We start from the raw sequence: 144,179 nt of genomic DNA, 5'->3' as shown, positions 1-144,179 counted from the left end.
TTTTTCCTTCTTTCTAAATCCAATTTTTCTTGTGCAACAAGATAACTGTATAAATATATATACATATATTGCATTTAACATATGCTTTAACATATTTAACAAATATTGGACTACCTGCCATCTAGGGGAGGAGGTGGGGGAAAGGAGGGGAAAAGTTGGAACAGAAGGTTTTGCAAAGGTCAGTGTTGAAAAATTACCCATGAATATGTTTTGTAAATAAAAAGCTAATAATATAAAAAAGATCATTTCTTGTTTTTCCTTACTTGCACATTTTTTCTATAATCTTTTCCACTTTTTCAAACTCCCCAGAATACTCCATTTAAAAATATACATTGTGCCCAGAATGTGTAAAATTCTTCACCAATTTGCCTCCCACATTATAATGGGTTTATTTTTCCTAGTCAGAGGTTATAATTAATACTAATGATAATAATAACTAGTGTCTATATGACATACCTATTCTGTGCCAGACACTGTGCTAAGTACTTTATGAATTCTCATTTGATCTTCACAATCACCCTGGGAAGTAGATGCCATTATTATTCCCATTTCATGGATGGGGAAATTAAGGTAAGCAGAGATTAAGTGACTTGTCCAACCAGAATCACACAGCTAGTAAATGTCTGAGGCTAGATTTGAATTTATGTTTTCCTTTCCTGCAGACCTGGTGTTTTATTCACGATATACACTATCTAGCAGTCTCTAATTCATTAGTTCAATGCAAATTTATAAAATGAAATACCATAGAAAAAAATAGCAATGGCATTTTGTCTCCTTAAACCTAGAGCACTCTTTCACTAATATTTATGCCAAGAGTGGAAAGATTGGACACAGAGAGGGATTAAAGAAGGTGGGATATATCAAAGGAACACATGTGGCTACATAATACATTACAAGAGCATACATGTAAAAAAATCTATTTGACTTTATTATATGGTTAAAGGGTAATTCATGCCTTAGATATTACAGGACTATTGAATCTTCTGGTGATATCATTGTGCTGCTCTGATGTACCTGCTATGATGAGCACTTTTTCTCTACTGTTTCCCCACTGCTCACTCATTCAATGGATTGCTTCCTGTTGCTGCCTATTGGCTTCAGGTGCAACCTTCATCTAAAATATGACCTTTTTTTTTTTCATAAAATAAGTATTGATTTTTTTCCTGCTTTTTAACTTTTAGACCAGAGGCTAAGTTTTAGTTCTATTAGTGAGAAAGATAGGTTCCTATAAATCTAGTCTTCAAAATAGGTAAAAAAAAACAAAACTTCAGCTACTTATTTCCATGAGGAAGAAACTCTCAACTTCAAGCATCCATTAATCCATAAATTCCACACCTGGGATTTTACTCCTGAGGTTAATTATCACAAGTAAAGACTCACTTGTATAATGTTATTCATATAAATATCTTTTATGATAAGAAAATGATGGCAATAAAATTTATGTTTAGAGAATGGCTGAATACAAATGAAGTACAATGGAAGGGGAGGATGCGTGATTAGATCAGTCAGAACAGTAATCTATTCAATGAAATTATATGCCAGAACTCCTGATTAAGGATGAAGACAGTGATAGGGCTCCACTGATTATCCCACTCACTTATAAGTAAATGCCTTTGTTAAGTACGAATACTCTCTTATTGAATAAACCACTAAAAACCAAGTATAAACAGGACCAGTGTACTTTGAATCGTTAAAAACTATTTCGTGAGATATTTGGAATTTGTATTAAAGAGAAGAGCTATCTCATAACTAGATTTCAATTCCAAAGGATGAAAGTAAAGAGGAAGAATAAGAGCTTAACCCAGAACTGGCATCCTCAGAGTTAATAGAAAAAAGAACATCAGAAAGTAAGATTGAGCTGAGACAGAGAAGGAAGATTTTGAAGGAAGATTTTGAAGAGGACCATCAACTTTATAGATATCTTGGACAGAAAGATCTAGGCTGATGCCATTCATGTATCCACAAACTCAAGAACAGAGGGAAATCCCAAGAAAATGTCTGTTTTTCCCCTAGCTTCCCCAGCCAGTGTTTCTCTAGCCACAGACATTATAATATATTCTTGCTATTTTGCTACTCAAATATTTTAGTAACCTAAATTTTTTTCCTCATTCACAAAGAGGCGATAGGTTAGCTAGAACTAGCTATAGATGTAAATTTCTAATGCACTATTTATTTATTTTTATCACTAATAAAATTGAGTTCCAGATTCTTTTTTTCCATCTCACACCTTACCCATCCACTGAGAAGGCAAACAATATACTAATTATACATGTGAAATCATGCAAAATGTATTTCCATATTAACCATATTGCAGAAAGTGAGAAAATTATATTCCAATTTGCATTCAGAAATTCATCTCTGAATTGGAGAGTATTTTTTCATCATGATCCCTTTGGAATTGTCTTGGATCACTGTATTGATCAGAGGAGTCAAGTCTTTCACAATTATTCATCATTACAACACTGATGTTACAAAGCACTATGATTTCCTGATTCTTCTCACTTCACTTGACATTGATTCATCTATTCATGCCATGGTTTGTTTGTTTTTTCTGAAACCATCCTCCTCATCATTTCTTATAGCACAATAGTACTTTAACATAATCATATGCCACAACTTGTTCAGTAATTTCTTAATTGATGAACATTGCCTCTTTTCCAATTCTTTAACACCAAAAAAAGATTCTATAAATATTTTTGTACATATAAGTCCTTTTCCTTTTTCATTAATCTCTCTGGGATACAGAACTACAAGTGATATTGCTGCCTCAAAGAGCATGTACAATTTTATAGTTCCCTCATCCCCTCCTACTTTTTTAATTTCTGAAACCTGTGAGGTGTTACCCCAGAGTTGTTTTAATTAGAGCATTTTTTCTATATGATCATATATAGCCTGACGTCTTCTGAAAACTGCCTATTCATGTACATTGATTATCAATTGAGGAATAGCTATTATTTTTTAATTTGACTTAGTTCTATATATATATATATTTGAGAAATGAGGTGTTTATCAGAAAAAGCTTGCTGTAAAATTTTTTTATATTACTTCATTATCTATGATACTTTTAGTACAATGTAGTTTCCCTGATTATCTCTATCAATTAGGACTAATATTTGCTTTTTCTGAGATTATGATTGCTACCCCTTCATCTTTCACTCCAACTGAAGCATAATATATTCGGGTTCAGCTATTTATTTTAACTCTATATGTGTCTTTCTATCCCAAGTATATCTCTAATATACAACATATTGTTGGATTCTGCTTTCTAATCCATTCTGCTATCTTCTTCTATTGTAGAGGTTAGCTCATCCCCATTCAAATTCATAGTTATACATGCTAATTGCCCATTTTCCTCTATTTATATTTCTCTCTCTATTTTCACCCTTTCCTCAAAAGTTTGTCTTGCTTCTGACCATTACCTTCCCTAATATGCTCCCATATCTTATCTTCTTCCTGTCTTGTCACTTTATTGTTTAATTTCTATAGTGTATATATTTTGTTGCTTCTTTGAACCAATTCTAATGAGAGTGAGATTTAAGACTTGTCCACCCCCATATTTCCCTTTGCTATAAAAGTTCTTTTTTACATGCCTCCTTTATGTGAAACTATTTGCCTTAGTTTATCTCACCCTTCCATCTTCTCCCAATGCATAATCTTTGTCACCCTTAATTCTTTTTTTTTTTGAGATCATCTCAACAAAATCTATTCATATCCAAGCTTTCTCTATGCACTCTTTCTAACTTCCCAAAAAGATATAATCTTCCCACATAGTAATGTAAATAATTTAATTTTACTGAGTCCTTTATAAATACTTTTACATATTTACTTTTTAATGTTTCTCTTGGTCTTTTCAGTTAGGAATATTTGGAAGTCCTTTATTTTCATTGAATATTCATTTTCCTCCCAAAGGATTATATTTACATTTACTGGGTGGGTTGCTCTTGTTGCAATCCTAGGTTCCTTGCCCTCTGGAATATTATGTTCCAAGCCTTTCATTCCCTAAAAAGTGGATGCTGCTTCTGCCATGGTCTAGGCCTGAAACTATCTCAATAATACAGACTTCTTCTGAAGCCCTTCTAAGTTAGACAAGAAAAAAAAATGTATCCTTATATGATCTTTTGTTTTCGCTGCCAATCCAAAATTTGATTAGTGATGTTATTTTAAAGTTGTTTGGAGGGGAATATTGGGAGAGTTAGCTGAGTTCTGATCTGCATTCCATCAGTACTCCATCTTGACTCTGCTGGAGGAAGCATAAATGTAAATCTTGGCAGAAATCCTAACCTTTTCCTAAATGTTAGGAATTTTCCCACCTGCAGACTCATTGTGATTTAACTTGTAACTTGTCATCTTAAAACAAACTCCCAGTGGAGTGAACCACATAGACCTTGTTGTTCTTCTTAAGTCATTTTAAAATTGCATTATACTTTTCATGGTTCTATTTGAGATTGTGTTGGCAAAGATACTGAAATGTTTTGTCATTTCCTTCTACAGATTATTTTATGGATGTGGAAATGAGGCAAACAAGACTAAGTGATTTACCCAGCATCACACAGCTAGTAGGTGTCAGAGGCTAGACTGAATTCATGAAAAATATCTTCCTTACTCTTAAGCCCAGAATTTTATGCTTTACTATCTCACTGCCCGCATAGATCTTAGCACCAATTATGTTGCCCCAGGTTTAAATTTGCAAACCATTGTATCAAGGAGTTATAGGACATAAGGAAATCTAGTTTGGTTCTTTTTGACTGGGAATTGCCTTGAGCATGATTTGTAATTGAAGATAAGGTTGGGGTATGAAACAAATTCTTGCCCAAAGAACTTCCCCCATAAGAGTGAATTACTGAAACGGCTTTCTCCTTTCAGACCGTTATACCTCATCCCAAGATTTCTTTCCCTTCTACTTCCAGAAAAAGAAGATCTGGAATAAGTTGACTGTCTCCTTCTTCCCACTGGAAATTGCAATGAACACCTCTGGTAGAGGCACATGATATCCAGAAATTTGATAGTCCAGATAAAGTGAGTTTCTTAAACCTCCAATTCTTGATTATTTTTTCCTACCTTATTTTCCTTTCTGTGAAAAGTCCATTAATAGTGATCTGAAAAATGGAAGTTTCCAGCCTTGGTGATTTCTTCTTTAATAATCCTGAATTTGGAAATTCTTGGGTTCCAGAATCAAGATTTGGTTGACCAGAAGAAAAATATTTCTTTAACAATATTTTTCTCAGAGAAAGAGGATGGTCATTAGGGTTGCCCTGAAAAAATTAGAGAAATGTATCTTAAACAAATTTTAGATATAAATGCATATGTAACAAATTGATAAAAGTGGTTTTATTATGTCAAAATAAGATGCATCAATTTTTAAGGCATTGATTTCATAGCATTTTTTGGTAAGCATGTATTTTTTTATCTAACAGATAACATAACTACCATTCTAATGAGCTCTGCCCATGAATAAAAATTACATTAAAATAATCTTAATTTTAAAAGATTGGGAATTTAGGGTTAAATAATCTTTACAACTACTTCTAGCAGTAAATTCTATGTTACTAATTTGAATAAAAATGTAGTCTGTTTTCTCAAGATATAAAGGCATGTTAAAATAGATTCTAATAACTTATCAAGAATTTTAAAATATGTTGAAAATTATAATAAAGGGAAAGAAATAAGGCATCTTAAACAGAAAAAAGTTCTCAAAAGAACTTTTTTCTGTTCTCAAGGATTTTGAATATGAAATAGAGTGGGCCTGGCATTTAAAAGTTGAGAATGGCCTGGGATGGGGAGTCTGGGGGATGAGGAAGTGAATGGGGTAGCAGGCAAAAAAAGTTCAGGTCAAACTTTTTGAAAATTTTGGCAGTCATTATAATCTTTTTTTTTATCAGAAATACTTCTACTCAACTTCCACACGATGGCAGTGTTTAAGAATTTTACTAGACTAATATGCCTGGAAAAGAATATCAATGAAACATTTAGAAATATACGATAGAAAAGTAGAAGGAAGTTTAGAAGAGGACACAGGAAAGCACAATAGTATTGGAACTACTATGAAATGTAAATATATACATACATGCACATATGTGTGTATCTATATTTATATTCATAAATACCTTTCTTTTTTAAAAAAGCTTACTCACAGTTTCATGATAACCACAATATATGTGTGTATGTAATTCCTAATAAGAATTATTAGATTTTGACACTGTAGTGATGCCCTATCATGGCACAGAGGCAACTTTGAGTTCTTAAAAGTTATGCCAATATAATGCTTTGGCAAATTATAACAAACTGAAAAGAGTTTGGGTGTAGTCCTGGAGAGAATGTATATCTACAATCCGAAGAGAAACTTGGTTGAATATAAGGAGGATCATCACCAGCATGTTGACCATTATATAAATTATTCATATCCCTAAAATAATGGCTTCATAAAGGTATTAATATTGATTGAAGAAAAGGGACAGTATTCAATATTTGAGAATAGTGGTCAAAGAAGTTATCAAGTAGTGACTATTAATATGAAATATTAATCATCAATTGTATTTTAACATGTAATTTTCTCTATTGAAGGTTTTTATAAATGATACTTCAAACTGTCTTGGCAAAATGAACATATTTAGAGCTGTGGAGAAACTATACAGATCAGATATCCAGATATCTTTCTAAACTAGAAATGGTTGTATGTTGAATAATGCTAAATTTAATAAAAATTTGTTTCTGTCAGATTTATGACTAAAACAGAGTATAATATAGATATACCAAAGGGAAGTCAGCATGGGTCCAAGATCTCTTCTCTTCAAAAGAATTTCCATGGCCAGATAAAGGTGAAGGAACTTGTATTTTTTTTTTTTTTTGACATTTTACAACTTTATTTAAATAAAGTCCAGCTTGGTTTTCATCCATATTAACTGTCTGTAAGCTTTTGAAAGTAATGACAGTCATATAAGAAACCAATGTATGTAGCTTGTATGGCACTTGTTTAGTGAATTTTCAGCCTTATTGCATTTCCTGGATAAATTCACTGGGATACTGTATGGGACATTCCTTATTTCTTTGGGCCAAACAACTTTAAGTGTAGTGTCAATGCATCCATCTGGAGTTCCCATTTCTTTCATGGTAAATTTGTGAATTTCTTTCAGAGGCTGAGGAGCTCATTTTTGAAGCCTTCGCCATGAATTCTCTTATAAATGTTGATGGTATACTCTTTAGTCACCTAGTTGATGGCAGAACCTCTCTTCTTTTTCTTTCCACCTTTCTTTGAGGGAGCCATCCTACCCTAGCACAGTTTGAAAAGGAAGGGCCCAGAATATTGTGGGGAAAATCTAATTGATAAGGGAACTTTTAAACACTCATAGGACGCTTTTCAGAATAGAGCTGCCCAATTTTACTGACTCCTAATTAGATTTTTAAAATTTGTCTTCATGATTTAAGACAAAAACCAAATCTCTTAGATACAATAGATATTTGTGAAGGACTTCATTTTAGCCATCATGTGTGTTATATAAACTCTTACATTTAACAGCTGTAAATCATCATTCTGTTTAGTACTGGTCAGAATAAATCACACCTGGAATTAGTGGTCAAATCCATGAGCAGGAGATTAAGTGCTACAAAACCTGAGATTTCCACAAACTTGTGGCTCTCTGATGAAAAGTGAAATGAAAAGATGAAAAAGTTTCTTTATTCTCACTATCTTGTTTAGTGAATCTATTCTTGTGTTTAGAGATATAAAAGTCTAAGGAATAAGTGATCTTTAATTATCTGGGAGCAAGATAGAGTTCAGACAGTAGCCCAAACTGCCCATTGCTCAGCACAACCACCACAATTTCTGGCATTTCAGTGATAAATCTTCATTACTACAACAAGAAAATTAAAGTGATTTAAGTCATTATTACTTACTATGTGAATATCTACCTCATAGTATTGTTATGGGGAAATAATACTTGAGTTTAAGCTTTGAATGTCATGTGCAAAGTAATTTGCTCTTTCAAATAAAAGCAGTATATATATATTTTTAAATTGATCTTGAAATTAGCAGATCTTCCATAATAAATAGAACTCATGGATCTTTCTAGAAGTACATTTTCTCTTGCATAAGAAATCCTTATTTTATTTTGAAGGGATTGGCTAAAATTGGTCAACATTTTTATGTATGAGAGTGGTTGATTTGAGGATTAGATTCTCAGCATTAGCATTGGAAAATGAAGTAAGTAACACTTCTGTGTTCAGAAAAAAACCCAGGACCCCCAGAAGTACTGAAATTAATCATGAAACTTGGTGAGTTTTGAAAACAAGTATTCCTTAACAGCTAGGAATTAAGTGTCTGAGGTCAAATTTGAACTCAGGTCCTCCTGATGTCAGGGCCAATGCTCTATCCACTGAACCATCTAATTGCCCCTATCATAGTATTTTGTAAAGTAAAAGATTTAGTCATAATTCCTAATATTGGTGATGTAAGAATGCAACCATATTGCTAGTCAGTTTATAAGTATTCCTAAAATAATACCAAATGTTGGTATAAAATAGAGAATTAGTGAACTTTCTAAGTTTTACAACCATCCAGATGCATTCTATGAAAAATTTTGAAATGAAGATAAAATCTCAATTCGTGATAAGATTTGTTGTATAGGACAAATTATAGCAAGTGCACTTCTCAGTTGAATTATGAGCTCGTATATAAACTCAGAATATCTATTCTGTCCTGAGTAACAGATTGGGAGAATAGAATTCTAATTATTTCTTATATTGGGCCTCTTGGATCTCAGTTTTGTTCATCTGGATAATCTTCTGACTACCCTTCAAGTCAGTTAGAGACTCAAAATATTTCTGAATATAGGTGTCTTTGTCTTTACTCACTACACTGTTTTCTGTGTCCCAATTCAAGTCAAAGTCAGGTCAAGTCAATATATCACACAGCAGCTAATTGTTGTCATTTTACTATTTTACTATATTCACTATGTTAAAGAAAAACACAGAGAGAATTACATATTTTGAGGAAAACTGGAGTAAAGGATTTTGCAGATGATTAGATAACTTAAAAATGAGAACATAGAATTAATGTAGATCATATTTTGGATAATTATTATATAAAATCATGGAAATTATGGAAGCACGTTTTAAAAAACCTTCCTAGTTCAACTGAAAATACTAAGAAATTATATTTCTCTGGTTTAAAAGCTCTTTCTTGACTTGTTTCCATCTTATAATGATTGTTAATAGATAGAAAACAGAAGATTCTCCTCCTCCTCCTCCTCCTTCTCCTCCTTTCTCTTCCTCCTTTGATACATTATATCATCTAAATAAGTATATTTGCAACATTATATTATCTAGGAGGAACAATGTACTTAATATCAAACAATTTGCCAAATATAAATCTATTACGGCTTGCTGTCATCATCAGAGTTCAAGGCTCTGAGGCAATGGAACAGAAGATAAATAACTTGAAGGAGAAAGAACCCTTTGGAAACCGTGAAGAAAGGCTCCTGGTTGTTGTGCTTAGGTACTCTAGGTAAACAATAGTCAGTATGACAACACTGTAAGGAGATCCAAGGAGACAAAGTGAGGAAAGAAAACATAAAATGGTGGAGGGAACAGATTAGACATAATCTACTTCAAAATTTGCTTAGACTCCTCTGTTATTGTTGAATTGTTTCAGTCATACTGATGAGGTTTGTATCCCCTCAATTCCCGGTGATGATGAGGTTAGTGGCAATGAGAGTTGTTTAAATCCCCTCTCAGAGGGGACCTGCTGGCAGATTTAAAGTGAAAGAATTCACTTATCCTGAATTATTAATTGGCAAAATGAAAATTTATTGTTGGATAGAAACCAGTTTGTTAAGAGACTGACTTCTAAAGTCCTGTTAGGGAAATGTAGTCTGACACTGAGAAGAGAATGCCTTTTCATCGGGCAGAGGGTCCTAGCAGCTGAGCAAGCTACTTTAGGCCTTCTGCAAGGAGTGAGTCCAGAAACTGCCCTTTTTAAGGAGTATTGATGCTTGAAGCCAAGGTTCCCGGATTTAGATGCTTATCAGTTTCCAGCCCAGATCCCACTTCAAAGGGATGCTTTTTGACCAGGATTTCTAATTGAATCAAAGGCTCTGGCATCCCCTAAAGATAACTTATCTGGGAGGATATGCCTTCCCCAGGAGGGGCTAAGACTCCAAAAGGGATCATAGATCAAAAAGAAACACAGTTTCAGAGTGATAATTTTAAAGGGAACACAGTTTCAATAAAGGGAACATACTTTCAGAGTGATAATCTTAAAGGGAATGCAACTTCAGTAAAGGGAACAGTTTCCCTCCCATTTCAATACATTTTAGGGACCCATGTAGGGTTTTCTTGGCAGAAATATGGGAGTGGTTTGCCATTTCCTTCTCTAGCTCATTTTACAGATGAGGAAACTGAAGCAAACACAGTAAAGTGAATTGCCCAGAATCACATAGCTAATGAGGCCATATTTAAACTGAAAAAGACTCATTTTCCTGACTCCCACTTAACACTGCATCACCTAAGTGCCCTTCCTTCTGGATCTAGAGTACCTCTAAAATGGGATAAGGCAGTATGGCTCATTCAACTCCATAGGTCTTTCTTGACCTTGTCCAGGGCTAATTATAGTCTCCAGAACCCCCTTTAAGCTTCTTTTAATATATTTTCTTTCTCAAATAGAAAGTGACTTTTTTGAGGGCAAGTACTTTTGATTATTCAGTCAGTTATTTAACATCAACAAAAGCAAGTCACAGTGCTAAGCCCTTGGAAATACAAAAAGATAGAAGAATCCTTGCTCTCAAAGAGTTTACCATTTAATGTAGGAGACCACAAGCAAACAAGTGTAAGCAAACAAGCTATATAGAAGATAATTAGGAAATAAGAGAGGGAAGGTATTAAAATGAAGAGTGGTTGGGGAAGTCTTCCTGCTGAAGATAAGAATTTTAGCTGGGATTTAAAGAAGCCATGGAGATCAGGTGGGACAATCAGGTGAGCAAGTCATTTAACTATGTTTGTCTCAGTTCCTCATGTATAAAATGAACCAGAGAAGGAAAGGCAAACCACTGCAGTTTGCCAAGAAAATTTTAAATGAGGTTGCAAAGAGTTGGAGAGAACTGAAAAATGACTCAACAACAACAAAGTGAGCTGGGGAACAACCAGAGAAAAGGCCCAGAGCCAAGGGATAAGGTGTCTGGTTTGATGGACCATCCAATCGCCATTGTCACTGGGTCAAAGAACATGTGATGGAGATTAAAGTATATGAACACTGAAAAAGTTGAATGGGGCTAGATTATTAAGGGCTTTGAACATTAAACAGAGGATTTTGCATTTGCTCCTGAAGGCAATAGAGAGGCTTTTCCCCTTAATTTGTATTCATAGTTTAACACAATGCCTGGAACATAGTTTAAGGGTTTTAAAAATACTTGTTGAATGAGTGGATTGAAGGAAAAGAAAACTTAATCAGATTTTTTTTCTTTTAGTTTAGGATAATAAAATTCACAGGTTGTTGAATTTCCTTTTGTTTATTTTCCTTTTGGTTTGGGATGAGATGTGCAATTATGTTATGTGATTCTTTCTACTATGTACCCATAAGTGATCTCTATATCTGATAAAGGGTTAATGTAAGTAAATTAATGAAGGATTTGTGATTTTATCAATATGGGAAACTCTCACTATGAAAACAGATTATAATTCATCTGTGGATTAATAATTAAGTAAAAAGGAGTTGCTTGAAACACATAGAGGCTAAGGGACTTAGTCCAGCCAATTAATCTGAATTTATAAGTATCAGGACTTGAACCTAGGCCTTCTTGACTCCAGACCTATCTACTACACCACCTTACCTCTAGTGTGCATGTGAATTAGTATATTATATATAAATAATTGTGGTATATGTAATAGTATTACATGTGAATGAATGGATTTTTGCCTTAAGTATAACTTGCAGAGGTTTCAGAATTTTTCCTGGGAAGAAAATGTGAATGGGATACTTATCTGGGTATAATCATAGAAATTCAGGGAATTGGTTACAAGTTTTTCCTCCCCCTTAAGTGCTGCTAAGTGCTTCCCTGAGGCTTCTCAAAGAGAGATTTGTGAAAATTTGCATAGCTTTCCCATTTGCTTCCAGGAGCATGACAGTTATGGAAAGGAAGCAATGCCTCATCTCAACCTAATCATAAAGCAAGTTAATGAAGGGGGAGAAGAGAATGGAAGGGCATTTTGTGGAAGAAAAATAATTCTTAACATGAATGGTTCTTTTTTGTGCCAGCCTATGGACTTAATAAAAGATCTAAAATTTTATTGATTACTTTAAAACATGTATTGACATAGCAGTCGCAAATATATATATATATATTACCATTCCATTTGAGAATGGAGCCCCAGTAACCAAAGATAACTCCAGGATATAGGAGCAATTGTATGAAAAAATCGCATGTGGTATCATTGGAGGCAGAGAAGAAAATACTCTGTACAGATGTAGAATGTAGTCTGAGGAGACAAAGCTGACTGCTGAGAGAGAACACATGAGAGCTGTTCTAATGGAAGAGTAATCCTACATGAGTTTTCTAGATAATGTTCACTTTCCCTTAGTAATAGAATTCTGCGTGACATGGTTCTTTTTTGGTATTGTGGGGGAGGGGGACTTTCCCTTGTTATTTATTCTGTTACTCTGTCCTAATTCAAAGCTTTGCTTTGATCTGTCTTCTAGATCCCAACTTCGTAAATTAGTTTGCAACCCCTTATAGGTTCTTGTAATTGAATATGGAGGGCAATGAAATTATGATTTATTATCAGTGAATGTTTGGTCTGTATACCTATTTTATATACCTTTACACTGGGGTCACAAAAAATTTCTTAGGCAAAAAGGGTGTCAAGTGAAAAAAGTTTAAGAAGCCCTGTTTCAGATAAAGCCTTGAGACATTGCCTATAAAACCTCTCTTGAAAAAAGGAAGGGAGGAAGGAAGGAAAGAAGGAAGGAAAGAAAGAAGGGAGGGAAGGAAGGAGGAAAGGAGGAAGGGAGGGAGGGAGGGAGTGCCAGACACTGTTCTAAGTTCAATGCTGTTTCTTTCAATTTTACATAGGAAGAAATTGAGATTGAGATTTGGTTATATATTTAGATATATTTGTCTTTGTTTTATTATTAGTTGTGCTATTTACTAACATTTCATAATCAAGCCATAAAGCCTTAGATAAATTCTTAAGCAGCTATAGTTGCATAAATAATGAACATGGAAGGAGTAACTTTGGGATAATATGTCTCATTGCCTCCAACCTAGTTTATCTCCAAGGTCCTGACTTGAGTAAGATAAAATTGATTTAAACTGGAATTAAAACTTCTGTCTTAGCCTTGATCTATATAGATTCTGAAAGGGAAAACTATTAGGAACATTATATTCTATAATGGGGAGATAAGGTTTCTCCTATCAGTGTCAGAAGCCTCCAGCCTTTTGCTACTGCTTATATTGTTGGTCTCCTCAGCTTATGGAATTTACACAGGCTTGGTACTTGTGGGTCTTATGTAATAAGAAATATAAAGACACATGTGTCTGTATACATTTTTTCTTATATCTTAAAAGAAAAAGTGAAGACCTTCATGTCTTTTATAAAAAGAAAAGATATCTGTACACAGTTTTTCTTGTTATGAGAGAATTTTTTTTAAAATGTGTAAAGAAACACTTATGTATCTTTACTTTTCTCATTATTTAAACAATATAAGAAAAATAAAAGAAATGTATTCAGGGCAATGATTATAGATTTAGACTTCCAAGCCTTAAATATATTCTATATCTGAAAAAGAATAGAATTGTTTGCAAATGTGTAATAGTTAAATGACAAAGATATTAACAACACTCGATACTTCCTAGAATGAATCTCTATTTAGAATTGTTTATTAGAATCATTTGACTTCTAGGAACTTATAAGTGACTTAAAGGTTACATACTTGGCAGTGGTCTTTTATTTTCCTATGGGATAACTGTTACATATTCATAACTACCTAATAATAACATCCACTTCTGTTTCCATGCCAAAGTTCTTTATAAAGACAGTTCCTGTCTGATAAAAATATTTACCTTCAATGATAGTTTCATAAAGATATAGGAAAGAATAAGCAGATTTAGGTCTGACTTTATAAGCAGGTAATGAAAATGAGAGTATAATTTAAGAGATATTGCACAGATACTCTCAACAAAAACATTTACTTTTCACAGCATCTATCTTAGAGAATGAAATGTAGCCATTAAAAATAGATTCTATATAATGGAAAGATAGTTCTGGATTTCAAGTTAGGAGAGTCTTGGATTCAAATTTCACTTCAGAAACTTACTAATTATGCAACAATGGGAAAGACACTTAACTTCTCCAAACCTGAGTTTTTTTTTTTTTTTTTTTTTTTTTTTTTTTAATCTCTTTAATGGGAACAAGGTTAGGTTAGGATCAGGTCAGGATCAGAGATTTTTATCTAGAAGAAATATTAAATACCATCTAGTCCAAATCTCTCATTTTACAATTGAAGTAACTGAAATTTTTATAATGACTTACCCAAGGTCCATAGAAAGATAGAGTCAAGTTTTGAGTGCCCATTTTCTAACTCTAAATTTAGCCCTTTCTCCCCACTATACTATCCTACTTACCTCGTAGGATTATTGTGAGAATCAGATGAAGAAATAAGTATAAATAATTTGCAAAACTCATGGGAAGTCAGTTATTATTATTTTTATTTAATTCTTCTCATCCTTTTCAATGAGGTTAAATAGAAACAATCTAGAAACACAATTAACTATCTGGCTGATATTATTTTATACCAAATGTCCAAAAAGTCTTAATACAATTTTAACCTATTGAAACTTTAAAATACACTAAAATTTTTGGTACATCTTATATTTAATGCTTCATGTATAGCTGCACAGGTAGATTTAAAAAAAATTTCCTAGTGTAATTGAATAAAAAATTAAAATATAAGTTCTATAAACTCACTACAGTAACTTCCTCAGTAATTCTAATAATGGATAGATTATTATTTTGAGATCCTCTGCTAGGTCTCTTTATTTGGAAATCTTTTTGTTCTATGTAGTTTGAGATTATGAATATTTGGCATGATAGCTTTTAAAAATATTCTTATTGTTTTTTGTGGATCAGTATGTCTGGGAGAAAGTAAAAAAAAAAACAGTTTCATTAAGAAAATGATATAGTTCTGGTGTAGTTTATTGGTTGATTGTCTTCTAGGATATTTTGAGGTCTATATTTGTAAAGTGGGAATTTGTTATCTATTAACCAAACAAGGACAGAAAGCTTCTAATGTAGCACACATATTCTGCTAGGTATTTAGTAGCTGATAACTTTTTTAGTCCGAAATTATTTGTGGTGCAGCTTCTACCATTCCTTTATATGTTATATTTATCACTAAATCTGAGCTCAAGTATAACTATTCTACAATTTTAGGTGGCAATGATCTGCTTCTGAATTGCAGTTTTAAGGTTCACTTTTACCACAAATTCATGATTTAGCCACGTAGATTTTTTTATTTTCTTGGTCAACATATTATTGACTAAATTTATGTGGCTATTACTCACTGCAAGCCCTTGATTACAGTCTTGGATCTTGGCCATTTCATAAGCTCCCTCCGGAGGTAAACTATTTTCATGTGCATTCAATAAATCCCAGGTCCCTATCTGTTATTATGCTTGGTGAAATTTTCGTTTGTTCCAAACTTATTTCCATGGGGTTTTGCTATTGTAGTTGTGTGTGGGTTTGTTTGTTACTGCTGCTGCTGCTGTTTTAACATATATAACACCTCTGTTACTTTTTCTGGGTAGTGACTGAAAAGACAACCTTGTGACTATGGCATTAAGAGTCTTCAGAGCCTCATGGTAAAGCTGGCTTCCCCACATGTCCCTTGATTCTCAGTTTTTTTTTTTTCTCCCAGCTCAAGAAACAGCTAACTGTAGGCTCCCCATTGTAGATTATTCTCTGTTTTTCCCTGAAAGCTGAGATTTTTTTCTTGCCCTCCACTAAGAATTTTTTTTTCCCTTGGTTCATTTTAATCTGTATAGATTCATTGATGTCTGTTTACCATTTACTTCAACAAATAAGTATGATATTTTTAACAGTCTTTTGTGAAAGTAGCATTTGGTAGGAAAAAATTAAGCTGATCATAGTAAAATACTTTTTTTTCTCCCCTTGAGAGCTATAAGGGAAAGTCCCTTTTGTTCTGAACCCTTTCTTATACTCTTAGAGCATCAGTTTGAGTTATAGTAATATAATTATAGATCAAGACCCTCACAGAGAGGTGAGTTGAAGGGAGGATTGTTCAGACATGGTTTATCTTTAAATCTCCTTTATCTTAATCTTTAAATCTTGCTTTATCTTAATCTCCACAAAGATGGAAATCTCTGTCTCCCTTTGAGAGAAGTATGACAAAGTCAGATTAATTATCTATACATGTCACAAGTGAGTGTAGCTACCTTTATATTACAAGGTCTAACCATCGCTTTATCATATGCTCTAAGAATATTTATTCTCTTCCTCCTTTTTGTCCAAGAAGTGCTAATTTTTCTATATTGTTTTATGGCAATTACTACTGTTGTTAAAATAAAGGATCTTAAGGTCTTTTAAATAGACTAATGAGTCCCCCCTCAAAAAGTAAATACTCCTGGAAGTTTGCAGAAATGAAGAAAACTCCTTAGTGGGGATTTTCCCTGTAAAGTAAGAGCAAGGCCCTTGAGAATAGAATAAAAATAGGTCCCTAACTGCTGTTCTACCAATCTTGAGTCTTGATTAGCTAAGCAAATGCATGCCTAGGATTTTGGTTTGTGGTGTGATTATCCATACATGGCTAATGGTTGGAAGTTGCATAGATCCATTTATGGAGGGGAAGGTACAAGTAGTAAAAACTAAGAAGAATCTGAGAAAGATGTCATGTATAACAGCAGGTACTTATAAGAAGTTGAGTTCGATGTTCAACTATTGTGAGGATATCCATTAGGGGTTTAGAGAGTTGGAATATCTGAGCAGTTCGGTAAAGGTCATTGTCATGGAAGTTTGGCTACAGGTAATCAATGTCTATAAGGTCAGGTATCAGAATTCAAAAATTCAGGGAAGCAGGCCATAAATAGAAGGGTAAGTTTCTAGGCCCTAGTAAGACTGATGAAAAGGAAATAGGCCATATAATACCAGCCTAAATGGAGTATGAAGACAAGAATAAATACAATGTAAGTGAAAACAATTCTAAAAGTTTGCCACAATTTGATTAATTATAATGATCGATCTCAAGGCCAGAGAACAAAAAATGAAACACAGCTCCCCCCTCTTGGTTGAGGGGTGGGAGTTAATGAGTCCAGAATGTGAATATGCTGACATGTATGGTCTTTATTGTTAGGTTTTGCTTATCTGTTTTTCTGTATTGCAAGGGAAGGTTCAATGTCAGGGGGTGGGGAAGAGTGGATTGTGAAATAACTGATGTAAAAACAAAAGGCATCAATAAAGCATTAGAAAAACTGGGACACATAGAAATCATTTCTCTTCATTCTCTGACTCTTCTACCTAATCTGCTTTATTCCATTGCTGAAGAGAAGTCTCATTTTCTCTGCCCTGGTGGTTCTTGTGGCAGCTTTCCCTTCATAAGCATCAGATTTCTCCTTTTCCTCAGCTTCAGTAAAGATGGTATTGTTTCCAAAGGACTTCCTCTTCATTAGTTGAGGAGTTAGACACAGTAGGAACCACCAGTCAGGAAGAAAGCAGTGTGCCAGAAGGTGCCTTGAATTTTGTCAGTGAGGTTCTTGAGATCTAGGTTTGAGGTACCTAAATGAAATTAGGGTTTAGTTGAGGTCTAGTGGCAGGTTTGGGGTACAGGGAGTCAAACAGAGCTCCCCTGCAACCCCCTTGGATTCGGTGCAAGGATATGGTGGTAAATGAGGTCTAGCAGCGGGGCAAGTCCCCAATAAAAGCATTTATTGGCCCGAGAGCTAGATTGATAAAAGAGGTTTATTATTGGGTTTGAAAGTAAGGAGATAGGTGAAGGTAGAGATAAGGAGGGCACCGGACAGAGGATCCAGTGGACAGAGGGTCCCCACATGGCTACCATGTTTGGAATCTCTGCAAAGAGGGGGTCCCAATGTCTCCCTTTTATAATGGGAGATTTAGCTTGAGGGGCTTTTGGATGTAGCCCCAAAGTTGGCTCAGATTTGGTTGGGCTGGGACAGGTCCGGATCTTCTATTGGAATTCAAAAGGACCAGGATTTGTGAGTCAAAGGGTAATTACATTAATTAGAGGGGTTTGGGAATCAAAGATAGGAATCTTTCTCACATCAAGGTGACTGTGATTGACTAAGCCATACTTGAAGTTGTTAACATTTTTCCTGAAAAGTCAATGACTGCAGCTTGAGTCCCCCCACAAGGTAAGGGAATGTCCTTTCAGGGATCTTAATAATCATATAAGAAGATCCTGAGCTTTGGAATAAACCATTTCAGTGGGATTATACAGACTACTGAAGATATTCTATCTAAATTGAGGACTCTGTTTGGTTGTCATTTTAAATGTTCTGGCTTATAGGAATGAAAGACTTTTAATCTGTTCATTTTGCAGATTAATCAACAGGTCCAGTGACAAATGACAGGCAGATTTGTTTTTAAGTAAGTTATTTATGTGGGTGGGAGAAAATTGAACATCTTGATGGGTGGGAGTTTGGTTGTGCTTTTTTTTTTTTTTTTTAATTAAGACAATTTTTTTTCTTTCTGGTTTCATACTGCCTGCAAGATGGCCCAGGAGGCCTAAGAACATGCCAGTCTCAGGCTCATTTCATCTCTTAGTCTCCATTCACAGACTCATCTTGTGAGTGTTCTATCCATTTCTGCCCTGACTTTTCACCATTTTCCTGTAATATAAATAATTTGAATATAATCAAAACTCATCCTCACCCCTAGATCAAGGGCACCATTTGAACTAATTAAGAAATTCACTTTTTGTTTCACCTGCTTTTGGATAAAGTATCTATTATTGTTTTATGATTATGCAAGCTTTATGCCAGTAAAGATAGTAAATCCTCAATTAAAACTCCCTTTCCTCAAAACCACAACAACTAGGAATGGGATATGAATGAAGTTAACTGTGAAAGCTATCTCACAAGATGGAGACAATGTTCTAAAGACTGAGTGAAGATCACATGTACCCCAGGGCCAGGTTCTTTCTCCAGAAATCACATGGTTTACAAGGAATGGGACCTTTTCTTTGTGAGACTAAATTGGGGCCACCTTGGCATTGAAACTCCCATATAAGGTAATTTAGTAATCCTAAAGATGTAGTTGGGTTGAAAGTCTTTCCTCATTTATGATTTAGGAGGAGTTCATTTGTCCTGGCTAATCAGGGCAAAGATCCAGCCAATGGGAAGTTGATCCCAGACCCCTATATAATTCTTACCTGTTAACTGGGCCTTGTCTCTCCTTGCTTAACTGTTTGTGGGGAGGGAGACACCCTTTTTTTGCCAGATCGTAATAAAATTTCTTTTTGCTTTTGCCTTGAGAAATTTCCTTATTTATTTGACTTATTTGAGCCGGTGGTCTTGTCATACACAGACAGCATAACAAAAAATTTTTGAATGTGTAATTGGGGAAAATTTCTTGTGTATATATAAACATGAATATGCTCCAGGCATTACTTTGATCCTATATAGAAAGTAACTGAGAAATTGACTTCATAGATCTCTTCCAGTTTTGAAATTCTGATTGCCCTCTTTGACCTCCCACTGTATATTTGATATAACACAGCTTGTTTATATATTCCTGACTGGATTTCCCTTTCTTACTTTAAAAAAAAAAAAAAAAAGCCCAACCAAGCCTCAAATACTTTGGACATTCTTCTCTATTAATTCTAATCTTGGGATATCTCCCTCTTATCCTCTATAGAATTTGTTACTTATACTCCAACTAGATCAAAAGCTGTTTGAGGCAAGAATTATGTTTTTATTCTCACCTCCTAGAATCATAGGATTATGAGAACATAGATATAGAGATAAAAAGGATCTTAGAGGTGAACTAATTCAACCCTCTTATTCTACAGGTAAGGAACCCAAGGCCTGAGAAGTTCAGTAGACTGGACAAGGTTAAAGAGATAATAAGTAGCAGATCTAGGATTTTAATTTTAGTCATAATCACCAAGGTCCTGTGACCCTGAGTTCAATCTTGTTTCAACTGTACTATACTATGAACTTAATAAGTTATGTTAATTAAGTGTTAATTAATGATGATGATAATGACATTTACAAAGCAAAATTAATGATGCACTATCTTTGTGTCAGGGGTTTTGGCATTTTTGGCAGTTCCCTATACAGCAGTGTCCTTTGCGTCCATTTGCTATCAATCACCCAAATGTCTAAGGTTTAGAAAGAGGGATTGTTGCCAAGAAAGGGGATGTGACAGCAATGCATCATTTCTATTTAAAGATTCAGCTTTAATTAGACAGTGGACTGAAGGGATAAAGACCAATAGCAAGGTGCATCAAAGATTGAAGACAAGAGATGTTTGAAGCAAAAGGTTAGGAAGAGGCTAGAATATCCATATTAATGAAATTAATGGTCAATTCTGTTCAATAGCACTTCATATTTCTGATTCCTTTCTCACATACCCGAATAGAGAAATTGCATTATAATAATTTGTGAGTTTCTTTTGTCCTGTTACTAACTTGAAATTTCCTGGTGGTGGTGGTGGTGGTAATGTTTTTATTCATTTATGTCTTTTCTTATTTAATAGGAGATGTTATCTTTGCATATCCCACAGGAATTTTAGAAAAGGGCCTTGAACAAACTAGACTCTCAACGTGTGGTTTTGTAACTGAAAATAACAACCAGAAATAGTGTCCTTTTAAAACTTGATTTTACATTTCTAAAATTATATTTCAAATGCAATATATATATATATATATATATATATATATATATATATGTCAACTGCTTTTCTTGTCTGATGTTGTACAGGACTACATGAATTCAGGAATCAATAATTCAGTTTATCTGAGACAAGTTCTGAAGAAGAGTAGTATGGAAAATAACTAGAGGGATGGATAGGAATTAGACTGTGCAAGAGTCTTAAAGACTAACCCAAAATAAACTAGAACCATTCTCAGTGATGGTTTCAGGGGTGAAGTAAAGTTGTCCCCTATCACTATTAAAACTCAAAATTGAATTAGAAATGTGAGTTTTAGCAATAAGAGAAAAAAAGAAATGAAAGGAATTAGAGTATGTAATGAGGAAACCAAATTATTATTCTATGCAGATGATATGATGATACATTTAGACAATCCTAGAGAACCAATTAAAAAATACTAAAAACAATTCACAATTTTAGCAGAGTTGCAGGATACGAAATAAATCCACGTAAATCATCAGTATTTCTATATGTTATCAACAAAGTCCAGCAGCAAGAGATACAAAGAGAAACTCCATTTAAAATAATTGTAGACAGATCTAAAACTATATTATAAAGCAGTAGTCATCAAAACCTTTTGTTACTGGCTAAGAAATCGCTAAGTCGATCAGTGGAATAGATTAGGTTCACAGGACAAAATAGTCAATGATTACAGTAATCTAGTGTTTGACAAACCCAAAGACCCCAGCTTTTGGGATAAGAATAAACTGACAAAAACTGTTGGGAAAATTGGAAATTAGTATGGCAGAAACTAGGCATTGATCCACACCTAATACTGTATACCAAAATAAATGAACAAGAAGAACAATTAGAAGAACATAGGATAGTTTACTTCTCAGACCTGTGGAAGAGGAAGGAATTTGTGACCAAAGAAGAATTGGAGATCATTATTGATCACAAAATAGATAATTTTGATTATATCAAGTTAAAAAGATTTTATACAAACAAAACTAATGCAGACAAGATTAGAAGGGAAGCAATAAACTGGGAAAACATTTTTACTTTCAAGGGTTCTGATAAAGACCTCATTTCTAAAATATATAGAGAAATGACTCAAATTTATAAGAATTCAAGGCATTTTCCAATTGTCATATGGTCAAAGGATATGAACAGACGATTTCCAGATGAAGAAACTGAAACCATATCTAGTCATATGAAAAAATCTAAATTACTCATTGATCAGAGAAATACAAATTAAGAAAGCACTACACACGTCTTACATTGGCTAAAATGACTGGAAAACTGACAAATGTTGGAGGGGATATGGGACACAAATACATTATTGGTAGAATTGTGAACGGATCCAATCATTCTGAAGCACAATTTGGAACTATGCCCAAAGAGTTATAAAAATGTGCATATCCTTTGATCCAGCAGCATTTCTACTGGGCTTATATCCCAAAGAAAACTTAGAAGTTCTCTCTAGAAGAAGAAGAAGGGAAGTTCTTAGAAGTTCTTAGAAGTTCTTCTCTAGAAGAAGAAGAAGGGAAAGGGACCCACATGTGCAAAAATGTCTGTGGCAGCTCTTTTTGTAGTGGCAAGAAACTGGAAATTGAATGGATGCCCATCAGCTGGGGCTGCATAAGTTATGGTAAATGAATGTGATGGAATATTATTGTTCTGTGAGAAACAATCAGCAGAATGATGTCTGAGAGGCTTGGAGAGACTTACATGAACTGATTCTAAATGAAATGAGCAGAACCAGGAGATCATTGTGCACAGCAACAACAAGATTATAAAATGATCAGTTTTCATGGACATGGCTTTCTTCAACAATGAGATGATTCAGACCAGTGATCTTGTGATGAAGAAAGCCATCTACACCCAGAGAGAGGATTGTGGAAACTGAGTGTGGTTCACAATATAGCATTTTCACTATTTTTGTTGTTGCTTTCCTTTTTTCTTTCTTATTTTGCCCCAGTCTGATTTGATTTTTCTTGTGCTACAAGATAATTGTATAAATATATACATGTATATATTGGATTTGACATATATTTTTACCATGTTCAACATATTGTACTACTAGCCATTTAGGGGAGGGGAAGAGAAAAAGGGAGAAAATTGGAAGACAAGGTTTTGCAAGGGTTCTTTTCCTTTCCAGTGTCATAATAGTCTCACCCACACAGCAGTTAAGAGTTGTGTCCTGCTTTATAGGGCCTCTAAGTTCTTTTTCTTGGATGGTCTTTATCCAAGAATCCAACTGCTTCTCATTTTCCTTTGATTATGAGTTTATTCAAATTTTCTAAGGGCTTCAGCATTTTGGCTAATTTACAGTTCTCCCCTAGGGCTATTATTTATTATGTTATTGTTGCCCAGTAGAGGTCACTGTAGCTGGTTTAGAGTACAACCTCTTGAATTTTGCCTCTTTACCTTTTCAAGAGGTGGGGAAAACCTCAAAGGCACCTGGTACAAAGCAAACTGTCTGTGTTGTGCCAAAGTTCCATTTTGATGTCCTGACCTTTTTTCCCCATTGTCCTATTTAATTATTCTGCCTCAGGTTATAACTTTTCCCTCTTAATGTTTGATGAGATAAAGGTTTTATATCTTTAGGTTATAAACATTCCTTCTTAAGGTTTGACAGAATAAAGGTTTATCCATTTTAGATGTCATTAGCGTATCAGTAACCTCCCTCCATTGTGTCATCCTAGGGCCCTCCCCCCTCCATTAGGTTATCCCCATCTAGGTACCTCTCCCATTATGTCATTGTTCTTGTTATCCTATAAAAAAGCTTGCTGTCCCAATACTCGGGACTGGACTCTTTGAGATGATAGTCTTGTCCAGCCCTGGGACTAAACATGGGTCCATTGGTCCCAGTATTTCTCTCCATTTAATAAACTATTGAATTGGTCTCTAATCGCTTATCTTGCTCAGTTTCTTTGGCATTACATCTGCTTCATGATAAAGAGATTATTAGCTGGTGAGAGTTTAATATAGAGTAGATCTAGGATGTATGAACTTGGTACTTTTTGATAACTATATTTCAATGTAATTTGTTTCCTATATAATCCTATAGATTTTATGTTCTACATTTTAAAACATTATTTTAAGAAGGAGTTTATAGGCTTCTCTAAACATCCAAGGGTTTATGATATAAACAAGATTCATTCTCTAGGGTATATTTCTTTTACTGCAAAGTTAAAAAAAAACTTTTAAAAAATTCATTTTAAATAGAATTCAAAAAGTACACTCGGCCTCATGAGCCTTAATTATCAGTGTGAAGATAATCTCCCAACAAGTTGAATTTAGCTTACTCAGTTTTTTATGGGGTTTCCCTTCCCTCTTTCAGAGTCTCTATGCAGGGGTCCTCAAACTACGGGCCTCAGGCCAGATGCGGCAGCTGAGGATGATTATCCCCCTCATCCAGGGATATGAAGTTTCTTTATTTAAAGGCCTACAAAACAACGTTTTTGTTTTTACTATAGTCCGGCCCTCCAACAGTCTGAGGGAAAGTGAAGTGGCCCCCTATAGGGAAAGTGAACTGGCCCCCTATTTAAAAAGTTTAAGGACTCCTGCAAAAGCATAATACAAACCTAGGATACACTTAATAGTTATCTTGACTTCATCTAAAAAAAGTAAAAATGTGAACAACTAAAAATGAAAACTTTTAAATTTATTAGTCAAAGGTGTGCTGGAGGAGGAAAAGCAAGCATGCTGGATATACTTTTAAGTTTAATCTAATTAAGTTAAACTTAATGTTTTAAGTTTAACATTTTCTCTATCATTTTCTATTAAACATTATTTCATTTCCCTCTTCCCACAATCTATAGCTCCCAACCAAAAGAAACAATTCAAATATCATGGAGTCCTAGTCAGGATAACACAGGATTTAGCAGCTTCAAAAATTAAAGATCAGAGGGCTTAGAATACAGCATTTTGGAGAGCAAAAGAGTGAGGATTACTCTGAAGAGATTACAACCTTCACAACAAAACTGAGTATAATCCTTCAGGGGAAAATGGATATTCAGTGAAATAGAGGTTACATATGTGCAATAATGTAAAACATTTTTATATTGGTCATGTTGTGAAAGAAGAAACAGTGCAAAAGAAAAAAAACATGAAAAGAAAATGAAAATAGTATGATATGATCTGAATTCAGAATCCATTAGTTCTTTATTTGGATGTGGATAGCATTTTCTATCATAAATCCTTTGAAATTGTCTTGGATCACTATGTTACTGAGAAGAGATAAGGTATTGATCACTGCTCAATGTTGCTGATCCTGCCTACAATATTCTACTTATTTCACTTTGCATTAGTTCATGTAAATCTTTGCAGGTTTTTCTGAAATCATCCTGTTTGTCATTTTTTTTTAATAGCACAATGATAATCTATTACAATCATATAACACAATTTGTTCAATCATCCCTCAATTGACTGTCATCCTCTTCATTTCTATTTCAAAGTGCTAAAAATATTTTTGTACAGATAGGTCTTCTGCCCTTTTAAAAAAAAGTCTTTGGGATAAAGGCCTAATGATGATATTGCTTGATCAAAAAATATACACAATTTTGTAGGTTTTTGAGCATTGTTCCAAAGTGCTCTCCAGGATTCCAATTTTCCCACATTTCCTCCAAAATTTTGTCATTTTTTTTCTGTCACAATAGTTAATCTGATGGTATCCCAGAGTTATTTTAATATGCATTTCCTTAATCAAGTGATTTTGAACATTTATTCATGTCTATAAATTGCTTTGATTTCTTCATCTGAAAACTGCCTTTTTACATCCTTTGACCATTTGAAAGTTGGGAAATAGCTCATATTCTCATATATTTGACTCAGTTCTCTATATATTTGAAAAATGAGGCCTTTCTTTATTACTTGATGTAAAGATTATTTCCCATCTTTCTTATTTCCTTCTAATCTTGATTAGTTTTGTGCAAAATCTTTAAATTTAATATAATCAAAATGATCCATTTTACATTTCATAATGCTCTCTATCTCTTGCTTGGTCATAAATTATTCTCTTCATAGAGCTGATAGGTAAATTATTCCTTGTTATTCTGATTTATTTATGGCATCTCTATGTCTAAATCATATTTCCATTTTAACCTCATCTTGAGATATAATGTATGATGTTGATCTATCCCCAGTTTCTGACATGTTGTTTTACAGTTTTTCCAGGACTTTTTTTTTTTTTTAAATCAAATAGTAAATTCTTATCCTAGAAGCTGGGATCTTTGGAGTTATCAAACACTAGATTACTATGGTCATTTACTACTCTACCTTATATTTCAATCTGTTTCAGTGCTCCACAACTCAATTTCTTAGCTAGTGCCAGATAGTTTTGATGATTATCACTTTATAATATACTTTTAGATCTGGTATGGACAAACCATTGCATTTTTTCATTAATTCCTTGGATATTTTTGACCTTTTGTTCTTCCAGATGAATTTTATTTTTTTTCCCTAGATCTATAAAATATTTTTGGTAGTTTGGTAGCCATGGAACTAAGTTAATTAATTTAGGCAGAATTGTCATTTTTATAATATTGGTTTAATGTGCCATGAGAAATTAATATTCTTCCAATTGTTTAGATCTGACTTGATTTGTGGAAAGGTGTTTTGTGTTCATATAGCTCCTGAGTTCATATTGGCAAGTAGATTTTTAAATATTTTAATATTGTCTACAATCAATTTAAATGGAGTTTCTCTGTCTCTTGCTGATAGGCTTTTATAGGTAACATAAAAATACTGATGATTTATATGAGGTTATTTCATACCTTGTAACTTTGCTTTAAGTTGTTAGTTATTTCAAATAGTTTTAGTTGATTCTCTAATTATATCTTCATATTATCTACAAAGAATGCTAAGTTTCATAACTATGGAAATCAAATAAATGCCCATCCATTTCTCAATATAGGAAAACTAATTGAAACTGGTGAATATTAGGGAGAACATACAAAGAATTGGAGGTCATGCTGATAGCATCAGAAAAAACCTTATAACTCCTTAGTATTTCTCTTTAGAACCCTAAGAGAGATGTGTTAGCTCTTCTCAAGGAAAATGATCAGACCAATAAGCAGTGTTTTTAAGATAGACAGTATCAAATGGAGTTAGGAAGACTTGTCTTCCTAAATTTAAATTTGGCCTTAAGCACTTGTTAGCTTTGTGACCCAGTGAAATTCACTTAATCCTAGTTGCATCTGTTTCCTTATCTACAAAATAAAGCAGAGAAGAAAATGGTAAATCACTTCAGTGCATATGCCAAGAAAACCCCCAGTTTTCATGAAGAGTTGGACATGACAAAAGTGGCTGCAAAAATGTAATTTCTTATGATATTATTTAGTTTTTGGTATCTACAGTATTATTGATTATCTTTTTGAAGAAAGATTTCATGATATATAGGAATTTGTCTTCTGTATATATTGTCTTTGGCATCTTTTTTTGTTCATTTGTTTTTGATACTAAGCCATATTTTTCCAGTCTTTTTTTTTTCATTGATCTTCCCTTTTCCATTGAAGTCGTGTTTATGTGTGTGTGTGTGTGTGTGTGTGTGTGTGTGTGTGTGTGTTATAATCAGACAGTCTTTTTGAGTTCTTTGTGAAATTTCCCTCTATGAAGCCCTGTGGATGCCCCTGCTTACTGGTAACATTGTTTAGATTGTATTGGTCTCCAGACCTTTGTTGACATTCCTAGATACTCATAATTATTCAAAAGAGGTCAGCCTAACATTCCACAAGGAAAACCAAGAGTACAGAACATTTATCCAGGCTTTGATATATATATAGCCTTATGGAAAATCCATAAAATTGGTCATCACTTCTTGGATAGACACAGATGGACAATGAATTGGCCACAGAATTGGATGGAAGGAAGAGAGACTGTATTGCTTTTGGGAAGTTTGAATTGCAATTAAAATCAAAATTGTCATTCATTCAGAGGACAATGGAGAGTTGAATGGTGGAATATATAGGGATAACATGTTACTGGTAATGATTTGTGTATAATAATCTGTATAAAAGACATGATTAATGAACTGAATAACCTGAAAAAAGAGGTGATCTAATTAGATGTAGAAATTTTACAAAGCTCCATTTCACATAGGTGGATGGTTTGTCCCTTTGGAATATTTACAATATGAGTAACAAACAGGTCCACAGGATTAGAGGGATGGGTGAGTTGCAAGAGGGTACCCACATAGTATGCATATTAGATCCCTTGAAATATTGAAGTAATGATCTTTTTCCATATTGCCTAGTACTACATCCTACATTTAATAAATATTTGTTCAATTGGATTGAATTGCACAGAAACCTGAAATGTATTTTCATTATAAGTTTGGGAATTATTCCATTTTTTGGTATTTGTAACTCCAGGTCCTAGTACTGCCTGCACATAGAAGGTATTTAATAAAAGCTTGTTGATTGATAGTTCCAAAACTTCTGGCCCTACTACCTACCTTTCCTAAAGAAAAAAAAAAGTGTTTTTAAAAGACCCACTTCTAAGGAGATAAGATGATTATTTTTCCATTAAACAAAATGAAATTTAACTTTATAAGGTCAAAAGGCTAATTATCTCTAAATTCTCATACCATCGAATTGCTGCTATAGTTTCAGGAGCATCAATTTTCAAGTCTAGGCAATTAAAAATTTTTTTTTTCTGCATTTTAAAAATACCAGCGAAACCTACATGAAAAATCTTATCCAAAGGAAAATAATGGCCTTTGAAATGAGATTGTAAAGTGCCAGAGTGTGTGTAAATATGTAAGCACACACATATATACATATATAACTATCTATAATCTATATCTCTGTGTGTGTGTTTATATACACAGATGTATATATACACTGTATATATGTGTGTGTATATATATATACACACATATATATATATACACACACATATATATATATATACATACATATGTATATTCAAGTACATTAAATCTCCCAGGGCCATGGCACAAAATAACTGTAATAGGTTTGTAGCAATAAAGCTGTAAGAAAGGAGCATAGTTGTAAATCGACCTAGCGGAAACTCTGTAGGTGACCTCTTCCTCCTCCCCCCACCCCCCACCCAGAGAGGGGGGAAGGACGACTTCATACTTGAGCCCTTGTCCTTGAAGGCGATTGAGTGAGCCGAGGGCAGGCGTCTCTCGAGTTTCCAATCACAATAGAGAAACCTTAGAGGCAGTGGAGGGTGCTGGGACCCCGCCTCCTCCTTTCTCCTTGCGACTAGGGCACCGCAGTAGAAAGACGTCTCTGACTCTCTTCTCTATCTGGGAAAAATTTCATCACAGGCAATCAGCTATTCTTCAGGTCAGGTAAGTTTTGGTCCTGGAGATTTGTCCTTTTGCTCTTTCAGGAAGGCGAGAAGGAACTGGGAAAACTGCAGTGATATTGTTATGGTTGTTGTTAGGGGAGTCGGGACAAGAAAGAAGGACCCTGGCAAGAAGGGTATCTTGCCTCTAATTCCAGCGAGGCTTGGCACATCTCGATAGCCAGTAGGGTTCTCCTTCCCCCAATTCTGGAGATGCTTTTCTGGAAAGCAGAGATGCAATTGGAGGAGCGAGGGGGAAGCTCTGTAGAATGAAGGGTGATGGATTTTTCCCTCCCGCAATGCAGGAGAAAGAGCCCGGACTCTGTCTCTTGCTGTGTGAAAAAGAAACCTGTTGCCTGTGGTTCTCTGCAGCCAGACCCTAAGGGCCTTTTGTGTCCCTGAAACGTTCACTGAGTTCTCATCATCTTGGTGCCTGCTGGCAGAGGCCCAGGGCACTGTGCCCGCGGAACAAGGGGGGCTGAAAGGGGAGAAGTAAGGGGGTGGGGAAGATTTGCAGAGGCTGGGGGAGGAGATGGAGGAAAGACCGAGAAATAGGACAGAGGGCTAATCATTCCAAAACGGGCCTTTTACTAATTGGAGAGAGGATGGAGAGCAGTCTCTACTCGGGTTACCTATCGGGGATAAAAGCTAGTGATGCGGTCCAGTAGTCAAGGGGACAGCAGAAACGTAGGACTGATCTGAAAGCGAATGCTTTACTACATATAGGGAAGAGGGCAAAACCCCTTACCCTGTGCATGTCAAGTAATCACTGTCCAGTTCTTGCCAGTCATTACTTGATGGGTTTTGTTGATCTACCATCTTCGGATGCTGAATCAAAATGGCCTAATCTCTCCCCAGAGACCTTTTTCTGATGGGAGCTGTTGGCTGTTACTGTCTCAGCATCTTCCTCTGCCTTAGCTTCAGTGTACAGTGCAGTGCAGAGCAGAGCAGCACATGGGCTGTATGTGTGGGAGGCAAAAAGCATGCAGGTTACAATTAACAGGCCCCAAGAGTGGGAGGTGGGAGGTGTTTAAACTTGAGAAAAAGGATTTTTCTCTTTTTTTATCCAAGGTGTTTAAACTTGAGAAAAAGGATTTTTCCCTATTTTTTATCCATAAATGTTGTTCTGATAATGCACACATTTCTGCAACTGATTTACCATTAACCTTGAGCCCACAAAATCTAATAGTGAAAACAACAGGACCTGTAAAATGATTGTGATTGATTATACATGCAATCTAATACTTTAGTTAACAGTTTACAATTACTTAAGGTTTACATGAACTTTACTAACAATGTAACCTTTATTAAAAGGAAGTATGGGTACTTAAAAACTTGACTTATTAATATTATTGAATTTTTAAATCTAATGTTTGCAAGTTGATTTCATTTTTATAGCTCATGTTGGTGTGCATAGTGATTTCAATCGGTTTTCTTTTTTCCATACAAGTCTCCTTATTTCTTTGCATTCCTTATATCCATCCTTGCTGAGAGTACAACCGTATACCTCATTAATATTGCAGATATCCCTACTATGCTATTTGTGAACAAATGGATTTTCAATTTCTGCACAAGGGAAGGAGAGGTTCAAGTGCAAGTAATGTGGATTTGGAAGTAAAAGGTCTGAACAAGTAAATATAAATGTATGCATACACACATATTTTAAAGAACTATGTACATGAGAAAGCTCCCAAGACTAGGAGCTTTGGCAAATTAATCCCTGGAGGACTCTGAAAGGCCGTAGAGGGATGACAAGAGATAATAAGCATGTTTTCTGTAATAAAAGCAATGGTTCTTAGAACCTTCCTGGCTTGTTTTTTTACTTACTACTCAACCTGTGTCTACTTACATTGTAAAAACGTGTCTGGGCAAATAATGTGAATAGTTTATGTAGGTCTAGGGGCATGTGGGAACTGGGGTTAAGAGACTGGAGTCCAGGCTATCATCCTGCTTGAATATATGTGTATCACTAATTCAGTGAGCTGTACTTTAATTAATCCCTTAAAGACAATATGTGAGTTCATCACAATTCCCCAAATAAATCTATAAGGAAGACAGAATCATTGGTTACATTGAAGATCTATGTTATTAAATGTCCAAGTTGGGATACTTTGCACTTAATGTTACTTTATTTTTATAGTCAAATTTAACAACAATAATAAAAACAACTAGCAGTTTATAGTGCTTTAAGGTTTGTAAATTGCTTTACAAATTTTATCACATTTTATCCTCAAAACAACTCTCTTATCCTCATTTTACAGATCAAAGTTAACCAATTTGTCACTTGCCACTTCACTAGCCACATAGCTAGGAAGAATCTATGCACTGGTTTTGAATTAAGATCTTTCTGACTCTAGGTCCAGTACTTGTCTCCTAGCATACACTTCTCCCCATCCCTAGTCCAATGCAGATTTTAAAATAACAATAATCACTTAAGGAAGGAAACTAGAAAGGGATGTGACACATTTTTTTCTTCTGCATTTACTCTAAAAGGATGGTTTTTATCTGAACATTGTAATTATAGCCTTTGTTTTATATAGCTGTGCCATCTCTCTCCCTCTGGGGAAAAAAAAATTTATGAGGGTATATAAGAAAGTGTACTGTTTATAATTGAAAAGGCAGCATCAGCATATTAACACCTGCACAAAGAATCATGAATTATACATTGTTGAGTTGGTAGGGAGCTTAGAGGTCATTTAAGTGAAGAAAACATGTCTTCTTTTGATACTTATGGTGTGGAGGTGACCTTGAGATCTCAAAGGCTGCACTGGAGAAATATAAAACTCAATATGTCATAGAATGTAGGAGGAGACTTCTGGTATAGGTCCTATGCCTAATCACTGGCTGTTAGTCATATGGAGAACTAGTCTAACTAATATTGGAGAACCTTGATCATAACTCCTTAAACGATACAGTGATGTTTCGAAGGGCCTATGACGGAAGTATTGCTATCTGTTTAAGCTAAGGGAATAATCTCAGAGAGGAAATTATAGAAATTCTGGAATAATTGTATTCAACCTCAACTCTTGGGAAGCTAGGATAGAAAAACAAATAAAAATGACTTTTAAGCACTCAAAACAACTGCTGTAAAATTCTTGTCCATGACTATATATCTTCTAACATCTACTTTCATACTTAGCATATATTTTTTTCAAATTTCAGGTACTTTTTAATTGTTATTTTAACCATTGTATATAAAGGAGAAATTCCATTGATGGTATAGTTTTTTGTTTTTGTTGTTCAATTTTTTCTATCCCTCTCCCCCATTAGTAAGTAATCAGATATAGATTATATATGTGTGATCATGTAAAACATTTCCATATTAGTCATTTTGTTCAAGAAGACTCAAATAAAAGAAAAAGAATGAAAGTGAAAAATAGCATACTTCAGCCTAAATTTAAACAATTTCACTGCTTTCTCTTGGAAGTGAATATTATGCTTCATCATCAGTTCTTTGGGATTGTCTTGGATCATTGTATTGCTAAGAATAGCTAAGTCATTCACAATTCTTCATCAAACAATATACTGTAATATTCTCTTGATTTTTTTCACTTTGCTGTGTATCAGTTCATATATCCTTGTTTTTCTGAGATCAGTATATTGGAAGGGAAATTATCTTTATTTATTTATTTTTGCTGAGGCAGTTGGGATTAAGTGATTTACCCAAGGTCACACAGATAGGAAGTGTTAACTGTCTGAGGTTAGATTTAAACTCAGGTCCTCCTGCCTTCAGGGTTGGTGTTCTATTCACTGAGCCACCTAGCTGCCCTCATCCTTTCTCTAAGGTACTTGGCACCTATTGATTTTAGTGATGATAGATGCAAAGAACCATACATTAAAAGACAGATAATTCCATATAACCCCCATAGGACATACACTCTGTTATGTCATTTGCCATTTACCTATAAGGCAAATATATTCATTGATGCAAATTAAAAAGCAATTTTGTTTTGAATATATTCACCACCAAGGCAAGTCTATGTACATTTATTTATCCTGCTGAGTGCTATGGGAAAAAAGCCATGGTAAGTAAATGATAGTCACTGCCTTCCAAAACCTCACAATCTAAAAAAAAAGAAAAAAGGACTGCACTCTGCCCCCAAACCTCATTCTTTAGTTTGACAAATCTGCCTTCCTGATAAAATGTTTTCTTGCAAAATAAAATCTATGTTAATATATTTTATGTTTACATTACTTTCATTTCCCAATAAACTCTTCCCCCTTACAGAGAGCCATCCCTTATCAAAGGATATTTGTTCAGTAAAACTAACTACTGTAGAGAAGTCTGGCATTATATGTAGTGCCCCATATCCATAATCTCCTACCTCTGTCAATGAGTGGGGAATTTACCTTCTCATGTCTTTTTTTGGGACATAGCTTGGTTATTATCATTTCACAACATTTGGTTCCCATTTTTTTCTTATTATTTGTTCCATTTACATTGTTGTAGTCATTTATAGATTTAAAAATGTTAACCAAAATTGTTGCCTCAAATTTGCCCTTTCCCTTTTAAAGTTTCAGGTAACTCTGTAGATAAATGACTGGAGTTAGAATTAGGAAGATCTGAATTTAAATCTTCACCAGTATTAATTAACTATGGGAGGACACTTGGAAAATCATTTAACTTCTTTCATTCTCTGTTTTTTCATCTTTGAAATGGACTTAATAGCTTTACAGGGTTATTGTGAGATTCAGATGAAGCAATATTAAAAAAAAAAAGCTTCAGATCTTAAAGTTCTATTTAAATGCTAGCTATTTATTTAGAACATATTTTGACAATGGATCATGTTTTCAGAGCAGTAACTGGACTTCTTTTAGAGGATGCTGTCAGCATTTGTACTAATACAGCAGTTAAAATCAACTGACTTTAACAGCTTATTAGCAAGACTGGTTAAAATAGGAAAGTAACAGATGGCTAGTTTGAAGTCTCCCAAAGGAGTTCCTCCCCAGGTTGTCTCCTGTTAAATATGTTTTTGGGTATTGGTTCCACACATATCACGTTAGTTGTTTTTTAAACTATAAATTCTTACTTGATCCTAGACTGGTTTTTTAGGTCTAATTTAAACTGTTTTTAGTACTTGGATTTCATGGCTGAGTACATTATAAATTTCTTTTTAGTATAGTAGAAATGTTGGGATGATGGAATAATGAATAGAGAGCTAGCCCTGACATCAAGAAGATCTTAAATTTCATATTTAACATATACTGTCAGCCCAAGTAAATGACTAATGTTCCCAGTGCCCTAAGCCAGAGGTGTCAAATATGTGGCCTGTGGCTCCTTAATGTAACCTAAACCAAATTAAAATGTAATCTAGAAATGCTTAATAAAATAAAAATACAATTAAAATAGATAATATTACATTTTAAAATTAAGTCAACCTATGGTCTTCATGTATGGATGAGTGGCTCGATTTCTTTTTGTTGTAGGTGATTCTTTTAAGTTTAGAATCAGCAGGCACTCGGTGACCAAGGGAATTTTTTCCCTTGGTTACTTTCTATACCAATGAAATTATGAATCTGGTCCAAAAGAAAGTGCAGTTATCAAGAACCATCTCCAAAATTAAGGCCTTATTGTGAATGAAATTGAGCAAAATTTTGTAGTGATTTAAAAATGCAACAAAACAAACAAATTGATAGGCATAAAAATGAGAATATTTCATGTTGAAAATAAAGGGGTAAATGAATAATAGGAAAAGAATTAGAATAATATTAGCCAAAAGTGAAATTATGTGTGATTACTTAGATTAAAATTTTCCATTAATTATGCCCTTTAAGCACACCAGATCTTGTACTATAGTTAGCAAATTGCCCCAGTAACTATATGAAGATAATCATTCCAGTTCAAGTATATATTTGTGCATAATGCTTTTTTCTTTTTTTCTTTTTTTTGCAGAGCAAAATGGCTACTCTTAAAGAAAAACTGATTGCACCAGTTGCAGAAGAGGAGGCAGCAGCTCCAAACAATAAGATTACTGTTGTGGGTGTTGGACAAGTTGGTATGGCCTGTGCTATCAGCATACTGGGAAAGGTACATTTTCAGAATGACAATTATATGACATAATTATCTTAACTTAGACTAGTTACATATCTGTGTTCTTTTTAGAAGTGAATCATGTTATTAAAAGAAGATTCAAACATTTTTGATAATCTAAAAAAGAATTTAATATTCTCTACTTATTTGGGGTTCAATTAATAATTGAAGTCATGAGTAATTGTCAAGTTGACAAAAGGTACTTTGGAACTAGTAGAATACAAGTAATTATTCCTCTTCTACTCTGTTTCCTGGTCCTATTAAGGACTGTGTTTTATCCATTCCCTATATTGCCTAGCAACTCCTAACTAGTCCCATGCTATAGACCAAGTCTTAAGTAACTTTCCTCTGGTTTAGATTTCATTTTGAAAGAATGTTTGGTACCTTATTCAATTCTTTTTTTCCTAATTTTCTTTCAAAGTTCTGTTTCAAAGCTAATGAATTCCTTAAATGTAGGGAGAGAAAAAAAAAAGCTTTTTTTCTTTCACTGAATATAATGGATCATTGTACTAATTGTGAATTATGCTTGTACAATGCCTTGGCCATGCACTTTTAGCATTTTCAGAGTTCAGGTGTTTTAAATTTTCAATATTTTAACTAGTAGCAGAAATCTAAGAAATGGGCCTTAAAAGCATATTATACACTTGGTCCTCATAATAATAAATGGCTCCCTAATAATTGAATTACTCCAAATTGAGTCACCAATTTGAATAACTATTTTTTGTGATGATTCCCAATTAGCTGAAGTGTTGGGGGCGGGGTGGGGGGGTTGGAGACTGCTTGTTGGCGATGTTTAGTTCAGGATGATGACTAGATTAGGTAACATCTGAATGCATAGATTGGTTGGTTGGTTGGTTGATTGTTGTCCTTCATTCTTAAAGGACTAAAATGATGGCATCATCATCATCATCATCATTATTTATCTTTACTGTTTCTTTTTTTTCCTTTTCTTTTTTTTTTTATTATAGCTTTTTATTTACAAGTTATATGAATGGGTAATTTTACAGCATTGACAATTGCCAAACCTTTTGTCCCAATTTTTCCCTTCCCCCTCTCCCCTCTCCCTAATGGCAGGTTGACTAATACATGTTAAATATGTTAAAGTATAAATTAAATACAATATAAATATACATGTCCTAACAGTTATTTTGTTGTACAAAAAGAATTGGACTTTGAAATAGTGTACTATTAGCCTGTGAAGGAAATCAAAAATCCTGGTGGACAAAAATAGAGGGATTGGGAATTCTATGTAATGGTTCATAGTCATCTCCTAGAGTTCTTTCTCTGGGTGTGTTGTGCCATGGTTCTCTTTAACTGTCCTGACTCGGTTTCCCTTATCTCAGTCTCCCTAACCATTCCCTTAGTCGTAAAAACTCACTCTGGTCCATTAAGACTGGGAACCGTTTACTCTAAGGTTATAAATTGCTAGCAAGATAAACAAGAGAGCAGAACTCCTGTCCTGAAGAATTTACAATATCCCTCTAAAATATTCCAAGATACCTCACTGACATTTTTATCTCTGGGTATTCAGACATCCTGTCTCTGGGCTTTTTGGATTTATGGCCTCCCCTATTCTGATAGGAACTTTCTCGCCCTTTTACTTTCTTTGTCTTTAAAGAATATGTAAGATTCTGAGATACACCCATTCAGGACTGGATAATTTGAGACGAGAGTCCTGTCCAGTCAATTATACCCTCCAATTAATAAACTATTGAAAACTCTCCAATCTCTCTCCTGCCTCAGTTTCTCCGGCATTATAATTGTAGCTGGTTCAATTCATTACTGCTCTATTGGATCTGATTTGGTTCATCTCATTGTTGAAGAGGGCCATGTCCATCAGAATTGATCATCATATAGTATTGTTGTTAAAGTATATAATGATCTCCTGGTCCTGCTCATTTCACTCAGCATCAGTTCATGTAAGTCTCTCCAGGCCTTTCTGAAATCATCCTGCTGGTCACAAAATGGCATCATTATGTTAGAGACAAGTTATGTTGTATCTGACTATGGCGAATCCAACAATGTGAACTTGGAATACTCTACCAGAGTCTAGCACAAATGATTCATGTGAGCATTTGGAGTGGAGTATCTACATTTGCACATCTTGCATTTCTTTTGAGCCATTTTTATTCTGCTTCACTCATAAATACAACACCTTCTTTGATGAGGACACACCATATTGGGTGGTCCTGTGGACCAATGTCTCCTATGTCACATCATCAATTCCAAAGTTCTTCAGAGAGACCTTGAGAGTGTCCTTGTATCACTTCTATTAACCACAATATGAGTGCTGGCTTTGTGTCAGTTTTCCATAAAATGGTCTTTTAGACAAATGTATGTTTGGCATTCAAATAATGTGGGCAGCCCTTCAGAACTAGTAGAGTTTGAATGCTAAGCAGTTTAGTTTGAGAAAGGATCTTAGTGTCTGGTAACTTATCCTGCCAGTTTATAGGATCTTGGAGCTAAAAGGGATCTTAGAAGTTACTTGATCCCTCATTACCACTGCTCTAATTCTGCAGATGGAGAGACTTATCTGAGAGGCTATTGAGGACAATACAGTCTTGCCCAGAACAACTTAAGTGCGTTTACATTTTCTGGGAAAGATTCTTTTCCCACATCCTATCTCGAATATGCTCCTTTTGGATGCAAAACTTAAATGGCTTTCAATTTTTTTTTTTCTGTATAAAGTAAGCCCTGAGAAAATGTCTCTTTGCAATCTTTTGCTATTGTCCACTGAGAGTACATTTTGGTGTCTTTAATAAAAGCCTTTTGAGTCTAGCTTTCTCAAGAATGGGGAGAGAAAGGTGGCTATGCTGTGGTGTCTCTTCACAGCAAGGTTATGTGACAAAGTCACATAGGTAGAGAGTGGCAGAATTGGGATTAGATCTAGGTCCTTTGCCTCTAAATCTTGTGTTCTTTTCACCACATCATTCTATCCTTGCTAACTTATAATGCCAGAGAAACTGAGGCAAGATAGAGCTTGGAGAGTATTTAATATTTTATTTGAAAGGGAGATATTTACTGGGACCAAATGGACCCATGGTTGGTCCCAGGGCTGAATGAGACTATCTCCAAGAATCCAGCAAACAATCTGAGTTCTCAATGACATATATACACATGGCTCAGACTCAGGGGGTAGACTGAGGCAAGGGCAGAGTCAGAGTGCTGAGAGCGGGAATGAGACTTTGACAGGGAAGGATGAGCCACTGGAGATGGGGATGACATAATGGGGGGAGGCATCTTGATAAGACTGTATCTGATATTGGGATGGGGAGAGGCATTCTGATATTCTAATATATAAGATCTTTTATTCTTATCAAATATTCTGATTAAGAGGGAGGGATGGCTTTACAGGATTGAGCAGAACAATTATAAACTGAGGCAGAACAATTAGGGAAACTGAGTCAGGACACTAAAAGAGAACAGTGGCATAACAACTCTATGATATTGGGGGAAATCTGGGACTACAAAAAGCGCCAGACTTCCTTTTATTTCTTTCTATTAGATAGAAATGATTAGGTGTCTGAAATTTAGTGTAGCTGCAGAAAATTAAAAAAAAAAAAAAGAGCTACTCCCAAATCCCAGAAAAGTTAAGGTAAGTTATACCTCAGTTTTCATTTCTAGTTTGAAAAACAATTGCTCTAGGTAGACATGTATTTTCTCTCCAAGAATTTAGGTGTTTAAGATAATAGAAAGAAGATAAAAGAACCTGAAATATTTTTTCTTTCCTATCCACTTTTGAAAATTTGGATTTTTCATGGCTCTGATTCTAAGCTTTCCAGATACTGAAAAAAAATTCCATATTTTGACAACAGAACATTTTATTTATTTAATTCCAAGTTTTCTCTTAAGTAAATGAAAATATTTGGTTTTCAAAAAAAAATGTAAGTCAATTGGACTTAACAGATGCATATTATGTACCTATTATGTGTAAAGCGTTGTGTTAAGTACTGGAGATCCCACAATAACAATAAATGTCTTATATTACAATTAAACATTTCTAAGACTTGTTCAAGAAAGGCCCTTTTTGTTTGTTTTAAGCAGCAGAGAGATTTGATGAATTTTTAGATACTTAGAAATTGAAGAAACCTTAGAAATTTTCTGGTCCAGTCCCTCCTAAAGCATAACAGTTCCCCTTAAATATCCATAATAAATGGTCATATTGCCTTTGGTGACAAGATATGTCAAAGGATAGAATAAATTCTCTCTCAATTCTTCCATTACTTTGTATGACTCTAAATTTCTGGTTTACAAAAAGAAGATATTTTATGTAGTCTTTGGGAGGAATGGTTAAAATTATTTACTCTTTGAGAAGACTGAAAATAAAGTTGGTCATCTTCCTCTTGAAAACAATTTGACTTTGTTATTTAGAAATTTAGAGATCTATGTTAATCAACTAGGGCTTATAGTTTTTAAGCTATATAATTCTTTTTAACTGGAGTGCAAGACACATGTATATTTATCTATAATTGCATGTATATATGTACATACATGTATTTATGCAAATACAAACACACAAAACACCTAGGTATATGAATTGATAGGTTGCTGAATTTAGGAGTAAAAGAATGATTTATTTAAACATTAAAAGATTTTAATATCTAATCACAATTTCTATTTATGTGACTGTAGGCTGTCTAGAATCTTTATTAATGCATCTATATCTAAATTCAGAGCTTCAGTGATGTTTTTAAAGTGTTGGATCTCTTCCTTCCTTAGTTGCTGAGTATGAATTTCTCAGCCAATTTTTTTTTCACACCCACTGAAATAGGAGAACAGGATCTAACATCATGTGACATCCTCTTGTGCTTAAATGCATTCTTTTTGCTCTTTTTATCTTAACTATCACACATGTGGTGCTACTAAAATAAGCTAACATTCATTACTGCTCAGTTTCTTGACACAATTCCATAGATATTATCAAGTGGTCTATTATTTTAGAGCTTTATTGTCCTTTTGTTTAACAAAATAAGTGAAGAATTTGCCTAGTTGGAGCTAGGGGTGCAATGCAGTACATATAGCATGTTCTAAGATAAATTTAAATGTTTTAATTTAAAGTGACATTTTAGAGGAATAAAACCAATTGTAAGGATTGAGGTTAAACTGACCAAATGATCCAAAGATAGAAAAAGAACAAATGTTGAAAATAGACCAAAATCATTGGAAAAAAAGAAACAACCCAGTTTCTTTAACAATAGATCCAGTGTGTTTTGTGCTATATCAGGCTGCCTTGAATCAAATCTATCTCTAAATAAAATATTTAAGGCATTTATCTGGCTTTTACATTCCGGTTCCACTCTATCTTTCCAGAACTGGAATTGCAACCCTAACTTTTATATATGTAGTGTGACCTTGAACAGTAAAGAAAATTGAGTGCATTTTGCTTTTCGATACTGTAACTACTATATATTTTTATATACTTACATTGAATCATCCCACCAGTGAAGGTATTTCTTCTAATGATACCCATCTATATATGTTCATCTAAGATAAACCTTTCCATGTTCTCAAATAAATTTTCCATGGGATGTCTGGAGACCTTCCTCTAAACTCTTTTGAAATCATGTGGCTATCAGGACATTTAAACATTTATCTCTTCCTCTTGCTTTGTGTTGGACATCCCTCCCACCCCCCACTCCTTTTTTTTTTTTTAATTTTTTTGGTCTTTCATTTCTTTGAGATCATTCTTTATTCAGCTTTTTCTGAGGAGGTTCCATTTACAATGTAGTACAATCTGTTCACATCCATCATTCATCTCTCCATCACCCTATGGGTGACCCCCAACTTCAGTTGAATATTATTTGTAACTATACAACATATTGGTATTAAAAAGATGAGCCTTTGTTTTAGAGAAGCATTTGGGGTCATTAAAACGTGGCAGTTTTACAAAGACAAATTAGTTTGCTCCCTTTCACCTCTTCAATTATGGGTCTTACTATGGTACATTTGTAACACTTTTCCATAATAAATGTTATGAAAGACAAGCTTTATTCATTATCCATCTATCAGCATATCATGCTTGAACTATCACTCATCTGATCTGTCTTCTATAGAGAATTAGATCAAAATCTTGAATAATTATGGGATTCCTCGAGAAATCGTCACAATGTTCAAACCTTAATATAATAAACACAATGTCCTCTGCAAATAGGAACATACAAAGGATCTGAGTAGGGAATTCTGTCATTTGAACTCTGTGCTGGTTGTTTGTTTGACTCTCTAAGCCAAACTGGTGAACTATCTTGCCATCTAATTAAAATTTTATTTTATCTACTATGTTCCTATCCCAAATCTGTAACTATTTTGTTATATGAATTTTAGAAAATAAATTGAGGTCGAATAAAGTTTTTCAATACTATTTTACTTTATTGCTTTAAAGCAAAAATATTCATAGGAGGAGCAGCTAGGTGGCGCAGTGGATAGAGCACCAACCCTAAAGTCAGGAGGACTTGAATTCAAATTTGATTCAGACACTTAAAGCTTCCTAGCTGTGTGACCCTGGGCAAGTCACTTAATCCCAAATGCAGGGGAGGGGAGGAGGGGAGAGAGAGGAGGGGAGGGGAGAAGAGGGGAGAAGTAAAAATATTGATAGAAAAAAGGAAAAATCTTAGAAGTGAACTAGTGAATCTTACTATTACAGAAGTAAATTTGATTCTGATCTGGGTCTAAAGGGTCCAAGTCCAGATTAAATGATCTTGGAAAATTGTGTCCATTGTAGGTATTTCATAACCCATCAGGCTCAGTTCCCTTTCCAATCTCCCTCTCCCCTTCACCTTTAAGTCTAATATTTGAGTAGAGACCTAATTTCTTCCCCTAGGGCCAGCCTAGAAATTCAAACTAAATGAAACCTATACTAGAAGAATGATTACCATTTTTTTTTTCCAAGTATGAGACATACTCTAATTCCCTTTTCAAAATGAAAAATAAAATACAGGGAATCCCTTGATTGTAGTTTTTAGTATCTAGTATTTATGAAAATCTATAATGCCAGAAAGTCACTTTGGCATTAGCAACTTTGAAATGAATTTATATTTTGTTAGTCAAAACAATGTCTATATATATTTTGAATAATAATACAAATACGAGTAAAATATTCAGTTTACAGGAGGTTATTACATCGACATGTTTAGTATTTTTGATCTTCAAGAAGTAGCTCTTGTAAATTCATTTTTGGAAATTTTAAAAATAGATTTAGATAGAGAAGAAAATTGAACCAATAAAGAATTAATTAAAACTCTTCTACATTTCTTATCTCATTTACTTCTTTTGTAACTCTTTTTCATTTAAGTTTGGTTACTCTATGTGAATGGAAAATATGAAGTATAATACATCTTGTACTAATGGGAAAGGACCAATTTAAAGTGAAAAATCTGAATAAACATTTAAAAAGAAATGCTGTTTCATAGCTTTAGATTTTGTTGTTCAACTATGTCAGACTCTGATGGCATTTGGGGTTTTTTTCAAAAAGATAGTGGAGTGGCTTCCTATTTTCTTCTGGCTCACTTGACAGATGAGGAACTAAGACAAAGAGGGTTAAGTGACTTGCCCCTACTAATACAGACCAGCTAATAAGTGTCTAAGGCCAGATTTGAACTCAAGGAAATAAATCTTCTTGACTCCAAATCCTGCATTTAATCTACTCTGTCTCCTAGCTTTCTGTATAGCTTTAAATATTTATTTGGAACTGAATAAAGTACTAATAGAGTCTGATATAATAAGTAGATATTTTAAAATTATTTCATGTCAGGATGATTTTTAATTCCAAATTATCCTAATAATTGGCTGAGGCAGTATTTGTCACAATTAGAAATCAGCTTTGCTATAATTAGTGAGATTTTTCCATAATGTTGTGAAATCCTGGAGGATCTTGTTTAAGCCAAGCAATTTATATTGGCAAATACAAATAATCTGCTTTAAACAGGATGATATCCTGACTAGACCTAATTTATTTAGGTTCAATGTTCAGGTTGATTTAAACCATTTCCTCTACTAAGGAACAAGGTAATAAAATTGAAACATCTCTCATAGACCAGATATTGTTAGACTGAAGCATTGGCTCTGCTGTTACATAACACCTGAATCTAAGGGAAAACTCTTCACCTTTCTGCATCTTAGCTTGCTGAATTAGACTAGTCTCTTTCAATTTTTTTTTTCCTGAGGCAATTGGGGTTAAGTGACTTGCCCAGGGTCACACAGCTAGGACGTGTTAAGTTTTTGAGATCAGATTTGAACTCAGGTCCTCCTGACTTCAGGGCTGGTGCTCTATCCACTGCCCTACCTAGCTGTCCCCCTCTTTCAAATTCTTTAAAAATAAAATAACATTATTTTATCAGGGCCTAATTTTCAAGTTGTAACAGTAATATAATCTATATCTTTTATTTTTTCTTATTAGTATTGTAGTATTTTAAAGGGAAAAGTGAATCTCAATTCTCAAAAGTGTGTTCTAATATATATAATTTAAAATTGGTTTTTTAATCTGTGGAATTTGCCAAATCAATAAAAATATTTTTCTTCTATTAGTAGCTTAAAATTAAGAAGTTTCTTTTTAAACAAAGAAACACAATGAAAAGTATATTAATAGTATATAAATATTTTAACATGACAATAGAAAATGGAGTTAGGTAATTATAAGGGGAAATAGGACTGAATTTAGGCTGTTAATGTGGATTTAAATCCTGGCTTAGTCACTTAATATATCTGTATGAACTTAGGAAAGTTACTGTACTTCTGACTCTCAGTTGTTTCATCTGTAAAATTAAGGGATCAAGTTAAAGACATAAGGTTATGTCCAGCTCGAATCCCTGATCCTCTGAGGTAAGCAAAATACCACATGGCCATTTATACTTCGTCAAGTTATTTGACATTATTGTAAAGCTTCCCAAAACATAATTTTTTTAGGGCAAATGTTGGGTTTTCTTAATATTTTGTTATTCAAAAGTAAACCTTTTGTATTTATAGAGTCTTGCTGATGAACTTGCCCTTGTTGATGTTTTGGAAGATAAACTCAAAGGAGAAATGATGGATCTGCAACATGGGAGTTTATTTCTTCAAACTCCTAAAATTGTGGCTGACAAAGGTACTTTCAGTTTTGTATTATTATATGTTAATACTGTAAATGAAATTTTCATAATAAAAAAAGAGTAAATGTTTTTTCCCATCTTTAAAAACCTTTATTATACCCTGGAATTGCCTCAATTTAGTGATATATTTCTCTTCCCTTTCCCTTGAAAAAAAGCTTTCTGTCCTTTTTGATTCCATTTCCTCTCCTCTCACTCAATTCCTCAAGTTCTTGCCAATCTAATTTCCAACTTCATCATTCAACCAAAGTTGTTTTCTCCAAAGTTTAACAACAATCTCTTAAATGCCAGATCTAACCATCTACTCTCAATCATAATCCTTTTTGACCAAGTCCTTCTGAATACCCTCTTCCGAATACTTCCCTCTCTCAGTTCACCTCCTATTTGTATGAATGCTCCTTTCTTTGTTAGTTCATCATTTATGTCAAAGCTTCTTAAATTGTGGCTTTCAACCCCATATGGGATCACATAGCTGAATATGGGGGGTCATGAAATTATGATTTATCATCAACAAATGTTTGATTTGTCTTCTTATTTTATATGCCTTATGCCCAGGGTCACATAAACATTTCTTGGGTGAAAAGAGGTTGTGAGTAGAAAAAATTTAAGAAGCCCTGATTTATATTATGCTCCAACCTGTGAATTTCCCCTAACATTCTATCCTAGGCACTGTGTTATTCTCCCTTTATGAACTTTTCAATAATAATAGCTTCCATGTGTTAACTTTCATCTCTATTCAGGTGATTCACAGATCTATAAATGTAGCCCATTTAGAAATATAAATATAGGAGCTTCAGGTCCACAACTCTTAACTGTTGGACATTTCAACTGGATGTCCTAGAGATATTTCAAACCCATTCTTTCCAAAACCAAACTCATTATTTTCTCTACCAACCTCTTCCAAACCTCACTGTTTCTGTCAAAGGCACAAGAATCCTTTTCATGTCTAATTCATCGTAATAATTACTCTTGCCTCTTCACTCTCTCATTGCAAATGCCAGTTAACAAATCTTGACATTTCTACTACCATATCATCCATTCTCACAATCAAATCTTTCTCTACTCATACAGCTACTATCATAGTTCAGGTTTTCATTACCTCTTACCTAGATCCCTGCTTCAAGTACCTCTCCACTTCAATCCATCTTCCATATCACTGCCTAAATGATTTTCCTTAAGTGCAGATCTGACTGTGTCCCCTATTCAATCACCTCCAGAAACTTTCTATGCCTTTAACATCAAATATAAATTCTTTGGTTTAGTTTTTAAAGCCATTTAATCATAATGCCTGTATCCAACCTATCACTACATTTTTACCATCCCCTCCTTCCCTTCACTTTACAATCTAAAAAAATAAATTACCTTCTTTTTGTTACTCAAATATATGATATTCCATTTCTTTTGCCCATTATGCTATAATGCACTCCCTCCTTTCCCCAATCTCACAGAATCCCCATTTTCTTTAAAGACACCCTACCTTGTATTTACTTTTTTGAATATACTTGTATTTAGTCACTTTATATTTGTGCCATATATTTTATATATGCTGATCTCCCTTTGGACTGTATAATCCTTTAGGGATAATTTCATATTTTTTAATGTATATATCTATCTTTAAATGTGGAGCACAATGCTTACCACACAGTAGATTTTAATAATTACTTTTTGATTGGTTGTGATATTGAGAGATAGAAAATAAGAATATAGTTGGTCTGGAGGGAGAACCATAGTGCTCAATTATTTTAATATTTAATATTGTTAACAAAATGTACCTAGTCAATTATAGTGACTTTCTTCAAAATCTCACATAAAACGTTGTACCAACTGATTTTGTAGTGTTTTTTTTCCTATTTTCATTCTCATTTTTATATTCTATGATTTGAAATAAAAAGTTTACTGTTGCTATTTTATTATCCTGCCCACAATTTAAGAATTGATTTGCCTTTCAAGAAAACAAGTTGAAATTAGTTGATATCTAGATTTTCCCAAATATATAACTCTTATCAAGTAATTCCTAGTTCCTCTTCTAAGTCAAAAAGTCTTTGCTTATGTCTTTTGATATTTAACCATCACTCTATAATAAATATACTTTGGAAAAGGGCAATAAAATGTAAAATTAAAAATTTTCCTGATTTAAAATGAATCAGATATATCTAAAGGGGAAAACAAAGTTTTTCCATAGTAGATCTTCAAAACTCTATGAGAAATTATAGTATTTGAAAAATAAAATAAAATTTGATTAGAAATAGTTCTGAAGAAATAATATATAGGTCTGTTCACTCATTTGTAAAAATGTGATATCAAACACTTTTAGCTCCAAAATTCTATCCTTGTATTTAATTGACAAAGAAATATGATTTTTAATAAACAACTTCAAAATATTTTGAAATCTTCTCAATAGCAGAGGAAATTTAGGTTGAATCATTTCCTTTTACCCTCTCAGATCAGGACTACAGATGAGAGGCCCCAAAATGGAAGACTCCAGTAATGATAAATGATTAAGTAGAGCTTTTTGTGCATAGGATATAGAACTAGGAAAAGAAAGTTAGAAGTTTTTGATTTCAACTCTTTCATTTTATAAATAAGGAAATTATTGTGGCTCAGAGAAGGTAATTCTCTTGAATTACAGGAGTTTAAGAGCCTTTCATCTCTAATGTAAATAATAAAGTACCAAAAAAATGACTGAAATATTTCATTGAGTGATTACCTAAAACTGGAACTCATAGCCTCATTTTACTCTGGTCAGATTACATCTCGTGTACTGTGTTTAGTTTTAGTTTTTTGTTTGTTTTGTTTTGTGGCTTATTTTAGGAAGGTCATTGACATGTTAGGGATTGTAGTGGGGAGCAAAACTACTATGGAAAAAGGGCCTTGGGATCATACCATATGAGAACCATCAGCTGGAGGAACTGAGGGTCCTTAGAGGGGAGAAGAGGAGGAGGTTTAGGGAGGAGGTGATAGCTCTGTTTGTTTGGCTATTAAATGGAAAACTGCTTAGTCTTCCACTTGATCTAAAAGGGAAGAACTGATAACTATGGGAAGAAGTGACACACATTGCAGATCAATGTAAGAAAAACTTTTAACAGTTATTCAAAAGTGGAATGAGTTATATCCTTGTAGAATAATAAAAAAATGACTGAATATGACTCTTTTCATTCTAGTATAACTGACACGGAAAGTGACTTCTGAAGAATTTTCTTGTTCTGGGCCTTTTTATTAAATCTTTTAAATGAAGATCTTCTAATCTAATCTTTCAATTATAGGTACACATTCAGGATTGATGTATTTTTTCAAAAATTTAATGACAGGTAGTTTTCAGAAACCAAAAAATATAAATCTTAAAGCCATTTTTTCCCTTGTTTTTGTTTTGCAAAGTTCTATAGTAAAACTCAATTACAAAGTATGGTTATTGGAAAAAGAAATTTTCTTATGGTTCACTAATTCATTTATGAAACATTTATTGAGCACCTTCCTATGTGTCAGGTGCCAATAGTAATTTTGCAAATATAATCAGTTTAACCCTCTTATCTTTTCACTTACAGATTACTCTGTCACTGCTGGTTCTAAGATTGTTGTAGTCACTGCAGGAGTCCGCCAACAAGAGGGAGAGAGTCGCCTCAATCTGGTACAGAGGAATGTGAATGTCTTCAAATTTATTATTCCCCAGATTGTAAAGTATAGCCCAGACTGCACCATAATTGTGGTTTCCAACCCAGGTAAATATAGCACCTTAGCTTCCTTAACCTTTGATTCACCAAGTTCTTAAAAACCGACTCTAAAACTTAAAAAAAAAAATTAAATCTGTGTTAGTTGCCCACTAAAGTCTAATTTAAATTACTATGGTACATATTATCCAATGTAATCTTCCCATCGTTTTGAAGTAGTGCAATATCAGTCATAAAGTGGTGAGTCTAAATGGGACAAATTCTTTTTTTTTTTTCTTCCAAACTTTGAATCTATTATACTTTGCTTGTCTCTTATTGTGAAACAAGTTATATTACATTACTTACACTATGGTTAATCTAAAAAATTACATCTAAAGATTGCTAGGAGTAGAGATACATAAAAGTTTTCATCTATTAGCCCTGGTATGTTTTTATTAACCATTCACATCTTTAAGTCTCAAAACAAATAAACCACATGTGTAATGGAATATATAAATGAATGGTGCCCCAGCTTTAGTTGTTAACAAGTCATTTTACTTATTCATCTTGCTTTCTTGTCTCGAGGAAGACCTGCAAATTCCTGAAAAGATTTAAAGGAGGTTAATTTTTAAAATAATGAATTTTATTTTTTTCTTTTAAATTTTAAAACATCAATATGTTCTTTTCTTTTTTTATACCATGCCTACATGTATTCATTTTTTATCTTCCAAACATATTAAGAGTTTTCCCTAAGCCTTGTCCTTCTCTCATATTATCTTCATACTGAGAAGGTTCACAAACACTCAAATGCATTTTACAGAACCTACTGTATTGGGATAGAGTACCAGTCCTGAAGTCAGGAGGACCTAAGTTCAAATCTAGCTTTAGACACTTAGCGTTTCCTAGCAATGTGACCCTGGGCAAGTCACGTTACCCCAATTGCCTCTGCAAAAAAAAAAAAAAAAGAAAGAAAGAAAGAAAGAAACCCTACTGTATAAAGAGCATTCCACTGAATTTTGAAGGAGATCCAAAAATTACATAAAACCTAATGCTTGTTTCTGTGGTATTCAGAGTCTTTTCAGGGAATATGAAAATATACATGGGTTATATAGAGAAAAATCAGGGAAGAGTTATGTTTCAATAGAGTTTCAAAGGATACATATTAATTTACTGAGTGAGAAGGGAAGTAAAGGAAGAACATTTCACTTATGAACAGTGGGAGCAAAAGTGTTAAGGTAGAAAAGTGCAGGATATATTAATTATTACCTTGTTATCATTTTTCAGTTTTGGGAGAGGACATGAATGTCCTAATGAACTAATCATGAATATAATTCTTGTTTTCTTATGACATTCTTTTATTCTCAGTGGATATCCTGACCTATGTCACCTGGAAACTGAGTGGCCTGCCAAAACACCGGGTGATTGGTAGTGGATGCAATCTGGATTCTGCCAGATTCCGCTATCTTATGTCTGAAAAACTTGGCATCCATCCAAGCAGCTGCCATGGTTGGATCTTGGGAGAACATGGGGACTCAAGTGGTAAATAAAAAAAAAATTTATTCATATTTAAGGACTGATAAATACTCTATATTTATTTCACAGAGTATTTTTTAACTTACCTCATTCTCAACTGTAAGAAGGTGAAAGGGAAAATCAAGTATGAAACCTTAAGTGTCAGTGGTTTATATGAAGATAAAGAATAACATGAAATTTTCATTACTATATAAAGTGCTTAAAAGACATTTATAATGGAGTATATGCATTTGTTTAATGTGACTAAGTAATATTTTATTAATCAATCGATAAAAATAACTTTATTCTACTTTCCTTTCCTGCAGACTAATTATACCCTGTGGATATATAATATCATTCATCTACTCTAAAGTGTTTGAACAACACTGAAAATATATATCTGTAAAATCAATGGAATATTTACTTTGTTCAGAAATTTAATTAAAAGAGAATGTGGAAAATGTATAAAGGATTGAACTGAAAGTATGTTATGCTATGATGGCATTTAAAAATAATTTTAAGAAGATAAAAGGTCATTCTAAATGTTTCAACATAGTTATTGTACAAATCATCAAGTGTTTGTGGAACTATAAATGGAGATTTAATTTGACAGATAAAATTTAAATTAAATTCTTTTTATCATTCAAAAAATATTCATCTCATCTGTATATCTGCCACAAAAGATTGAAGTGATTAATTTAGCATAATTAATGAATTTAGCATTAATGCTACTGATTAATAAGCAGATAGTTTTTTTCCTAAAATATGTGATCACTAATTTCAGTGAGAGAGATTATGTAAAACTTCTTGAAGTTATTACAGGTTACCATTTATGCATTTTAATTCCTTGTCTATATTTCTTGTAAGGAAGCTGAATTTAGAGAGCAAAAACCTTAATCTTAAAGACAGAGTTATCTTTATTTAAAAACAGCAGTTTGAGTCTCCAAAAAAGGGCTGCAAAATATATTCATATCTGTTTATGACATGCTGAGAAAGCAAGAGATATTCTGGATAAAGAGGCCATTGTTATGGCCTTCAGTAAGTGAGATCATCCTTGATACTCCTAATTATAACTCCATGAACTTTATAGTCGTCTCAGAGTTTTTTATTCAGGTCCAGGCTAGATAAAAGTATTAATGGGCTTTGAAGTAAATGATAGTGATTTGGGCCTCACTCAAATGTTTCTGAAATCCAGAGGAGGCATATGAACAAAACAGAACATCTGCAATTTTTGTCATCTAAGCTTTGATTGAGAAGAGTATTCAAAGGCCTTAAGAATAAAAGTTTAGGCTAAGCTAGAGGTAGTTTTCCAGGTTTTCTTCATTAACTTTCCTAAAGTAATGTGAAGAATTTCATGTTGTCTGAATATGAACTAAAAATTTCCTTAAATTTGGGACAATCCTTTCTTGAAAAATTTTGAGTATTAAAGGATAGTTAGTCATAAAGTTGTTGTTGTTTTTTTTGTTTTTTTTTTTTAAAGATAAAATCAGCTTCTTCAGAATCTACTTTACTCTTAAGGTTACCATCATGTCATTAGATCTCAGCTTCAGTGCAGTCATAGCTCATCTAAAAGATAAAGTTGGAGTAATTAAAATAAGAAAGCAAGACTTTCTTTCTAAATTCCTCAGGTAGACAATATTTTTTGTTTCTTTTTCATGCAGTGGCTGTATGGAGTGGAGTGAATGTGGCAGGTGTTTCCCTCCAAGAACTGAATCCAGAAATGGGAACTGACAATGACAGTGAGAACTGGAAGGAAGTCCATAAACTGGTGATTGAAAGGTCAGTGGATATAGTAGTTTATTTTGACTCCTCGATTTGCTATTACCTGCCCATTGGGTAGAATGACATGATTATTTTGGTTATTTTTTCAACTAATCAGAGCCATAAGCATATAGATTAGAGAGGTTAGATAGATTATAAATTATCCATTTTTTATTAAGCACTTGGGAAAAAGTTCAATCTCACAAATAGTGGAAGAGATGCAAATTGAAACAATTCTGAGGTACTAATTTATACCAATAAAATTGACATCTCTCACCATTCTATGTAGCCAATTAGGTAAGACTGGAAGCACTTGCACTACTTTTTTAATGAACCTGAAATAGTCTATAAAGTAAAATCAAACTTTACTTTTCTTATGGAATTCTTTTAAGAAGTGAGAAATACTGCAAACAGCACTAGACTAGGTGTCATGCTTGAATAAATTAGCTCACTTCTCTATGCTTACCTTTCCTTATCTATTAAATTGGGGGGTGGGACTGGATGATATATTTGGTTTATTCTAAGAGTATGCTGGAGCCTGATCATACTGGCCTGCAAGTGCTGATTTTTTTTCTTTTTTTTTTTTTATTATAGCTCTTTATTTACAATATATATGCATGGGTAATTTTTCAGCATTGACAATTGCAAAACCTTTTGTTCCAACTTTTCCCCTCCTTCCCCCCCACTCCTTCCCCCAGATGGCAGATTGATCAATACATGTTAAATATGTTAAAGTATAAATTAAATACAATATATGTATACATGTCCAAACAGTTATTTTGCTGTACAAAAAGAATCAGACTTTGAAATAGTGTACAATTTGAAATAGTGTACAAGCAGAGGAGATTTTTGACTTGTGTTAAGGAGATTAGCAGATCGAAGAATGTCATATTGAGTAGAAAGGGAATAAAAGAAATCATTGGATAGTTGGGTCTTAAGTAACATAGAAGAGACTCTTTCCAAAGGAGTGGGATCTTGACCTTCTGGGAAGTAAGTAATTGCTTTGTCTTCCAGTGAATGACGATATATATCTGCAACTCCTGTTAGATGAGAATATGCAGTATGTGTCAAAGAAAAAAGGGACAAGTAGCAACTGTTGATGATTCCCTAATGAGGGATCCTAAGGAAGGGCATTTGTCAACTTTACAATAGATTTGCTGACTTTTTGGGCCCTGGATTGATGACATAACAAAATAACCCCAAATTTGTAAAACTTAATGATCATTTCTCAGTTCTAATAATTCATATGGTTATAAGTGATACTGTTAGAAAGTATTACTAAATACTTTGACATCTGGGTACTGAAGATAGTAGGACACACATGCATGGTGTTTTCATTACTGCTCCTGATGGAAGGCAAAGACTAAAGAAAAAGAATTTAGAAGTGAGCAGCAGGTTATAATGATGATATATAAGTATAAGTAGTGTATTTCTGGATCTTTGCTTGGAATATTGAGCTTATGTTAAGGATGAAATGCAGCTAACAAAGGCTGGAACTTGCTGGGAATCTTGCAGATTCAATTAAAAGGACGTTGAAACAGAAAAGAAAAGGAATGAAAAATAAGGTCTTTGTAAATTCAACAAAATCTAAGTAACATAGAAAATGTATTTCAGCGTATTTAACATGTATTGAACTACCTGCCAGCTAGGGGAAGGATTGAGGGGGAAGGAGGGGAAAATTTGGAACAAAAGGTTTTGCAGGGACAATGTTGGAAAAATTACCCATGCATATGCTTTGTAAATAGCTTTAATAATAATAATAATAATAATAATAATAATAAAATGTATACAATATGGAGCAGCTAGGAGGCAGAGTGAATAGAGCACCAGCCCTGAAGTCAGGAGGACCTCAGTTCAAGTCTGGCCTCAGACACTTAAAACTGCCTAGCTGTGTAACTCTGGGCAAGTCATTTAACCCTAACTGTCTCAGCAAAAAAAGAAAAAAAGAAAAGAAAAGGAAAAAAAAAGAATGTATACAGCATAGTAAGAAACAGTAGGAATATTCAGAAATTCACAGGATCTAGCAATAAAACTTATGACTAGGTTTCTATTTACAAATGCAAACAGGATGAATACTAAGCAAAGTATATATCCTAACAAGGAGGAAAAGTTGATCTCATGGAACATTACTGACTTGTCGGGTTGGAACCCATAAATGGATTGTGCCTTTGGAGAGGGATATATTCAAAAGGAATTGGACAAGTAAAAGTCATAGTTAAGGTGATAGTAATAGCATTTTATATCAAGATAATATGTATCCTGGTAAGGAAATCCAGGAACCATATGGGGGTAGTGTGATAAGAAAAGTGTGTGGGTGACAAAGAATAGAGGAAGAGATAGAAACAATAAAGTTGGAAATTTAATACGAAGCACACATATAAATAAAGAAGAAATAAATGAATGGTATGTAAACCGATCTTAGGTCTAGTCCAGAGTTATGACATGGTAGGTGGGAGACATTATGTGGACATTTAATGGAGCCTTCTCTGTCAGAAGTAGAACAACTAGTCATTTAATAATTTGCCTTGATAATTTTATTGTTAAAAAATTTAAAAAATCAATAAGGGAAGCGTCTACTTTAAATCTGATTCTTAATAACAAGGAAGAACTGGTTGATGATAGATACTTTGTAAAGAAATGATGCTTCATCTTAGATTGTGTGATAAAAAGTAAAAGAAAGCCAAGTATAGTTTCACATATATATGACACAAGAAGAAAACATTCCAAGGGATTCTTTGAAAGAATAAATGATGTTTTTTTTTTTTGAAATTTGATTGTTGTTTTTTATAGTGATACTAACACTCGGTCCATTACTCCCCATCCACAAAGTAAATGCAATCCACACAGAGACCATATCTAATAATGAATGTACTACATATCACATTCATAGTTCAACCACTCTATTGCAACAAAAATGCATTTCTTATCACTTGTTCTTGTGTATAGTCTTGGCAAAAAGTAAAATGATTAACTTTCTTTTAAGAGTAAAGTTTACAACATTTTAATGTAATATATGCTCTTTTTGCTGCATTTATTTGTTTTTCATGATTTGGCATTATCACAAGATTTTGAACCTTTTTAATTCTTCATTATGAAATAAACATTTTTTTTTTTTTTTTTTGCTGAGGCAATTGAGGTTAAATAACTTGCCCAGAGTCATACAATTAGGAAGAAATAAACTTTTTTATATTAGATATTAAAGGTACTTTTGACAAACAGACCCTTTTCCCAAATCTAGCCTTGATTATGTATGGTGCATGTTTTCAATAGAATTTAAATAAAGTGTGTTCTCAAGCCACTGAACCATCTCTTTGATAAACTTCTTAACCCTTTTGTTAAATGTAGCATAATATAAGATTGTGTTGCAATATTTGTTTCTATTTGGGAATTTAATTTGGGATTCAATTTAAGGAATTCTGGAATTTAAGCTTTGTCAATAAGTATAGCAATATATCTATCACAGTTAATCGTCATTGTTAAGGACAAGACTTCAGGTTTACTAAAATTAAAATTCCAAAATATATTTTTGGGTTAATGTTTTACAGTGTAATTAAAATGCCCAAATCTTGTAGGCTCACCTAGACGTCTTTTAACAATAAAAACTACTCTGTTTCAATATTTTAGTATTCTACTTTGTATTGCTTTGTCCTATGGCCAATGTTTTTTCTTCATAGTAACAGCTAGCAGATGTTGTTATTTTAAACCAGCCTTGATGTTTTTCCAACTTTCAAGAAGCCTACACCACTCTAAAAAGGAATTGATATCAACCCTTCTAGCTTTCAATTTTCTGAAGATCTTTGCTTGTTCTTGGAGGATGAATTAGACTGTTTTACGGCATTGGTCTTTCAGTTCTTGGCATTGTTTTTCATTTTTTGACATCACTTTCCTTTGTACTTCAGTGAGACTGGATCCTACTTCATTGTGATCTTGAATGATCCTTAAAACACTTCACTTACCTACACCAATAGAAGCTGCAATATTCCTCACAGTCATTGAAGTACACTCTGTAAGATTACAACTTTAGTATGTTTCCTTATTCATCCTTTAAAAAGACATAATTAAAAACAAACCACAAGAGCATGGACAATAATGACAGTTGACCTGGTGTCTTTATTTACAAAAGGAAGACAATGGAGACTACAAACTATGATCCAATGACTTTTACTTCAATTGAAGACAATGTTTCAAAGCATTTTGCTTAAAGAATCATTAGTTAATATGTAGAAAAGAAAGCAATGATCATAATGAGCCAAGATGACTTTATTAAAATTTGTGTATGTAAGGCTAATTTCATTTAATTTCCTTTTTTTTTTTTTAGCTGGTTTATTAGGCTGGGATATTGGAGTAAAAATATAGGTGGAAGTTAGCAAAGTATTTGCTATGGTAGGGGAAAAAGATAGGGTTAGTACAATAGTAGCATTTTTGAACAAGATTTGTGGAGTTTGGTGAACTTGAAGGCCAGTAATAAAGTAAGGCAGTAATAAAGCAGCCAAAACAAAACAAAACAAAAAAACAACTTTAATACCATCTTAAGCAGCTTTAAGAGAGGTATAATTTACAGGATAAGAAAAATGAGTAGTAGCTTTACCTATGTGAACTCCATCTTGGTCAGATCAGTAAAATGTCAATTCCTTGATGCCAGAAATGGTCCTTTTTGTTTGTTTTGTTTTTATACCTAGCACCTTGCACAACTCAGTATTTTTGGATACATTGAAGGACTGATTGATTGATTAAAGTCTGTAACAAGGGCACTGATAATTTGTACATTGTTCAAAGGAGAACACCCACGGTAGTGAGACTGAAGTGACACCAGATTATGCTATATGAGGATCATTTGAAGGTTCTGGGGAATTTTAGATGGGAGAAAAGATGATTGGCCAAGAAGAAGAAGGAAATGGAGGTAGCTGTTACAGCTGGCCTCAAGTATCTGAAAAACTATCATCTGAAAAAGAGATTGCATTAGATTTATTCTGGTTGGTTTCAAAGGATATCACTAAGTATAATTCTGTAAAGACTAAAGTTTAGATTTGATGTACCAGGAAATTTTTCTAAGAATTATAGTTATCCAAAAGATGCATGATTTGCCTGAGAACAGAAGAGTTCACTCTCAGTGGTGAGCTTTAAGCAAAAGCTGGATAACTACTAGTTATAAATAAGGGAAGTGAGGCACAGAGAAATTAATTTATTTTCCCACAGGCCCAAGCTAAATAGTAACAGGGCTAGAATCTAGATGTTTTGACTCCATTATTCTTTCTCTTCCACCATGCTTTTACTTTTAATTTTGAAGCTCCCCAGTTAATTTCTTGTCCTAGATCAATCAGAATAATTAAAAATTGACAGGCAAGATTTCACCTTGTTCGAAACTTTTAAATATACTGAACTCCAGTGAGATCTATGCTTCAAGAAAAGGAAATATTCATTCCACTTGAAAAAAAAAGTATCTATTATTCTTCTTATTCTTTCTTGACCATGTGGCTATTTGGGTATTTATGAATATAAATCTGATTTGCAGTGATTATTTTACCACTATCTTATCTTGCAACATTCTAAAAAGTTATAGGATTATATGAAATATAGACTGAGAACTGAATGGGATGTCAGTAATCATCTAGTCCAACCATATTTACAAGTGAGGAAACTAAGGCTGAAAGAGGTTAAAGAACATTTGTCCAAAGTCACAAAAGTAGAGCTGGACAAGGCTATCATTTGAACTTCAACTCTCTGACTCCAAACTCACTGTTGTTTCCCTTGTCTAATATTGCTTTTTGAATCACTGTGAAATTATTCTTGACCAAACTATTTATAATTATGCTAGAACTTGAGTTATTTATAACTTAAAAGTTATTATTTCATAACTCAAAATTGTCAGTTCTTTGAGTACACCTTTATTTAAAACATATTGATAGCTTGTTTCTTAGATAATTTTCATTTCCACACATACTTACCTCTCCTCTACCCAGAGAGAGATCCCTTGTAACAAAGAAAATATGAGATGGGAGAAAACACAATTTTGCCTTCTGTTTTCATGCTGATATCATTTCAATTGAGTCTAACCAAATATGCAATGTAAGGTTGCATTTTAAGGCATATTTCAATATTATTTCAATTCTTTCTTTATGTTTTAGTGCCTATGAAGTGATCAAACTTAAAGGATACACCAACTGGGCTATTGGATTAAGTGTTGCTGATCTAATTGAGACCATGTTTAAAAATCTCTCCAGGATTCATCCTGTGTCCACTATGGTTAAGGTAAGAAAATATGTAGAGAAATAACATAACATGATATAACATAACATAAATAGCATCTTTATTAAGAGATATTTGATAAGGACAAAGACTCATAAGTTCATGATGCCAATTTATATTGAAAGACATAAATCACAGGGACCAGAAGGCTTCTGCCAATTAGTCTATGCTTTCTCTTTCCTTTAAGAATTATTTTAGTGAAATAAAAATATCATCAGAAGGTCATTTCATGAGTATAGAATCAGAATAAAGTCAGATTAATAAAATAAATACTGTCATAAATCTCTGAGTTCCTAATTTATCTATTTTGATAAGCCTATCAGCTAGTCAGTATACTGGTTTTCTTAAATAGTAGTAACAAACCATGACAATTTCTTACTTTGAACTATTCCTTTTTCTAGATATTAGACAAACATCTCAATCTTATCAGCAAATTATCTTTTAGAATGGGTTGTTTCTTCAGTTGACTAATCTCATCATTTTTGTATTTATTATTAGCTTTGATTTATACAGTTGTTTAATTATATGTTTTTTATAATATAACATGATAAGGGGGCAGTAATTTTTGCTGAATTTAGTGGATATGGTCTTTTCTCTTTTAAGTTTAATTGATTTCCTTTACTTTTACGTCTTTTCTGGATATACTTCTCCAAAACCCATCCTTTCCATTCTGCCCAGGAATTGAACTCTCCCTTACAGTAAAAACAGTTAGCAACAACAAAAAAAGTAATGGATACAATACCATGTATGCAATATTCTATAATAATAGCTTCTCAGTAAGAAGAGGGAGATTTGTTTCATAGCATATTCTTATGGACCATTTTTAATTTTTTTAATCATTTGCTTCCTTCTAGTGGTTTTCATTTGCCTTAAGTCTCTTTGTGTAGATTGTTCTTTTGAGTTCTATTTATTTTTCTTAACATAATAAATTAGTCTTTTTCACAGAAATTATTTTAACTAATGGAGATTTGCAAAAATCTTGTAAAATGAGTGTTACTTGGAAAACAAGATGTAAAAATAGATTTGAAAGTTATAGTTGGAAGTATAATTTGCATTTATTGATGTGCATGTTTTTAAAAGAAGCAGTATGTCATAATGGATTGAGTACTAGGCTTGGAATCAAGAATACCTGGATTCAAATCCTGCTTCTAACAATAGCAGTGTGAGCCTGAGCAAATCACTTAACTTCTTTGTATCTTAGACAGCTCCATATACCACACCTCCAAGTATGGGAGGAAAAAAGGTCTGGTGAACAACCCAGAAAATTGCTAAAGTATATGAAAATGGAAGCTAATGTTTCCAGTAAGTATACTATTCCATGATTATACTAATATTAAAAGCAAAAAACTCCCACTACTGTTTAGTATATTTTCTAATAGGAAGTTGGGATTCCTGTTGACTCAACCCATTCAAGGGATCCATAAGATTATAAGTGTTTTCATAAAAAATATTAAGATGTTTGAATTTCCAATACAGAAAAGATCATAGACAAAAATTTTTAAAGGAGATTTCAGTAAAATTGATGAATGTAAAGAGGTCTTCAGATTAAAAGAAAAATAAGAATCACTGAATTTAATCAGCATTCTACTAGCCAAGTCATAGCAAATCAATCATACTTCCATGATTAAATTTTTTTAAAGTATTTGCTGCTTTTCCACTTGCCTCATGAAATCTACAGCAAAATAATACAAAGCTCAAGCAAATTCACTTATTCATTGTTAATATTGAATGGCTTCCTATTAGAGAATATGGTGGGGTTTTTTTTTTTGCTCTTAATATCAGTGTAATCATGAAATGGTATAGCAGTTTTCTGGGTTGTTCATTTGATCTTTTTTCCTCCTATACTTGGAAGTATGGTACTTGTCCAGAATCATCTCTACTTTATAAGGTCTCTTCAATTTTGTGGTTCTATTACAAAGTTGTTATTACTTGCACATATTAGTTCTATGATTTTCCAGACAGGATAATCGTGAAGAAAATACATAACTTTATAAATACATTAATCAAAGAAGATTTTAGTCCTACATTTCCCAACATTGGAAATTAATTTGGTTGGTTTGTCTGCCCACCACTCTATTGGAGAGATTTCAAGGAAATCTGGTTCTCTGGGTCTTCATCATAATTAAGTCAAATTCAATTTTTATGTACATGGGATAGGTGGGATACAATTTTTCATGAATGATCAAATTCAGTACCAATAGAAATACATTTTTAAAGCTGGAAGGAATTTTATAAACTTCCTAGTTCAAACTCCTTGTTTTAAAAATGAGAAACTGAAATTTGCTCAAGCTCACACAAGCAGTATTTGAACAGCTAAAATTTGAAAGCAAAGCTATTGACTCCAAGTTCATTATTGTAGATTACTGTTCCTAAAGAATTTTTGATGGGGAAAGGATTTCTCTGTCTTGATCCAGTTTCCAGTAACACGCTTGTTTTTCTATTGAAATACATGAATGAAACAATGTTGGTTCAAGTTTTGAACTTACTACTTTGAATATATTTAAAAATTTTTATGGTTTTATGTGTTTATTAGACTAATTGATACTATTTGTTTACAAAAGGGAATGTATGGCATCGAGAATGAAGTATTCCTCAGCCTTCCATGCATTCTGAATGCCAGAGGACTGACCAGCGTTATCAACCAGAAGCTGAAAGATGATGAGGTAGCTCAATTGAAGAAGAGTGCAGATACTTTGTGGGACATCCAAAAAGACCTGAAAGACCTGTAACATGCATAATAACATTCTGTAGAAACCCAACTATCATGATATGAATTGCTGTGCCCACTTAGTAATTAGTCAACTTGGTGGATAGAATTTATCCTGTGAATTCAATTCTGGCCACAGCATAAAAGTATATCATTAAAAGGCTTGCTATATGACCCATGAACCAATAAATAAACTACTGATGTGTGCTTTCTTCCCCAAGCTACATTCATTCTTTTAATATTTCTAGCTATAGAAATAGCTTTGTTCTTTTTAATATAATAGTATGATTTAAAAAAATACAGCTCTAAATGATAGACTAAATAATCTGTCTCCAGAGAGTTTTTTTTCCTTAAAGCAAATTGTGCTTTTAATGTTACTTGCTCACATTTTTGCTAAGTATTGCTTTGTCTGATGGAACTGAAATGTAATTCATACTTCACAAAGAAATGAAAATGGTGTTGAGATGGAAACATTGTTCATTAGAACAAACAGTGTTGTTGGATTGACCCTCCATTATAGTGGTAAGGATCTGTCTTCACCCAAAAGGAAGCATAGAGTTTAAGCAATGAGGAAGAAACCCATGACAATGGAAAAGGAGAGTTGAGATAGAGAGTGAACTATTGGTTATTTTCTAGATAGATCAAAATGCATAATTTTCAGTACCTAACACTGACTCCATCAATAAAGTTGTAACAATTTCTGCACCTTACTTTTTTTTATCAGAAAAGGTCTTAGCTGGGGTTTTAGGAAGCTAGAGGAGAAGGACATTTGGAAAGGACTGACTAAATAAGCACTGAATAGCACAAAAGACTATAATTGAATAACTTATTATTTAAATTAATCTTTGCCCCTTTTTATCAAGAATAGTTTGTTTGTTTGTTTGTTTTTGTTTTTGTTTTGTTTTTTTCAAAAACAAAGTCTTTTAGTCTCCAGTAAGTTTGGTTACTAATTGGGACTGAGGATGGAGTGATAAGCTTTACAATCCCAACCAAAAAAATGTATGGGGATGATTGTACTAATTAGCACAAAGAATCCAAATGCACAGTAATAATTATCCCACCCTAAATGGATTTGGATCATAGAGTCCTATTCACCTAGCACAACATGACACCACTACTCTCATGTCTAGATTGGGAATGGACTCATACTCTTATCTCTACTATTCTTGTAATAGTCTAGTTTAGTTCTACAGAGAGCAAAAGTGTCTCTGATGGTTGCTTACATGTCCCACAAATAATTGTATTCAGTAGGAGAAAATTTTTCCCATTGGTCCTGCCATTAAAAGGTCATTCAGTTTTATTATTTCAAGATTTCAGGCCACTTGATCAGATTCATAACTACTGCCCTGGAATCAGTTAAGATGGAGATCTTCTCTGCCTCAATTCCCATGGTTCTCTCATATTAGCCCTACATTCAGGAAGTCAGCCCAATAAAGGGACTTTCCGAAAGCGCAGTTCTCTAGGATCTATCTTTTATCCAGATTAGTAGTTACTGAAGTTCAGTTTTATATATAGCTGTTTCTTCAAGTTGTAGGATCCAAGACATAGAGAATGTTTCACAATTTCTGATCCTGTGAGTCTTTTCTCCCTTCAAGGAGTTTCCATCAAGTTCACTTTGGAGTGTAATGTCTTCTGTGGATGGGTCAGCAGCTTGCTATCTGAGTTGGATCTTTTCAGAATAGTATAATCTCAGCCAAGAAGTCAATTTACTGTTGAGATCACTTTGCTGTACTGGTTCTTGTAGAGGGCTGAAACTCTTGAGTTCATACACTGAGGTCCGGACATCTGAGCACTTAAGGCTAATTATCAATTAGACAATACTTTATAAACTTGGAAAATGGCCCTTTCCACTATCCTGTGCTGGCTCGATAATTGGTGTATAAAGAGAATTGTAGGAGGGACTTTTTCTTATCCTGACTCCAGCTGATTCTAAGGTATCCAGGGTGCTAATATGGTCATCAAAGGTTCTGGTTCCTGCTACTATTTTTACTCAGAGGCTCTTCAAAGTTAATGAATCAATTCCATTTCTGGATATTCACTCACTCTAAACCAGCAATTCACATGTATACATAACCCAGTGCTTAGATAGAGTAGAAAATCCCTCTGCCCTTACCAGCAGCTCTCGGCAATCTTCTTCATTCTGCCAAGGAATAGAGCAAGGAATGATCAGCTTGAAGAGTTTTATATGCATTTTCAGTTCCTTTCCAGCACTATCAGTTTTTCTGATTCTTCAGCCAATCAAAAGACTCAGTCCACAATACAATCTGTGTTTTTGCAGAAATATCAGGATAATAGGAAGAAGAGAGAATAGAGCTCTAAAACTAAAGCTCCTAAAGAAACTCCAGGGATAATCTAGGCCAACTTTACAGTTAAATAAACAAGTGTCACTTACATGTAAATGTCAGATCTGAGATTCAAATTTAGGTCCCATACTCCAAATTTAGCAAGAGTTTGGTGGATGGGGGCAGGTAGGTGGCACAGTGAATAGAGCACCAGCCTTGAAGTCAGGAAGACCTGGATTCAAATGTGGCCTCAGATACTTAACACTTCCTAGCTGTGTGACCTTGGGCAACTTAACCCCAATTGCCTCAGGGAAAAAAAAGAAAGAGTTGGGTGGATGAATAAACAACAGAACTTGGTGAAACCTAGATTTTGCATTTAAAGAAGTCAAGAGTAATGCAAACATTTTAAGTCTTATTACTTAGAGAATGTGATATTGACAGAAATAAGGAAATCAAGAATTCTTCATATACTCAAAATTTTAGCTATCTACAGTATGACATAACCTATCAAATCTCCTCTAAAGGAATTGTACCATAATTTTTCATGAAATTGGATTAATTTATCCCCAAGAGAAGATTAGCCCTAAAACTTAAGAAATTGTGACATGAAATTTCAGCAACTCAATGATACAACTATTTATTACTTGCCTATTGTGTTTAAAGAATGCTAATAAACCTGAAATAAAGGGATACTATAACTTATCAAGACAATTATGAAAATTAGAAAAAAGTGAAAATGCTTTACATTCCAGCAATTAATAGCTGATGGTTTTTTATGCACATTACTTTGACGACAAAAGCTGATGAGAAGTAAGAGTCATGTAATCCATCTACCACAGAGTGAAAGCCTGAACATTATTTACCAAAAACATCTGTAAAGTAAAAGCTCAGCAAAGCTATGGGGGATCATGTTTTTTGTAGGTCATAATTGCTTCTCTCTTAATAAATTTCTGCAGTAGAAGGAATGCTCACCTACCTCCTAGTTAAACTTTGGCACATAATCTGTATAATCACTCCTCTAATACCCCACAGATGATGATTGAGATAATGTAGTCTAAACCATGTAGTAACTGGTTTTATTTGTATCATTCTTTACATTGGCAAGGAATAACATATAACAAATAGACATGTAATTTGATACTCTTTGTTCAAAGAAGCATTCAAATAATGGCCTTTTCATCTGTTACTTTCTCTACAATGTATTAAAGTTTGGTTGTATGGCAATTTAGGAATAGTATCAGTAGGATCACCCTGAATATTTAACCACTGCTATAACCATAGTATATAGAGTTGTAATTTAGAATGAAGTTGTTTTTTTTTTTTTTTTGGTACAGTACACATAGTCAAGTCTTCAATAATTTATTTTTTCTTAATAGTATTTTAGTTTTCTAAATACATGTAAAGATAGTTTTCAACATTCATTTTTGTAAGACTTTGTGTTCTAAATTTTTCTCCTTCCCTTCCCTTATCTCTCCCTTCCCCAAGACAGCAAGAAATCTGATATAGGTTAAACATGTGCACTCCTTTTAAACATTTCCATATTTGTCATATTATGCAAGAAAAATCAGACCAAAAGGGAAAAAATCCATAAGAGAGAAAAAGCAAACAGGTGGAAATACTATATGCTTCAATCTACATTGAATCTCCATAGTTCTTTGAATGTGGATGGCATTTTCCATCCCAAGTCTATTGGGATTGTTTGGAATGCCCTCAACATGAAGTTTTAAAAGAGTATTATAGGATTTCAATTTAAATTCATCAGCTATTTTTAGAATAGCTGCTATATTGTTAGTTCTATAAGAGTCCTATAGCATAAAGGAAAAATTGTCAATTATATAAAGAACTCAAATTACCACAATTGGATCATAATATAAGTGGTATAATCCCTGTTCCAAAATAGATTCTTTCAGATGTTATAGAAATGGTTACTGTCTTTTTGAGAGCATAGTTTCAGATGGAATATTGAGAAAAAGCAGTTTGTTATGCTAGATAAGTATTTCCTGTTATTTGCAAAACTTAATTCATTTTCAATTTTTTATGCTTTAAGTACGTGTATACATTTCAAAATTTATAAAACATCACACAATGTTTAAGGAACAATAGGACTCTATGATGACATGCAAAAATGATTGTTCATCTAAAACTACTACCACATCATAAAATCAACAAATTTAGAAGCTGGAGGAATCTCAGAAGTTATTTAATATAACTTGTACCTGAACATGAATTCTCTATAAAAAATATCAAACAGTGGTCATCTGGTTCTTTAAAATCAGACATTTATGTATTATGATATGGTCTAGCCAAGAAGCACCAAATATACAGCCTTTTGGCCACATGGGGCCTACACTATTTCCCAAAGTCAGTCCAAATCAGATTAAAATATAAATGAGAAGCCTTAATAAAATAAATTAATAAAACAGACATATTTAAAAGCTAGTCAAACATCATTATTTATGTTTTAGTGGCCCACTGGAGTTTGACACCATTGGCCTTGCCCATGTCTCTTCCTCATGTCTGAGATAACATGAATCTTGCTATACATAATTCAATCCCTTGATGTACAAGTCTAATAACTGCCTACTCAAAAATTAATTTTCCTTGATCATTGTTCTGTTAAAATATTTTCATTATTTTCTAGATATAACCTGTCTTTTTTTTTTTAAAGAAAACTAATTAAGAAAATACAGCTGACATGATGACCATGTCTGACAGTTTATGCAACTTTTCAGACTTGTGAAACTCTTCTTCTCTATTAAAAGGAGAGCTGTATTTCTGTTCTCTGAGACCAAGATTAGTCACTGCTCAGAGTTCATCTCCATTTTAGTATTCATTTTTTTTCTTTTGAAATTTTATTGCTTTTGTTTTTATATCACAATCATTTCTGAATATAAATCTTTCTCCCCTTTCATTAGTACATAAGTTTCTTTTGTTAAAAAAGCAATTTGGTTTTCCTCAACCTACACAGTTTATATAATTACCAAGTGTGTTAATATACACCTGGTGATCCCTTTACAAAGAGTGAATACTTTTCTCTGAGTATATCAGAAGGTGAAACTTGATTAATTTATGAAAGGTTGCCTTTTTTTCTTCATATGAGGCAATCAGGATTAAGTGACTTGCTCACACAGCTAATGTGTCAAGTGTCTGAGGCTGGATTTGAACTCCTCCTGATTCTAGGGCTAATTCTCTATCCACTGTGTCACTCTAGTTGTCTTAGTTCTTTAAGATCCTTAAAAGACAGTTCTATAATCATTTTGAAAGTAACTCCGATAGAATCTAACAGTGAAGGAAGAACCCAGAGAGAATTGACCTTGGAGAGGAAGAGGAGGAGTAAGAATAAGATTTCTCCCTCTCCTTATCTCCATAGTTCTGGCATTTGGAAATTAAGCCATTCACCCTATAGTCTCCAAAGGCAGGAGCTTCACACTCCACTGAAACACTCTGCTGGGGGTATTATTTTGCTTTTAGAAAAGAAAAAGATTATTATCTAGAAACTACCTCAGCCCTGCTTCTTTGAATCCTCAATTCCAGCCATTTCCCAAGCTTGCAAAGTGTTATCCTCAATTCATTAACCACCAGCCTCCCCAACCGGTTATTACATTGTTACATTTCATAAAGTCATGACATAGAATCTCTTGTATATTTTCCTTTTCTCCTCTAAAAAAGCAATCACTCTGGCATAGTCCCTTATCACCTCATATATTGACTATTACAATAACCTGCTACTTGGTCTCCCTGCTTCAAGTCTTCTCCCCTGTCCAATCTAGCCTCTATTCAGTCATCAAAGTAATCTTTTCCAATATACAGTCTTAACTAAGATATCCCTCAATAAACTGCAGTGGACTCCTCATCACCTCAAGCATCAAATATAAAAGCCTAAGTTTGATGTTCAAAGTGCTTCATAATCTGCCTCCCCTGCACTTTCTAGAGTCTTACTATATCTATCTTATTTCTCCACATACTCTCTTAGTTTTCTTGGCTTCTTTTAAGTTTTAGCTAAGGTGTCATCTGGGAGGAAAGAGTGAAACTGGTGACTTTGCACAGCCCTCCCTCATTTAAATCCAATTCATTTGCAAGTCATGACATCTTCCTGGTTCTTTTATTTTTTTTCAAGTTTATTAAAGCTTTTTATTTTCAAAACATGCATAGATAGTTTTCAACATTCACCCTTGCAAAACCTTATGGTTCAATTTTTTTTTTCCTCTCTCCCTTTCCCCTATCCCCTCCCCTGGGGTAAGTAATCCAATATATGCTAAACATGTGCGATTCATCTACACATATTTCCACAAGTATTATGCTGCCCAAGAAAATTCAAATCAAAAAGGAAAAAAGTGAGAAAGGAAACAAAATACAAGCAAATAACAACAAAAAAGTGAAAACACTATGTTGTGATCCACACTCAGTCCCCACAGTCTTCTTTCTGGGTACAAACAGTCCTTTCTATCATAAGACCATTGGAACTGGCCTGAATCAACTCACTGTTGAAAAGAACCACATCCATCAGAATTGTTTATAGTATAATCTTGTTACCATGTACAATGTATTCTTGATTCTACTCACTTCACTCAGCATCAGTTTATGTAAGTTTCTCCAGGCCTTTCTGAAATCACTCTGCCGATCATTTCTTATAGAACAATAATATTTCATAACTTCGTGTACCATAACTTATTCAGCCATTCTCCAACTGATGAGCATACACTCAGTTTCCAGTTTCTTGCCTCTACAAAAAGAGCTGCTACAACATTTTTGGACATATAAGTTCTTTCCCCCCTTTTGGGATACAGGTCCATGACTAGGGGATACAAGCTTAGTAGAGGCACTGCTGAATCAAGGAATATGCACAGTTTGACGGCCCTTTGGTCATAAATTCCATATTGCTCTCCAGAATGGTTGGATCAGTTCACAACTCCACCAACACAATGTATTAGTGTCCCACGTTTCCTGCATCTCCTCTAACATTCATCATTATCTTTTCCTGTCATCTTAGCCAGTCTGAGAGGTGTGTAGTGGTACCTCAGTTATCTTAATTTGCATTTCTCTGATCAATAGGTGATTTAGAGCATTTTTCATATGACTATATATGGTTTTAATTTCTTCATCTGAAAATTTATCAGTTGGAGAATGGCTTGTATTCCTATAAATTTAGTAAATTCTCTATATATTTTAGAAATGAACCTTTTATCAGAACCCTTGAAAGTAAAATTTCCCCTCTAGTTATTGCTTCTCTTTTAATCTTGTTGGCATTGGTTTTATTTGTACAAAAACTTTTTAACTTAATATAATCAAAATTATCCATTCTGCATTCCATAATGAATTCTAGTTCTTCTCTGGCTACAAGTTCCTTCCTTCTCCATAGATTTGAGAGAGGCTATCCTTTGTTCTTCTAATTTGCTTATAGTATATCTACATCATGAATACATTTCTACCATGGTCTTTTTAAAGAACTAAGGACAAATAGCAACCTGTGAGTAGTAGTGGCTGCCCTACTGATAAACCCAATTAGCTAGATCCAGTTGGGCAACATAGTTCTTCCTTTCTCCCTCTTTCCCTCCCTCATTCCTTCCTTTCTTCCTTCCTTCCCTCCTTCCTCCCTCCCTCCTTCTCTCCCTTCTTCCTTCCTTTCCTCCTTCCTTCCTTCCTTCCTTCCTTCCTTCTTTCCTTCTTTCCTTCCTTCCTTCTTTCCTTCCTTCCTCCTTTCCTTTCCTCCTTCTTTCTTTCCTTCCTTCCCTCCTTCCTCCCTCCCTCCTTCTCTCCCTTCTTCCTTCCTTCCTTCCTTTCCTCCTTCCTTCTTTCCTTCCTTCCTTTCCTCCTTCCTTCTTTCCTTCCTTCCTTCCTTCCTTCCTTCCTTCCTTCCTTCCTTCCTTCTTTTCCTCCTCATATTCTTAACTGCAGGCACTTTGCCCAGTGGAATAAAAATTTTAATTGCTGGAACTTAGCAAGACAAAGTATGATTTCTTATGTTGATGGAGGAAGAAGAGGAAGAAAAGGAATGAAAGAAGGATGGATGAAAGGAAGGAAGGAAGGAAAGAAGTGAAAAGAAGTGAAAGGAAGGACAAAGGATAGCCTCTCATATCAATGAGAAGGAAGGAAATAGAATTCATTATGGAATGCAAGATGGATGACTTAAAAAGTTTTTCAACAGTTAGACTTCTTTTTCTTGACCTTTTCATTTCTGCTGTTATAATTATTTTATATATTCTTTATTTGTTCTGTTTATTTAACTCTTTATTGGTTCATATATATCTTTCCATATGTCTCTCAATTCCTTGTATACTTTTTTCCCCTATACAATAATATTCCATCCAGTTCATGGTGATTAATTAACAATCATTTTATTGTGTTTACTATGAGTTTTACTATGCTAAACTCTTTAGAAAAGTAAAAGCAAGGTCCCTCACATTCCAATGAGAGATACAACCTGCAAATGACTTTATATACAATGTAGACAGAATAAATAAAAGATAACTCCAAGGGGAAGGCACTAGCACTAATCTTTTGTCTTCACATCACCCACATTTCTCAATGTACCCCTCCCTCTTGTCTTTATCTCCAACTATCCCTTATAATGAACAATAAAAAAAAAAAGAAAAAGAAAAGTTCAGAAAAAAATATTAGAAAAGTCTGATTTTATATGCATTATTCCACACCCATAGTTCTCTACTTCAGCAAAGAAGTGGGGTAAAGTGTCTTTTCATATTTCTTATTCAAGGACCAAGATAGGCCACTGTCATTTCTTTGCACTAAATTTTGATTGTTTCATTGTCATCCTTTCCATTTACATTTGTTGTAGCCACAACTTGGATATCACGTTCAAGGTTCTGCTCACTTCACTATTCACCCATGAGTTCATGTCTTCTTATGTTTCTCTATATTTATTATCATTTTTACAATGCAGCAATATTCCATTACAAATATGTACCAGAATTTGCTTAGCCATTCCCTAGTCAGTGGGCATCTTCTTTGTTTTCATATATTTGGCGCTGCCAAAAAAAATAGCAGTTGCCATTAATTTTATGATGAATACGGGTCCTTGACTTTTGTTTTTGGATGGTAGTTATTGGTTATTGTTGATAGTATTACTTTTACACTAGGTTCCCTTTCGTCTTAATATGAAAAGAAATATATCTTTGAGAGATTGACTTGAAAATGTTGGAAGTCAGCAAGAGGAAAGTTGCCATTATCTCCAGGTGTTTTGTCTAAATATGAATGATCTTAAGTCAGGTACCAGCTAGCAGACATTTACAGTGTAAAAAATAACTATGGCCTTAGTTAAATTTAGAGCATAGATACAAAACATCTTTGGACTCTCAGATAAGTACAATTCAATAGATAAAATCCACAAAAATATTTCAGTTAAAAAAAATAGGAGACAGAAAATTGTTAATATGACAAAAGTTGTCAGTGCCAAATATATATCAATTGCTACTCCTTTAAATGTTCTTTGTAATTTCAGAATTTCAGTAATGTCCTTTTATTCTTTTAAGATATTTACTCTTGCTTGGTTTGAGTAGAACCATACCCTAATTGCCCCAATCAAAAATTTTACTTTGTAAAGAACCTGGCTTAAGCTGCATCTCAGTTTCTAATGTCTTTGCCCCTTTCCATTGTTTTTCATGACAATAAGGACAGAACAACTAAAATGAAATGGCTTTCCTTCTCTGAATTGCCAAGGTTACTGGGGTCTCATGACCAAGCCTTGCTCTCTCCTCCCTAGCCACGTCCTACCTCTCTCCTGAAGGTATAAGAAGTTTTTGTATGCATCTTGAGAAAGTTGGGAAGTCCTTTTTACTCTACACTCACAAGATATCTCCCAGGGTGGCATCATACTTTATTCCTCAATTAATGGCTTTGATTTATTTTAGAACTCGACAATGAAAATAATGGTTCAGTATAGGGCAGAAGGAGAAAAAGAGAGGAGTACTGATCATAGGCTGAAAGTTAAAGAGCAAAGGAGTGGAGGCAAAAGAGCTTCTCCTTGTAATCAGGGCCCATGGCTAAGTTCACTCACCCTGTTCAGTGAGGGTTAGCTGTGATCACAAGATCACAAGAGGTCATGCATCCCTGCCAGTGACTAAAGATAAGCTAAGATTCTCTTTCCACCCAGAAACAATATTCTATGTGCTAGGAGATAAAGGTCCACTATTCCAACTGTGTTGGTATAATGAAAAAAGGATTGGTTCTGTAGTTGAAAGACCTACTTCAAATCATATTCCTGATATTTATTACTCATGTGACTTTGGGTCTGCAAAATGAAGGATTTGCACTAGATGGCCTCTAGGATCCATAGGCATTAGTCTTTGGATCCTGTGAACATTATGCTCATCTATGATCTGATGACCAATCCTTCTACAAGTGTAAGTTGAACATTATGAGGAACTGAATTGTTCTATTCTTTTGGTCTGTTGTTTAGGGGAGAGCTCAAGTCACACAATACCTAGGACTCCTAGGCTAAAACAACTTCAATATTGTTTAAGTGACTTCCAGAGTTTCAGAAAGGTTTGAGCTCACAGCATTATTAGAAAAATATTTTGTATGTTTATTACTTAGAGCTACTGTGTATGTTTATTTGCTTGTGGATTCTGTGTCAGGAACAAAGACTATATGCATAATTTAAACCTATGTATCTACTTCTGTAAAAGGCCAACACCATTATGTAAGACCATATTACTAGCACCTACTTTAATATGACAAGGGAAGTTTCAATTGTTTAGATCCATATTTGCAGACCTCTTGGTATGGGCTATCCTTGGAGGGGAGAAGAGCTGATGGTTTAAAGGTCTTATGTCCCTGAGGAACAGAAAGCATATAAAACTTACTGAGGATTCCCACCTAGTAGTGTTGAGGTTTGAAAGGAGACACTAAAAGATTGGGGCTGCAGACCAGTGTCATGAGGTGTCTCAAAAGAACTTGCAGACTTGAACCCATCTCCAAGTCAAGGGCCAAAGTTTATTGTAATTGTTATGCCAATTGAAGCGGGTTAAATTTCAAAAGAATTTAGCAAGGAAGCAAGAGAAAGAAGATAGATTTATTGGACAAAGTTAGACCAGAACTTCATGTCACTTATTTGCTAATTTTATGACTTACAGATAAGTTTGAGGGGATGACCTGTTCACTATTGTCTCAGAAACTTGGTTATCACTGATCAACAGATTATCTATCTGACAATCAGTAATGTTTGTAGGACTATTCTAAGGTCCGAAGACTTTAGAATCGTTGACAGATTGTTAGAACAATAACACTCTAAGGTTGAGGTACCTCAGGATCACTGATTCTAAGGCCAGAAGACTTTAGAATCGTTGACAGAAGATTGTTAGAACAATAGCACTCTAAGGATGAGGTATCTCAGGATCACTGATTTCAAGGCCAGAAGATTTTAGAATCACTGACAGATTGTTAGAACAGAAACACTCTTAAGGTCAGGGGACCTCCTCACTGCTACATTTCCCTAGAAGCTGTACCCCATTACTAAGAGACATACAAACTGCCAGAACCAGCATTAGACTTACTGCTAGCTAAATTAAAAAAAAGAAAAAAAAGATAAAAGATGAAACAAAATAAAGTATTCTGCAGTGGGGGAAGTCCTAAGAATTAGGAAGAATGTAAATCTGGCAAACTCACAGAGACAGAGGAAAAGGAAGAGTGGATTTTTCAAAATCTGGAAGCAAAACAAAAATACTCTTAGAAGTGCTAAAAACTCATAGCCCTGGGGCTTCTCTCTACTTAACGATACCTAAAGGAAAGACTGGAGCCAAACAGGTCTGGGGCAGTCCAGCTGGGTGGTGGCAAAAACATTCAGTTCTCTTTGTGTCTTCATTCACCTATCAACAGAAGTTTTGGTGTTGAGGATAAATCAAAGCAGTGAGATGTGAGAAGGCACTGTGGGGAGGAAAGCTAGTCGCTCTTTATCTTGAATATGTCTTCACTCATTTTGCTGTCTGGAAAATGTTTCTAAGAACAATTCACTTCAGTACAGTTAAGCCATTAGTCACAGCTTGTTCTGTTTCATTTTGCAAATATGTTTTTCATAAAGTGCCTTTCTGTTTGTTAACAAAATTGTAATAGTGTTCCTTTGGTTTCACTTTGATATTTTGTAAATGGAACTGTGATTTCTTCTACATCAAGCTCAGCTAATGTAATCACTAAATGTAGTTACAAATGTTGAAGTTTTAAATGTGTCAATGAGTATATAGCCTGTGATCCCTTTATAAGGCGCAAACCTCTTTGAATGGACCAAGAAGAGAATGCTTAACCAGACAGGTTAACTATGCCATTGGGGACTTGAAATACCTAGAAAGATTTCAACCATTATTTCATCCAGGAGCAGAAGAATTCCAGTGTGGAGTTCCTTTGGGTGAGTTTAAGAGCTAGAAATGGAGGAAGCAGGCCCCTAAGAAGGAATGGCTCCTGGGAAATGCCATTTTTGACTTTCCATCCTTCTCAATTCCCATAACCAATCATATCATTAGAGAAACTAGGCTAGTAAAAGAGTATGAATCTGGTTGAGAGAAGAAAAGATAGAGAGAGGACAGAGGTGCAAGAGACCCAAAAGAGCTCAAAGATTTTAATTTCTTTTTCTGAAGAGATGCCAGCAGTTGACTAAAATAAGCTGAATTGAGAATATCTTCCCTTTTTTATATTTCCAGCACATGAATGAAAATGAATGGATGGGAAGAAATTATTAAGCATTTACTCTGTGCCAGACATTGCACTAAGGACTGGGGACACAAAAATTAAAAGGAGTTAGTCTCTGACTTGGGCAAGGAATTTACATTCTAGTAAAGTAACACATAAGGAGTAACTAGGTAAGGGAGTTTTGTTCTGGAGAAGTAGAAAGTGGAGGGAGGAGAAAAGCATATAGTGAGATCTCACTACATGGGTATTTTACCTGGATGACTAGTAGAGCTGTCAACCTGAAATGGGGTGGAAATAGTGGACAAAATACATTTGTTTGTACCTACTCATTCAAACAATCAATAGTATGAAACCTTGGAGTAGGAGCTTGAAAAATGAGTATCTTAACTTTCCCAGGGACTGGAATATGGTTTCTGAAAGACTCATGATGGAAATCTAAGACTCAGGACTAGCATGGGGGATGGGTTATTAGTCTAGATAGGAGAAAGGATATTAGTAACAGCATGCAGATGATGAAATGGTCTGGATAGATGACTAGATGAAGTATGAAAGTAAAACTCTGGCTCACATCTCTCTACCATTGCAATTGAGTCTGATCCTTTCTTTCCCATAGCCATTGTATGTATTTGTGGGAGATTGTGTCTCAGACTTTTTTTGAGGGGAGTATTTTAAACAAAATCTTTTTACTATAACACCTTAGTAAACATCTTTACTAAAAGTTAATTTAAATCTACTGACTGATTACTAATGGGAAGCACAATAGTGGAAGCTCAGAAACTATAATATGAGAAGTAGCCTCTCATAGTATAAACCTAGAACCTGAGACTACAAAGTATTCCTTTGCAATCTAATTGGCCAATGTGAATGTGAATTGAGGGGAGACCAGAAAAGGTGCTATATTATGATGGACCCATGATTTCATCTGCTCAGGATTTTCCTCCATCAATGTAGATCCAAATTCCTAAATGAATTTGGTTCTCACCTTTTATTCTCCATAGGTAACCCATTTAATATAATGGGGACATTTCTCACATCCTTTTATTTTTTGTTTGTCGGCTTATTTGTTTATTTATCTATGTATTCATTCACCTTCATGTTTTTTTTTTTATTGTGGCTTGATAACCTGTTCTGGTTTTATTAATATTTCATAGTGCAAGCACAGAATTTTGAGTTGTTCATCTATTATCCTTCACTTCCATTATAGGGTATCATGTATCCTTGGTGATGTCTTTCTGTTTTAACAAAGGAGTAATACAAAGGTCCTTACTTACTAATTCACTACTGTCTTTGAGGAGAATGTGCCAGAATACTGGATGATCTAATTATGATATAACAAAAGAAAAGTGAACAAAGATCTGCATAGAAGTATAGAACAAATTCAGCTTTGTGTTCCCCTGAAAGATTAGGGAGAAGAGGTACTGGTTTATATCAAGCTTGAGTGGGAAATACTCACAGATTTCCAAAAGAGACGTATCATATTAGAAGAGAATAGAATTAAATGGAATGCAGAAGAGAATATGAAGCAACTACAGGTGCTCTTTGGGGCTTCCAGTTTAGTATTTTTCCACAGAATGGCTCATAAGAGCATCTTTCCTTATTAGAACTCCTGCAGAGCCCTACACCCTATAATGCTGTTGGCAAAGTACAGTAATTATGCTTCAGGAATCTCAAATTTTATAAAACTCAAAAATGGATCAATTCTATCACATTTCAGGAGACTCCTTAAATTGATACTATTGACTTTTATGGCACATTCAGTAAATGACAAAGGACTATGAACCTTTTCATATGTTATGATATATGTTATGATATGACATTCATCTCTCCTCAGAGAGATGCTATGCTAGAAAAATGTTATGACATTTTCAATATATCATGAATTTAATGCTTATTCTTTTTTTTAAATAGTATTTTATTTTTTCAAATACATGAAAAGATAATATTCAACATTTACCTTTGCAAAACTTTGTGTTTGAAATTTTTCTTCTTCCTTTCCCTGATAGCAAGCAAACTAAAATAGCTTAAACTTGCACAATTCTTGTCAACATATTTCCATATTCATCACACTGCACAAGGAAAATCAGATCAAAAGCCAAAAAAAAGAGAAAGAAAAAAAAATAAGTAAACAAACAACAATGACAACAAAAGGTGAAAATACAGTGCTTTGATCCACATTCAGTCTTCATAGTTTTCTCTCTGGATGTTGATGGCACTTTCCATCCCAAGTCTAGTGGAATTCCTTTGAATCACTTCATTGTTGGAAATATCCAACTCCATCACAGTTGATCATCATATAATGTTATTGTTATTATGTACAATGTTCTCTTGGTTCTGCTCACTTCACTCAGCATCAATTTATATAAGTCTTTCCAAGCTTTTCTGTAATCAACCTGCTCAATATTTCTTATAGAACAATAATATTCTATTATATTCATATACCATCACTTATTTTCCATTCCTCAACTGATGGGCATCCACTCAATTTCCATTCTTTTGATGCTACAAAAATGGCTCTGCAAACCAAATGTTCATTCTTTAGTAAGTATAGTAAGTTAAATAATTCATAGGGTAATAAGCATAAACTATTTTCAACAGATCAAAAATAGCATTTATGATATTCAAGGACTTTGCAAATGCACACAATGATAGCATTCTTTAAATTCATCTTGCCATTTGAGGGATTTTCAAAATCATCAAATCTGCAAGAAAAACAATAATGAGGCAGAACTCTGAGCCAATGACACTTTATTAAAAGGTACATAGTGTTCTCTAACAAAATAGATTTCAGATCTTCCTTAAGATCTGAGAAGCCCTCTTCCTCCAAAGTCTTAGTTTTATAGTGCCTGATACCTGAAACAATACAGGTGGAGCAGGCCAAAAATACAGTCTGATTGGAGAACAGACCTTGCTCCTGACCTTCCAGGAAGCTCCACATAAAATACCAAATCCCAAAACTTGAAAATGGGCTAGTGAGAACTTTAACAGACTTTTCAGGAAGTCTGTTCATGGAGTTGGACTGATAAGGGAATGTCAAAATATCTACATAGATTGACAGGCTGGTAAAAGTTCAGACCACAGGTTGGAAATCATGGTCACTTTTTGGCTACATACTCATGGTCATCTTCCAATGTTGGGCAATAGAAGGATGAAAAGGGACATGGGGCAACAAATATAACTGGAGAACTTTCCATGTAATTGGTTTACCTCTGTCATATTGTTTTTGATTATCATGACAAGGAAAAATAAAGGTGTAAGCCTCTAGTTAACTTATGATTAAGCAAGTAAACCTGAAATCTGCAATTCATAGCTCTGAGGCCTAATATTAGAACTGATAATCATCACCTCTATGGAATCATATCAAACTGATTAATATTGGAATAAAATGGGGGTCCAATAAAATAGGTGTCCAATTAAACATCTATTACATCATCCTGTTATTTATTTCTGCCAGATGCCCCATCAACTGAATCTCTAGTGGCAACTCTGGGATCCTGATGATTGGCAAGAGCTTTCTTCATACAGTTTGGTCACCAACTGCACCAATCATATCTATCACCCCCATTTCTATCCCAAACCTAGCATCTATCTCTTGCTCTGGGAACCCTTATCAAATCAGTACTTCCATTGTTTCTGAAAAAAGGTGCATTATTCTTGCCTTATGCTTCTTCTTAAGGATATTTATATATGTATGTATTAAGAATACAAGTATGCATTATGTGTTTACATATAGATGTTCATTCTCATAGGTTATCCATGTAACTGCATATTGTATTTTCATTAACAATCATTCTTTATCTACTTGATTGTCTTCCTATATGGATTATTATGCCAATCTCCTCATGGTAATTACTGTTAATGTTGTTGTTGTTGTCTGTCCTTTCTTGAAGAGGACCATAACATCAGAAAGGTGATACCATGACTTACATATGAATTGCGATTAAGTAAGGGAGAGTTCTGCAAAGTCATCAGCCTCATTTTCTCCTCTAGAGTCATTTGGGTCCAGTGGCAAGATATGGATAAGGATGACTAGAGATGGCATTAGATGCAGTGGGAGGCCTTGGTCTTCTTCTTTTTTGTAAAAACTTTTTATTGACAGAACCCATGCCAGGGTAATTTTTATAACATTATCCCTTGCACTCACTTCTTTTCCGATTTTTCCCCTCCCTCCCTCCACCCCCTCTCCCAGACAGCAAGCAGTCCTATACGTGTTAAATATATCACAGTATATCCTAGATACAATATATGTGTGCAGAACTGAACAGTTCTCTTGTTGCACAGGAAGAATTGGATTCAGAAGGTAAAAATAACCTGGGAAGAAAAACAAAAATGCAAACAGTTTACATTCATTTCCCAGTGTTCTTTCTTTGGGTATAGCTGCTTCTGTCCATCATTGATCAATTGAAACTGAGTTAGATCTCTTTGTCAAAGAAATCCACTTCCATCAGAATACATCCTCATATAGTATTGTTGTTGATGTATATAATGATCTCATGGTTTTGCTCATTTCATTTAGCATCAGTTCATGTAAATCTTGCCAACCCTTTCTGTATTCATCCTGCTGGTCATTTCTTATAGAACAATAATATTCCATAACATTCATATACCACAATTTACCCAACCATTCTCCAATTGATGGGCATCCATTCATTTTCCACTACAAACAGGGCTGCCACAAACATTTTGGCACATACAGGTCCCTTTCCATTCTTTAGTATCTCCTTGGGGTATAAGCCCAATAGTAACACTGCTAGATCAAAGAGTATGCACAGTTTGATAACTTTTTGGGCATAATTCCAGATTGCTCTCCAGAATAGTTGGATTTGTTCACAACTCCACCAACAATGCATTAGTGTCCCAGTTTTCCCACACCCCCTCCAACATTCATCATTATTTTTTCCTGTCATCTTAGCCAATCTGACAGGTGTATAGTGGTATCTCAGAGTTGTCTTAATTTGCATTTCTCTGATTAATAGTGATTTGGAACACTTTCATATGAGTGATAATAGTTTCAGTTTCATCAACTGAAAATTGTCTGTTCATATCCTTATATATTTTGGAAATGAGGCCTTTATCAGAACCTTTAACTGTGAAGATGTTTCCCCAGTTTGTTGCTTCCCTTCTAATCTTGTTTGCATTAGTTTTGTTTGTACAAAGTCTTTTAAATTTGATGCTATCAAAAATTTCTATTTTGTGATCAAAATCTTAGTTTTGATAAAAGGTCTTTAGTTCATCTTTGGTCACAAATTTCTTCCTCCTCCACAAGTCTGAGAGATAAACTATCCTATGCTCCTCTAATTTATTTATAATCTCATTCTTTATGCCTAAATCATGAACCCATTTTGATCTTATCTTGGTATATGGTGTTAAGTGTGGGTCCATGCCTAATTTCTTCCATACTAATTTCCAATTTTCCCAGCAGTTTTTGTCAAATAATGAATTCTTATCCCAAAAGTTAGGATCTTTGGGTTTATCAAATACTAGATTGCTATAGTTGACTATTTTGTCTTGTGAACCTAACCTATTTCACTGATCAACTAATCTATTTCTTAGCCAATACCAAATGGTTTTGGTGACTGCTGCTTTATAATATAGTTTTAGATCAGGTACAGCTAGGCCACCTTCATTTGATTTTTTTTCATTAATTCCTTTGAGATTCTCTATCTTTTGTTCTTCCACATGAATTTTGTTGTTATTTTTTCTAGTTCATTAAAATATTTTCTTGGAAGTCTGATTGGTATAGCGCTAAATAAATAGATTAGTTTAGGAAGTATTGTCATCTTTATTATATTCGCTCATATCCAAAAGCACTTAATATTTTTCCAATTATTTAAGTCTGACTTTATTTGTGTGGAAAGCTTTTTGTAATTTTGCTCACATAATACCTGACTTTCCTTTGGTAGATAGATTCCCAAATATTTTATGCTGTTGACAGATATTTTGAATGGAATTTCTCTTTGTATCTCTTGCTGTTGGATTTTGTTGGTGATGTATAAAAATGCTGAGGATTTATGGGGACTTATTTTATATCCTGCAACTTTGCTAAAGTTGTGAATTATTTCTAATAGCTTTTTAGTAGAATCTCTGGGGTTCTCCAAGTATACCATCATATCATCTGCAAAGAGTGATAGTTTGGTTTCCTCATTGAGGCCTTGGTCTTCTTAAGCTAATTTGCTTATAGTATCTGAGGTCTGAGTTTGACTGAGGCATTGCCCATACAATGATTTAGATGACCTTTTTACCTAATCCAAAAAAGATCAATCTAAGAAGAAACCTCAGAGTTTCTGACTAGAACAGAAACAACTGCTATTTTCATTTACTCTAAGAATTCTGGGCCTAAGCAATAACCCCTCCGGAGCTTGAGCTGGGACTCTAAAATAAAGATGTCATTCTAGTTCTCTTCCAGGATGAAGTACAATTGACCAATCAATGAGAGACAGAATGGTTTGAATTTAAGGCACTTCACTTAAATCCAATTTGTTATATTGATGTTTTCTCTTGAATTCAGGTTTACATAAGTATCTATGTATATTTATATATATGCTTTCACCATTTTTAGCATACTCTCTCATCATTTTTAGCATACTTTATTTCCTTGCATTTGCAGGAACATTGAGGCAGTGTCGACATAGGTAAATTATAACTCAAAAGCAACATCATAATTTAGATAATTCAGGCTCCAAACTCTTGTATTTTGGAAAACAGATGTTCTTCCAAATCTAATTGTTTTTCTACACAGGTCATATTCCCTGACTAATTATTAAACTGTCCACTTTTCTTTCAGTTACATTTGGATATGTATTTATACAAATTCAATTTAGAAGAAGAGCCTTTAATCCTTTTGATTCACTGTTGAACAACTCTGTGGTAATGGCAGATGATGGGGCCTGGTCTTAATGATGAAATGATATATTTGAAAGAATTTCAAGCCCTATTTCAAGTCTATTTCAAATAATAGACTCTGCTAAAACTAATCATTGAACAGATACTAATGCTTGAAACAGTTAAGAGCTATAAGAAGATTGGTATCTCAATATTTCATTCATAGTTTTAATGTAAAGAGTAAACATTTGTTGATTCAATAAGATTTTTTAATATTAATTGTAAGAACTTTTCCAAATTGTAAGAATTTAATTGTAAGAGTAACTCTAGAGTGGAAATGTGGCATAAAATATAAGCAAAGTTATAAACAGAGCAAAAGCATAATTACTGATGACAAGTTTTGAAGTATTCCTGTAGTCCTTCCTTGTTCAAATCAAATTTGCCCATTTTGAAATTCTTGCTTCATTTCAATTGCAGGGTTTTTTTTCTCTCCAGGAAATTCTGTTTAGCACTAACTAGAGTATGAGATAGAGATATTGCAGAGATAATTTTTCTGTTTAATGGATCCTAGTTTTAGCAGAGATTAACCTGTCTCTAAGATATCCTTACATGATAAAATCAGCTGGTTTATGTCTGCCTAATGCTTTGAATGGCAGTGATTCTAACTTCAGAATTCCCTTTTCCCTAAGAGAGTATACAATGACAGTGTACATTTAAGAATCATTTCAAGATCTACAAAATACTGTCCTCACTACAAACCTGAAGGACAGGCAGGATAAGAACTGTCATCACTAGCTTTTAATATTAGGTGATTGAGGTGAAGGTTTTCCCAAGTGTCATACAAATAAATGCTAGGATCTTTTGGCTCCAGTTGGGGTTTTCTTGACCAATATACTGGGATGGTTTGCCATTTTGTTCCCCAGTTCATTTTACAGTTGAAGAAACTGAGGCAAACAGGGTTAAGTGACTTGCCCAGGGTCACAGAGCTAGTAAGTGAGACTGAATTTGAACTCTCTTTTTCTGACTTCAGGTCCAAAACTCTATCCATTGTGCTACCTAACTATCCATATGTACATGCAAGTATACATAAAAACTTTCAAATTATTCATAGTAATTTTTTTTTGGGGGGGGGAAAGTATTAGCAGCCAGGGGGATCAGAAAAGGAAAAAAAATAAATCTTGAAAATCCAAAGAAAGAAGAGCAAAGAATTCAATCATTCAATTCATATTTAGTACTAGAACAGAGAACTAGAACAAATGGCAGAAAAGTATAAAGAAAAAGGTTTTAGAAAATTGAAGAGTTTCCTAATAATCAGGTTGATACAAAAATGGAAAAGATTCCTAATTTTTTTTTTTTCCAGGAGTATTAAAGCAGAATTCTTGGACAGGGGATTCGTTCCACTATCCCTAGGATTCAATTTTTCTCTAGAGACTTTTTGCTTGTCAGAAAACTTTCTAGGAGGATCTGCTATTGTTTTTCAATATTATGCAATGAAATATTTTTTGGATGAAGTGGTGAGTATGTGAGGCAGGTAGCTTGGCCAAAAAAGGCAGAACTTTCCTCAGAAGATGAGCCTATTAGGGCCCACTGAGCAGGAAGGTGCTTACTATGAGTCCTATGTTCATGGGTTTCCCTTGTGTTTACTTTAGGTGGCTTTAGAGAAATGTGGGGACAGAATTTGTTTGGACTAGAGCTTCCATACAGAGGGCAAAGAGGAGCATTTGCCTGGAGCTTTTGAAAAAGTTCATGAGATTTAACTCTGAATTTACTTCTCCAAGGCAAAGGATCTCAACGTGGTGTCTGGCAGCAAGCAGCCTTTGCACACATTTCTGAGTGCATCTACCTCTCTGAAAATCTGGGGATTTTAATATTTCATTGAAAGTGATTTAAAGGAAAATGTTGCGAGGAAGATCACTGTCTGTGACCTCCCTGAGTGGGCTGCCTATGTGGGATGTGCAAGAACTTCCAATAGAGGATCTGCTGTTATTTGAAGTTGCCTGGGAAGTGACCAATAAAGGTTTGTAATACTTATATATTTGGGGGGAGAAAGATTAGAAATTCTAATAATAAGAATCAATTTATTGGTTGGCTGTCAATAACAGATTCCAAAGAACTTTGACATTTTGTAGTAGGTGTAGTTATTTTGGTAGGCAATAATAATTTAAGTAGGTAATTAAGTTTAAGAAGAGGAGCACTGAGCACTTTGGAACTAATTTAGAACAGTTTCAAAGTCTATTATCCTAATAAAAGTGGGAGCTAAATTCCCATTCATTCTGTTCTAGAAGGAAAAATGTTGACACTTACATTAATATAAAAAAATAATAATTCTCTTCTCATTGATCTGATTACATCAAGACCATTGAAACAAATAAACAAACAAAAAAAGAAAATAGGTATGGTAAACAAGTGATCTATTAATAATCACTGATACCAGTTTCTTTTTGGCTTCCCAAAATAGGATTCACAGTTTATAATGATTTTGTTCTACAGAGATATCATAAACAACTATTAGCTTCCATAAGAAATTCTATTAAAAAGGCAATTATAGAATATTAGCAACAAAATTTCAACTCTTGATCATATTTCAAGAATGCGCAGTTGAGTTGTGCCTTCTACAAAAACTTGGAGACTATTCTAAATCTTTGATAGGTACATGGCAATCAGAATCTGAATAATTTAAAGATTTCTACATGGGTGAAAATAACAAAGCACATGATTTCTATGGTCCCTTCAAGTCTAAGTACCATGATTTTATGGTAAGATGGTAATCAATGACAATTTATACACAATATAAAATCCTATAATACCTGTTTAGGATTTTCATCTCAAACAGGCTTATAAATATCAATCCATTTAGGTTCTCATCAGCATAAATTTATAAATTAGTAAGTTCTACTTATGGAAAATACTGTAAAATCCCTTTAAGAGTATGAATTGTAATTCTCTAATTCATAGGGAGATGGATCTATGAATGGCATAGAGTTGGGGAAAACTACAGATTTTTGCATTATATTTTGTAAGGAAGTATGGTATGATGGATAGAAAGTCAGGAATACATGATTCAAGTCCTGCCTTTGACACATAAGAATGTCATTTAAAATATCAGTATCAGAGGCAACTCTTTAAGAATGATGCTAATGATCATGGTACAGGAAGATTTCACAGGTCTGGACAATAATAATAATAATAATAAAAACCAATGTTAACTTAGGATTGTGTTAGGCTTATAGGATTTTAAAATAACGTCCTTGAAGCCTGATGGTGTAAATAATGCAAATATTATTTTATCAGTTTTAAAGAGGAGTAAACTGAGACTCAAAGAGATGGAATGACTTGATCCATGTCATACAAATATTGAAAGAGGAATTGGTCTTTTCTGAATCCAAATCTTGGCTTTTCTTCCACAACACCATGCAAATTCTAACTTAGAGGTGCTTAAACACTTTCTGCCCAAAGTTCATGTTTTCACAGTCAATGTCTAGAGTACATTAATCCCAGGCCCATGCACTGTGTGTGTGTGCTGGGAGTGGAAGGGGAGGGAAATATTGTTGGCTTTGGGCAAGAGCTCAGGGAGGTGGGGAAGAAGGAAGTGGCTCTGCCAGCTGGAACCAAAAGAAAAAGGTGAATTTTTCCCCTTGGCATCAGCAATCAGTCCATAAACTCCCTCACTATCCTCCTAAGCCACCTCCATAATTATCCAGACTAAACCAATTCTGCCAACTGTATCCCTCCATAGAAACACATACAGATATTTGGAGTGCTATGTATGGGGATACAAAGAAATGCAAAAGTACAACTCCTATCCTCAAGAAGCTCACATGCTAATGGATGAAACAGAATAACAAATATGTGCAAACAAGATATACATTGTATATTATAGGATTGTATATATAGGTGTGATGAACAGTCAATGAAAAGGATTAGAATCAGAAATCAAGAAATGGAGGGCTGTGGTCTCACAAAAGTTAATTCTGAGTTTGTAGAATAAAATGTAAAAAAATAACCCATCTGGGAAGTAAGGAAAGAGTAAGGTTGTGAATGATTTTTAAATGCCACACAGTGCATTTTAGTCCTCAAGGCAATAAGGACCCTCTGGAATTTAACAGAGCCTGATTGGATGATCTCCAAACCTAGGACAAATTTCTCAACCTAAACTTCCCTGGTCTTTCCTAATTACTGTTCAGACAAATTCCCTCCTTTATTATGATTATGGGACCAAAAACAAGCTTTTCAGGCTTTCAACCACATTACAGGTGATTCTGGGGAAAGAAAGGCATTTAGCTATTTTGAAATATTACTATTTACTAGTTGGGAATCACCCCATTAACACATCACCTATATGGCTGAATCCCATCATAGGGTTCTACATTTTGTTTTGTAGGTCAGCTGGAAAAAAATATCTTTGTAATTCAAGGGAAATTGGTACCATGCTTATGGTGAATGTTTTCCCAACTCCAGCCCTTTCTCTCAATCACATATGGGCATTATAGAGATGAGGGAATCATCACAAACGCCTCTGAGAGTATTTGTTGTAAAGGTTGCTTATAATACTTTCTTTTTTCAACTACAAAGAAACTCTTTCTTTCCTAATAATTTGTCAGGTTCATGAGATTGGGGGAAAGAAAAAATGAATTGGGAACCATTGAAAAGTATTTTTCTTATAGCAAACCAGACAAAGAATGAATCCTCTTGATAAGAGATCTAGTTTAAAGAGATTAGTCTCATTGAATCCTAAATGTTAACCAGCAAATAAGTTCATTTGGCTTAAAAATAATGAAATGTTAAACTTAAAATTAATGAAACCATTATAAACATTTTTAAACAGTTGGTGGCATCTATACTGTAATCCAGACTAAGGCAAAAACAACAGCAGATGAATGGGGAGAAAATTATTATCTGATTGGTCCATACTTTGAGCACAATATGAAGACCCAAGTGGAAGAGTGTGAGCCTCCAAACCAAGCAATTAAAAAAGCAATGGATGCAATGAATTTGCATGGATGTCAGGTACCGTGCTTCCCTTAATCATTAAAAAAGAATAAGAAAAATATCCGGTTGATTTAGTGTTATTTTGAGGTTAGTTGGAAACACAAAGTCCCAATAGAAAACCTCTTTCATATATTCAGTATTAGATCAGTAAAGATAATTTAGTAAAAACAAATTTTAAGGAAATGAATAAAGTTACATCCCCTACTATAGAAGAAGCAATAAACAAATCCCTGTCACTATGTAAGTTAGGCTAACTTTCCCCTAAAAGTTATTAAGACTATTCTTTAGATTTAACTGGTTTGGGGAATTAGGTTCTCAGACTATTCATATCACTTCTGATTGCTTAAATACAAAACAACCGCAAGGAGCTCCAAGTTCTTGGCTGATGAAAGGCCATGCACAACTCAGGCCTGAAAGCTCAGTTTACCTCAATCACCTTGCCATCTTTATGCTATCATTATTGCATATCTTTTTCCTGCTATGGCTAAGAAAATGTCATTTTGTTAGCTGTTAAATGATCGATGAGTGTCTCATTTTGTTACAATATGAAATGTGAAAGGTCCTGAGAAGGTCTGGTCAGAACACTTATCAAAATCTAGTTGGTCATATTAATGAGCTACTTTTTTTGACCTATCCACAATGAAGTTGCAGTGGATAGAACACTGAACTGAGATTCAATTTCTGTATTTTGTCATCTCTAAAAATTCTAGAATACTTAAGTTGCAAAATAGTCCTTTGGGAAAGACAGTATTGTTCATTTTTAAAATATGATTTATAATAATGGAAGTCTGAAAGAGCCATTCTATACTCTTGAGATTTTTCTTCATGCTTTTCATTGACGTATAAGCATATCATCAGAAATGACAAGAACAAACATTTCCTTGGAACAAAGCATTCTAGGCAGCCTAGCTGAGGATCTAGGACAAATATTTCCATCTATCTTCTTTTAAACAAAGAAGCAAATGTGATGCCTGTAAAGGCAATGTACTTTAGGACTTCAGAGAAAGGAGAGACCATTGTGGCCTGTGGGAGTATGGGACAGTTATGTGAAAGTTGGGGGAGGAATAAGGGAGAAAGGTTCTGATAGATTCCACAGAGGAGATGAGTGTTAAGAAGAATCTAGAACAAACAGTAAGATTTGGATAAGTCAGAGGAGAAAGACTGTCATTCTAGATAGGTCTAATTACATATGAGCAATATGTGCTTTGGGATGCTCAGGGGGAAAAGAACATTTATCCAATTTAATGCATGGGTAAAACTTGGATAATATAGATGAATGGATAATTAGTAGAGGCTCATTAAGTTGTCTTTTTCAAATAGACATTTCAATCAGGTGTAAAAAAATGATACAACTTTCTATTTAACTAGGAAATTAATGTTTTGGTCAGCAAAAGTTATATTCATTCACTAATCACAACTTTTTCTTACTTGCATAACAAACAGGTTCATTTCGGAAGGTGGCTCATAGAAGGGAGCCCGTATGTGGTATTGTTTGACATTGGATATTCTTCTTGGAATTTGGACAGATGGAAAGGAGACCTCTGGGAAGCATGCCACATAGGAATCCCTTACCACGACCGGGAAGCTAGTGATATGCTTATATTTGGATCATTAACTGCTTGGTTCTTAAAGGAGGTAGTACTACCAGATAGCAATATTCCAGATGTATAATTTTTTATTTTCAGATACATTAGATCAGTGTACAAGCATGACTTCACAACATGCACATGTTCTTTTTTTTTTTTACTAGACTACTTTTTATTTTTATTTTTTATATTTTTAATCTTTTAAAAAATTTTAGTAGCCTTTTATTTATAAGTTATATGTATGGGTAACTTTACAGGCATTGACAATTGCCAAACCTCTTGTTCCAATTTTTCCCCTTCTTCTCCCCACCCCCTCCCCCAGATGGCAGGATGACAAGTAGATGTTAACTATATTAAAGTATAAATTAGATACACAATAAGTATACATGGCCAAACAGTTATTTTGCTGTACAAAAAGAATTGGACTCTGAAATATTGTACAATTAGCCTGTGAAGGAAATCAAAAATGCAGGTGGGCAAAAATATAGGGATTGGGAATTCAATGTGATAGTTCTTAGTCATCTCCCAGAGTTCTTTCTCTGGGTGTAGCTGGTTCAGTTCATTACTGCTCCATTGGAACTGATTTGGTTCATCTCATTGCTGAGGATGGCCAGGTCCATCAGAATTGGTCATCATATAGTATTGTTGTTGAAGTATATAATGATCTGGCCCTGCTCATTTCACTCAGCATCAGTTCATGTAAGTCTCTCCAGGCCTTTCTGAAATCATCCTGCTGGTCGTTTCTTACTAAACAATAATATTCCTTATTATTCATATACTACAATTTATTCAGCCATTCTCCAGTTGATGGGCATCCACTCAGTTTCCAGTTTCTGGCCACTACAAACAGGGCTGCCACAAACATTCGTCCACATAAAGGTCCTTTTCCCTTCTTTATGATCACTTTGGGATATAAACTCAGCAGTAACACTGCTGGATCAAAGGCTATGCACAGTTGATAACTTTTTGAGCATAGTTCCAAATATGCACATGTTCTTAAAGAAAACTGGCAGAATTAGAAAGAGTATTAGATTAAGAAGTCAGGAGACATGGTTTCCATTCTCAGCTCTAGTACTAACTCATGATATTACTTTGGGCAAATAATTTTCTCTCCATAGCTCTCATTTATAAAATGAAGGGGTTAAATTAAGTGATGCCTAAGATATTCCCTACGCTGAAATTCTATTTTTAGATCAAGCTAATTAAATGATTATGCAGTTATTAGCTGGCCTAAGACCTTTTCAAAAGAATCTGAGAAAATTATGTTAGCTGGTGTAAATGCTAATTTCTGGAATACAGTCAAAAATGGAAATACCTGAAATTGAATCTTTATTTGAATTTTTCTCTTGATTTTAGAAAATCATCAACATGAAAACCAAACTAATATTTTAAATCCTTCCTAGAAGCCCTAGTAACTTATTGGTGTGGTTTAAGAAATAATCTCTAGATCGTTGTTGTACTGATATAAAAATCAGCCCACACAGTTGGGGAGAAACAGATGTGTAAATCTAGTAATCATCCATGTAAATTATCAAAGAGGCAATTAGGATTAGTGAACTGAAAACTGACCCTGGAATCTGGAAGACTAGAGACCCACTTCTGCTACTACAAGAGTAAATCTCTTGAATTTTTAGTGCCTCAGGCAAATCTCCACTACCCTAAAAATGGCCCATCTGCAGCAGTGAAAAAAGTTATTACATTAAGAAGCATGGCACCAATGAAATAACAGGTCTGGAAAATAAATCCCAGCAACAAAAGATCAATAATATTGTTTTAAATTATCAAAACAGGCATATACATTTAATGTTTACAATGCTATTTTAAATTTTGAAAGTAGATTCAATAAGTTTTTTTTTTTTATTTCATGGTGCTTAGTAATGCTAATGATGATTAAACAAGCTGAAATGATCTGAGTTAGGTTTTTAAGTACAAAACTTTGATGTTTTTTCAGGAACTAGGCTACTTTTTCATCGAGAACTATAGAAGCATATATGCAAAATTTCATATTTAGTGCTACATAATATATATTGATCTCAGTATTGAACTCAGTAACTCAGTAACAATAAAAAAGTCACCCTGGAGGAGAGAAATTTGAGGCAGGTATACTAGTCAGAAGGCCTTTGCAACAATACAGAGGTGAGGTGATGGTGACTTTCACCAGGTGTTAACTGTATAGTGGAAAGAAGGAAAGTATTTAAGGAATGTTACTGAGGTCGAAACAATAGAACTTTGCAACAGATTAGATAAGTGAAATGTGTAAAAGTGAGGACTTGAGAATGACTACAAAGTTGTGAGTCTAGGAGACTATGAAAATAATGGTACAATGAAAAGGAAAATAGGAAGAGGGAAGGGCATGGCAGAAAAGTCATTTTGAGTTTAGTTTTGGATATACTGAGTTTAAGATGTCCACAGGACATCCAGTTTGAGGCAACTGGCAATTAGAATTGCAGTAGTATAAGTCAGGAGAGAGGTTATGGATGGATAAATAGGTCTGAATCATCTGCAGAAATAATTGATCCCATAAGAACTGAGGAGATCACTAAGAAAAATCATAGAAAGCAGAAGAGAAGAGGGCTGAGGAGAGAGCTGTGGAATAAATAAAAAATTAATAGACAAGACCTGTTTGACTGAAAAGATGCAATTATACAGGTAATTACGAGGAGAATTAGAAAAGAGCAGTGTAATAAAAACCAAGAAAGAATTAAGAAAAGGGTGCAGAGAGGTCAAAAATAATGCAGGACTGAGAAATAGTGATTAGATTGGTCAATTAAGAGATTATTAATAATTCTGTAGAGAAGAGTTTCAGTTGAATTATGAGATCAAAAACCAGACTGAAGTGAATTTAGAAGAGAGGAACTAGAAGCATTAATTGTATCTGGCATTCTCAAGTTTAGCCATGGAAGAGAGAAGGGATATAGGACAATAACTATAGGGAATGGTCAGAACTAACGAGATTACTTTTTTTTTTTTTTTTTTTTTTTTTTTGCTTAGGCAATTGGAGTTAAGTGACTTGCCCAGGAGACACATAGTTAGGAAGTATTAAGTGTCAGAGCTGCATTTGAACTGAGGTCCTCCTGACTTCAGGGCTGGTGCTCTTTTTACTGTACCATTTAACTACCCTAAGGGTATTTTTAAGTATGGGAAAGAAATGAGGAAATTTGTAAACAGAAGGGAAGCAGTCATTAGGCAGGGAAATTGTGAAGATTAGTGAGATAATGGAGTTGATGGGAGGGAGTATTCTCTAGAGAAAATATGTTATCAAATGGAATCAATAGTGCATATATTGGAGTTTGCCCTGGTAAGTAGAGGTGCCACCTCTTCATGTAAGAACCAGGTTGAAGGAAAAAACCAAAAGAGGAAATCACCTAACAAAGAAGATGGAGCTCATACTCTCAATTTTTTTTTTCAGTGAAATATGAGGCAAAGTCTTCAGCTGAGACAGGGATGATGCAAGAGCCTTCATATGGAAGAAAAAAAATTTGGAATAGTGACTATGATAACTGAGATAAAAGGATGTGTGTTCAGTTAGGGAAATGGAAAAAGGTTGCCTTGCTGCAGTGAAGATCCAGGAAAGAATATGAAAATTAATTGTATAATGTTTCCAGTTGATTTTATAATTTTCTCCAGCTCTGTTCAGCAATAAGAATGAAAACAGTAGATGGTAATAACAATCCAAAGATGGGACTTGGCAAAGTTTGAACGATGAAAAAGTACAAGGGACTTCAATGGAGAGGAGAGAGCAGAATCAAATTGGTTCAAATTCAAACTGAAACAGGGTCCATTAAACTGTATATAATGAGACCTTTGGGTATAAGTTGATTTAGAAAATCATATGTTACTATTACCTGTGTTTGATTGTATTTTTACTTGTTTTAAAAAATATTTCTCAATTATATTTTAATCTTGTTCAGGCTATACTTGGGAATGTTTGGGGCTGCATATGTCCCATCGATAGCATGTTTGACATTAAGGGGTTGAGACAGTGAAGGGAGAAAATTGAACTTTGATCATGAGAGATACCCTAGAAAAAAATTGAGGCATTGGAGGTTATTGTGAAGATAAAGTTATGCATTCTTTCCAGTAGAAAGAAAAAATAAAGTTATAAAAGATGATAATTATTAAAGGAATTTTATAATTCATGGGCATAGAAATGGAAAATTTGTGGATGTTAAGTATATAACCATGTCTGTGCAGGAATGAGGTGGAATGGAAGAATATACAATATTGGTGATGTGAAATGAATAGATTGAGGAATTGGGACTTCAGGGTATTTGAAGGAGTATCACTATGTATTTTGAAAACCCATAGTATGAGAACAGGATTTGGAGTAAAGAGAAAGAATGTGAGCCTGGCCCTAAACCCATTGAGGAAGGATTAAGGTATCATGGGATTCACTAGATAATAGCTACCAGAATGTTGATTGGAACATAAATTTAGATTGAATGAACCTCAAAGTGGGAGAGATTTCTGAGATATGCCTGTCAGTGTAAGTGTAGTACTGCATCAATGGGGAGAAAGAAATTTTCTGAACTCCCTCAGCACAACCAGTGAGGTTGGGAGTATGTGTAAAAGTGTTGGAAAAAGGTGAGAGTCAAGTAAAAAATAAATTGATAAATTCAGTTGGTGAATTGATAAAATTCAATGCCTGTTTTCCTCTGTAACCTTAACCAGTCAATCAACTTAATCACTCAGCAAACATGAATTAAGTACCTACTATGAGCAAAATACTATGCTAGGTGCTAATTATTTTGAAAGTCTTTAACTAGAGCTCATCCTCCTTTGAAAACCATCAGTTAATTTAACAAATATGGAGAAAGCCTAACATCAAAGACTTAACATAGAAAAGTAACTTTGAATTTAATAATGTAGCTTTAGATAATCTTATCACTGGCTAGTCAAGGTCACCTTGTAGTTTGAAGATATAAAAGGGGCCTTTCCCCCTTTATTTCACTGTTTTGAAATTTTACATACATACTATATATATATACATACATACATACATATATATATATATATACACACACACACACACACATATATATATATATATATTTACTACTACCCAATCATGTCAGAAGGAAAGTGAAAAAAAGAATACTTTATTCACAGCTGATTCAAGTTTTGACTTAACTATATATTACTTCTCTGTGACCTTAAACTTAATCTCTTTAAGTTCCTTTTTCTCATCTGTAAAGATTTCTTATAGCCTTACATTTGATTCCTGATCATACATATAATGTATACCTATAAAACAGGTTTTGTAAGAATAAAAGTATATAAATGTGTAAATGTGAAAATGTTTGGAAATTTTAAGTATTATTTTTTTTCTTTCTGTATCAGGTGACTGACCATGCGAATGGTAAACATGTCATTGTTCAATTTCATGAATGGCAGGCAGGAACTGGACTAATTCTTTCTAGAGCCAGGAGACTTCCTATTGCCACAATATTTACAACTCATGCAACACTGCTTGGAAGGTACCTCTGTGCAGCTAATGCTGATTTCTACAATCACCTTGATAAGGTAAAATAATTCTCTTGTTCCTTTCTTCCTCTTCTTCTTCCTTTGTTATTTTTAATGATGAATGATTAGGATAATTGATTCTGATTTTGCTGAGATCCGATTGCAGAAGTCACTTTTTAAACAATCAGTGTTCATAACCATGCTCCTCCTAGAAAATCAGACATCTAGTAAATGGCATGTGAAACATTGCACAATTTTAATCGTTCAAAGACCATCATTTGGGGCCATACAATTTACATTATTTGAAGTATTTAGAAGACTTGTGGAGGAATTCTGGGCCCACAGTTATGGAATGTCCTCAGCTTCTCCAATTTTTTGTAATGTGTTGAGTGTGATGATGTATGCCATTATCCCACAAGTAGAAAGAATTTTACAGAATGTTCTCAGTTTCTTACTTTTATTGATAATGCAGCTATGGGGGTAACTAAGTGGTACAGTGAATAAAGTGCTGAGCATGGAGTCAGAAAAACTCCTCTTCCTAAGTTCAAATGTGGTCTCAGACATTTAGTATGTGTAAATCTAGGCAAGTCACATAACTGTTTGCCTCAGTTTCCTCATCTGTAAAATGTCCTGGAGAAAGAAAGGGCAAACTACTCTAGTATCCTCCCAATGATTTGGAGATATAGCATACACAAGATCTGGTTGGAGGGCTTTTCTCTTTCCCCTGTCCTGTTGATACTACCATTATTCACGCTCTGGGCATCAAGGAGATTCTAGGTTTGAGCCTAAGTTTGAGCCCTTTCTCTTCCCAATCCTAAATAAACAAGTGGCTGGGACTTCATATAATGGATCAGTATTTGTTATGTCCTTGTAATCCTTCTGGAAATAAATATGACATGTAGGCAATGGAAGGAAGTGTATACTGAAATCTGGAATGTAATTCAAAGAGAACATATCACATATTCTTTAGTAGTCATACATCTATTTGTACTCACTTTAAAACATGAACACAACATCATTTTCCATTGTAATTCCATTTGGCATCCTTCCATTTTACTTAACCTGTTGGATGGTTTGCCTTTCTGCATATTAATTTAATTCTTCAGAATAATAATCTATGTAGTTCTAATCTCAAATTTTCTAATAGCTAAACCAGGTAAATTATCTCATCTCCCTGATGCATAGAGTTTTCTCACCTATTAAATAAGGAAGTTGTAATAGAGGAATTCCAAACTCTAATAGTTTGAGATAATTCTAAGAATAGCTCTATGCAAAAGAACACAAGTGTGTTTGGGGGTTGAGTGGATGAGGGTATGTTCAGATAAGAATGGAAAGTAGCATTTTCATTTCAAAGGTATTCTTCGTTCAGAAAAGCTTATAACAAAAAAAAACTTAGCATTCATAAAGTAATTAGTGACAGCTTCCCTGGATAAAAAAGGTCAACAGACCCAAAGGTCAGATGATAAATATAAGGAATTCATTTAAAATATACTCATTAAGGAATTTGATAGGCAGCCAGGTCTTCAGAGAATTTTCTAACTGCTTTCTAGAAGGTGATTACTAAGGTCAAACCAGTGATCTGTGACAAACCTGTCATATCTGACGTTTGTGTGAGACAAGGTATCTGAAGGGCACAAGACACTTTTTATTTTAAAATCACCCACAGTATGATAAATAATAAGAATAAACTGTAAATTAAAGTATTCCTTGGACCTACTTAATTGCTTCTCCTTCAGAAATGTTTTTCTTAATATAGATGCAATAAAGGACATTCATATTATAATTTTTATTCTTTTGGGAAAAGGAAATAAGCTTATCCTTATTTGTTTTATATTGCTTATTTTATATTACTATTATTATTTATAAGAAAATTTAAAATAGTATGCTACAAAAGATAAAAGTTCCTATAATGGGCTTAAATTCTATTTTAGGTGACACATAGAAGAGCATCATGTGATATACATACATACTTTTAAAATATAGTGGCTAAGTATTTTATTGTTTAGTTTCCCTTTGAAGGAACCTGACCTGGCTCTATAGCCCCATTTAAGTTAGGTAGGAAGGCAAACTAAGATATGATAATAGATAAGCACAAGAAAAATATTCAACTTTTACATAGATTGAAGGAATGACGTTAGTTAAGATGTATTCAAAACTGATTAAAATTGTTTTATTTGCCTCTTCCTGGGGACATTGATATAACTTCATAAAAATATATCATCTAAAGGAGCATTCTCAGTTTATGGCACACTTGTGAAATTTTTTTCCATTAAAATTTTTTTTAATTTAAAGTTTAAAGTTCCAAATTCCATTCTTTCCTCTCTCTTTCCCATTCCTGAGATGTCAAGAAAGATAAAGGTTATTCATGTGCAATCATGTGAAACATTTCCATGTTAATCATTTTGCACAAGAAGACTTAAATAAAAAAAAGTGAAAAATAGCATGCTTCAATCTGTATTCAAACATTATCAATATACTTCATTATTACTCCTTTGGAATTGTCTTAGATCTTTGTTTTGCTCAGAATAGCTAAGTCATTCACAATTCTTGAAATCATTCACATATTGCTACTACTTTTTACAATGTTCTCCTGGTTCTGTTTATTAAACCATGCATTAGGTCAAATAAGTCCAGATTTTTCTGAGATCGTCCTGTTTGTCATTTCTTATAACACAATAATATTCTATTACAATCATATACCACAGCTTGCTAATTCATTCTCTAGTTGATGGGCATCCCTTCTATTTCTTAGCTAACACAAAAAGATCTGCTATAAATTTTTTGTACAAATAGTTCTTTTCCCCTTTTTTGTATATATTTAGAGTATAGACCTATCAGTGGTATTTTTCAAAAGGTATACACAGTTTTATAGCCTTTTGGGCATACCACTAAATTGCCCTCCAGAACGGTTGGATCAATTCACAACTCTACCAACACTGCATCAGTGTCCCAGTTATCTAACATCCCCTCCTACATCCAACATTTTCCTTATTAGTCATATTAGTCACTCCTCCAGATATGAGGTGGCACCTCAGAATTGTTTTAATTTGCATTTCTCTGATCAATAGTGATTTAGAGAATATTTACATATGATTATAGATAGCTTTGATTTCTTTGTCTGAAAACTGCCTGTATATATCCTTTGAGTATTTGTTAACTGGGGTATAACTTGTATTTTAATAAATTTGACTCAGTTCTCTATATATTTGAGAAATAAGGCTTTTTATCAGAGACACTTCATACTTGTGAATTTGTTAAGATGAAGAGGAAGGTCATTTTTTCACCTTTACCTTCTATGGACAGTTTATTCAGCTGTTCATCATACAATCTCCCAACCATAATGACATAGGAATATCTCTATACCAAAATGCAACTAATACTTTTTTTTGCTTTTATGACCCATTGTCTTGAATGTACATAGAGTTAAATAATTTCCCAGATAAAAAGGTGTGTGGGGGGGGTGAGTACTGTTTCAGAGGGAGGAGAGGTAGAAGCATCTTTAAATATTAGTGCTCTTTATTCTGTTTTCCCACTTCCAATCAAACTTCAGGATACTTATGCCTAAATAAAGGGTTACACCTCAAGCAGTCAGTAGTACACTAGCTAGAGCACTAAGCTTGGAGTTAGAAAGATCTGAGTTCAAATTTAGCTTCAGATACTAGATAGCTATGAGGACAAATCACTTAACCCCTGTTTATCTTACTTCCTTGTACACTAGAGAGAGAAATGGCAAACCACTCCAGTGTCTTTGCCAAGAAAACCACAAAGACAAAATCCACGGGCTCATCTAAGAGTGGGACATGACTGAACAACAGGATCACACCTTTCCTCGGTCAGGAAATAAATATTTATAAAGCACCTATTTGTGCAGGCACTATGCTAAACACTATGAGCATACAAAGTAAAGCAAAACCAAAAAAATCTCTTCACTTGAGAAGCTTATATTCTAATGAGGAAAGATAGTACATAAAACAACAACAACAACAACAACTTGAAAATAGAGTGAAGGGGAAAATTCTTCAAGGGCAGCTCTGTGAGTCTATGACTTCTTCATGATGTCATGGATTCTCAAAATTGGAATGGACCTCATAGGCTATCTAGTGCATCCCAAACGTGAGCATGGATTCCCCCTACAACGTACTACACAAGTAGTTAAACAACTTTTGTTCGAAGGCTATACATGAGTAAGATGGAAACTACTACTACTCTTACACTTCTCTAGTTGTCAGGAATTTTTTAAATGTAAAAACTAAAGCTGCCTTTTGGCAAGTTCATAGATTTAAAGCTGAAAAGGATCTTGGGAGAAACTTAATCTACTCCAACTCCATACTCCTTTTACAGATCAGAAAATTGAGTCTTGTTTTCTAAGTTAAATGGCTTACCCAGTCTCACATAACCTTTAAGTGCCAAACTCCCTTATTAAATTATGGTACTTAACTATTCCATGGATTGAATGCCTCATCACAAGAGAAACAATCTATATTTCTCATATCAATCTATGATATAGGTGGTATAATTCTTATTGGCACCATTTTACAGATTTGGAGAGTTTCAGAACTTCAGATTCAGACCTGCCCAAGGCTACACAATTAGTAAATCCCAAGATACCTTGTTAAATCTTGGTGCTTGACTGCTAACCTCTGTCAGCACAACTTTCCTTCATATTCAGGACACAGAAATTGCCTCTGATGCTGGCCAGACCTTCGCTTTGCTGTTCACCATGTTTCTCTGATTCTAATATCTATTCGTTCAATCATCAGCTCAGCATCAATTAGTTTCTAAATATTGCCTTGCCTTGCTACACTGTTCTCGGGAGAAATCCCTGCTTTCTTTTCTATATGAAGCCCAGCTAGCCCCTGAAATATTCACACGCTATTACTACCTCAAATTTTCTGATAATTACTTTATACTTACCTGATCAAGTACTCACTCAAACCCAGCTCCAATTAGTCATTCTCAATACAGAATTTAGAGTAGTAGAGCTTGAAGTAATCTGAGATATCATGTATTCCAAACCACTTTTTTCAAAGATGGAGAAAAAACTGAGGCCCTTAAACAAGTGGATTACCCTAGGTCACAGACTGATTATTGATAAGGCAAGAAACTAGAATTCATCTCTTCTGATTCACAATCCAGTGACTTCTAGGACTCTTTTTGTTATTCTACTTTTCAATAATTGAATTTGTTGTTCATTTTTTCCCTCTGATTCTTGTGACCACCTTTTTGAGAGTTTTATTGGTAAAGATACTGGAGTAGTTTGCCATTTCCTTCTCCATTTTACAGAGGGAGAAACGTAGGCAAAAAGAGTTAAGTGCCTTGCCTACAGTAAGTAAGTATTTGAGGTCAAATTTGAACTCAGAAAGAGCAGAAAGATCTTGACTCTGGGCCCACTATGTACCTAGCTTACCAGCATGTGTCTGACCAAATCAGTAATCCAGTTCAGAGTAAGGAAGAAGGGTAAAACTTACATGGCCCATGTTGATAAGCAACCTTCCCTTACTGGTAGTGTTGGGAGTAGAGACAGATTGTTGGTTGCTATTTAATATAAGTCCAAGATTTTTTATAGTATAAAACTGCATTTGAAACATTCTAATAAGCCACTCAAATGCTGAAGAGCTATCAGGTCAAGAACACTAACTTATTATAAGCAACAGTTTATACCAATGAATGTATACCAATGTATACCAACTAGTATATACGAATGAATAAAATAGTAGGTTGATTCTCCACCTACATGTAACAATGAACCAAGTACATTACAAACTGTACTCACTTACTCACTGAGTCTCTAAGTGGCAGAGGTATCTTTAGATATCTCTTTAATTAATTACATAGAGCAGGGGACATTATTTTCACTTTAAAGGTAGATTTTTAGTATCTGCCATGCCATGTGATCTTTAGCAAGAAACTTGACCCTCCTCATCTTTTATTTCCTAACCCACAAAACAAGGGGAATCCTTGTTTAGAATAGGCTGTGAGCTTCTAGTATTATCAGGCAAAGCTTAAAAATAACAAAATTATAGAAGGAACCTCATTAAAGTGATAAAAAGTCAGTGAAAGAGTTTAATAGTATCCACCATGACATATGAACTTTTTATACTGTTAACACTTAAAAGAACTGCCACTCAAATAAAAGTGAAACAATTAATTTTTATAGCCTCTTAAGGTTACCAAGAAAATTAGAAAATAGCAGTAGGATCTGACAATTTATTTCTATGTGAATAGCTAATAGTAAATGCTCTACAATCAATTTAATGAAGCATAAAGTGATCATGCAGGTCATAAACTTAGGATAATCATTTTATTTCTATGAAATATGATTAATCATTATTTCTTATGCTGAGTTGAATTTTAGTATCTAATGTTTATAGTCAATATCCTCAGACATTATAAGAATTTAAGATCTCAAGGGAAAAAAATAATATAATTTCTTTTTTTTAAGTATGGGAGATTAATGTACTAAGCAATTACAGAGTATTAATATTATTCAATTTTTTGTTAAATAATTTAAATAGGAAGTAAAGAAATAATTTTTGTAGTTCCTGAAAGGTTTTTAATTACAAACTCCCTTGCAAGCCTGGTAAAGCTTAAAAATCTCTTCTCAGAATTTTGTTCTGAAATCATAAAATATATAGAATTCCAAAGGAAACCAATAATATTGAAATACAGTTATCAAAGTATATTTTTAAAAATAGGGTTAGAGGCTTCAAATTTGAAACCTCTGATTTTGTTGAACCTTTGGGAATAACATCTTTGATCTCATTCTAAAAAGTAAGGTTCTTTTTTTTCTCTATTTGATTAAATCTGTTTCAATGACTTTCTGTATGTCTGTGGACCTAAGACTTCATAGAGTAAGAATTATTACAAGGGAAGGGGAAATGTGGAAGAGTGTGTGTGTGTGTGTGTGTGTGTGTGTATGTGTGTGTGCATTGGTGGGGGTGTTGTGTGGGGATGCCTGAAGAAGATATAAGTTGACTTTAAGAAGAAAGAGGGGACTGGTAGGCATCAAAATGAAGAGGAAAAATGGCATTTCTCTGGATGTCCATATGTTAGTTTCATATTATGAGATAAATACATTAAAAATATTAATAATATCAGAAACCTACATGTTAAACATCTGAAAGATCTCTTTAGATCATCAATTATCCATATTTCATACCTTAAGAAACGCTATTCACTTACAAGTTTGGGGGTTATAAACCCTGATAAAAATTTAATGTGATACAGATAACTTCCACATTCTACATAAAGGAGGGCTAAAATATTCCATGATTAAGTGAACAGTGAGACACAGGAAGACAATTCTTGCTTAGGAGGAGAAAGAATAGATTTTAAATACTGAAGTGAAAATAAATTTTAAAATATGATTCAAGTCAGATTGATATCAGTTTATTTAGGAGATTTAAGTTAAAAGGATTGAAATAAAAAAGAAAATCATCTAGGGAGAAAGGATACAGGCTAGCAAATTAGTGTCATAGTAGAAGATAATATAACAAAGTGTGCCAGGGAACTGAGTTATCAAGCTTAATCTATCTCTAAATCTTTTTTTTTTTTTAATATAGCTGCTTATTTATATAGGAATGATCTTATTTCCACATGGTCATAGTTAGAATCTGAGAGAACCTCTCCTAATTCAACCATACTTTCCAGGTCATGTACTCATATAACAAATCTCAGGCTCATACCTGGGATGAAAATTGAGTCTTCACCTCAGAGTGATAACATCTAGGAGGTTGCCCTTTATCCAGCAGATTCTCCTTTGGTCCACCACCATTTCTATCCCTTGTGGTTCTCAGACAATCTGTATTGCTTGATACAACTATTCCTGATCTGTCACCTGACTCTAGACCATCATTCTACACTTAAAGCCCCATTTCCAAGAAGTTTATCTCTTGGCACCCAACTTTCCCTATTACTGGGCCCCTATTCTGATGCCCAGGAAAAGATGGATGGTAGGACAGGCTAATAAACAGCCTGTCTTGGTAAGATAAGTATCTCTATTGGCTAATACATTAGCTTCCCATAAACTGGAGCGTTTCATATGTAACTGTTAGCACTAATAGTTTGGTTTTCAGTGCTGGAATAGAAACTCAAACAACATACAATTTAGATTTATTTCCTGAAGCTCTCAGCATGAAAGTGGGCCTGTCTGATGCTTGGTTTATAAATTCCACTCCTCTCCTACCCCCACCCAATTAAATTTTCCCCTAGAATTAAAAATTACTACTCATGCTTCTGATAAGACTTGAAACATCACAGACACTTTTGCCTTATCAGAGCGTCTCGAATAACAACTACAATGAGAAAGATTTGTTCTACTTCTGTGTAGGAGGTTCAACAGAAGCAAATATGTGTATTTTGTTTAACAGTTTGATATAGACAAGGAAGCTGGAGAGAGACAGATTTACCATCGGTACTGCATGGAACGAGCTTCTGTTCATTGTGCTCACGTGTTCACCACGGTTTCTGAAATCACTGCCATAGAAGCTGAACACATGCTGAAAAGAAAGCCTGGTAATTGTCATCTACATGGTCTGTCACAGGGCTCTGAAGTTGATGGATAAAGTGGTGGAAACATGGAGGGAGCGGGAAGAATGATATGGTGCTTCTTACCTTCAGCAGCCAGGTAGTGCAATGGGTGGAGTGCTGGGCTTGATATCACAGAGATCGGAATACAAATCCAGACTCAGATATTTATTATCTGGGTGATCCTGGCCAGGTCACTTACTCTCTTCCTGTCTTTGTTTCCTCATCTGTAAAATGAAAATATTACAATACTTACTTCCTAGGGTTGTTTTGAAGATAAATCAAATATTTGTAAGATATTTTTCAAAACTTAAGTTGAAATATGAATTCAAGTTATAATCATAACTAATATTATTACTTTCATTTATATCCATATATTCAATTATAGATGATCATTTATACAAAATATCATTTTATACCATTGTTGTGGTTATTAAATCATTTCAGTCATGTCTGGTTCTTTATTACCCCCTTTTGGGAAGTTTCTTGGCAAAGATACTGGAATGCTTTGCCATTTTTTTTTAGCCTATTTTACTGATCAGGAAAATGAAGCAAACAGAGTTAAGCCCAGAGTCACACAACTAGTGTCTGAGGATGGATTTGAACTCAGTTCTTCCTGATTCTAGACCTCATACTCTATCTACTGCACCACCTAATTCCCCCATTTTATACCACATAAAGTAGTATAAAATACCATTCTCTATGCATATATAGAACAATATATATTTAGACATTTTATGCATTTCTGAAATTATTTACATGGGTGCTCTCTTCCTATGCAGATCACATCTTACATTTTCTCATTTTGGATAATTTTGATCCATGTTTTCCAATAAATCCTTCTGAAAGGGCCTACTATTCTCTGCAGCCCTTCCTCTTATTTAATATATATATATCTTGAGGATTTTAATGCAATAACTGAACTCTCATTACATCTTATTTTCATTTTGTGATTGCCTTATCTCTTTTTGAAAGCAGATCTTTGAAGATGTCCCTTAGTTATACATATCATGTACATAATTCTTGTTTTCTGCAGCATTTAATGGGAATTATTAGATTTTATCCATCTTTTAGATTATAATCTCTTTGAGGGCAAGGGACTGTCTTTCTTTTTATTAATTATATCCCCACATTTAACACTCTGTCTGGCACATAGTAGGTACTTAATAAGTAATTGTTGGATTGGATTAGAAATCACAATTAAATTATCTGTGTTATAAAAAGTGAATTGTCACAATGAGCTTAAGCCAAAAAATTCTATTTAAGGAAACTTAAGTCTGGACCTTCACCTGAAAATGGAAATCAAGATTACTTTTTTAAAAATAAGTCAATTACTGTGAGAACACTCTTTTCTTGGCTTCTCCTTACCTTTTCAGTCTTCTTACACTTTATTCCCCTACACATTTCTATAATACAGTGACAATAATCTCCTTGCTTTTCTTCAAATATGTCCTGCTCCTTCCAACTCCATGCATTTTTACTGGCTATACCTCTTCCTCTTTCTCTGAGACTCCTAGCTTCTCTTGTATCCTTTAAGTCTCAGCTAAAAATCCCAATTTCTTCAAGAAACTTTTCTTGACGCCTTTTAATGCTAAAAAAAATTTCCTTTGAGTTTATCTCCAATTTAGTCAGTACATATTTATTTGTATATAATTGATTGCATGTTTCCTCATCCATTAGATGGTAAACTCTTTGAAAACAGGGACTTTTTCTTTTTACTTTCTTTGTATCTTTAGTGCTTAGCACCATATACCTGACATAGAGTAGGCATTTAATAAATGCTTATTGACTTGACTCCTACATTTTTCAATTCACTATATTGTTCTTGCATCTTCAATAACATACTATGTCCCTGACATGGTGCAAGGCCCAAAATGTGCAAATACAAAGAACAAAACAGTTTCTACTCTCAAAGAACTTATATTCTTCCTCTTCAGATACTCTTTCATCTGGATTTCACTTCCCTACTCCACTGAATGCTAGCTGGTATGATGTATTAAAAAAAAAAAAAAAAGCACTTTGAAATACCACAAAAATGTAAATTATCAACATCATTATTATTGTTATTATTGAATCTACTCTAAATTCATCAATGACTACCTTATGACCAAATATACAATTTCCCTTTTCTCTCTATGAGAAATACACATAGTATTTGTTTCTAGTACTTTTCTTAAAAATAATTCTTCCTTTGACTTCTGTGATTCTGTCTGGTTCTCCTTAAGACTCTCCAACTGTTTCTTTCCTCTTTCCTTAATTAGATCCTCTTTATTCTCTTGACTCCTAAATTTAAGCTCTGTCCTCAGTCTTATCTTCTCTGTGCACATTCCATGAATAGGTTTCAATTACTACAACTTTGCACGAGTCTCAAATCTGTCTTTACTTCTTTTACCTCTATTCATATCTGTCTTACCTCTCTTACCCTACCTTTATTACATTCCAATCTCTCATTTCCAATCATTTTTATCTAGTGGATATCGTCCCCTTATATATCATCTCACAATCATTATCACCTCTCACATTGGTTATTACAGAATCTTTTAAGTCTACTGACTTCATGACTCTACTTTCTCTTCCCTTTCCACTCTCATCCATCCTATATACTGTTTCCAGATTAATCTTCTTAAAGTACTTTTGTTACTGTTAACCCTTCTGCTTAAAAATCATATTTCTCTATGTCCACTGCATAAAATCTCCATAATTTTGCCCCAAAATAGTTTTCCTACCATATCTCTGACTACTCTTTTACATGTACCATACTTTTCAAATAAATGGGATTAACCATTTTTTTCACTTTTACATACAGTTCTTTGTTATTTCTTTTGTTTGTGAGACATTCCCCTCACTTTTTCATCTCTTTGAAATCTTATCCATCTTTCAAGGCTCAGATCAAATGCCACTTAATCCTTTGTCTCCTATGTCAAAAGTAAACTTTGCCTCCTATGAAATCCTCTTGCTTTTTGTTTTAACAATACTTATGACATTTACTATAGCTGGTCTCAGGTTACACTTATTTGTGTACATATCTTATCTCCTCTGTTAGTTTGAAGGTTATCTGTGATAAAGTTTTGGTATTAGAAAAATGCTTTGCACCCTGTTGTTGTTTAGCAAATGTTCCCTGAATGAACACATTACTCTGTGACTGAATAACTTAACAAAAAGTCTTAAAATAGTAGAGATAGTGAAAGAAGCCTTTCTTCATCTGTAATTGTAGAAAATCTGTGGGAATACTATGCTGTTTTTTAACTGGAGGAAAAAGGATAGGCCAGAGAGATGTTTAACAGAGAGAATCAACTAGATATGGCAATGGATTAAATATGTGATGTGGGGTAAAGTGGGAAGTTGAGAATGACTCTCAGATTATAAACTTGGGTGACTAGAAGGATGGTAATGCCCTCAAAAGAGACAGGGAAATTTTGAAGAGCATTGAGTTCTGGGGAAAGATAATTACTCTTATTTTGGAATGATTGAATTGTATATGCCTATGAGACATCTAGTTTAAAATGTCCAATAGGAAATTGGTGATGTGGGATTAAGGTCTAGGGGAATGATTAGGATTAGAAAAAAAGATCTGAGAATCATCTGTGTAGAAATTATTGAATTTATGGTTGTTGAGTGTAGTGTGTGAGTGTATAGAGAGAGATGAGAGAGAATTATAGAGAAAGATGAGAAGAGGATTAGGGAGAGAGCCTTGGGAAATACCCACAGCTAGGAGGTGACTTGTGAATGATGATCCAGCAAAGGAAATAGAAGAAATGGTTAGGCAAGTATAAGGAAAATCAAGAGAGAGCAGTCACAAAACTCCAAAAAGAAATAAAAACCAGGAGAAAAGAATAGTCAGCAGTGACAAATACTGTAAGAGGTCAAGAGGCTTAGAAGATAAGGAGGAAAAATCCAACACAGTTGACAATTAAGGGATCATTGGTAACTTTGCAGAAAGCAGTTTCTATTGAATAAAGGGTCAAAAATCAGATTACAAAAGCAGTTTTTGAGTTATATAATTTTTTGCAATTTTCTATATAATTTTGCATGGAAGAAAAAAAGAGACACTAAGACATAGAGAAACACATATATGGAGAGAGAGAGAGATTGAGAGAAAGAGAGAGAGAGAGAGACAGACAGACAGACAGACAGAGATAGTGACAGAGAGAGTGAGATGGAGAGAGAAAGTGAATAAGGGAAAGAGGAGAGATAGAGAGAGAAAAAGGGAGAAGGAAAGGAAGAGAGGGAGAGAGGAGAGAAAGAAATGCAAAGGTAGAACAATTGCTTTGTATACATTCCTCTTCCTCCTGACAATCCTATGAAATATTCTCCCTATTTTACATTTGGAGTTAAGTGGCAGGCCACATATCTCCTAAGTGAAAAAGCAGAGGGATATTTGGGTAATAGCAAGATAATAATTATGGTAATAATAAATTTAGGGATAATAATAAAGTACCAGAAAGTATTGGAAAATAAATAAATACTGAAAAAGTGAAAAAGGAGTAAAAATTTTAGAGTTATCATACAATCAAAGCAATCTCTGCCCAGATCCATGTGAGATATATCATAGCATAATAGAAAGAACAAATCTTCAAATTCCTGTATGTTAAGTGTTTTCAGACCTGAAAGTCTATATGAGTGTTAATTACCATGGCTCAAAACTAGAATCAGAATTTTACTACTCCAATGGAGTCTTGAGGTTTGATTCTGAACCCTTTATGAGCAGTGACATTTCAGTCAAATTCACCTCTGACTAGTGAGAGAAAGGTTAGGACTGAAGTTGTGAAATCCTTGGACATTCATAACACAAAAAGGTCAATGGATTTTTGTTGATCATTAAACCAGAAAGGCTTCCCCAAGGTCATTCTTCTTAATTCTGACCTCTTATATTTCAATTGTGCTTATATTTTTATTCTAATCTTCCCTACTCTCAAATTAATGTTGCAGCCACAGCAGCAACTGAAAGTGAGTGAATGAAGGACTACACAGTGGAAGGAGAAATAGAAATCTGAGATACCAGGCAATTAACCTTTTAATAAGTACATACTGTGTGCTTGGTACTAGGGACAAAAAAGACAAAATCTTACTTTTGAGGGGCTTACATTCTACTTAAGTGTTATTTTAGATAAAAATTCAATGAGACTGCTAATGAAGTACACTTTACCAATCTTTTGAGGTGCTGAAAAGCTGGAAGATTTGCCCCTAAGGTGGGATTTACAATTTAAAATTTAGAAATTTTTTTTTCAGGGAACCAAATCTAAAGTACCCTCTCACTGGGCTAATATTCTTAAAGTAGGTTTGCAGCCTACTTTAGTGAGTGAGAAGAATAGAGAGGGATGGAATAGGAGCTGATGATCTCCTCTTCTTGGAGGAATATCTCAATTGTTTCTCAGGGCCATTTCCAGTGGATGAAGAAGATTAAGTAAGTAACTGGGCCCAGGGTCACATAGCTACTAACTGTCTGAGGCTAGATTTAAACTCAGGTCTTCCCAACTCCAGTCTAGGACTCTATCCATTGGGCTACCTATTGCCCCATTATACTTATAGTCCAATCTCCAAGAAGCTGCAGAATGCTTAGTGGTCATATCTTGCAAAACTTTTTCAATAGGGGCTAAATAGGAGCAACCAACAAGCCTCAAACCCATTGGTGAGTTAGGTAGATGTCCACCCTTAGCATGTGAAGACTTCCATGGCGGAATGGATGAATGAGAACAATTTGTTCCAATAGCCATGAATGCAGTGGAAGCTCTAAGAGCTTAGTCAGGATGCCAAAGTCATCCACTGCATTCCAAGTCATCATCAGTCATCTTGATTTCTTTCTTGCCACTGGACTTTGGTGACTTTGGAAGAGATAGTGAGGCTGATAATATTTAATTCATGTACAAATCAGGACATCACCAGTGATATCAGTGATCCTCTCCAAAACAAGATGAACAGCACAGTGAAGGTCATTAAAGTAATGGGAAAAGTTTTTTTTTTTATTCTTTAGAATCTGTTTTGCTATTTCTTGGTCTCTCATAGCTTTACTGGCTTTCCCTTGTCCAATTCTAATTTTCAAAGAGTTATTTTCATCTTTGAGATGCTGCATCTCCTTTTCTAGTTGATTAACTTTTTTATATAATCTTGTTTTTCTTGGATGGTTTTAATTTTTTTAAGGTTTTTCCTCAATGTTTCTCATTTGATTTTAAAATTCTTTTTTGAGTTCTTTTATAAATTCTCTCTGGGTAGGAAGCCATTTCACTTTACTCTTTGGGGTAGAAGAAGCTCTTTTTACTTAAGTATTCTCTTAATATGAACCCTGGTTTTCTGTTTCTATGGTGGTGTTTTTTCTTCTTTCCTGGTTTATTTATTTATTTTTTTTATTAAGAGGTATTAGTGTAAACACTTCTAATCCCAGAGTGAGTGGATGGTGCCTCTAGTTTCACTAGAGCTCTCCCTTCTGATCTGGAACCCTAAACCAAGAGCTCCTTCCTCCAGTAGATGCCTCCAGCCAACAGAGTCCTTGCCCCACTGCTTTTGTACTTACTCACTGGGTGCTGGTTCCTTTTACCCCAGGGCACTGTCTCAGCAACACAGCTGAGCCTGGGTAATTTTTACCTACTGGGTAATTTTTCCTGATTATCCAAGGTTCCCTCAGTCTTACCCCACAGTTGTCTGGAGGTGAAAGTCTCTGTAGTTCCTGCTGAAGCTCCTGCCACACTCAGCTAGCCCCAGAGCTCCCCACTTGAAGTTTTTGTGGAACTAGCCTAGAGGTGTTTGTAATCTCAGCCTGGAGTCTTTCTTCAGATCTTGGTTGTACCAGAAGGACTCCAGTTCTGCTCCAAGTCTTCCTGATTTTTATCACTCCATGTTTGCCCTGGGGCAAAAATTTGTTCTTTTTGTGGGGGAAATCTGGAGATCTTGAAATTTACCAACCCAATTCACCATCTTCCCAGAATCCTCCCCAGAAGAAACTACTTTTGCTTCAATATCCTTCTCTCAAGATGAACCCTAATCTTCTCTATTTGCAAAGAGACATTCTGTGGTTAGATTCTTTTTTTTTTTTTTTTTTTTTTTTTGCCTGCTCAGATGTTGCCACTAGCCTCAAGTCTTCCTTCAGGTCTCATCTCTGACTGGGAACCAAAATCAAGAACTCTGATCTCCTGTAAGCTCTCATAGGCAGTGGGTCCCAGCCCACTGCTTCTGCCCTCACCAGATTTATTGGTTCTTTCTCATCCAGGGTATCTTGGCTTCACAAGCTGAACTTAGCATCCCTTATCAGTAGAGGTTCCCAATCTTCTGGACTCATAAGCTGAACTTCCTACACTGTCCTGGAGATGAAAATTCCAGTGGTTGGGGTAGAATCCTTCTCCCAATCCTGATAGCCTCAAGGCTCACAACTTCTTTAAGAGGAACTAGCTTGGAGGGGTTTACTAGTTCATAAGAGCCAAACTTCCATCCTGGTATCTTTCTGAAAGTTCTCTGGTCATCCCTGGAGGATTTCTCTCCAACTATCATTTATTTATTTATTTTACCATTCTATGTTCACTCTGAGGAGCTATTTTTGTTCTGTTTATGGGGGAGATAGAATTCTGGAATTTTCTGACTTACCCTGCCATCTTCCCAGAATTCTCTCATTTAAAAAAGTGTTTTGCTCTTAATAGTATTTCTCTCCATTACATGTAAAGATAGTTTTTGATATTCATTTTTGTAAGATTTTTAGCTCCAAATTTTTCTTCCTCCCTTCTCCCTTCCCAAGACAGCTTGTAATCTAATATAGTTTGTACATGTATAATTATGTTAAACATATTTCCACATTAGTCATATTATGGAAGAAGTATCAGAATAATAAAGAAAAGTGATGAGAAATAAAAACCAAAACAAAACAAAAAGAAAGTGAAAATAGCATGTTTCAATCTGCATTCTCCACAGTTCTTTCTCTGGATGTGGATAACATTTTCCACACACATCTTTTGGATTTGTCTTGAATCACTGTATTGCTGAGAAGAGCAAAGTCAATCATAGTTGGTCATCTTATAACTTCACTGTTACTATATGCAATGTTCTCCTAATTGGGTTCACTTCAGCCAGCATCAGTTCATAAAAGTCCAGATTTTTCTGAAATTCATCTGCTCATTTAATTTTTTAACAAAGTTTTTAATTTCACAACACATGCATAGATAGTTTTCAGTATTCACCGTTGCAAAACCTTGTGTTTCAAATTTTTTTTTCTCTTCCCTCCACCTCCTCCCCCAGATGGCAAGTAATCCAATATATGTTAAACATTTGCAGTTCTACTATACATATTTTTACAATTATCATGCTGCATAAGAAAAATCAGATCAAAAAGGAAAAAATGAGAAAAAAAACAAAAAGCAAGCAAACAACAACAAAAAAGTGAAAATACTGTGTGGTGATCCACACTCAGTCCTCACAGTCCTCTCTCTGGGTACAGATGGCTTTCTTCATCACAAGACCATTGGAACTGGCCTGAATCACCTTGCTGTTGAAAAGAGCCTCATCCATCAGAATTGATCATCATATAATTTTGTTGTTACTATGTGCAGTGTTCTCTTAGTTCTACCCGCTTCATTTAGCATCAGTCAGTGTAAGTCTCCCCACACCTTTCTGAAATCATCCTGCCAATCATTTCTTATATAATATTCATATACCATAACTTATTTAGCCATTCTTCAACTGATGGTCATCCACTCAGTTTCTAGTTCTTTTCCACCACAAAAAGGGCTGTTACAAACATTTTTGCACATAGGGATCCTTTTCCTTTTTTTATGATTTCTTTGGGATACAGGCCCAGAAGAGAAACTGCTGGATCAAAGGGGATCCTCATTATTTCTTATACCACAGTAATATTCCATGACATTAATATACCATAACTTGTTCAGCCATTCCACAAACTGATGGCATCCCCATTATTTCTAATTCTTTGCTGAACACAAAAAAGAGCTGCTATAAATGTTCTTGTATATGTAAGTCCTTTTCCCTTTATGATCAAAGGGTCTGAAGACTTTTATAGCTCTTTGGACACAGTTCCAAATTGCTCTCCAGAATGATTAGACCAATTCTCAACTCCACCAACAACACATTAGTATTTTAATTTTTTCCACATCTTCCCAAGATTTATTATTTTACTTTTCTGTCATATTGCCAATCTGATAGGTGTAAACTGGTAGCTCAGAGTTATTTTAATTTCCATTTCTCTATCAATAGTAATTTAGAGCATTTAAGCTTTAATTTTTTCATAAGAATGTTCATATCCTTTGACCATATATCATCAAAAACTCTTTATATCCATTTTACATTTTTATAATGTTCACCATTTCTTACTTGATTATAAATTCCTTCTTTCTCCAAAGATCTGACAGTTAAATTATCTCTTTCTCTCATAATTTGCTTATGGTATCTTTATGTCTAAATCATGTACCCATTTTGACCTTATTTTGGTGTTGGTTTGTGCCTAATTTCAGCCATACTATTTTCTAGTTTTTCTAGTAGATTTTGTCAGATAGTGAGTTATTCATGGAAGCATTTAGAAATATAAAATATCTCCCAAGAACTTCTTGAGCTGCATACTATAAATTTTAATGTCTCATTGTTGTTCTTTTTAATGAAATTATTGTTTCTATGATTTGTTATTCTTTAGGATTAGATTATTTAGTTTCCAACTAATTTTAAGTTTATCTTTTTATAATCCTTTATTATACATGACCTAAAAGGATGTATTTAATATTTCTACCTTTCTGCATTTTATTACAATAAAAATTAAAATTTTTATGCCCTAATACACGGTCAATATTTATGTAGATGCCAAGTACTACTGAGAAAAAGTTTTATTTCTTTCTATCCCCATTCAATTTTTTCCAGAGTTCTATCATACCTAGTTTTTCTAAAATTTTATTCACCTCCTTAACTTCCTTCTAATTTATTTTGTGGTTAGATTTATTTATTTGAGAGGGAGAGGTTGAGACCCCCACTAGTAGAGTTTTACTATTACTTCCTTTAACTCACTTAACTTGTCCTCTAAAAAATGAAACAAAAGAGAACATTGTAATATGCCTAGCAGAACATCAGGTAGGATTCAAAATATATAACAACAAATTACCAGATCAAGAAAGTATTTACATATATATATGTGTGTATGTAGAAGAAATTATACTCACGAATGTCCATTTTTTCTTTACATCCTTGTAAACTGTTCTTTAGTTCTCTGTTGTGCATCTTATTTACTTTTCCTCATTTTCATTCTCCCACCATACCCAAACAAACTACAGTTAGGCAAAGATATATTTATATATACATATATAGATATATACATATATATATACACACTCATTCTTTAGTCTTAGAGACCGTCCCCCACATATACACATCTTTCCTGTCCTTGTTGTCTCTTTAATTAAATTCTGCTCTATAACTTGTTTTGCTATTACTTAACCTCCCCCTACCCATGGATACCTCTCTTGTCTTTTCCCCTTATCCTTCACTTCCCCATCCCCCTATTCCCCTTGCCTTATTTCTATATAGATTTTAGAGGGTTCTATACCCTTCATAGTATATATGTAGTGTTGCCTATTGAACCCATTCCTAATGTGAGTAGGTTTTCAGAACTATGAGCTCTCTTCCCCCTTTAATGCCTCTGTTATTCTTTCTCTGCACCTCATTTGTATAACATCATGACTATTTTTACCTTGACTCTTCCAGTCTTTCTTTTGAGCTATTTATTGTTGAAGTGAATATTAAAACTATAGTATCCATTTTCCCATGTTAAAAAAAAAATTTGTCTATGTTTAATCAATATGCTTATGTAAAGTTCCTCCAAAGTGACCTTTCATACTGACTCTTATATGTTAAATTCAGGTTTGGGTTGATAGAAAATCCTGAAAATCTGCAAGCTCATCAAAATCCATTTTTTCTCATTCAAAATTATAGATACTTTTGCTGGAAATGATATTTTTGGTTGCAGGCCTAGTTCTTTTGCTTATCTGTAGATATGATTCCAGGACCTGCGATCTTTTATTGTAGCTGCTGCTAAGTCTTGTACAATTCTAATTGTAACTGCACCATATTTGAATTGTTTTTTTTTTTTTTTTTCTTGTTTAATGCAAAATTTTCTTTTTGATCTGGGATTTTTTGAAATTTGGCAATAGTATTCCTGTATGAAAGGATCTCTTTGAAATGACCAGTGTTTTTTTTCCCCTATTCCTCCAGGACAATTTTCTTGGATTATTTCCTCCTTATTATGTCAAGATTCTCTTTTTGGTTGCAACTTTCTGGTAGTCCAATTATTATTTTTTCTCTTCACAATCTGTTCTCCAGATCTGTTATTTTTCTTATAAGATGTTTCACATTCCTTTCTATTTTCTCATTCTTTATAATCTGTTTTGTTATTTCTTGATCTCTCATAGCTTCACTGGCTTCCCCTTGCCCAATTATAATTTTCAAAAAAACTTAAGGAACTAATAATATTTTAATCTTCAAGACTCTGTATCTCCTTTTCTGGTTGCTTAACTTTCCCCCCCATAAGTTTCTTGTTTTTGTTTTTGGATAGTTTTTATTTTTTATTTTCAGTTTTTTAAGTTTTCCCTCAATGTCTTTCATTTAATTTTAAAATTCTTTTTTGATTTCTTCTATAGATTCCCTCTGGGCAGGGAACCATTTCACCTTATTCTTTTGGGGTAGAAGCTTTTTTTAAACTAAAGCAAACCCCAGTCTTACCTGCTCCCATAATATGTTTCAATGGTGGGGTGCTATTATTTCACCAGAGAGGCCTCCAAGATTCTGTCCTGAGTGAGACCTATTTCTTTTCTCTCTACCTTCTTTCAGTAATATCATCAATTTGTATTGACTGTCTGAATAACATATTTAGGTTTAATTCCTCTCCAGACTTCCAGTTCCTCATCACCAACTGCTACTTTTATGTCTTGAATTGGATGGACCAAAGATATCTTAAAATCAACATAAAAATAAAATTATTCTACTCTAGCTCTTACTTCTTTAAATTTTCTAGTTCCTGTTGAGAGCACTTTTGGGATCACAGAGACTAGAACTTTAGCAACATTTTGGACTTTTCTATCTCCCTAATTTGCTATTTCCTATCAATTGCCAACTCGTTGCTGTTGTTTTCTTCAGCTTCCATAATTTCTCTCATATCTATCCCCTTCTTTGCTTTCACATGACCATTGCTTTATTTCAATTTTTCTTCACTCTCACATGTTGCAGTAATATTTTAATTGGATCTCCAACATTCTGACTACATCACTCTCCTGTTCACTGACAATATTTTTATCCTTCTTAAGAATGGTTCTCTATTGTTTCTAGGATAAATCAAATACTCTTTGCTTTGGCCGTTAAAGATCTTCATAGTCTGGCTCCCACTAGCTCATTTTGTATTTTTCTCTTGCACTATCTTTCAGCACTAGCTTTCCCTCGACTATGAATTCCACATCTCACCTATTTATATTGTATAGATTATATGCATACCAGAAATGTATTCCCTATTGTCCTCTTTCAGAATTCTTCCTCTTTTTCAAGATTTGGTTGAAGCAAAAATGGGTACGATGGGAAATATGCTGAATTTGTAATCAAGAGAAACAAAGGCTTTTCTGTTTCATGAGGGATTACAAAATCTCAGAATCAGAAGGGATCTTAGAGGTTGCTTAATCCTACCTACATCTAATTAGAAATCTGTACTTATCAAGTGTCATGGAGTCTTTACTTGATAACTCTCAATGAGAGTGGGTCTACTATTTCCTGAAGTAGTACATTCTATGTGATGACATCTTGAATTGTTAGAATTTTTTTTTTTTTTTTATGTTGAACTGAAATCCAGTTCCTTGCAATTTCCACTGCTCCTCATTCTACTCTCTTTGGCCAAACAATACAAATCTAATACATCTCTACTTGACAATCTTTCATATACTTGAAGACAGTTAACATAATCTTGCTTCAATCTTTCCTTCTTCAAGTTAAACATTTTCAATAACTTCAACTGAGCGATCTTATGCTATGAACCAGTTTGCTTGCCCTCCTGCTCCCCCTTTTGTGTATGTACTTAAATTTATCAGTGGCCTCTCAAAGCTACTGTCACACTGAAACCTAAATATGGGATTCTAGATGGAGACTAACCAGGGTTGAATACAGCAGGACTATCACCTTTCCTCTTTGGATGTTATGCTTCTGTTAATATAATCTGAAATCATGTTGGGTTAACATCACACTATTGTCACATAATTACCTTAAATTCCACTGAATCACTCTGCTTTTCCAGATGTTGTTACTCCAAATGGCCTGAACATTAAGAAATTTTCAGCTGTGCATGAGTTTCAAAATTTGCATGCTTTGTACAAGTCCAGGATCCAGGATTTTGTTCGTGGTCATTTCTATGGGTATGTATTTGGAAACAGGATAAAAATTCTTTGAACTAGAAGAAGCCATAGAAATCATTTAGTTCAATCTGCTCACTTTTTTTTTGATTTGATTATTTTTTTATTAATTTTTAATTAAATTTTTTAATTTTCAAAACATATACATTGATAACTTTTCAACACTGACCTTTGCAAAACCTTGTGTTCCAAATTTTTCCTTTCTCCCCCCACCCTTCCCCTAGATGGCAAATAATCCAATATATGTTAAATATGTTAAAATATATATGTTAAATACAATATACGCATATGTACTTATACAGTTATCATGCTGCACAAGAAAAATCAGATCAAAATTAAAAAATAAGAAAGGAAACAAAACGCAAGCAAACAACAACAAAAAGAGTAAAAATGCTATGTTATGATTCACACTCAGTTCCCACAGTCCTCTCTCTCTGGGTGCTGATGGCTCACTTCAACAAAAAGCATTAGAACTGGACTCAAACATCTCATTTCAATCTGCTCACTTTACAGATTAAGAAACTGATGTATCTAGTTCTCACAGGTAGCAAATGGCGGAGCTAAGATTTGAACTCAGGTCTTCAAACTCCAAGTGTTAATACTTTCCCTATTGTACCAGTGTGCTTTCTGTAATTCAAATCAGCACATGAACTTTAATAGGTATCTAGCACACAGAAAACAGGATCATAACCATAGATGAAAAATCAGAGTTCCACACTTTCCCACTAATCTATTCTTTTTTAATCCACATAGGATACATTTCATTTGGTCTAGAGCCATGATTTCATGGCTCTAAGGAGTTCCTGGTTAGAAAATTCCTTCTACCAATACAGATAGTCAATTGTTCTTCAACTTAAAGTCTTAGAAAGTTGTCTAGGAAATTGAGTTAAAAGCACCAAAGACACAAACTATGTATTAGAGGGAAGACTTGAAGGAAAGTCATACACATAAACTGATGACTAACTTACTGTAAACTACTGAGTTATAGGCAATATATTTATAGAAAACTATTTAATCCAACACTAGTTGGTATAAATTTCAATTCTGGATCTCCAAGACCCCCCCAAAAAAAGAAAGAAAAGAAAATTCAACAAAAAGGGTCTCCTTTGCTTTTTCTATTATTTGTAAAATAAATAGATGTTAAATGGATCTCTTAATGAATTCCATTGTAAAGTAGGGATTTTTTATCCTTCTGCCACAATACCCTTCCTAATCATAGTAGAGTATTTATGAATGAAAAAACAACTTGTATTTAACAGAATTAAATCACTGTCAAATCCCCTGGGATTCATTTTAAAAGTTTTTGACTGAACTCTTTGTACTCCAACATTAATAATTCAGAAAAAAAATGTGCCAAGAGACTTCTATTAGGGTGACAAATCTTTCTGAAAGATACTAAGAATCTCAAATGAAATTATAATAGAAATGGATACTAGTTAGGTCATTTCCTAGCTCCATATAAATATATTTTATTATTTTGTTTCATTTCAGTCATCTTGATTTTGACCTTGAAAAGACTTTATTCCTTTTCATTGCGGGGAGATATGAATTTTCAAACAAAGGAGCTGATATCTTCTTAGAAGCTTTATCCAGACTAAACTTCCTCTTACGGGTAAGAAAGTTCTGGGTTCTGAGATATGGCACAGTACTTATGGGTAACACTATCTGTTCTTCTAGATGAATAGAGTGACTACCAATAGAGTTTTCATGAAAATTCAAAAATTATTCAACTAGGAGAATCATATTTTAATTCTGATTCTACATTTCAGGTTATTTATTAAGAAGGTCACATTATCTATTTGAATATTTACCTTCATTGAAAAAATTCTTGCTTGTACTTGACGGATATTCTTCAAAGTTATATTGAGTCATATTTAGGACAAGCATATTCTAAAGGAAGCCTGTCCCAATTGTCTTTAATTCTAGTGCCTTCCCTCATAATGTTGATAATTTTCTATTATTCCTGTGTACCACTTATTTGTAGTTTCTTGCATGTTGTCTTCCCCTTTAAACTGTGAGCTCTTTGGAGTCAGTGCTTATCTTTTGTTTTTCTTTATATTCCCATTGCTTAGCACAGTGCCAAGTACAGAGTTGCTGTTCAGTCATTTCAGTCACATCCATTTCTTCATGACCTTATTTAAAGTTTTCTTGGCAAATATCCTGGAGTGGTTTTCCATTTCCTTCTCCAGTTTATTTTACAGATAAAAAAACAAAACAGAAGCAAATAGGATTAAGTGACTTGTTTAGGATTACATAGCTAGTAAGGATCTCAGGCCAGATTTGAACTTAGAAAAATGTGTCTTTCTAACTTCAATCCAGGCACTCTATCCATTGGGCCACCTAATTGCCTGCCTGTACATAGTATGCACTTAACAAATGATTATTAGGTTATTGGCTGGCATGTAAAGTTTCTGTACTAAACACAACTACAAAACATGCAACCAATAAAACCAAGTATAGAAAGTTAAAACACATCAAAATCCTATATATCTTGAATCTTTTAAAGTCATATCAAATTTGTTTCTCAATATATCCTTTTCCCTTTCTCACCTGGGGAACCATCCTGTGGCAAATCTATTCTATCCTCACTGCCTACAAACATATTCAGGCCTTAACTCTTAAAATATTTTTACTCAATGCTGTCATACCCTCAAATTCTTAACCTATTTGTCTCATCCTTTTAATGACCAAAATACTAGATATTCTAAGTCTGATGACTTTTTTTTTTTAGTTTTTAGTTCTTATTTTTCTTAGTTTTTATCATTTTAACATCTGTAGTTTTCATTATCACTGACCACTTTATTTCCATCTGAATACTTTCTGCATCCTTTAAAAAAAAATGACGAAGGAAATAGATGTTGAGATTAAAGATCTGAATGAGGAAATGTTCAGTGGGCCTGGGAAGAAAATAATCAAGAACAAAGGTTGAAAGAATGGGTAAAAAGTCTAAGTTTGAAGTGTAGAGAAGGGAAAGTGATAGAACTCTCAATTTTCTCAATAAAATGATTACTTGAATCACTCAGAGGAAAATGGGTTGGTGTGGCATTGATGACTTGAGAAAGAAGAAATATTGAACAATCAATGAAAAGGATGTAGTAAAGATTAAATCACGGAAAAATAAAAAAGGTTGCCATTTATCAATCATGATTTAATTGAGATTTTTTTAAAAAAGTAAATTTGTAGTGGACCTTCTCAGTACAGTAGTGGGATTTTTTTCTAGAAGTGTTCAGTAGCTCATGAGCTGAAGTGAAGATAATGGATGGTGAAGATAATGGATGATGAGGTGTTCCAGGGAAGAGAATTTTGTAGGGAAGGAATAATGGAAGGAGAAAGTGGGGGAGGAATTCAAGGGTAGAAGATGACTTGACTTTTTGTTGATAGCATCAAGACCATGAAGAGAGAAAAGTGATGTCAGACTAAAGATAATAGACTGAAAGAACAGAAAAGATTTGGAGATCACATTAGGGATAAGTGAGAGATGCAGGAAAGATGAGACAGAGGGAGAAATTGAAGAACAGGAAATTATGATCAGAAAAGGAGAATCAAGATCATGAAGATAGAATAGTTTGGGATGATGGTGAATTCTAACGTGCTCAGTCAAATGAGTGATTGAGGTAGAATTGAGATATAGGTTATGATAGTTGAGGAGGCTGATTAACTAGAAGACTAAGACGAGCTAAAAGATAGAAACGTAAGTATTTAAATCTCCAAATGTGAGAGGGTAAATAAATGAAAACAGTATTCCAAGCATATTTGAATAGGAAGGGAAGCCTACCTGAAAGCTCATGGATGATTTTATCATGAGGAAATGGACAAGGTAATACAGATGGATCATACCAGACATAGGACTGGGAATTTTAGTGCAGAGGAAGCAATACGTTGACTTCCTTTATTTTAGTTTTTGGCACATGATAGGAAAAAAAACTTGCACCTGAAACTGCAACAAGGGATGAGGTGTATTCTGGAGAAAACTTTCTTTTTGTGAATCCAGGAAGCAATAAAAAGCTAGAGAATGCAAGAAGAGATGTATGATAATGGAGAATTTGTTAATGATAAGGAGTTGTATCAGACAGCACAATAAAAAGGGAGAGCAAAGGAGAATAGTACCCAGGGAGAAATAGGAATGAGCCATATTGGTGAAAATTGGGAGAGAAAAGGTGACACAAAAGGATTTTTTTTTTTTTTTTTTGCTTTGTGACTGAATTTTAGGAATAGTATCAAGAAGTGAGTTTGCTAACAATAAGACAAGAGAAGCACCAGTTGATAAAGATACTTAATTGATTAAAGCAGAGTATATTGTGGAGGTTCAACTAATATTGAAGCTATAAAAATTGATAATGTTCTAATCCCTAATTTTTCTCACTTCTCATCTTATAAAATTATAAGTTGAAAAGCCAACTTGGAAGGGGAAAAAAGCCATCACTAAAGTGATCTATGAAAGGAAAATTCAGAAGGTGAAAGAGGGCTTACATTTGGCTAGGAAATAAGACACTATGGATTGTAAATGAGGATCTTTGCTATTTAACTGGTTGAAATATAAATTCTATTTTCTAGGGTTTAAAATCAATTTGCTATACTTTGTATTTGATCTTTAACAGTTGGCACTTCTTGTTGCTTTTTCTTTTGTCAGGTACACAAAAGTGATGTCACAGTTGTGGTGTTTTTTATTATGCCTGCCAAGACAAATAATTTCAATGTGGAAACCTTGAAAGGGCAAGCAGTGAGAAAGCAACTATGGTAAACATTGTTTTTGTTAATGTTCTTGAGTTCTAAGCCTGACAAGATTTTCTTTTAAAAATTGTTCTATATTACATATTCTTGAGTATACTTTTTGTGGTTCAAGATTATTAAGGAATGAATTCCACTTGAGTTTTGCTTAGTTGATGCATTATACTGAATTATGACTATTTATATGGCTGTAATGGGTTGCCTGGAGACATTTTGTGAGATACTTCTTTAAAAATTGATTAAATTGTTTCTGGCAGCATAGTAGAATGAGTTTGGAAGGAATACAACTCTTAAATGTGCTCAATAGAAAATAGACAGGTAAATGGAACTACCAAAGAACTTCAGAAAACACTTCAAAGAAAGAAATAATAAAAAGCAAGAAAATGAACAAGATTAAAAAATAAAATCTCCAATGCAGTAATATTAAAGATAGAAAAATCCTTCTAGAAGGAAAAGTAATAAATTTCTTCAAACATGACCCAGAAAAGTGCTGGATTTAGTATAATATACATTAAATTGGGTTTCTTATAAAACTGACACTTTAAAAGAATGAAATGTTTTTTAAAATCTATAAAAAAAGATAAAAAAGATAAAAAAGATCAAAGAAAAATATCAATTATTAATGTATAAGAATTAGTATCTATAGAAACAGACCAAGAAAAATTAATCATGAAGATCATCAATATGGAGAAAGTGGTAGTAATAAATATGGATTAAAAACATTGAATTGATAAGAAATAAAATTTTCATTTTGGGATTCAAATCCTCTATGGCCAAAGGATATCTCAACTAGGAAAAAGTTTGAAAATTTTACTAGAAAAGATGATAGTCTTAGGAAACAGTTCGGAGAAAGCTTGAGTCATCAGATCAAGAGGAAAGTATCAGAGTAAAGAGCCCAACCACCATTTTCAAGAAATAGCATAAGAATATCTTCCAAAAGTATTAAGTTTAAATCCACCTATGGATGGATAAAATTCATTCTGTGCATAAGAAAAAAATCTCAAATTCAACTCACCAGGCACAATTTATTAAACTAGTTTCATTGATTTTAATTTTAAAAACGGATTTTACAAGTAGTTAAGAACAATTTGTCAAGGAATCCCAGTTTTACAAATATATCCAAAGTGGGAAAAGAAAAGAAAAATCTAGAATATGATTTAAGTTGAAAAAAAAACACAACTAGGCCTTACCCCAAAATGGCTAAATTAGGAATAATTTTTTGAAGATTAAAATGCATATTTTTATTTTTCATAGCATCTCTGAATGTTTCTATAAGAAAAAGAGAAACTAGATGATATACAAATAAGCTCAAGAAAAAAATTCTGGATAATTCCTGCTCTTCTTTCTCAGAATGCTACTGGAAAACTTAGAAATATTTGTTCCTGGCTCCCTGGGATTCAACCCTATCAATTCTACTGGCCTTCAGTTCTATCCATAATAGCAAAATTTAGTATAATAAATTCTAGCTGGTGTTCAATTCTGGCCTCAAAGTCTAACATTATCTATCCACCTTCTAAGCTGACTACAGGAGGGCAAAATACAACTGAGTTTCACTTTCAAGCTATGGATAGCCACTTTAAAAAAAAAAAAAAAAACTTTAGATGTAAAATAAAACATTATTATTAAAAAAACAATTATTATAGATGATTGGAAGGAAGGAAATAAGCATTTATGAGGTGACTAAATGCTTTAGGCATCATGTTAAACATTTTAAAGATATTATTTTATTTGGTTTCATAACAACTCTGAAAATTAAGCATCAGGCAGAAAAACTGATTATTTAGATTAAATTTTACATCAGTTGAGATCATCTAAATATACTTTAGATTAACAAGGTTCCCTAATTATACAACCACCTTCTTCTCCCCATAATCTTGGAAGAAAACTCTTATGATAAGATAGTTTCATTTGTCTTTGTGGACTGCTAAGAATGCCAGAGCTGGAAAGAAACTTCACGAGTTCAATTTCCTAATTTTACCCACTACACATTTATTTATTTATTTATTTTTTCTATTACACATTTATAATGGAAAATCTGAACACGGTTTTTATTGCTATTTTTGTGGGCAGCTACTACTTGGTAACTAAGAGTTTTAAAAGAATACTCTGCCCCAAATAAGGAGAGTTAAAAGAAAACTATTCCTCCACAAAAGGAGGTAGAAGGAAGTACTTCTGCCACCAAACCTCATAGTACATAGTAACTTAAGTCTGCCTTTTCATAGTTTGCCAGTGTCATTTATTGCTTAAACAACCTTGGAGTTATTTATGACTCTTTTCTCCCTCAACAAGTAAAAAAGTGACTATCCATAATTTGAAAGAAAAACTAAATTTCTTTTGTAGCCAGTGATGGGAAAAATTGAATGAAAATCTCTCATAAGAATGTGATCTCAACCTATGCCCTAATTGTGACTTGAGACTTTATTGAGCTAAAAGTGCTGGTGATCGATTATTATAAACTTACATTCTCCCCCAGTCACTCTTCCTGACCTTTTCATTAGGATTTAAGTACCTAATACAGTAGAGTATGATAGTGACTCTATTATAAAAAACTCTAGAGTATGATAGATTCTTTGTTCTGGGGTAGATATTTATATTAGAGTGTGAGCCTGAACTCCCCAACCAGTGGGAGAAAAGGTCAGAAGCGAGATGGGGGTTTCTGCATTAGAGTCTATATACAGTTTGTGCTTTGCACTCTCTCTGTTGGGAGTTGCCCTTTTTTGGGGGGGATCGTAACAAATTCTTTTTTGCTTTTTACCTTGAGAGTCTCTAATTTTAATTTGGGCAAGGTCACAGTCCCACACACCAGCTTGGTGGGTGGATAGATGGAGAATGGTAGACTTGATCTTCAATTTCTACCCTATTTCAGGCTATCATTATCGCTTATACAGCTTATTATAGTAGCCTCCTCAATGATCCCATTGCCTCCAAAATTTTCCCTTTCCAATCTATCCTCTAGTCAACTGCCAAATTGATATTCTAAAACTTAGACCCAACCTCATCACTTGGCTACTCATATTCTTCAATGGCTCCCTATTTCCTCTTGAGTAATAAATTCTACAAAATACTTTCAATTGCCTCTATAATCTGTCTCTCCAACTCCTCCCACCTACTTTATTTCCATTCTCATTCTTCTTACTATCCTTCATAATACTGTTCTAGAAGATCAAATTGACCAGGTTCTAATTGTTTTCTATACAGTGAATTTCCATTCCCTGCTTCTGAGACTTTGCATAAGTGATTCTCTATGTCTATAATGTATTCTTGTTTCCTTCTATTTCAACATCCCTGGCTTGAGGTATATATCAAAATATACTTCAGATGAAGCTCCTTCCTTAAACCTTTTCTAATCCCCAAAGTTGTGTTATCTTCCTTTTGAAATATTTTTTTATTACACTGGGTTTTTTTTTTTACATTTTATTTTTTTTATGTATCTCATCCTTCCAATAAAATTCAAGCTCCCTGAGAGCAGGAACTGTTTTGTTTCTGGTATTTGTATTTCTAGTGCCTATTACAGTGCATTGAACATAATAGACATTTTAAAAGTATTGAGGTTTAAAATTTTTAATTGACAGAGTTTTGGTGACAACTGGCACAGTACTCTGTAGTGCTGAGAAATTGTCCAATGTTTTTAGAGAGCAAAATAGAATTACACAATAAATGTCACAAAAATGTGGATAATCCTTTGACCCAGAAATACTAACAGATTATATCCCCAAGTAATTTATTGGCAGGAAGGAAAAAGACACATCTATATAAAACCATTCTTAGCTACTCTGTTTTGTAATAGCAAAAAGTAGGTGTCAAATGATTGGAGAATGACTGAGTAAATGCATTATGTTAGCAATTTAAGGAGATGTTATTGTGCCTTTAAGAAGCAACAAAATATGATGTTACTAGAAACGTGAGAAGACTTATATGAAGTGATGCCAAATAAAATAAATGGAACCAAAAGAACAACTTGTACTCATTACAATTATCTACTTAAAGACAATAACATCAATGTGTTCATATCAAATTCACTGAGAAAGAAAAAAAAAGGAATCACCAAAAGATAGTATATGTATTAGCATGCAAAAGTCAAGATAAATATTTTTTAATTGGTGTTAAGAATCACTAAACAAAGGAACTGTGTAAATTGTAATCATTTACAATCCATTTTCTTTTCATTTCACTTGTTCATTTTTTATGTCATTTTAATATATGCACACACAAAAATGTATGTATATATGTGCATATTAGTGCATATCTGCACTAATAAAAGGAAGTTAAAATTACAGTTTTATATAAAACTTTGTCTAAATTCTCAACAGTTTGGAATAGTTTAGATGTGATATTTCCAGCAGACTGGAGATTAGATGGGGATGCAAATAATGGGAAGCACTATAGAAAATAGGAAGATTTAGTCTCAATTCTCTGTTATCAGTACAAATTCTTCTTTTTCATTTAAAAATATTCATTTTAATTTCTCCCCCCACAAAAAAAAACCCACACTTGTTTTTTCTTCTTTGAAGTTTCTGGATCCAAATACTTCCTCTGGATCAGTCCATAGAAGTCTTCCTACTTCCCTTTTACATCATGATAATATTTCATTGCATTTATACACTACAATTTGCTATTTCCAAATAAGGAGACTATTGGTATATTTTCAAAGAAAGTAAAATAATGGCTTTTTTCATAGAATTCAAAAGTTTAAATAAGAAAAACTGTGAAATCAAAAATTAATTTTGAAATATTTTATTTTAAACAGGGATACAGCAAATTCAGTGAAAGAAAAGTTTGGAAAGAAACTCTATGATGCACTGCTAAGGTGGGTACTCTGAGCATATTGTTTCAAACATTTTAGGCTTTTAAAAATAATTTATATTCAGAATATATGTTATAACATAAGAACTATATTATACCATGTTTGAAGACTTTTGTTAACATGTGCTAGGTCAGATAACCAGGATACCATCTATACACAATTTGATATAAACAGAACGAATTTTCTTTAGAAACCTAAATTAAAATGACCTTTAAACATGCAACCAAGTTATTTAAAAAAAATTTCTTTTTTTTAAATTTTGGGTTCCAAATTCTCTCTATATAGACCCTCCCTAATATGTGGAGAAGGTGAACAATTTGATATCCATTATAAATGTGAAGTCATTATGCAATCAAATTCTAAATCATCCTTGGTTTTGTGAAAGTTTTTACAGGGTGGACTGATCTGTAGTCTGAGGTCTTAGTAAATAACTATGTGGAGAAGCTTCTCTTTTAGTTAATTTATGGTAAAGGTGGTAGTTTGAATAAATATTGATAGATGTAGGGTGAATGAATAATTTGTTGTTACCAGTCCGATTTAAACTAAAGGACAAGATCATGACATAAACAGAAAACTCTGTATGGGGCAGATAGAGCTTCAGCAAATAATACTCTAGTGAAGTGTGCCAGAAATAATGACTAAATCATATTCAAGGGTGAAATTAATTTCTTTGAAACTTAATTTTAAATGTCTCTTATATAGATAGTCAAATAGATTACAATGCTTTGTATATGGGAACCAGTTTTGTTGAAAGGTAATTCCTCCATACCTTTTGCAAACTCTGAGTCTTAATTGGGAATTGTTTTAAGTTAGTATCAGTTTGATATATTCTGCATATTTCCTCTGTAGAGGAGAAATTCCTGATTTGAACAAGATTTTGGATCGAGATGATGTGACAATTATGAAAAGAGCCATCTTTTCCACTCAGGTAAAAAAGAAAAAAGATTTTCCTTGTTTCAGTTTAGTAATTTGAACCAGAATAAAAATGGATATTTTAAAATATAAGAGATTTAAAATCCTGTATCATATATATCCATATCCATATATACATGTATATATATATATATATATATATGTGTGTGTGTGTGTGTGTGTGTGTGTGTGTGTATTTGTTTGCTTATTTATTTATATGTAATTTTTAAATGATTGCATTTAGGAGGTACTAGGAATCTGAATGTGACAGTATGGCACTCCCCATATATTACCACATTTATGTAATGAAGGAACTAAATATTCTCCTTATACAAATGAATGTATAATCTAAGGATTATACAAAACATACTCTAAAGATAAGCTTTACCATTAACCATTACCATTAACCAATCCTCCATTATACAATTTTCTGGTTTGTCACTATATGTGACAAATTTGGCACAATTTGTGCTTGGCACTATATGTGCCTGAATTTGGCACAAACTTTAAAAAACCCTAATTTGGGGGTTGTTTATTGGGTCTATACAAAGCCTCACTACTGAACATAAAGATTTTAAAATGTAATTTTCTTTTTTATATTTTTATTAGGAACTTAACAATTACCAACAAAAACAAACATTCCAATATACAAGAAAAGAGAATTATGTATGAAATCATGAATCTACTTTATACAGATTATTTTTTAAAGTTTGGGTAAAATATAATGAAAATGAATACCAGTTCTACAAAAACAGCACAGAGTTATTTATCTTTTAAAAATGCACATTATATGGCAATTCAACATTGTCAGCAACAAAAAGCATCAGAACAAATTTCAAGGGTTGCTTGACTTTACAACGGTTACAGTAAAACTTGGACTGCTGAACTCCAGTTTAAATGGAGGGGAATCTTTTTGATTGTTTATGGGGGGAGATGATGAAAAAGGAGTCTTTAATTGGGCCTTTAATTGCTCAAGTAAATAGCTCCAGTTTGACAAAATATTCATAAGTTTTGCTGAAGAAATAAAAGCCCCCAAATTCTATCCATCTATCTATCCATCTATCTATCTATCTATCTGTCTGTCTGTCTGTCTATCTATCTGTCTATCTCTGTATCTGTTTGTCTGTCTCTCACATTCTGGTTTCTAGGATCTGATGAACTTCGCCACCTAGTCAACCACTGCTCACAACCAGCTTTATCAACGTAGATTTTTAAACTAGTAAAACAGGAAAAACAGACTTGTGAGTCCACTCTTTTGGCACTTAGTGCCACTACTTCAGCAAAAGGCAAGAACCTAGGAAAGAACAAAGGGCTATGAGTAACTCAGGTGCTCTAGGAGCTGGAAGACTTAGATCAAAGCACTGGATCTGAGATTATGGAACTATAGCTAAGAAAACTTCTGCAACATGGAAAAGGGAAAGCCTTCTGTTTAGTGACTTGAAATGTCAGACATTGTTCTTGAGCAGCTTGCTATTCCATAACCAATTTCCTTTTTCTTTTGAGATCCTTGGTTGAAATCTTCACTCTTCTCATTTCTTTCATGAGCCTTTATACGCAGAATATATCAAATGTTCCCTTCCAATAAGAGTCTGCTATGCTCTCCATAGAACTTTTTTTGGGGGATGTAAGTCCAATATGGCTTCTCTGAAAGGACAAGATCATGACATGAAGAACACATGGGTGTATATATATATATATATATATATATATATATAGTGGGTGAAATTGGAATCTTAATCAAAAGATCTGGCTTCAAGTCCCCTTTGTGACTGATCAAATCCCTTCACTGCTCAACTTCAATATTCTCATTTGGACAGTGGAAAGATTATTTCTATAACCTTCCTAGTTATGAGAAAAGTACTTTGTAAAGCTAATAAGTGGATACTATTATTATAATGAAGAAAGGCTGATAATCAGTTATTGCTGATTCCAATTAACACAATTTTTTCTTTATCCTATAACCTCTAGCGACAAAGTTTGCCTCCAGTGACTACTCATAACATGATTGATGATTCCACAGATCCCATTCTCAGTACCATTCGGCGAATTGGACTTTTCAATAGCCGGACAGACAGAGTCAAGGTAGAGCTAATTGTTCTGATTTATGTTTTAGAAAATTTACTTCCCATTCACAGATCTCCCTATTGGGAACAAATTTCCATTAATCTAGTCTTTTACACCTTCTATAAAAATGATTGCCAATGAATTAAAATAATCCATAACAAGTTTTTATTAAAAGAACACAGTGTCCTAGGTTCTGTGGTGCTGGAGATCCAGAGACAAAAAATGAAATAACCTTTTCCCTCTAGAAGCTTATGTTCTACAAGGAAGAAAACTCTTACATATAATATATACACAGAACATAATAGCTATATAAATATGAACATAAAGCTAAATGGATTAGAATCGTATAGTAGGTAGTCCTTAAGGTGAGTTTTTAAGGGAAAGCAAGGATTCTAAGAGGTCCGGGGAGGAGGCAGTATACTGCAAATGGAATGCCAAATGTGAGGAATAGCAAGAAGCAAGAGAAAGTGAATAACAAGGCTAGAAAGGTAAGAGGAAGCCACACTGTAAAAAAAAAAAAAATGCTAAAAGTTAAAGAGAAGGTTTTGCATATTACATTATTTGATCATAAAGGCAATAAGATATCTTTGTACTTTAATTTCTTCCTTCCTTTTTTTTTTCTCATGTGAATTTTTCTTAACCAGGTGATTTTACATCCAGAATTCCTTTCCTCAACAAGTCCATTATTACCTATGGATTATGAAGAATTCGTCAGAGGCTGCCATCTTGGAGTATTTCCATCATACTATGAACCCTGGGGTTATACTCCTGGTTAGTATTATTTATAAAGATATATGTGTATGTTTATGTGTATGTGTGTGTATGAATGCACATGCACATGGATGCATGTTGAGAGCATACTGTCAAATGATTTACATGTCAGTTGACTTTCCTTAAATGCTTTTTTTTTTTTTTTTTGGAGGGGGGAATCTTACCTTTAAAATTTCTGTTATAAGAGATGGCTTACTTATTCAGGAAGATGAATGGGATATTATCAGAAATGAAAGTGATACTATAAAAAAGGGAGCAAAATATTTTTAAAAATATTATGTAATCAATGACATATAGCTTGCACCGAGGTGCTTTATTATTATTATTTTTTAAATAGCACTGGATTTATAGTCAATTTTCAATTACTTTGTGGGGTTAAAAAAGAGAATAGGATTGATCTGGAAGTGAAGGCAGAGGAAAGGAGACAACACTATCTGGGCAGCTAGGTGGGGCAGTGGATAGAGCACTAGCTCCGAAGTCAGGAGGATCCGAGTTCAAATTTGACCTCAGACACTTAACACTTCCTAGCTGTGTGACCCTGGCCAAGTCACTTAACCCCAATGGCTCAGGGAAAAAAAAAAGAAGAAGACAAGATAGGACCAGAGCAAAATATGTTTCTTTGCTGGCCTATACAAAAATACAAAATAGAAACTTCTATACAAAATAGAAACTCTGAAATGCATAAGATATAGGCATAATAATATATTTTATCTTTTAATAGCATGATAACTCAGACTTTTTCTTTAATATGAAAAAGGGGATAAAAAATTTCATGCAGATTTTCCATATCTCTGGGTGCCACATCCTTAATCCCCCTAATATGGAAGGGATAATTGCATTCACTATTTTATGCATTTCTAGTTTCATCCATTACTATGGATAATTACTGACTGTAAATAATAATGATAATAACATTTCAATAGTGCTTTAAAATTTATAGAGTACTTTACATGAATTACCTTTTAATCCTCACAATAAGCCCCCAAAAGTAAATACTTTAATTATTCCCTTTAAGATGAGGAAGCAGAGCAAAGTACATAGCTAATAAATGTCTGTGACAGGATTTGAACCTAGGAATTTCTTACTCTAAACGCAATCCACTTATCTTTCAATATACCTGTCTTCCTCTATATTAGGGGAGGGAAGTTTAGCTTTTTTTGTGTGGTTCATTGGCCCCTTTGCCAGTCAAGTGAACCCTATAGATCCCTTTTCAAAATAATGTCTTTAAATACATAAAACAAATCATGTAGGATTACTAAGGAAATCAATTATATTGAAATATAGCTATCAAGATTTTTTTAAAAAAAGTTTATGGATCACAGATTAAAAACCCATTTTCTACATGTAGAAATATACACATATCCTTTTCAACCTCTTAGTATTTTCAATGAAAAAATGAGAGGATTTAAAAAAAATAATGAATAATCTTCCCTAAAATAACTTCCAGAGAATATACTTTTAAGTGGAACATAGCAACATGATGCAGTGGTACATCTTATAACCATAGAGGAATTATTCTTTTCCACAGTCTATTCTTGATGCCATTACTTCATTGGTTTTTCAGGGATCCAGTAGCACTGTTACCTTTATCACCAAGATAGATCACTTTTTAGCTGGAGCTATGATGTCTAATTAAAAGACAAAAAATTAATTTCATATCTAAAACAAAGAAAATAATGGCTTTTTGGTCTGATAACCAGAAATATACTTCTTTATTTGTTTAGAAAACATTTCCTTTGTTATTTTAAAGAAAGAAGTTTCAGTAAAAAAATCAATTTTAAAATCAATAGCAAAGGAACTATTATATCTTTGTAATACAATAATATTTGTGAAATTATTAATTCTAGATCCAATTAAGGCAAAGTAGGGTAGCTAAATGATATTGTGGATAGAGTGCTAGGCCAGAGTTCAAAGCTGGCCTCAGAAATTTACAAGTCCCAGAATTCTGTTTGCCATTGTTTCCTCATCTGTAAAATGATCTGGAGAACAAAATGGCAAACAATTCTAGAGACTTTGCTAAGGAAAGCCCAATAAAAAATCAAATTCAGTGAAATGACTGAATAACAACCACATAAAGACTCAGATAAAGGGAAAGCAGAGGTTGGGGAACTGTGGACAGCAGGGTTGACAAAAGCAATGAAGAATTAAAAAAATCTTCAGTATGTTTAGTTTTTGAAAAATTGTGTTTTAAAAAAGTGAATTCTAATGTCCAAAAAAGTATAAAATGCAGTGTGAAAGGCCTTTCTGTCTCTGCAATAGAAAGGGTAAAAAAATTGTTGGTCTTTATAAATGGACTTAGAATATAATCTCACTGTTCAGTTTTCTTCTAAGAAGCAAGTTAATCAGTGTTTGAAAACTACCTCCCCCTCAAAAAAAACAAAAACAAAACTTCAAGTTCTTGAGAGAGTAAAGAGGATTACTGATATGTAGGACACGGTAACCTATTCAATTGACTTTCTGTAAAAGAAGTCAGAGAGCTATTCACATTAGTTCAGCTTCAGTGAGTTTAGTTTCATTTTTGAATGGTTGACATTGGCACGTGAAGTTAGTTACTGTTGAATATTCCACATAAATTTCTTAAAGCAGTTTGTAATACCTTATTTTCCTTTCATTTTATATTAACAGATATTTTGGTTTTTCATTTATCATAGTATCCTTATATTTCCCAAAATTAATCATTGAATATGAAGGAAATGTGTAACTGATTAAAAATGATCCTTTAAGTAATATATTTTTATGGTCCAAACATATGAATGTGAACAAATATGTAAACTAATTTTATTACAATTTATTTTGCATATATAGGTTTCTGTGTTATGCTTAGGAATATATAATAAAAAACAAGAGCCTGATTTTAATGAATATATTGTCTAATTATCTGTAGACTATGTAAAGAGAAAAAATGTATATACATGTGTACGTATGTTACATACACACATATATTTTTACTGAGAGACAAAGTAAAGATTATCTAAGTGTTTTGAGTTTTAGGGGTTATAGGAAGGCTAAACTTCTCTCTCCTTAACCTTACCCTAAAATTTTGCCCTCTGACTAATTCTTGGACTTTTACAATATGTTTCTAATCTAAAATAATTAACAAATTGTCTTGTATTTTATTAACCACATTTTCTCCCTTTATGAATTAATTTTATATTTTTCAAAATCTTTACTGTATTGATAATTATGCTTGTAATCTCTCCCAGGAAACTCAGAAAAATTAATTAGCTCGGTCTCCCCTATTTTTATTTTTAATCTGAAGAGAAGTACATTTTTACAAAAACCTAAGACTCTAAGAAATTTAATTCTCTTTTAAGCCTCTTTTTTGGTTCATATATTTGATTCTATAGAACAAACACATCTTAATGATATGCAACCTCTATCTTGGTTGAAATGTACATTTTCTATGAACATAACGCATATCTTCATAGACTTAAGACTGCAAAACATACAACTAATAAAAATAATTTTTTAACAACTTTGTTTTGTTGTTGAGTTGTGTTAATTCTGTCTGCTTCATTGTGACCTCATTTTGAGGATTTCTTGGCAAAGATACGAGAATGGTTTTCTGTTTCCTTCTCCATCTCATTTTACATTTGAGGAACTGAGGCAAATAGGGTTAAGTGACATGCTTGGGTCACACAACCAGCACATATGTGTTCAAATTTGAACTCTGGTCCTCTTGACTCCAGGGCTAGCTCTTTACATTGAACCACTTAGCTGCCTTAATTTTGATTTGCTCTCATATAAATAAATGGAGGTCTGTTTCAGAGATAGTATATAAACAAAATTGTGCTATATTGTTTTTCTATCTAAATGTAATTAACCAAGATTAAAAAAAAATCCAATCTTACACTTTACCAAAATTAACATCTTCATTCTATTCTTTACACAACTATTTTATGTATTCTGGGCTGATTTACCAAACAAACTGAGGGTTATTCTACAAGGTTCTTTGGTGGTGAAGATGAAAATGGTTAGATATCCATTACTTGAAGTTAAAACTTTGATTTCTATTAAAATTAAATTCTATTTTAATTCTAAATTAAAATTAAAATTCTATTAAAATTAAAATTGTATTTGTAAGAGATAGGGTAACACCAAGTCTTACGAATATTTTGTAGTTTAAATGTAAAAAAAATCATTAATTTTTTCCTGGCTTTGACAAAAGGGAACGAACTTCAGTCTTCTGGTGCTTGTGGAATGGGAAAGGGTGACAGTCAAGGACAGAAATGGGGAATGCTACTACTTCACAAATTTAGGATTAGGTCTATGTAAGATATAAGTAAGCAAATGCATTCTAGATGAAGGAAAACGTTAACCACCATTCCTATTTAGATCAGAATTTTTTTTGTTACTAGCTAGATGAAAACTATGGTCTATTGTCTACAAAGGATAATTCTGTTCTAAGTATAAAATAGAACTTTTCCCCTGTCTATTGACAGCTGAGTGCACAGTGATGGGCATTCCTAGTGTGACAACAAACCTGTCTGGCTTCGGCTGTTTCATGCAGGAACACGTAACTGACCCAGCTGCTTATGGTAAGATTTTATTTATTCATCTAAACCTAGGACAAGATGGATTAAATATGTATATATACATACATATATTTGATGATATTACTCTCTTAATCTATCTGTCTTTTCATCTATTCATTTATTCATGTCTATCATCTATCTGTGAATTCCTCTATCATCTCTCTCAATCTCTCTGTTTCTCTATGTCTTTGTTTCTCTCTCTTTGCTTCTGTCTCTCTCTGACTTCCTCACTCATTCTCTTTCTTGACCTGTTTTTGGTTTGTATATCTGATTCTATAAAATGAAGAACACATTTAATTGATATTTATATTCTTGGTTTAAATGAAAATTAGATTCAATCTATTGCTGTAGATAAGGCAAGGTTTTAAGTCTTAATATGTCTCAATATCTCAAATAGGCCATTATCATTAGGATGGGCAGAGAAAATTGGTGGAAAGCTTATTGAATTTGGACTTGGGAGTTGTGGGTTTGAATCCTTGTGCTGCCACTTCCTGCTTCTGTAAGTTTCTGTAAGTTTCAGAAAAATAGTCTTTCTAGGACTTCATCTCTTCAGTAAAATTAAGAAGATTAGATGATCTCTAAATTACCTTTCAGCTTTAAACCCTATGGTCTTTCACTTAATCTAACAATTCCTTTTCTTTCTATGTATCAGCTTTGCCCTCTACTGTTCAGAATCAGTATTAAAATAATCAAAGTGTGTGGTGGGGAGGGGAAGATTTGAGTAAATTGATAAAATGTATTATTACTGACTTTATCCTTGATTTGGCTTTTAAATATATTTCCAAAAAGGATAGCAGAGTTTTCCTTTTTTTCCAAGAGAGAGGCTCTAAAGCAGTGGTCCTCAAAGTGTAGTCCAAAGAATTGTTGGGGTCTCTGAAACCCTTTCAGAGGGTCTAGAAATTCAAAATTATTTTTTATTTCTAATGTAGTAAATAGCTATAAATATAACCTATGTGAACAAAAACTCTTTGAACAGATCCTCGATAGTTTTTTTTAACAACATGAAGATACTGAGAACAAAAGTTTGAGAACCACTGCTCTAAAGTCTTATTCTTAACCCTTTGTGTATCATCAGCCTTTCAGCTCATGATTTAGTGAAGTCTATGATCTGCTACCTCTTTTTAGAAAAATGTTGTTAAATGTATAAAATAAAGTATATGAGATTACCAAGGAAAGCAGTTATATTGAAATACTAATCAAAATATTTTTGAAAACAGGTTCATAGACCCCAAAATGAGAACTGCTCTAAGGAATAAATTATTTAAATAGGAGCAGTTTGCCTTCTTGTTAGCTCACATTAACTTGGATTACCAGTACTACTCTATTAAAGTTATCAATGTGTTATTTAAACGTGTTTTCCCATTAAAAAGGTACCCCACCAAAGAACATAGAGAAAGGAGTTCGGGATAGGCAAGAAGGAAAATAGGTGGTAATCTAAGGGAAGGAAGAAGGAAGAGAATAATATAATCAGGGTATAAGGGGAAGAAGAAAAAAGAAAGGAAAGCAAAGAGAAAGCTTACTTCATAAAAAACTGAATTTTACCAGTGTTTTGGCTTTATGTTCTTCAGGTATTTACATTGTTGATCGGAGGTTCTGCTCACCAGATGAGTCCTGCAATCAGCTTACTCAGTTTCTATATGGATTCTGCAAACAATCTCGTCGCCAGAGAATTATCCAGAGAAATAGAACTGAGAGACTTTCTGATTTGCTGGACTGGAAATACTTAGGCAGGGTAAGTGAACATTAGATTTTGAACTACATTTAAGCTCTCAGAGCCTTTCTTTAGGCACAAAAATGGTTCAGGGTCTTTTCCCTTGACCAACCCACTCTCTCACTCTAGTTATCACCTTTCAGGATCCCAGGTTTTACCTCTATGCTGGGTCTATACTGTCCCAGGTGAGTGTGCCTGATGAGATGGTAAGCTTTAACATGGGATCAGTGTAGGTCTGTGAGGAATCTACATCTAGTATGCTGAAGAGGGAAGATGCTGACTGCCATCCTTACTGCACAACTAACTCAGTCACATTTGTTTCTAGTTCTTATCCTCTTTGCCCTTCCTTTCCACTGCAATTCTCCTGTATTGTTAACAAACTCCCCATTCATCCTAAGATTTCTTTCTTTCATGTTCTTTCTGTCTTTTTTGAAACCTATCTTTCCCCTGAAGACAAAATATCTTTTAGCATCTTCTTTAAGCATTTTTTTTTCTCACTTGCCTATCATACTGGTCCAAGAAAGAAAGTTTGGGTACTCCTTGTTTTCCATTTCCACTTTCAGTCTCTTCATCTGTCATTATAATCCAGCAGATACTTCATTTCTTTTAAAATTCACTCCATTTTGCCTGATCTTTGTTGCTGTTATCTTTGGACTTCCAGGTATCAGTTAGTGTCTCTCTTCCCAATTAAGTTCAATACTTGGCTCTGAGTATTTTTTTTTACCTTGACTCCTTCCAAGCTGTTCTGCTTTGAATACAATGACATCTTAATTCCTCAACTCTCACGACCTCTTTCTTTGATCTACCTGAACCAGGCATAGACATGATTAAAACCTAGGACAGTTACTGGGTTTGTATCCCAAGGAAATCTTTAAAAAGGGAAAAGGATTCACATGTGCAAAAAATGTTTGTAGCAGCTTTTTTGTGGTAGCAAAAAATTAGAAATGAGTTGGTGCTCGTCAATCAGAGAATGACTAAATAAATTGTGGTAGATGAAGGTAATGAAATATTATTTTTTATGAAAAATAATGAATAAGTTGATTTTTAGAAAGGCCTGGAAAAATTTACAAGAATTGATACTAAGCAAAACAAACAGAACCAGGAATATTTTGTATACAATAACAGCAAGAATGTGTGATGAAGAACTATGGAAGACATGGTTCTTCTCAGTGGTTTAATAATCCAAAGCAATCCCAATAGACTTTGAACAGAAAATGCCATCTGCATCCAGAAAAAATAATGAAGGAGACTGAATGTAAATCAACAAATGCTAGGTTCACTTCTTTTTTTCTTTTTTTTTAATCTCTCCCATGGTTTTCCCTTTTGCTCTGATTTTTCTCTTCATAAAGTTATATGTATTAAAAATAAATAAATTTACTAGGAAAAATATAAAAAAATAAAACAGGCCAGTGGTTTCCAATTTTTATATAACAATATCTCCCTTATCCAGGGGCAAGCTAATTTTCTTTTGGATTTCATTTATGTCTTTCACAATTTTCCTTCTGAGTTTGAATTTTTTTGGTGTCTATGCCTTTTAAATATAAAGTTGGACATATATATATCTTTGTAAATATTCATTCTTTATTCAGTTTTGTGTCATAATATTGAATGTAGTAGTTTTAAATAATTTTCTTTAAGTCCTCTCTAGTTTTCTTTTTGTAAATTCTTCAGTCATGAAAACTATTGAAAAAATTTTAAACTCAGGGATCAATAGGGAGATATTGAAGATTTTTGAGGGGGATCAAGGGTGATCTGCTCAGTTGTCTTTTAAAAATATCAATGTGATAGATGTTTGGAGAATGGATTAGTGCGATTAGAGATTGAAGGGAGGGAGATAATTGAGGAAAGGACCACAATAGTCTACACAAAAATTGATGAGATCCTGAACTAAAGTAAAAGCTTTGTTAGTGTAAGAGAGAGAACAGATTAGAGCACAAATTAGATTTTGAAGAATAAATATAGATAAGACTTGCAACTGATTGAGAGATGATGTTTGAGGGAGAACAAATTGTTAAAGGTGACTCTGAAATTACAAATCTTGTCAAATATAAGCATGATAGTGTCATCAATAGAAACAGGCAAATTTATATAAGAGAAAGGTTTAAAGAGATTAAATATGAAATGTTATGTTTTGGACATGTTGAAATGAGAAACTTACAAGTCCTTCAGGTGATGATGGAAGCAGAATGGAGTTCTGCTTACAAGTCAACTGTAAAAGATATCTGTCAAAAAGGTTAATGCAATCTCAATTAAGGGAAGCATTTTCTAGAAGTAGTTGATGGTCTCTCCATCTTCTACCTTGGTCAGTCCATAATGTAAGTATCACATTTACTTTTGGGCGCTTCAACTTAGGAAGGACAATGATCAGAGAGCGTTTAAAGAAGTCAATCAAAATGGTGAAAGACCTTTAGTCTATGTCATGTTGAAAGAACTGGGGATGTTTATCCAAGAAAAAAGAAGGTAGGGAAATATGATAGTTGTGTTCAGTATTTTTAGGGGAAAAAAACAGAAGCAAAAGAAGAATTGAATAGTTCTGCCTTCCCATGTCATTTACTTTGTTCTACCGTAAGTAGTTTCCTGTCCCTTTTGGAATCTTTCTCTTGCTTCCAACATAATCTTAAATGTTTTTTGTTTTTGTATTTTGCTATCTTAATCATGCACTACTAGTTTTAGCTTTTTCGGAGCGCTTAGGTAACCTTGACACTATACTTACAAAGGATTATACTACTCTTGTATGGTTGCTTTCTGTGGCATGCTTTTGCTTCTATCTTCCAAAAGGGTCTTTTAAAATTTTGAGGGGATGAGATCCATATTGAACCACACCAGTCTTTTAAGTGCCTTAAGTTCAGGGATTTTTAAATTTTTCTCTTCGTATCCCCAACAGCTGGTATAGTGTCTGGCATTTAATAAACATTTGTTGATTGATTGATTGAAATAATTCTCCTTTTTTGTTCTTAGTGTGACTTCTGCATACATTTAGGACATTATATTTTGCTTTTTATCTAAATACTTTGAATTTGCTTTCCCAACATTTGAAATGCATAGTAGACTATTCACTATCATGTTAGTAGACACTCTTGCCCAAGGTTCTTTTCATTTGTAATTTAGACCTGAAGTGTTCAAAATCAAGTTCAGTATAGTAGTCCCTTCATTTCTTCCTCTATATTCTGTAGTTTGTATCTATGCCTTGATTTCTATCTATTTGATTTATCTTACTCTGAGCCTTGTGGAAAGACTGATTAAATGATTTGTGATGGTCCTGATATTCATAGGAAGATTGAAAATGTGAGACCAAGTTATGGACTGAACAGGCTAAAATATAATAGAATTATCATTATCCCTCCCTGGAAATCTTGGGGAATGCATAGTGGCAATGAAGAGAAGGCCACATAACAGGATAAAGGAGCATAGGATTTACACACTGACATAAAAGGTTGACTGTTTCTTTTTCTTTTCACTAGCTCTCAAAACAATACGTTCTGATTGGCAAGCAAAAGATGCTGGATATGAGGCATCTGCTTCTGCATTGGAACTATTGGGCTTTCATAAGTAGACCAGATTGTAATATGCCACTTACTACTATATTTATTAGTAAATGAGATTGCTAGAGATTTATGAAGATTATGATCATGGAGCAGGGGGGAAAATGGAGTAATTTATAAAAAAAAAAAAAAAAAAAGATCTTGAAAACTGAAATTCCCAGAAATTAAGTTCAATTAGAAGGTAAACAAAGAATGGAGACTGGTCCTCAATTCACAAATATATGAAAGTTTTCCCTCATTTCTTTCCATGAACTACAGATGTAGATGATTCAGGAATATCTCCAACCATTCCCCAAGAGTTGGTAGGGTAAGTAGGAGGAGGCTTATTAGATGGCTAGAGATGAATGGTTTCATGAAGGAAAATGTGACCCATTTGTTTTTCTTTTTTCTTAATTAAACTATGACCACAGCATGTTAAGTAAATCTGAGTCTGATGGATATGTTATAAACCAGAAGAAATGAGGTTAGGGATGAGATAAGCACTATAAAATTTATTTTAAGTCATGTTTCTCACCATGGGATATGAATACTACCAGGGGGTATGGGAAGTTTATCAAGGAGCATGAAGAATTGGGGTAAATAATCATACTATTAAAACTAATTCATACATTTTATTTCTTATGTATATATGCATGATAAACACTAGAATTTGCTTCTTTTTATGTCAATGGAATTACAGGAAGGTTTATTGAAAACCAGAGATTGTTGTTGTGTTTGCTGTTTTTTTATTTTTCTTGAAGAGGACTCTGACTTCAGGGAGGTGATACCATGACCAAGAAGTAAGGGGATTGAAAAACTTAGGGAGTATAGATCCTATATTTTTACATTTTGAATGATATGTGATTTCTTCTAATAATTAAATTCTGAAACTGACCAGTTATACTGCTTGGAACCATAGGAGAACTGGCTAAGCAGGGTAATAACATGGACTTTTATGGAGACTAATGTGCAAGAAAGACTGACAAAAACTTGGACTTTTGGCCCAGGTAGAAAGCCACCTGGTGGGAAACTCAGATCTTGTATTTTCTTTTTAAATAAAACAGCTTGGTACTTACCTTTGCTGATTTAAAAAAGGCAACATGTTAGCAAATTTGCATTATTGGTAGTGCCATGAGTACCACAGATGTAAAAGGACAAAATGTTTATTTTAAAAATGTTTTGAAACTCATATCTATGAAGAACATGAAAATTATATTTCATTAAAAAATGGAAAATTGTTTTTCTATTGTAGTATTACATGCATGCCAGACACTTGACGCTGAGCAGAGCTTTTCCAGATAAATTTCATGCTGAATCTTCACCATCACTAGCGGTAAAAAATTGTTTATTTCTCTTATCTCTTAGTTTTTCTGTCTCTCTGTTTCTCTGTCTCTGTCTGTCTCCGTCTTTCTCTCTCTCTCTTTGTCTTTCAATAAAAACTTTTTCATACAAATCTCTACTGATAGCATTTAATTATTGACAAAAATCAATATACAGTACTTCTAAAACACTCAAATTAAAGTAGATTAAAAGAGAATGAATATTAGGGTGGATGACTGTGTGAGTAAGAAAGTAGGATTGAATGGAATCAATGGTACAAATTGAAGATTTGGCTTTGGTGAAAAAAACAGATATTTCTTTGTAAGAGACTAGAATTAAGGAGGAGAGAATGCTTGAGTAGTGTTCTTCAGTTGGTAGACAGATCACTCTCTCATTTCTCTGAAGAAGCTGGGGAAGGACTTATTTTTGAAACCTCTAATTAACAAACATGCCTGCCCTAGGTAGAATAAAATTAAAATATTAGCTATGATTGGTCTCTGGTACGGATAGGGCAGGACTGGGTTGCAAGGGAAAGTCCTAGGAATCAGGACAAGTCCATTATTGGAATCCAAGGGCCAACATAGCTGAAAGTTGGTAAGCTCCCTCCTCTCTACAATGATACAAGTTAATCTCAAAGGATTTGTGATGAAAAGAAAAAATTCTGTCCATTTCCAAAGAGAGAGTACCAATGAACTTTGAGTACAAATTGAAGTATAATTTTCTCATTTTCTTTTTTTTTTCCTTTTTGTATGTGACATGGCCAATACAGAAATATATTTTTGCATGATTTCACGCACATTATTGATATTTTGTTACTTGCCTTCTCAATGGCTGGGGGAGGAAGAGAGAGCATTTGAAACTCAATTTAAAAAATATTAAAAATAAATCATTTTAAAAGGAGAAAAGATATTTAGCTATAAGTTTCCTTTTATAAAAAATCAGGTTCTAAATATGTAAAACATAAAATTTTTTCTGAACAGATTAGTGGAAACATAAAGGATGCATATCTGAGCCCATATAGAATCAGGAAATTTCCCTCCGGTGGCATCTCTTTGCAGTAGACGTGTTCAGTGGCTGTCACTCACTGGGATTCCAGCCAGGGGAAAATCTGAGGCTTGCTTCCAATGATCCAAGACCTCCTTAGCTGGGTCCACACCTAGTTCTTTCCTCAAGATTTCTGATCATCTGCCACCTGCCATTATTTTCCCTCCTTTTTGCTTCCTTTTGCTCCATTCTGAGCTTTGTTGTTCAACTGTATGTCTCACAAAACTCAGCCCTGTATAAAGCTTTGCCCCAATTAACCTCAGAGCCTTTGCCTATATCTGCAGTGTACATACACCTCTCTATCAGAGGGCACACGTTTCTTTCCTCAAGGGGCTACTTTCTAGCTCTTGGAGGGGGGGGAGTGTGAACATGATTGTCCCACTTGACTGTAGTTATAGCTCAACAACATATTTCAGGGTTTGAATTTCAGGGCTTAAAAATTTCCACTATACACTAGGGTTCATAATTCCAGTTCTTTCATGCCATTAAAAAAATTTTCCCCAGGCAATAAGCCCATGGCATTTGAATATAGAAGTTTCCTATTAAATTCCATTATAGCTATAGGTGATATATTTCCAAAAGAAGTTTGATGTGGAGATCAGAGGGTAGATTTTGACTTCAATACCAGAGGAACTTACTTTGTACTTCTCAAATGGGTTTTTGGAAGGAGGTTGGAAAATAATAATCACTTATAAGATCCCAAATATTTAAAGAAGCATTTTTGTCTTCATCAATATAGTCTGCGTAACCTTACTTTTCTGGGAGGTAATAAGTTGGAATAGAAGCTAGAGTATTGGGTCTGAAGTCAGGAAAACTCATCTTCCTGAGTTCAAATCTAGCCTCAGACACTTAAAAGCTATGTGTGACCCTAAACAAGTAATTTAACACTGACTACCTTAGTTTCTCATTTGTTAAATGAACTAGTGAAGAAAATAGCAAACTATTCCAATGTCTTTGCCAAGAAAACCCCAAATGGGATCACAAAGAATCAGACACAACTGAAATGAGTGAACAGTAACTTAGTTGTCTCATGAAACTTCATTAAGAAGCTATTAAAAAAGGCAAGTAATCTTTATTTTGATTGGATGCTCAATTAAAAGACCTTAATATATTAAAATGAAACCACAGTAATTCTTATTTCAATAAAATTCTTAATAAATCTGAGGGATTTAATGTTTAATCATACACAGTAGAGGTATCCCTTCTTCAACACAGCCAGTATTGATAAAACAGGTGTTCCACCACCAACACCTATTCTAACAGCAAATGGCAAGGGAAGTGGAAGGATAGTTTTATTTAAAAGAACTAAACAGAGTTGCTTTTGTCAAAAGACTTTTGTCAAAGTCTGAATAGATTCAGACTAAAAGGTATCATTGTCACCTTTAAGTGTGTCAACTTCCCATTCATAACATTTTCCTGACCCAATAACTAACTTATTACAAAGAGGATCTATCACCAGAAGAGAATTTGAAGTGATCAACAGGGAATCATCCATTTAGAGCAAGAAGCGATCTGAGAGGCTGCCTAATCCAATTCCTTCCTTTTGCAGGTGAACTGGAGCCCAAGGTCATCAATCTTACTTGGCTTTATTTAAGTTAAATAAATAACTGGCCTGATATTTGAATCCATTTTCTTCAAATCCAAATCTAGCACTCTTTCCACTGGACTAGATAGTAGGACTTTACTGTTTTTGGTTACTTTATTCATTAGACACTGAAGTCAGAATAAATTGCAGATTAGTGGTACCTGGGCAGAAAGCATTCTGGCAAATACTTTATTAAGTATGTATATGAGAGAATTCTACTAAGTAGACTTGTGCCAAGTGAAGTATAGCTCAATTTCTATAAAACTTGGAATAACCAGTAATTATCATGTTTGTTTCTGCCAGACCCAAGGTTTTAAATTTCCAAGGCCTTCTTCAGTGCCACCTTCACCCACAAGCTCTCAACATTCCAGTCCTCATAACAGTGATGTAGAAGATGAGGACGAGAGATATGATGAAGAAGAAGAAGCTGAAAGGGATCGGATGAATATCAAATCTCCCTTTTCTCTGGGTCAAGTCCCCCATGAAAAGAAAAAGCAACATGGGGAACATAAGAATTGAGTTTCTGTACGCTTGGCTTTTCCTGGCTCTTTATCATGTAAAGAACTGTAACTGAACTGTAATAGAACAAAACAGAAAGTACAAAGACATTAGGGAACTTAAACTAACATAACTAAAAAATTCTTTATAGAAATAAAATAAACTTTAGAGAAAGTATCTTTTCCTTAGTGATGATGGAAAACTGGTCACTACTGAAAAGGCAGAAGAGACAAAAAATATGTGGCAATTTGTTTCTCTCATCCTCAGAATAAAACACAATAAGCAAAATTCATTCTTTTGTTTGCTGGACTTTATTTATTTGGATATTTCTCCTAATTTCTCTACCTAAATATGATTAGTCAGTAAACTTAAAAATCTGGAAAACATTCCATCAAGAAAGACTGAAAATATTTTTTAAAAATGTTTCTTTTAACACTAAAATTTTTCTCTATTTTTTTTTTTTATTTTTGAGGATTATAACAAAGTATCACCTATAATGTACTAAATACAAAAATATAGTAATTGCCTTCCTACCAACTCAAAGCATTGTTTTCAAAAGGTCCAGATTCTAATAATGCATGCTCCAGAGCTTATGATTTAAAAGTAGCCAATTGCGTGAATTAATCAATGAGTATTTATTGTAATTACTATATGCCAGGGACTATGTTACGCACTAGGGACTTACATATAAAAGTGAGACAGTTCCTGTTCTCAAGGAACTTATTTGGGGTGTATATGAATATTGTCATTGCCTACATAAGAAAGGATTTCTCTTTTTAGCTGGTATGACTCAGAGCTCATTATCCACAGGAAAATACCCTTCTTTGGTCCTGAAGAATTAATTTTCAATTCAAATATCACTCCCTACAAATCAAAATTCATTTTCAAAATAATAATATAACTAATACAAGTAATTTTAAATTTCCTTAAATAAAAATTTTAATTCTTTGCATAGGCCTCTTCTTCCATAGGAAACAAATGACAAAAGCAAAATATACTAATATTTTGTGAATAATAATACTAATAATTTTGAAACCAACAATGTACAATATAAAAATGCAAAAAACTTAACATCCATTTATCTTAATAACCAAGATTTACATTTTGTATACATTATTTTTAGTTTTCTTCAACAACAATCCTATAGGTGCCACAAGTATTATCCCTACTTTATAGATGAGTAAACTCAAACTTGAGAGATTATAAATGGCTTACTTTTCTATTAAGTATTAAGCTCTTCTGAGTTGAAGTCCAGGTGTCTTTCTATTAGAAAGACATCTTCAATTTTTTGTGGGTATACAAGATTAAAGTAATTTTGAGCATGTCTGTTTCATGGTAGCAGGAATGTTCTTCAATCTCTCTATGGCATATTCAAACATACTATTAAATTATATAGATAATTATCTCAATCCTTTATTAATTAATGAGTATTTAATAAGAATGGATGAACAGATGAATGGGTGGATAAATGAGTATATGAATGAAAAAGAATCTATTGGCAAAAGAATCTATTGGCAATTATTATGATCTAAAGCCTATGCTAAACATAAATACATATTGGGAATGCTGTGGATAGAACACTGGTCCTAGAGTCAGGAGGACCTGAGTTCAAATCTGACCTCAGACACTTAATACTTCTTAGCTGAGTGACTCTGGGCAAGTCACTTCACCCCAATTGTCTTGCCCAAAAAATCATAAATATGGATACAAATAGAAATGACAAAAAAATCACAATCTTTGCTTTCAATAAACTTATATTCTAATAGAGGTAAACTATATAAATATGGAATAATAAATTCTATTGAGGGCAGAAAAATACTTACAAGATGGTCTAGTAGCAGAGTGGATGGTAAAGCTAGAGAGTGAAGCAGAAAGGGGAATGGTAATACCTGGAGGTCTGGAAGACATAATGGCTATATAAATGACAAAGCTTTGGAAACATTCCTTTGCTCAACAGATGAGGTAGGTTACTCTGAACCTCAGTATGGAGGAGATGAAGTCTCCTTCAATATGTGTTTTGTCATTTTTTTGACACAAACAGAATTATGATACAGTTCTTCGTCCACCCTGCTGCCATCATTGCTACTCCATCATTCTCACAGTCCCAGGCTGGAAAGGAGACAGGGCAGGTCAGTAGTTGTTACCACATTGGCCATTATTATGACTAAGCCCCCTACTAATATCAAGCACTCTGCTAGGCATTGGATATTTAAAGATGAAAATAAATAGTTTCTGACCTGGAGACATTACATGTATATTTATAAGTATATATTAAATTTATACAAAAATAAGTTTGTGATAATTATGTATTATTCAGGCATTATATAAGATGTGACGTCTGTGCTGAGCTCTGGCTGTTCAGAGGTTGTTCTGTGGGTGCTTTATAACTGTCAATCATTTTTAGACAGGAATTGTATTCACAGAGTTCTCAGGTTCAGGTATCATGAACATAGGCAATTTCTAATAATGCATAGTTTTTCTTTGTTGGCTGACATTGAAATATACATAGATACATGAAGACAGATAAATAGATGTATGAATATGTATATGTATATAAGGTAGCTACTAAACCTAGAGTCAAGAAGACTTATTTTGAATTCAAATCTGGCATCAGATACTAGCTGTGTGACCCTGGGCAAGTTACTTAGCTCTGATTACCTCAGTTTCCTTTTCTTTAAAATGATTTGGAGAAGGAAATGGCAAAATATTCCAGTATTTTTGACAAGAAAACTCCAACTTTAGGGTCATGAAGAGTCGGGTTTGACTAAAAACTACTGAACAATATATGTATATATTATATACACACACATACACATATGTACATGTATATATATATATATATGTGTGTGTGTGTATGCACAAATGTTCATTTTTGTAGTATAGTACAATAGAAAAA

General features: G+C 33.8%; 2 protein-coding genes and 1 pseudogene across 3 annotated transcripts; 2 read left to right on the top strand and 1 right to left on the bottom strand.

Annotated features, from left to right (window-relative positions):
- LOC100921450 overlaps nt 1-7,261 on the bottom strand; it is a 10,016-nt pseudogene extending 2,755 nt beyond the window's left edge.
- Nucleotides 7,262-29,019: 21,758 nt separating this feature from the next.
- On the top strand, nt 29,020-60,454 carry LDHB (lactate dehydrogenase B). Of its 2 annotated transcripts, none has more exons than XM_012550675.3 (8): nt 29,020-29,155; nt 35,045-35,179; nt 44,141-44,258; nt 47,802-47,975; nt 49,269-49,442; nt 51,077-51,194; nt 57,302-57,425; nt 59,984-60,454. In XM_012550675.3, exons 2-8 carry the CDS (start codon nt 35,051-35,053, stop codon nt 60,149-60,151), a joined length of 1,005 nt encoding a protein of 334 aa, XP_012406129.1. In that variant the 5' UTR covers nt 29,020-29,155; nt 35,045-35,050; the 3' UTR covers nt 60,152-60,454. The 2 variants fall into 2 exon arrangements, with proteins under 2 accessions (XP_012406129.1, XP_023360259.1); XM_023504491.2 differs by having other exon boundaries at nt 29,033-29,150.
- A 12,190-nt stretch (nt 60,455-72,644) lies between these two features.
- Nucleotides 72,645-141,575, top strand: GYS2 (glycogen synthase 2). Its single transcript, XM_031938431.1, has 17 exons — nt 72,645-72,765; nt 81,644-81,882; nt 84,691-84,872; nt 86,298-86,489; nt 91,781-91,963; nt 100,273-100,417; nt 113,676-113,793; nt 115,282-115,402; nt 118,421-118,527; nt 123,266-123,325; nt 124,172-124,250; nt 126,203-126,316; nt 126,943-127,069; nt 131,512-131,607; nt 133,173-133,336; nt 138,089-138,169; nt 141,089-141,575. The coding sequence occupies exons 2-17, from the start codon at nt 81,762-81,764 to the stop codon at nt 141,302-141,304; spliced, it is 2,106 nt and encodes a 701-aa protein (XP_031794291.1). The 5' UTR covers nt 72,645-72,765; nt 81,644-81,761; the 3' UTR covers nt 141,305-141,575.
- The last annotated feature ends 2,604 nt before the right edge of the window (nt 141,576-144,179 follow it).

This window comes from Sarcophilus harrisii, chromosome 5 (genome assembly GCF_902635505.1).
Source record: "Sarcophilus harrisii chromosome 5, mSarHar1.11, whole genome shotgun sequence".
NCBI classification, from domain to species: Eukaryota; Metazoa; Chordata; class Mammalia; order Dasyuromorphia; family Dasyuridae; genus Sarcophilus; species Sarcophilus harrisii.
The sequence above is the reverse complement of the archived record's forward strand: the minus strand, read 5'-3'. Positions and strand labels throughout refer to the sequence as shown.

Bases quoted from the DNA above. Each gene is read 5' to 3' on its own strand.
- LDHB (XM_012550675.3), top strand. From the start codon at position 35,051: ATGGCTACTCTTAAAGAAAAACTGATTGCACCAGTTGCAGAAGAGGAG. The intron at 49,443-51,076 runs GTAAATAAAAAA...TTTTTCATGCAG, and splicing joins AGAACATGGGGACTCAAGTG to TGGCTGTATGGAGTGGAGTG. The intron at 51,195-57,301 runs GTCAGTGGATAT...TTTATGTTTTAG, and splicing joins CATAAACTGGTGATTGAAAG to TGCCTATGAAGTGATCAAAC.
- GYS2 (XM_031938431.1), top strand. From the start codon at position 81,762: ATGTTGCGAGGAAGATCACTGTCTGTGACCTCCCTGAGTGGGCTGCCT. The intron at 84,873-86,297 runs GTACCGTGCTTC...CATAACAAACAG, and splicing joins TGAATTTGCATGGATGTCAG to GTTCATTTCGGAAGGTGGCT. The intron at 115,403-118,420 runs GTAAGAAAGTTC...TTCTTTTGTCAG, and splicing joins GACTAAACTTCCTCTTACGG to GTACACAAAAGTGATGTCAC.